Source organism: Falco rusticolus, chromosome 13 (genome assembly GCF_015220075.1).
Source record: "Falco rusticolus isolate bFalRus1 chromosome 13, bFalRus1.pri, whole genome shotgun sequence".
Taxonomy (NCBI): Eukaryota; Metazoa; Chordata; class Aves; order Falconiformes; family Falconidae; genus Falco; species Falco rusticolus.
The window spans coordinates 10,166,807-10,305,323 of record NC_051199.1 but is presented as its reverse complement, the minus strand read 5'-3'; the positions used below and the strand labels follow the sequence as shown (position 1 = coordinate 10,305,323).

General features: G+C 44.4%; 3 protein-coding genes across 4 annotated transcripts; 1 reads left to right on the top strand and 2 right to left on the bottom strand.

Annotated features, from left to right (window-relative positions):
• Window positions 1-25,819: 25,819 nt before the first annotated feature.
• Window positions 25,820-47,584, bottom strand: MOGAT1 (monoacylglycerol O-acyltransferase 1). Its single transcript, XM_037406712.1, has 6 exons — window positions 47,380-47,584; window positions 36,321-36,499; window positions 35,699-35,900; window positions 32,953-33,127; window positions 29,167-29,366; window positions 25,820-26,104 (listed from the first exon to the last, which is right to left on the bottom strand). The coding sequence occupies exons 1-6, from the start codon at window positions 47,471-47,473 to the stop codon at window positions 25,950-25,952; spliced, it is 1,005 nt and encodes a 334-aa protein (XP_037262609.1). The 5' UTR covers window positions 47,474-47,584; the 3' UTR covers window positions 25,820-25,949.
• Window positions 47,585-48,459: 875 nt separating this feature from the next.
• FARSB (phenylalanyl-tRNA synthetase subunit beta) lies at window positions 48,460-91,021 on the top strand. 2 transcript variants are annotated; one of them, XM_037406570.1, is made up of 18 exons: window positions 48,494-48,586; window positions 49,389-49,466; window positions 49,675-49,730; window positions 51,776-51,930; window positions 52,469-52,541; window positions 53,796-53,911; window positions 54,351-54,501; window positions 55,720-55,828; window positions 58,119-58,189; window positions 59,487-59,548; window positions 59,636-59,687; window positions 61,255-61,316; window positions 61,740-61,947; window positions 62,372-62,452; window positions 65,423-65,515; window positions 67,543-67,660; window positions 74,258-74,410; window positions 90,333-91,021. In XM_037406570.1, the coding sequence occupies exons 1-18, from the start codon at window positions 48,529-48,531 to the stop codon at window positions 90,482-90,484; spliced, it is 1,848 nt and encodes a 615-aa protein (XP_037262467.1). In that variant the 5' UTR covers window positions 48,494-48,528; the 3' UTR covers window positions 90,485-91,021. The 2 variants fall into 2 exon arrangements, with proteins under 2 accessions (XP_037262468.1, XP_037262467.1); XM_037406571.1 differs by lacking the exon at window positions 49,389-49,466 and having other exon boundaries at window positions 48,460-48,586.
• Window positions 91,022-95,179: 4,158 nt separating this feature from the next.
• On the bottom strand, window positions 95,180-135,317 carry SGPP2 (sphingosine-1-phosphate phosphatase 2). The gene is made up of 5 exons (XM_037406572.1): window positions 135,070-135,317; window positions 120,745-120,903; window positions 108,329-108,508; window positions 105,697-105,786; window positions 95,180-99,143 (listed from the first exon to the last, which is right to left on the bottom strand). Exons 1-5 carry the CDS (start codon window positions 135,280-135,282, stop codon window positions 98,598-98,600), a joined length of 1,188 nt encoding a protein of 395 aa, XP_037262469.1. The 5' UTR covers window positions 135,283-135,317; the 3' UTR covers window positions 95,180-98,597.
• Window positions 135,318-138,517: the final 3,200 nt, after the last annotated feature.

Here is a 138,517-nt window from a genome sequence, read left to right as displayed (position 1 = left end):
GTACTTTCGTTGCCCTGCAAATACCAACCCTCCAAATCCAGCAGGATCTTCCTGTGTGCAGTGTAGGAGACCAACTGGGAAAACAAACAATCTAACACCAAGGAAAGTTCAGAAGGGTGCAAACAACAGCAGGAGACAAAACTCGTTAAGGGAATAGGGGGTGGAGATCCCCTGAGCCTGTTGGAGGAATGCCTCAAACACTGGCAAGATCAAAGGAAAGGTTACTTTGTATGCACTGAAGACTGATAAGAGGGAACAGCCTGCCAAAGGGTGAATAATGGCCCAAGAAGCAGCAGAGTCAGCAGATTTCTGCACCAACCGGGGGAAAGGTAAATGCGGCAGGGGAAGATCGTGACCACTGACAATTCAAGACTAAAAAGACTTGCCCCTCCATGCCTATGAGGAGCATGCATGCTAATTTACATGCCAAGCGAGGCTGATTTTAATAAGAGGCGGTCCAGACTGAAGGATAAGTATAAAAGAGGAAGGCAAGTGTCATTTTAGGAGGGAATAAGAATGAAAATTAAAAAGAAAGGCCTTCTGGACAAGTGCTCCTACACAAACACAAACACAAACACAAACACACACACACCCCCATCAGCAGGCCCGATGTTGGATCCAGGAGTCTCTCTCCCCCTGCCCTCTTTATTTCTCTTGTTATTTTACCTTTTTCTAGTAAGTAATGTAAAGCATAAAACTTCATAAGCATGGCAAGTGATAAGCATTTCTGCTACCCAATTATTTACCCATGAGCCTGACTATGGAAGAAAAGTCTTTGTTTACCTACAGACCTCTGGTATTGTGTATACTCTATTCCAACCAAGAGAATTAGCGAATCTGAGTCGCTTCTCCCTCCCTCTTGGTGGGACGTGACAGTGCAGGACCGAGTGTCAGATATTCATCACAGAGCATTTGTTACATCCCGAAAAGCTGTGCAGTGCATTCCATATCTGAAGACAATTTAGACAGCAGTAAGCCATTCAAATAACAACAAAAATCTTAGAACTAACCAGTAAATCCTAACAGGTTATGAAGCTTTCATTCATTCATGTTTAAACCAATTTCCAAGGAGTTAGATTAAAAAGGCTGAACTGTGTCCAATCCATTAGCCTACAGTGACATTTCTTAAACTTTCCCCTGTACTGTTCGGTGCTGGCAGCTGCTGGAGACAGTACTGCAGGCTGGATAGCCTGATTCCTGGCAATCCCTGCAGCTTCTCATTCAGCTCAGCATCAGAGGTGAAAGAAACATCATCTGCAGCCCACATTGATTAAGCAGCTTCAAATTTAGAGACACCTAAGGTTTAAAAATACGTACATATGTACACAAACAACAACATACTGATTTAAACAGATTCCTACATGTATTCAGTATTTCTCGACCTTCTTTATAGATTCCTGATGTTTCCATATAGCATAGGCAAAGCTTTTCATGATATCAGAGATTTTACCACACCTTTTTGCTTAAATGTAGGTTTTTTGCAGAGCAGGGGTTTGGAAGATACTGGAGTAATGTGCCATTCACAGTGTAACACTTTTCTTGTACGAGTCCACGCTGAGTATCCCGTAAGGAAACCAAAGAATTTGGGGATTTACAGTAGACACAATAGTCACCTATAAAATGATTGATAATGTATGTTTATAATTGGGAATTTAAACTGCACAAGACACACTAGCGACTGTGGGAGACAGTGACCTTTCCTATACAAGCTACACACAATGATAGGAAATGACAAGTTAAAATAGTACCTGATTTATATGTTAAATAAAAAGGCACAATAGCACAATTAAAGGCAGGAAAGAAGTTGTTGTATCACTCTAAAGCATTCAGGCAGAGAAGGAGTATCTGTGAAAACATTCATGGCTCCTACTAACAACATCCATATATTCACAAATACTTGAGTTTGGTTGTTTTTTTTTTTAATTTCCAGCAGGAAAAGCTCATTAACTATTCTCACTTTCCCTTTTAAAAAGTTTCAGGCATGCAGTCAAGGGGAAAAAAAAACCCACTGCCATATGTTTTGATCAACAGCAGAGAATGAATAGCAAGTAGTAAATAGCAGGGAAGATTGCAAGTGATCTTATGAAAATACTGATTTGGAAGTACAATCAACTGACTCATCAGGAAGGAGAACAGAAAGCCAATGTTATATTTGGCCAATTCTAACTAATATCCATGGGGAATTAATAAAAACAAAACCACGAGATGCACTGAAAGAGGAGAGCCTATGAATGGGTAAATAAGTGTGGAAGGTTGGCATTAATCTTGATGAGCAGGCTGCTGCCACTGAGACTCAGCAAGAAGCTAGAGGGGGAAAGAAAAACAACAGTGTCACAGATATAACAGATGGAGATCTTTTAGCTAAAAACATCCCTAGAGGGACACACAAAATCAAGTATTTCAGGAAGGTACATATGGTTAATTAAACCCAAATTGACTTCTGATGTGAAATAATAGAGGCAATTAAGAAGGGCTTGGTAGGAACAAAGGGTCGTGGTCTGGATAGAACATACTCCATTGTACACCTTCAAATTTGTGAAAAATAAATGACTATAATTAGATAACTTTCTCCATGACTCATTAAATAACTGAATGCTACAAATTAATACAGTATTGCTCTAAATTAAATTAATTAAAAAAAGATAACATTTTTAAATGGTTTGCTAGAACTTAGTTTGTTTTAGCTACAAACAAGAAGACAGACTCATATCCCTGGACATTTTTAATTAAGCAATCAAACTGGCATTTTAATGTTCTATTTCTGAAGTTATCCTTAGTGTGGCATTTTGGATGCCCTCTTAAGACGCAGAGAAGGCTGAGCTAATACTGAATGGGTGGGGAGAGCCAGCTGCGATGCGAGTTCTGGCAGCAGAAACAGCTTGTGTTCCTGAAGTGATCATTGTCAGAACTGTTAATTTTTGGGCTGTTGTTTTAAAAGATGGAGAAACATTTCTAGAGCAAGCAGCGTGAGGTTTCAATGCTAAATAGTCTCCATGTACATATTAATACATCTGACTCATCTTTATATCTTTGAAAATTTTTGTTTCTAAATAAAGGAACAAATGAGTAAGTTGCTACGATTAAATTGGAAAGCAGCAAACTGGCAACATGCCCTAAATGATTAATTATTTAGTAGAACATTTGATAATATGGCCATGCCCAGAGCCACTTTTTGCAGAGAGAGATTGATGACATTAATAATAAGGTGATCAAGGGTATAGTATAAAATTTATCACCACTTGACACAGTTCAGTTTGTTAACACTTGAGTACTTCTTTAAATTCCTCGCTTGTATTTTCTCATAACACAAATATGTTACCAACCCAGTGCGATATATCAGCGTGCAATCAGGTATTAATAGCATGATAACCCCCCAAACCTGAAATTTCCAACTAGGGGAAAGCATGTAAGTGAGTTAGGATCTGTCAGACAAGCTGCAAGGCATGCTCTGCAACACTGCTGCACCCTGGAACTGCCATGCTATGAGAAACTGTGTCACCCATGGAAAATCAGAGAAAGGATTAAAAATAGACTTTATTTCTGCTCTTGAACTTTCTTGCTGAAAAGCTGCCTGTTGTTTTCTAGGCCAACGGAAACTAACAGTGGAGCTGACAGTGTCAAAGGCAGCCAAGAGGAATCAAAAGCATCAATAAACACTAACGCGAGCTTGCAGAAAAAAAGGTGGTTGTCTATGGGGTCCAAAGACAGTAATGTCCTGAGTGAGCAGTGTCTTACAACAATTTAATAATCAAATAGACCATAAAAACATTTGAGTCCAGGTCTGAGCCCATGTCTGAGCTTTCCACACTGCTTGTACATCAGCAGCCACCCAGAGCAGGCTCCCTGGCACCTTGTTGTGTGCCCAGGTGTTACTCTGGGCACAGATGCTTTGGACGTGCTGCAGCCCTGTCCACTGACACTCCTTGGCTCTCCTGGGCACAGCACTGATTTAAGACTGTTTCTTCATTAAAGCAGCACTGGTCACAGAGCCCTTTTGCTTCTTAGACCACCACAGTAAGACTCACCAGGTTGTCTGGATTACGCTGCGTCCCCCTGGCATTTGAGAAGGAAGAAGGAAAAAAAGCCACTTCCCTGGACAGAGTTGCTTTCTTCTGCAACACTGAATAAATAAACAGGGTAAAGGAAGTACTGTTACAGATAGAGCTGGTAGTTGTAAACCCTGTAACGTGACAGTGAGTGGCTAAAAGAATCCAAGAATACTTTACTGCTGTAGCAGGTGAAGGCTGCAAAGACTTCTGATCGTTTGCTTTTATTCACCAGGGTTTGTTTAGTCAACTACTGTACTATGTCTTCACAAAAGAAAACCATTTTACCCTCTAAGACTTCATCCACGAAACAAATAAACGTGGCCAAGGATTTCCAAAACAGAAGCTTAAAATCCTGCTTTTGTGCAAATCAGATGTTTGGGGTTATTTGAGAAAGTTGAGGTAAACTACAGAGTATTTGGCAGTTTGGGAAACACCATGACCTAATTACGTGCCTGAACGTAGCCAAGACGCGTTCTGGGAAAATATCCCCCATTTACCCTGTCTCCAATGCAAACTGCATTCATGGTGGAACTTCTCCCTCACATTTGTAATGTGCTTTTTTGTCTTGAGAGGGTATATGTCTGTTCAGAAATTTTATTAAATAAGTCACTACTACCCCATCAAGATTACTTACAACATTTAAATCTGAGAATCCTAACCAGCAGGAAAACTTTCAAGCTGAGAAGCAGAAAGAGGGTGAATGCATGCATTTTCTTACTCTGGGGTATTAGGTGGAGGTAAATAACGAAGATGCTTTAGAGCAGACCGAATTTCAGAAACAAAGTCGTGACTAAGTGTAACAGTACCAAATTTTTACTGAACTTGTCTATACTGAAAATGAATACAGAATTACAAAGGTAGGAGTGAACGAATTTAGAGTCCTGCCTAAGCTATGAAGCAAGCTGTGAAATCCTTCGAGGTATGGAGGCATGCACTGCAGGTTCCTCAGAAGATGAACGTCTAACTACAGACAAGTTATTCCTAGAAACACAAAGCTGAACCCTGTATACAAACAGGCAGGTGGGATGTGTAAGAGCCAAAACTATAGTATACATTTTGAAAAAGAAAGCTCTTGCAATAAGTCCCAGGTCTGGTATTTAAAAATCAAGCATTTGTGACTCACACACCCAAAGGTACTGTTGATCAATACACTCAGAGACTGATTATTTAAAATGCATAATTCATTCATACATGAAATTGATTTTGAATGCAGGGTTGTTTGAATCCTAACACCTGCATCTAATTTCATTTTGGCATAACCAATCAATCATTTTAATACTTGTGAAATTTAGTCTGCCAAACTTAAGTTCGTTGAATGCACTTGGATTTCCTTTGTAGTGCAGTACAGCAATGCTTCGATAGAATTGTGAAACTTCAGAAGAACAGCTTTCAGTGTGCTTTGTATAGGAGGGAGCAACTCCTTTCCGCCAGCCAGAGATACAGCAAGGAAGCCATCCCACTGATTTACACTAAGCTCAACTAGGGAATCCTTCAAAAAGTTAAGGATGTAGTGGAGGTGTCCAATTTTGCAAGCCGTGCTGACCACTGCCAGGCTGTCTGCTGCTTGACACCTGCAAGGCAATGGGTTGTTGTATTTAGTGCAGTTTGTCCATCACACTCCTGTAGAGCACTTTGAAGACACTGCAGCCAGGCAGCAGCAGAGCAGTAGACCTGAGACATGCTGGTAGCAGATGGGAGGGCAAACCCCTTAACTATTTCCTTAAAGCCACATTTATGACATTTGTACATGTGTAAAAGCAAGGATTATTCAGAGGCTTATTTGTCCACGTGTTCTTCTGGGCAATGCTGAGCAGAATGTCAGATCTGCTCAGTTACACATTTACAGTGTTCCTTACAGATTGCATCAGACAATCCATACAACCTACTGCATAAGGGAACGTTTGCTCTTCAATTTACTCAGTAATGATATGAGGAGGTTTATTTAGGTTTTGATTGATGGACATACTCCTTTGCTTCATAGTAACTACTTAGTGATTGAAAATCTGGTATCAGAAACAGTAGACAAAGAAACAGAACTTCTCTAGCAGCTAGGCTTTATATATTTAATAAAGTAATTATACGCTTAATAAAGTAGTTGCAAAATTCAATAAGTCAGTCAGAGTAACTGCAAAAATCAATGAATTTTAGGGCTACCCCACCACAGTATTAGAGAAAGGGATCACTGTTTAAAACCCAAAGAAAAATAAATTCTAAATCAATACTGATATACTTACATACACTAAAATTCCATTCTATGCTATAAAAGCATATTAGAAAACACATTAGAAAGCATGTAGAAAGCATTAGAAAGCATATAGAACTGAGCACTCACAGTAACAAGTAAAATCAGAAAATATACAGAGAATAAAAAGAAAATATGCAGATAAAGGCAGGAGGATTTAAGAGAAAGGTCTGATTCAAGAATTCACAGCTGAAGGTGCAATAATGAAGTATGATTTATAATCCTCCTAAGTCTTCACATTATTCTGAAGTAAATCTACAAAGGCATAAATAACTGAAGACAGTGTGATCTCTTTGATGATTAAAATGATACAACACTGAATTCAGATATAGGGTGGTCTGGGTCTACAGAAAATAGGCCAATGGTATCTGGGAGCACCTGGAGCATTCATCCTCACCTGACACAAGAAAAGTCTAAGGATTAAAAGGATTAAGATTAAGGAAAACTGTTCATACGTGAGGAAGACTACAACCACACTTGCCTAACAACACACAAAGAGGACATCTGCATACCATGATCTACATCACTGCAAAATGTTTGCTTCATCAGTTAATGGATCATATGGGTGTTCTTCAGAAGACTGCATTCTGTACCTCTTCAACCCTCTGATATTTCAAAGACATGAGCACTTCTAAGAAATGAAAGTAGAATGTATGCATATGTGTATATGCGGGGTGAATATTTTTAAGGGATTGTTCCCCTAAATCTTTCCCTTAGGAGACCAAAGCTCTATTATATTCACAGGAGAACACCATAATTCAAAGTCTTAATTCCTGAAAAGATGGTCCAGCTTAAACGTGACCAATATTTCCTCCTGAATACTGGATGCTGGACCTTTCTGGAGAAAACCCACAACAAGAAGTTCTAACCCCAGTCCAAACTTCCATTACCTTTCGCAAGAAGACAATGAACATGAAATTATCCTTTCAAACTACAAATCACTCACAAAATACATTTGTGGCTGGTCTTTGCTAGCCAGTTAAGTTCCTGAGCCAATATGTTCAGTACTCAGCAGTGACAAGGACCACTGCACTGCGTCCCTGTGCAGCCAGCTGGCAGCCAACAACACCGTAGTACAGGTATCCACAGAGATCTCCTACAGCCAAAAAAATGTGTGGTTTTAATACATAAAGCTTTCACAATTATGCCAGTTTGGAAAAAAACTAAACATACTTTACCTAGTGATCACCTAGTTACTCACTGTAAAATGCTTAAATTGCATCTGCACTTTGTTTAGTGTTATTTGGGTTGGTTTTAAAGGCATTTTGTCTCATCTATTTCTCTAGTTGAGACAAAAACCTGGAATTTTAAATGATAGTCATTAGCACAGCTCACCAAGGTCATGTTCTCACATAACCTGTTCTGCACTGGGAGACAGTTCTGAGAGCTCAGTTGCATACACTGAGTCAGCTGCCCTTTCCTTCCAGAATAGATTGTTAGCACAGGCAACAGTATTGTTTTAAATCGTAGCAAGGTATTGCTGTTTACCACGGGAGGGTTTGGCAGTAATTACTTCTTATGTAAACACATACAAATGAACATTCTTATCTGGAGGCCTAAATAAAAGTCTTCGTTAATTTCTTGAAAATATGCATGGATGTAAAATTTCAGACCTGATAAATATTAAGTCATTATACACTTCAAATTCTATTTCATCTCGTAAGTTAAAGTAATAAAAGCAATAGTTTTGTAGTACAATGATGTGTTAGAAATGTCTGCGAACAATAGGGCTGGTTTAGCATAGACTATTTTTAGAACAAATTAGAGCACTATTTTTTCAAGATTTTAAGCCTGTTATAGGGAACTACACTACTCTGACAATACTGTAATTACAGAGATGTAAATGTAATAGTGAATAATGAATGTAGTTACGGAAAGTATATTGTGGAATATCTAATCAATGTGTGAAATCTGGATGCCCTTAGGATATGATCAGCTAGAAGAACTGGCATTAGATGTCATTTGCTTTGTTCCTGCTGAGACAAAGAAAGCATGGTACAAACCATTGAGAACTACTATTTATTAAGAAACTTATTTTTAGAAGCTATAGATTCTCATTACCTCATTATTTTTCTTGTGCAAGGGATACTAGATTTTATAGCAATGTTTCCTCTGAGTATCTCAAAAAACAAAACTCAGGGGAAAAAAAAAGCTTTACACAGCACTTAAGGTAATGATCGACATCATAGCCATTATGCCATGAAAAGAGCAGTTATTTTTTAAGTGAGAAAAAAATCCAGCTTGTGGTTTGGTTTTAGAAATTGATTAATACTATTCTGCAAATATACAAAGAATCATGCAATGTGGAACAGATTACACCCCAACACGCTTGTCTAATTGTTTGATTAAATATCCAACCCAACATAACAAGGACATGGGCCTGTTGGAGCGAGTCCAGAGGAAGCCACGAAGATGGTCAGAGGCTGGAGCACCTCTCCTAGGAAGACAGGCTGAGAGAGTCGGGGCTGTTCAGCCTGGAGAAGAGAAGGCTCCGGGGAGACCTTATGGCAGCCTCCCAGTGCCTAAAGGGGCCCGCAGGAAAGCTGGGGAGGGACTTCTGACAAGGGCATGGAGTGACGGGACAGGGGGAATGGCTGGAGGCTGGAGGAGGGCAGATTTAGATCAGATATTAGGGAGAAATTCTTTCCTGTGAGGGTGGTGAGGCGCTGGCACAGGTCACACAGAGCAGCTGTGGGTGCCCCATCCCTGGCAGTGCCCAAGGCCAGGCTGGACGGGGCTGGGAGCAACCTGGTCTGGTGGGGGGTGTCCCTGCCCATGGCAGGGGGGCTGGGAATGGATGATCTTGAAGGTCCCTGCCAACCCAAACCATTCCATGATGGTTCTATGATGTTACATTTAGTAGTAACTTTTGTCTGGAGGAATACTAAATAGCCAAGCTTTTACTTTTGAGGCACCAAATGATCTCCCAACCTGCTGAAAAGCACTGCTTCCAAAGTGCTTCTAGCCCTTATAGTCAGTCCTGGGCGAAACTGTGGTTTTCCTACTTTTCATTTACCAGACTCAAGTACAAAAGAAAAACTAGTCTTCATCTAAGAAAATCCCAGCAAACACAACATCAGTGCTTTTATAAACAGAGCCTTTAATCTTGACAGGCTCTGAATCCAGAATGCAAAGGATGCAATCTTAGATTTGCTATTAACATTTTTTTTATTTCCTGTGGCGTAAGTAAAGAGTTTAAAAAAACCAACTTTAGGCTTACAATGTGGCTTTCAAGAGACACTTCCTGCATACAGAACCCAGTTCTTGATTTAGGAAATATATATATATGCTATGCTATCATGGGAATTGGCTAACATAAATCCCAGAGAAGTCATATTTGAAGTACCAGCTGCGGAACACCCCGGCTGTGCCCAGCTGGAAACACAGGCAGGAGAACTGCCACTGGCATTTCAAGAGGAAGGTGTTACATTTCCACGACAACTCTTTTAAAAGAAGAGCACAATAAAACCGGTGCTGGGGAAGGAAAGGTCAACAGGTAATCCTCCTCTTGAACTAAACTCTTGGATCCCCTGAAAATTCTGATTTTTCCCTTCCTGCAAGAACATTAGTTCTTATGTTCAACTTTATCTGGAGCAGGCTGTTGCCAGGACATAACTCGCATGCTCCAACTCAGCTGCCATAACCCCCGCTCTCCATCACCTTTGCCCTTTTTTCTTCATCTTCATGGCTTGTTGTGGTACATGGAACACAGCCCTTGATCTTACAGCAGTTGCACTAGACTAGGATCAAAGTTTGGAGGCTGGCAAATTAGCATGGGAGACTCTAGCCACAAGGAAAAAGCCTCTTCATACTTGAAAAACAACATGCATACTTCTGCTGCCATGTAACTAAAAACATAGTTATGGTTAGGCACATGATGATGAGTAACAAGGATACAGATTACTAGCTCTTGAAAGCATGGAGATGTGTTCATGCCATCCAAAATGCTGACAGTGCCAGGATGCATCACTTTCTTTTAGTGACACCTCCCCTTACGTGCTTTATTTTTCCATCATGAGCAAAAATTGCGAAATGTGACAGCAACAGCTGGTTATGGATCTCCTGAACTGACGAACAAGTGGTTATCCACAGAAAGCCAGATATATTTAAAACACAATGGGAAGTTCATGCATCTGTATCCCATCTCATCAGCACTAATTGTGCCATGACAGGCTTAATGATCACCTCTCAACGGCAGCATTCCCTGCCCCTTAGCTCGGCTAACTGGTGGCTGACCACTTGTGCTGAAATGAGACAGGGAGGGGAGTTAAAACTGAGTCAGGTTCTCCAGCTCTTGGTGGCTCAGAGCAGCTCTTGCTGTTGGTTTTCATTCAATCCCTTCAACAGCTGATGGAAAAAATGGGATAGCGGGCCTTTAATATCATTCTCAGTGGTAATTCTGGGACTGGCAGCCGGTGTTGGCAGGAGGACAGTTCTCAATGGGATCAGGAGAGGCACTGCTGCTCCCCAAAGCCAGTTATTTTAAGTCACATCTAAACAAGGAATTATCAGCTTATGATCAGCATTTCTCCCCTGCTGCAGGTTCAGTTAGATGCAATACTTGGTAACTAAAAAGCAAAATTACATCCTTTTTTGCTTGAGCCAGACTCCTGTTGGCTCTGGTGGGTGTTGGCTCCTACTGAATCGAAGAAGTCACAGCCCGGCCATAGGTATGTGGGTAAATACCTGGGAGGGTGACGTGCCCTGTGTGCCTGCTTGCGTAGCTGGATACCAGCCGGGGAGGTACAGCAGCCTCATTTCAGACACTGGTCCGCGTGCTAATTACTGGCATCCTTGCCTGCAGGAGGGCAGGTGACTCCGCACCAGTTCTGGTACCACCTGTGTGACACTGCCGTGCTTTCTGGTGGTAGTTATTCACCTTCTCTCTAGCTCATCCCCTGAGTAAAAATAAACAAACACACCAACAGAAACTATCACTGGACTCTTTACACTTCCCTGCCTGCCCCACACACGCTCATTTGCCTCCCTGCTGTCTGTACCCTGCATTTTCAGTGGGTATTTGCTCTTCAGCCATGCAGTGTTTAGCGGCAGCATATCTGCACCAGCGGTTTGCATCAGGAACACTGCTATAATCCAAGCACCATTGCAGACAAGGTCTCAGAAACACAAAGAGGCTCGCAATCAGGAAAACAAAACAAACAACAATGCTCTTAACACGTCTGTCAATAGCTCTATGAAGCTATTTTATGGGGGGCTATTTAAACCATCACTAGGTCATCTATACAGCATTATTGCCCATGAAATAGTAAGATTTATGTACTGAAACAAAACATTTGCTAACAACCAAATACCAACATCTTTATTTCTGCCAGGCCCAGCTGAGGAAACCTCTTGCTGGGCTGAAGCTAAGCACCAACCATGACACCCAACAGACATTTATATTGGAGATACCACTGGATGGTGACACCCAGCTCCAAAGGGCAAAGCTAGGCCTCCATTTCTCACTGCTGAATTACAAAAAATGCACGGGTAAATCCCCTTCCCCCACAAGTCACAGCATTTCTATTAACATCACTTGCATGAAGACTTCACGCTATATCCAAATACCTCTCGAGTTCAGGCAGGTGCAGATCCAGGGGTGACACTCATGTCTTATTGAGATCCATGATACTGCTCCTCAGCTTCCCTGCAGCTTTACCTGCCCACACCTAAGGCTTGGGCTCCACCGACCTTCTGACCTTCTCCTTCGCAGCTGCTGTGCCCTCAGCCCTGGTTAACCTGCTCAGCTCCTCTAGCTCAGTCTGGATACATCCAACTTCTCAGCCAGATTTCTGAAATGATTCAGTTTAGGAAATAAACAAAATGGAGCTTCCTCCCTGGGGGACAGGCATGAGCAACAGGTGAGCAGCGAGAATACCAGCAACCTGCTGTCACAGCTGGATTGTCATTAATTTACATTACATACAATTAAGGCTGCAGTTTAGCTTTGCTGAATTAATTTGTTCAATTCGCTCATTTGCTTTTATTGGAGGGGAATGATCTGAAAGCAGCTGAAATACCAGCATTGGGTCACCACATTCAGCTACATGTGGACTTTGGCTGTGAAGTCAAGTTCCAGATTTGCACTTAAATTCAAACTTAAAACCAGAAAACTCCCATCCAAACTCCTCTCTACTTCTTTGTGCCTGCTTCTTTAGGTGCAAAAATTTGTTTGAAATTGATGATGAATCAGGAAGCTTTTGTAGAATCTGACCAGAATAGAAATCCAGGTGAATTTTGTGTATATATACATTTTGAAAGATTTCACTTAATTTCATCAACATTGCTGTATTAAGCACAATACTTTTGAGAATCCAGGTATGCACTTCATATAAAAATGTGGAGCAAGCCTAGGACTGATGAGAATGCTGATGGAACTAATCATAGAATAATTTAGGTTGGAAAAGACCCTTAAGACTATCAAGTCCAACCATTAACCCAGCACTGCCAAGTCCACTAGTAAACCATGTCCCCCAGCATCACATCTACATGTCTTTTAAATACGACCAGGGAAATGTACATTGAAAACATAAAACCCTTCCCTTCAGTATTAATTTGATCTGGTGTATAACAGAGCAATGACAACCCTCAGATTGCTTTATACACCAGTGAGTTGGACTTCAAGTGCTTTATGACAGAACTAAGAAAGCTCATGAAAAGAAAAGCCATCATTCAAAATTTCTGAAAGTTTCAAAACTCTCAGAAGTGGAAATTAGCTACAGAAAGTTCTATCATCTTATTACATACATACACACACATGCATAGATGTATATGTATGTGGAACTGCTTATTTACTCATTAATTAACTTTTCACATTTCCCATCCATTGTAGCTCCTTTGCTGCGAGCCCCTAACCAAAGCTTAGGGTTGGCTGCAAAGCCCTTTTGAAACATTATCAGGACATGAACATTATTCTAACTCTTTTTATTTCAACTGTTTATAATTATTAAAACAGGAGATCTAGCTAACTGTGCTGTAAAGAAATCATGTTTTACCTAAGCTCAGCCTGCTTTTTTGGCAATACCATTTATTTCAATACCTGATAAATTCAAATGTATTGCCAGTGAACACACAATGAAAAGCTATTTTTCTGTTGAAAATTTAATTGAAAGCTATCCCAAGTAATAATGAAAAGCCATAAAAGCATTGGTGTTATATCAAACGTCAGTCCTGGTGCATTAAAAACGTGCTTCTGTACCATTCCTGATCAGAGAAAAGATTAAACGATACAGAGAGTTGGCTGGTGTTTTTTTAATAAGTTCTGGCAACCAGGTTACAACTCTGGACAGTGGTCAGGAGTTTTCATGTGCAGTTGAGGATACAGCTCAAAACAGAGCAGGAACCAAATCCCCCTCTGCAGTCAGGGCTGGAGAGGGAACAAACCAGCAGGTGCTCATGGTGGAGCCCAGGAACCAGGACTGGGGATGGTTGTACATTACACTCAAATTAATTTTTATGTATTTTTTTAATGCAAGCAATTATAAACACTGCTGTCCACCTGCACTCCCCAAGGACAGCTGGTTTTGCCTGCTCACAGATTAAGTAAATCCAACCAGCCTCCGTCACCCACTGAGACCACTGCCCATTGATGTCAGTGCCTAGTCCGGTCCCATTCTTGCTCCACCCATTGAGTGTAAGCAGCAGGTGACCCCAGTGGGACACCACCATGGCCAGGGCAATCTAGATGCCTTTGTAGATAAGTCAAAGCGACGAGGCTGTGCCTGACTGCTCCTCCACCACCTTGGGCCAGAGCAGCCCTCCGGTTGCGTAGATGGGGTCAGAGTGGCATCAAGATGAACAGGAACTGTGAATGAAGCAGAAAACATTGTACCAGCCTCGCCATTTGAGGAGCATCTTAGACCTCAGGGCACAGCTGAAACGATGCCCTTCTATAAATAGCTCTTTGCCTTAAGCAAAGAAGTTGCCTTGATATCAGGTGGCAAAAGGGCCCTGCAATATGAACCTTCGTTGGAAGCAGAATCAAAATTTTTGATGCAACTGCAAAAAGTACAATGGCAGGCGATGAGCAATTTTACATGGAAAGAGCCAATTTCATGCTCTTCTTTATTTTTTCTAGCTCTTACTATCTTCCACTGTGAAATCCTACACAGCAAACATAGCAATATAGTCAAGCAATGTTAGAAGAACATCCTTCCAATACTGAAAAGGATACATCACATATAATGTTAGCAAAATGGTTAGTAATGCCATATAAATATTAAACATGGCAACATTAATATGCAGCTGCCACTGTGAAGGACTGTAGACAAATAGTATAATAAACATTTTTAAAACTGGGGGCTTCCATGTAGGTATCCAAACCAGTCACTTTTTTCACAGAGGTTTAGAGTGCTAGGCTATCATATAAAATCAGGTGAAGAGATTCTTGTAGAAACAAGACATGGAGTTTAGGATTCCAGTTTGTAAAACAATTAGTCAAACTTCAAAGTAATTTAATGTTGTTATATTCATACTTCTGGTTTTGTTCTTTTAAGTGTGGATCATTTTCTTACATACTTTGTTTTTTACTAACAGTTGCGCTATAAATAACGTGTCCATTTCATTTCCCCATCTCTTATAGAAAGGATCAACTAGGGCATTTATACCAGCTTTTAAAACAAAAGTTATTTTCTAAAGGAAGAACCTTGGAACTGTCTTGTCTACAACAGCAAACTTTAGTGCTTAAAAAACAACACCCAAGCTGATGACAATTTCACCTACTAGTTTTATCTCCGCTGACAGCATGCCCAGACTGAGATGAGAATCAGGGCTTTTCACACCCACGAGTGGTTTGCTTCAGAGGGAGATGAGCTTCTCAAGATACTCCTGGTAGGACTGCTCACCTTGCAGTGAGGGCCAGGTGTTCAGCACTAAAATACCTTATTCTCTTCTACTCGTTAACACCAGTGTTTGCATGGGTTGATTATTAGAAGTGGGGGTCGCAGATGCCCTGGGGGTAGCAGCCTGTGACACAGCCGTGCCCGCAGCCTTTGGTATCTAGCTACACTTTCAGCAGTTCGCAGCAGTAGACACCTGGGCAGCAGTAATGATGCTGGGGCCAAAGAGGTAAACTGAGGCACAGAGGGCGAGGGCCTGGTCCAAATCCCAAGGCAAGCAATGAATGAACTCTGATTTGTTTATCACAAAATGGTCATCCCTTTGTGAACCCATTCTGCCGACCCACTGTCCTGACTTCTGGACCACATTCAGACCCGCTTTTACCTGGTTAAAAGGACTGAGAAGGCAGCAGAAGATCGATTTTCCCATTTGAATTTGGTTTTAAATGCACGAGGGAAGTTGTTGCACCATCAGTACCAATAAGCGGAATCCTCTTGAGCTGATCCTCCATTGGCACAAATGACTTCTCTGAAGGTTACTATGAGTTTTTAAGACTGAATTAGGACTCTCTGACATGCTTCATTCCCATACGGTTTGTGGCATAGCACTGAAGTCCATCACACCTGAGGTTTCTCTTTCCTTCAGCAGTATGCATTTTCACAATGGTTCCTAAGACATCTGGAGTGGTATGAGACTATCTGGGCAACGAGAAAACTTCAAAAGCTTTGCTCTGAAATGTCCAGTCTCTGAAGACAACACTTCCTGAAAGGCAAAAAAGTCTTGAGAACACATTCCTGCTAGGCTTGCAAGAGGACCCTGAGTCTAAAAGTCAAACAAACAAGAAACCCACACTACAAGGCAGACTGGATGAGTCTTTTTTCCTTGAGCTATACAAATTTCAGCTGACCTGCTGGTGACTTCTCACTTTTGCCTCATGTGAAACCGAAAGAAGCTTCACACATAAGACCCAGGATAACATGCTATCTACTGGGGGATTGAAATCATCTCAAGTTTTCCCACTGACTTCAAAACATTTCCCCTGACACCATATGTTTTCAAAAAGAAAATGCTACAGACAAATGCATTTCAGCCTTCCCTGCTGTTCAACTGATTCAAAGCAGATCTGAATTAGCTGCATCATATATATTTAAGAGTTGCCATACCCCAGTGAAAAGACATGTTGCATTGGACTTACTTCTGTAGTGCTTCTCGGGACAAATGCCTTAAAGGCTACAGATGTTTGGTTGCTGAGCAGAATCCAGAACCTGAGGATAGCAGCTGGGGGAAATTATTGACGTATCTACATTTTAGTTCAGCCTAGGGATGCATATTTGAACTGAATCTCTCAAGCATAGCAGTAAGAATTAGTTAAAGGTATGATTTGTGATGAGTAAATCCTATAAAACTGAAGGAGTAAATTACTAGGTACAACTTCGCTACTCACCTGGGAATAACATTTAACATAGGGCTGGAAATGGAGCCATTTCTTCTATAGTTGTTTGGATTCAGTGAGAGCTGTGGATGCCAGTGCCCATACTGCCTTTTCAACACACCTGTAAAATCCTCAGATACCTTGACTCCTCAAAAAATGACAATAGCTATTTCAGCTTGGCTGTGTGTGCTTTCTCCCTCCCTGTCACTGTTTGTGGCTGAAATTGCCCCTTCGTTTTCTTCTCCCAAACTTCCCACCGCGCTGTCCCCACCTTACGGAGGCTCTGCACCGCAACATACAGGACATGCTGCAATTCAAAGGCCAAAAGTTGCTAAAGCGCTTATGCAAGTTAATTACTGTGCCCGTTTAATCCCATGTAATGCAGATTAGCGCTGTCAGCTACTGTTTGGAAAGCATTTGATGTAACAGGCTGGCCAGTCAGTGCTCTTCAAGAGCAGCAGAGTTGCTTAAAGTGAGGAGATGCTGACCAGCGCCGGGAACAGGGAACAGAAACCTCTCACCCTGTTCCCAGTGGCTGTCAGGGCAGAGGAGGCAGACATAAAAGCTAGATACGACAAACAGGCAGGTTTAAAGAAGGCGTCGCACTCCTCATTTTGAGAGAAAATTGTCAGCTTTGACCCTGTGCTCCACTTCTGTGCATTCAGATTAAAAACTCCAAAGTTTCAGAGCACAGTCCCACGAAAGACATCCTTAGGTCAGGAACCAAGCTGCAGTGAAGTCAAGCCACTAGTCCCTATTTTCATATCAAAGTAAAAAAGCTAATACATGTTTCCATGAAAATGAATACTGATACGCCAAAGAAAGCCATCCAGTTTGAGCAGCCAGTCATCCCTACGGGCAGGAGAAGGTGGGAAGGTGGAGGGCTTCCTGGGAACTTGAGTCCAATTTAACTGGATTAATTTACAATTGTTACTCTAGTAAAACGCCCTTTGGCAGCAACGTGTGTTTACATAGGGTCTGCTTATTCCCCAGAAGAGTGCAAATACAATGCATTCAGATAGCTCATTCCAGAAATTAATGTAGTATTTCAGGATTTCCAACAATGCTTTTCCTGTTGTGGAGGGGTAAATAACACCGGTTTTCTTGATTTGTAAGTGGTAGCCGGGACTACGGCATCTCATACACCACCGCTGGTAACTGAGCTACAGCAATAATGCCTGTTTCACATTATATGACAGTTAAGCAAATACTTTCCACCGCAGCAGATTTTATGGTCAAATTTTCTCTCTCTGGCTTACAGCTGACAAAACTTTGCTTGATGGAGGTAATAATGGCAGAATATGTGATAAGGCTGGCTGCTGCTGGCTGCGAGCCAAGGCATGGGATACTAAACTTCCATGTTTTAAAAGCCTTCCTTTTTACTCCACGTGGCTTACAGATGCAGTAAAACTGAATCATTATTGTAAAAAAAAGGATAATTAAATATAAATCACATAAATACTTTTTTCCATTAGAAATCTAAGTCTTTTGTACTCTAAAACACCGAGATTTTGCAAGCAAAGGAGATGTTAGATTAAAAGATGAACAAGTGTCTAGAAACATTTAACCTCACCCTCAGCGTGCTTCCATTGTTAGCCCCAGTGCCTGAGGATGGACAAAAGTTTCTCTTAAACCAGCAGCCACCTACCTCAAGCTGAAACTGGTTCCCTTAAAACCTGCCTGCCAGCAGCCCCCCGCGCCACGCCGCAGTGATGCTCTCCAGGATGATGCTCACAGGTGAGCGAGCAGAGCCTTGGCAGCAGCCAGAGACATCCCTGCCCACACTGGCCTCTTCCTCGCACCTCTGCCGCCTGCTGCCACCCGAGTGTCCATGATGGCTTGAGATAAGGTGCCAGGCTGAGATGGGGGGCACCCAGCAGCTCTGCTAAGGGAGTGCTGACGGCCGTCAGGGAGATGGGGCAGGCAGCGGAGGGGTGACATCTCAGCCACCATGGCAAGATATGCAGCAGCTCAGGTATCAGACACCCCACTGCTCTCTGCTTGGCCCCAAGGACAGTGGGTACCCGAGCAAAGAGGGGGTGTCCCTCTGACTCCACAGGAAGGGAAGGCAGGCGAACATATCGGCCAGTCGCTAGCCAAGCCCCCCGCCTCACACAGCGCTGGGACAGAAAGCTGAGAACGAGGAAGGCAAAAGCATCCCACAGAGGCAACGTGGCAAGTAGGGATTGGGAGAGAGGTTCAAAAGGATGAACACACAAAAAAGTAAACCCTGTAATGCAAACAAGTTTCTAATTTGAGAACATTAAATGTTCTCGTATACATGTTAAATGCTGAAGATCAGAAAGTGGTGATGTATTTCAAACAGCTTCCAGAGCAGCAACAGTTGTGCGACCTTTTCTCCGCCTTCCTTCCTCCCAGCCCCAGGTAAACATGCCAAGCTACGATGTCAGATAGAGAGAGAAATTTTTCAGGCGAAACGCTGAACCAGGAGGAAAAACGATGGAAGAAGAGGGGGTGGTGGCAGGGAAGGAACGCATCCGAGCAGCAGCACTCGCCGCAGCACCGGGACATGCACACGGAAAGTCGGGGCGCTCCGGGAGCTGGAGACAGGGCAGGAGCAGCAGCGCAAACCCGCCCTCCCCGCCCCCCGGCCCGGGCCTCCTGCTGTGCCGCCGCCGGTCCTTCCCGCTGCAGCGGCGTGAGCCCGTGCGCGCCGGCATCCCGGGGCCGGGGGCTGCGGGGCATCCCTCCCGCTGCCCTCCTCGGTACCCAGGCCTGCGGGGCATCCCTCCCGGGGCTGGGGGCTGCGGGGCATCCCTCGCAGGGCTGGGGCTGCGGGGCATCCCTCCCGCTGCCCCCCTCGGTACCCAGGCCCGGCCGGTGCCCGCTCTACGCAGCCAGCACGGGGCGCTACTTATGGCTCTAGGGGCTGGGCTGCAAAAGCTGATCACCGGTTTAAAAACTTGTTCATTGATGCTGGGAAAACCACAACGCCGGGCTTTGAAGAAGCGCCTGCCCTCCCGCTCTCCCCTTCCACCGATTCCGAGGAGCCGCACCGTGCGCTGGCCTCACCGGGAGGCTGCCGCAGCGGGCGCTGCCGGCCCCGCACACGCCTCTCGGGGCGCCGGCGGTCAGGGCCGGGCCTCCCGCCGCGGAGCCAGCCTGCCAGCGCCCGCCGAGGGTCGCGCCGCCGCCGGGAAGCGCTGGAACGCCCCGGCACTGCGGGCCCCGCGCTGCCGCCATCGCCCCGGGGCCGCCCCGCGCCGCGTCCCGCCAGCCCCGCGCACCCCACTGCGCCGCGGCACGGCAGCGCCACCTGGCGGCACACACGGGCGCCGCTGCCCGCTCCGCGCCGCCCCCCCGCCCCGCCGTCCGGGCCTTCCTACCTTTTTGGGGGAGCTCCTAAACACGCGCACAGTACGGCACCGGGGGAAAACGCTGCTGTTGAGCAGCAGAGCCGTAGTTTACCAAAACGCCTGCCTTCACCAAAGCACGCGCGGGTGTACGCGGGGAGGGGGCAGCACCACCAGCCACGCAGCGCAGCCCCCTCCCGCCCCCCCGCTCCCCCGCAGGATTCGGCCCCCGGGGTGCTGAGTGACATCCTCACCCCAAACCTGTGTTCCTTCAGAGCGGCTCCGAAGTCGCGCATCACTAACTCCCGGTGGTAACTGATGCGGAGTGCAGGTTGCGGGGCTCCTCCGAGCACACAGCACCGCTCAGCCCAGCCCGGCTCTCACCTGCTGCGGGAACCCCAGTGCTACGGCTGCCCTGGTTTAACTGGACTCTGCTTAACATAGGCCTCTACTGGGCAGGAGCAATTGGGGGAACATCGTTAAAAAAATGCTTGCTTTAAATAGAAGAATTAGGTTTTACCTTGTACACATGCAGCAAACAAATTTAGAGAAACAGCACAAATTTTAGCAACAGATAAAACACCTAGGCTCTGTTTTGATGTGGACTTTGCAATGCATTTTAAAGCACGTGTATGTCCATATTATGTCTAGGAATTAGTCCCAAGCAATTTCTCCAGGAAAACACTGTAATTCATATTGTCTCCTCCAGGACAGGCTCTGCTCTACACACACAGAGAGAGAAAGCTGGTTTTCCCGTCAACAGACCTACTCCCCATATTTAAACACTGATTGACGACTGCAGAAGGGAAAGGTTGTACCACTGTTGATTGACGTTAGCCAAGAAGAGCTCCCAGCCGGCGTGCTGGGCTCTGTCTCGGTCTGTCTATCAAATTTCATCAGCCATTCAAAAAGCAACGGGGCTCCATTCACGTCAGTAGGAAATTCAACTGAAAATAAATTAGACGAACAGAAGGTGTCATTTGGCTAACAGTTGTAACAGCTACTAGTGTCCAAGATGGAAAAGAATCCAGGTTAGATGTTGGCCAAACCCAGCGTACAAAGGCAACAAGTATTTCTTGATCCCAGCACACTTTAAGGCGATCTCTGTTGCTCTGCACTGCGAAAGGCTCTTCCCAAGCTTGTGCTGTTTGTGAACCCTGCTGCTGGGGTATGGAAGGCAACCATGAAGGATATGGTTCCTCTCCTGCTTTTAGTTACTCTTTTAGAAGGATCTATGTCTCCATCATATGGCTACATTAAGTAAACAGATTTCCTCTTTGTTTCTCTTCCCCTCGTCTTTTTCTACAGCTCTAGTCTGTCTGTTAAACTGAGAAAAGCCATGGGACCACTGGGATCTGCAACACAGGCACTGCTCCAGCAGTTCAGCTGACATGAAATTGATACCACCCTTAAGAAACAGCAGCTGAAAAACCACCTACATCCTTCAAGCCACCTGATTCCCTCCATAGCATCACTTACCTATCACAGCAGTCCTGATCAGGGTAGGTGTTGCTGTAGCACTTTGAGAAGCATGAAGATTCAGTCTCTCTCCATTCCTCATTTCTCTCCATTTCTTGCCTTACAGGTGTAAATTGCTTCTTTATAATATTTTGGCAAAACCAGGATGTGATGCTGATCCATTGATAAACCATGACACACCTCCTCCCACTTACAGACACGGGGGTATAATGAGACTACTTCATAAAGCAATCCAACGCCACTTTACTTTTTATCCATTTTCCCCCTTGCATCTATACTGAGATGCGAGGTGGGATTGTTGCATAAACAAAGTATTAAACCAGTAACAAGACACAATTAGCCTTTCCCAGGCTTGGGAATTCATACTTGTCACTGCAGCTGTTAACATAAACATTGCCACATTTTAAAAAACCCTAAAATACATCACTGTTTCAAGGTGGCTGGTCTTCCTCTTCCCAACAGACAGATGCAACACCTCTTTACTCCAAGCAGCTAGTTAGTTCCCCAGTTCCTAGTTAAGCAGAGCCTCTGCAGGGCTTGTTCTTTCTAGGGCACAGATACTAAGAGTTGGATTCCTTGACGCAAGTTTCAGCTAAAATTCAAACTTATCCTTAAATTTAAGTTGCATTCAACTCCGAAGGCTATTATATTACCAGTTCCTCAGCGGAGTCACCCACCTTCCTGTGCTCCAGCTTCCCTGCTGCACCCCTCGGCACGGCGCTCCTGGCTGTGGGCTGCGCAGCCCAGCCCTTCCTTGCTTCCTTGCCGTGGGTGGCTTCTTCCTCAGACCCTCTGGGGCTAACAGCAGGAACCTAGCTTCAGGCGATCCCTCGGGAGATGGCAGCGAGCAATCCACCCGTCTTCCCTGCCCCCCTGATTTCTCAGCACGTTATGGCCACAGCCTTACAGCTGGTCTAACACGACCTCCTGAGTTCAGATGGACCGAGGGCTGGAGCCCTTACCCAACAGCAGTGATGCATCTTTGAATTCCCAGTCAACACAAGCACACTTTGGTACAAACCTTTATTACCTCACACCTCCTTGCCACAGCTATCATTGAAACAACTGACATTCATCTTTTACTAGTACCATAAAAAGTTGCAAAATGTCAAATATGCTTTGTAGTTCGCAATGTAAAAATTCTTGAGGATTAACCTTCTGTAAACGAAATCTGGCAGAGATGCTCACCCGCAAGGGAACAGGCTGGCACTGTCACCTGGAGCAGGCTGGGGAGGCAGTGTTTGCACGGCGTAGAGGCAGAGCATCTTCCTTGTTGATAGATGACTAGCTTCCCTGGGCTTACCTGCGTCACTAAAAGGCACAAAGAGAAACACACCACAAAGCAGGCCCCAGTAGTGTGGGCATCCCACCAGAAATCTGAGCACTAATTGATTCTTCTAATCACAGCTGGGGGTGGAGGGTGTCACTGTTCCTTCTGGCTGTTTGCTCTTGCTTTGTCAAGCATGAACTGCAACCCAAGACTGCATTGATGCTCAGACCAACACGGGAAGCCTCCCGGCGGCTGCAGCAGTGGTGCCTGCACTAGCCACAGCAGGTCTACAGCCACCAGGGCTCTGGACTTTAGGCTCAGTGTTGCAGGGCTGTTTTACACACCCACACACTGACACAGAGGTATTTCAGATAACGCCATGCCTATCAGGTGGTATTTCAGATAACGCCATGCCTATCAGGTTTGGAGACTGACATTCTATTTTACAATAGTCCTAGATACACTAGACAATTTGTTAATAGAAGGCAGTTTGGAAGGACCACCATAAGCAACATGCAGCAGTTACTGAGCAACAATATGCATTTAAGTAGCTTGTTTTCTTTGTTTCTCCATCTTCCTATGTTACAAAAAGAAAAATCAGTAGTCACAGTAACACAATCCCTACATGTTCTATCTGTGCTGGTTATGGATGGTATTCATAGCCCACAGATAATTTTCTCGTGGAATTCAAAGGTAAGCCTGTTTGTGGGGTACCTTCTGGACCATCTATTGCCCCCAAATCAGTATCTGTGTATTCCCTAGAAGTTTTGGCTAATCCGATCATCAACAATCCATTGTTATTTCCCATCCTCAACCCAATGCTAATGCTTTTAAATTTACATCCTGAGCTTCTATATCATTAAGGTAATGGGGGGAAAAGCAGACTGAGAACGAGAGGAAATATCTCATTAGAGCAGATGGTCTAGGAGAGGACAGTCTGACACAGACTCCAAATTCTTCCTTCATGAATAATCAGCACTACTCATCAGGGCAGGCAGCAAAAAACTAAATCCAAAGGCAATTCCACACAGCTGGCTAAGCAAAAATGACTACTCAGGGCTCATCACTTACTACAGTCCTTGCAACCCTGGAGACCTCTTCCCAGATGTCAAGCCTGCTGTGTCTGACCCCCCTAGACACATGCCCTTCCAAGAGCTGAAACAATCCTGATCTTAAGCCCATGTTAAACGTGCACAGTCACAGCACTTCCTCTTCTCAAGCCTTGCTCCTAAACACCATTTCTGCTGAGTGAGAAGCCACCGCTCAGTATTTTGCATGCACACACAGTCCTTCAAAGATCTTAACCCAGGGGAAGATGGACAGAGTGAGGAAGTCAGACGTGTGCACCACAGCGATCGCCAGGCAGCAAAAGCGTGGGAAGGGAGGGGAAGCACACACGGTGCCAGGAAAGCCGGAGTACGGCAAGGCGAGCCGTGGGCACACGGGCAGCAGCCTGTCAGGGCAGAGCGGGCTACCTCAGGCATTGCAAATTCCAGCCCCAGCTCCAAGAAAGACACCTGTCGTCCTAGGGAAACTGAGAGCAGGATTCACTGGCTCAGTGCTGGTCACATCTGAATGACAGATAGGCACTGGAAGGAACAGTCCTCCTAAGGAAACCGACTTGTTGCTGGAGGTTTTTTTGGAGCACGTCAGGACAACATACATCTGCTCTGTCTGCCAAATATTTATTCAGCTTCAGAGCTTTGGTTCATTAGGAGGCCACTCCGTAGGAGTCGAGATATTTCCATTCTTCTTTAAACACCCACATGTTGCTAAGATCTTTTCTTTCAAGAGTTTTTAACTTTCTGCTCAAGTCCCAGCTGCGTTTCTTCTACAGAGACTCCAGCCCAGCAAGCACACGATGTGCCCAGTGCCTTTGTGGAGCCAGTGCTGCTATTCCCAGAACACACCAGTGCTCATCTAACCCACCTGCAGATGCCCCAGGCTGCCTGGCAATCCTGTGCATGTCCTGTCAGGTCAGAGCACTTAACTGATGTAATATTCAGGCACCAAAACTGCTTAAAGCAAACCAAACACTTCAATAAAACCAGATCTGCAAAGTCCATGTGCAGATAGAAAGCATTTACAAAGAACAAGGATTTATCTTGTAAAAAAATCCATAATATACTATAATTCTCCTTACGTAACATCGCCTCCAAGACCTAGGTGTTTTAGCTGAAAAAGAGTTTGGCTAAGACTTTTTTTTCTTTTTTTCAATGGATATACAAATTTGGGATAAACCTTCTCTCCAATTTAAGCACCTGGTTTGTATAACAAAGCATCTTCTTAACCTGCTGCACCTAGAGCTGTGCTCACACTGCCTTGGCAATTACAGCTGTGTCACACTGCAGCACCGCTCTCTGCATACTTATCCACATCTGTCAGGGGGGAAGATAAAGGCATGTATCAAGTACGCTTTCCTTGGTGAAGTTTCAGGACCAGACTAAACAAACCGGGCTCCCCTTCCTTCTGTGGAATATGGCACATGACCTTTTTTAATTTGCACAAGATGTAAAGTTCATATGATTCCCCCACTAGCCTCCTCAGTACATTTCTCCTGTCCTGTGCCTGCCACCTCCTCTGAGGCTACAACTACCAAACAAAGCTGCTTCATCCTCCAAACCGATGATCCAAAGCACAGCTTGTCCCGAAGAGTCGTATCATTCAGTGCTTCCGACCATGCAGCATACACACACACACAGAAAACTCAACACACTGTTCTCCTCCAAACAGAGGGTTTGCTCTGCTCCGTAACTTGGACAAACCATTTGTGCTGATATCCCATTTGGGGCAGAAAGCTCCTATTTATTCTTGAATTCACGTGTAAATGGCTTACAATAGCCATCTGCTGAAAACATACACCTTCATTTCTATGGAAGAGCAGCAGGGTTTTCTGATATTCAGGGAACAACCTGATGTCATGTTTGATACATGCTGGTAAGTCCCTCAACTTCTAATCAAAGACTTCTCAGGTTTATATTTTTCCTGTTGGTGAACTCATGCTGGGGCAATTTTGTCTGTTCAAGCTATGGTTCGGTACCCTGGTGGCAAGAACATCTGTGTCGAGTCTCTCACTAGTACTTCTGGTACAGATGAACGTAAAAGGACAACTCAAACCAGCACTGGCTTCGAGGCTCACACCCTAAGGATTTCCCCCCCTCCTGTCCCCCCAAGAGTAAGATAAAAATCAATACATCATCTAATAATCCCTTCTTAAAATTATTCCTTACACAAGGATAATTACAGATTGCAAAATACAGATTGCAAGAAAGACATCTTTCAGCATACAGTGGTTTTTTTCCATGAGATTCGGAATTACAATTTGCTACTCAAAGATGAGAGTTTTATGCTCGGGGATTCCATAATTTCTTTTATGTTCTTCAAATAATTTTCTTAGTTTCTGTAGGTACAATGCATGCAGCTGTTCGATCTCTTCTGTGGTGGGGTTCAAGTTCCGTTTTACAGGGATGGGGCTTCCCACTGTAAATCAAACACAGCAGCAGCATTAGCTTCATTAACATCTCTTTTTAAGTAGAACTGCTCTCCCTCCTGTAACAGCTCCACCACGGCTCCCAGCGAGGTGGCAGAATCACAGGACCCTTCTCCTGCCCCAGGGCTTGATCCTGCCTTTCACAAACTTGAGCCCTGGGTCTGGTTCTCACTTCCTTCTGCTCAAATGTACATAAAATGAATTTTTAAAAAACATCATTTCAGTTTGGCAGCAAAAGAGCAAATGAGAAGGAGCAGTCTACACTTCAACATACAACCCCATGGGCTATGTGCTGTCTTGCTATCAGGGCAGGACTCCGCAAGGTGAAAATAGCATTTAAAAAATGCAGCTTCTCACCGGCTTCTGTTCTGATCTGAATACTAAAGGTATCCAGTGTGAGGGACATGCCTAAGACAGTGGTGCCCTCAAGCACACAGCCACATGAACAGGACTGAAGGAAATCTTCTGATTTATTCCAAATGGGTATTGCCACACCGGTGCCAGAAATGTTGTTGGCTACCTCAGCCTGGGGGGTGGTAGCACGTAAAACCCCCACACCCTGAAAGGTGTCTCTGAACCATCTGTTGCCCACAAATATCATTCCAGCTGAAATGTTCTTCACGCCCCATGCAAAGCCTGCTACCCACCCTGTCAGAGCAAGAGGAAGCATGGGAGGCAATTCCACAGAAGTCCAGAGGGCAGCCCCCTCCTCCACCAAAAGCTACGGCGAAAAAAGCCTGCGATACGCTAGGAGAAGCTTCCCATGATCTCAGCCTTCCTCGTGCTGTTCAGTCACTACAGGTTTTGACAGCTGTTGTTGCACTGCAGGCACTGAGAGCTTAACAGACCCGACCAAGGTTACGAGGAAGTCTGTAGAAAAGCAGAGTTAAAAGCACCCCCCAGGAGCTTTTACAAAGGCACCTGAAAATCCCTTTCAACAGATGTTGCCACTTCAAATTGGATGGTGTTGACTAAGGGGAAGGGAAGCCTAACCAGAACCACAAAGGGGATGACTCTGCATTTTCCTGCCACAGCTTCAGCTGCCAACAGCTCTCAGGTGCTGACATTACACCGCGAGGGGTGGGAACCCAGCCCCGGATTGAGCAACACCTTAGAGGGCGTGAAATCAATATACAACCAATACGGGATTTCCAGAAGCATAACTGGAAACACCAAGCAACCCCCAAGCCCTTCTGCAGCAGTCTCTTCTCCTAAGAGTGGAGATTTCTTGTGGAACTGGAAAATACCCCCATCTCTCACCTTCCATGCAGCTTTAAGCGACCTGCTTGATTTTGTATTTTAGAGTCAATTCTATTTCTGAAAAGCAGTAATAATTTTCAGGAAAAACAAAAGTACTCCACTCATCAAGCCCAAAGACCCAGACTTCACCGACCTCGTGTTTGCTGAACTGCATCTCCTTGCTTTAGGAACCACGGCTTCTGAACCATGAGGAAACTCGCCAGTACCCAGCTGGCCACGCTGCGGACACGGCTAACTGGCTCGGTGGAGCTCAGCGTGGCTGCAGCTTTCAGGAACTGAGCTAACACTTTCAAAGCGGTGTCGAGCCATACCGAGCCCCCTCCCCAAGAATGCAGGGACACGGGGACAGTTTTCAAATGGGATGAAACAGAGGCACCAAAGTTAAGGGATTTCATGAGATCATACAACAAGCTCTGTTGCAAGATTCTGGTCTTGCCGATTTGTAGCACTCCCGTGCTCTAGCCATGGACCACCTCTGCCCTTGCAGTAAATATTACAATGATGAAAATTTACCTTAAAGTAGAGGATATTTTAAGCTTCAGAACAGTCTAGATGTCATCAATCCAAGGAAAAATTGCAGAAAATATGTCATTCTCATTCCAACGCTTTGAAAACTTTTTGGCTTTAATGCAAGTGACATTTTTAGCCTGCCTGTGCACACCGTGGGCTTTAAAAATTAAATCTTTCCTAAAACGCTTAACTATACGAACTGATAAAACACAGATCTTCATGAAATTTAACATGAAAAGAGCTACATTTTTGTCTTAAACATTTTGATTTGCTCCATACTAACACCAAATCTCTCCATTTAAAGGGAGGGCCTTCTTAAATGTCCCTTGTGGAACATCTGAAAAGTTTGATTCACTTTTCTTTAGAAATAGGCTTCATTAGTTCACTCAGCTCAGAATCTGGCTAAAAAATATTTATCCAAAATATATAGACAGCCAGCTATTGCCTTTGCATGATGCCCAGCACCACTTTTTTTTTTACAGGTGTGGTTGCCAATAGCACTAGTTAAAGCCATTAAAAATCAAGACATTCAGCCCCACGCCCCAGTGAGATGACCAGGGATGAAATCTTTTGGAGAAAAATACTCTTCCAAACTGCCTGCCAACACGGCATGCACACTGTCAATTAAACACGCATGGATCTTTCCATGGGGAAAAAAACAAAAGGGAAAGAAACACCTGAGGGAGCTGCAATGCCTTCTAAGCAGCAGCCTGCCAAAGGGCTGTGGTGAAGCTGCCATGGGACACCCTCTCCCTTCCCTCCTCCATCTCTCCCTCTGTCCCGACGAGCACCAGACCAAGCGTGTACCAGCTCCTTCCAGTAGCCCTGCCCCAGAGCACTGCTGGGGTAGCCATGCAGCACCTGCAACGCCCGACTGCTGCTTCCCTGCAGGGCTAAGAAGTGAAGGTGCTGGGCATCTTACAAAATAATTGCAGCATCTAGAATCCGCAGCAACAGCTGCAGGGCTGCAGCAGCCCTCTGGTACAGACTGGACAACCCTTGGGTTTCTCTGAGGATTGCTGGGGATAGAAGCCTGTGAGTAACTGAATGAAGTATAAGGTATGGCCTGGGACAGAAAGGGGGAAGGGAGAAAAGAACCCCCCTTTTTAACAGGGGAAGGACAGGAATTTTTTTTAAAAAAACATTTACTTAAAATCTCACATACTGGTTTTAGATGCACGGTAACCAATTGCTTCTGTTAGAATAAAATTGTAAATTTACACAGATATTAGTAGCACACTTACGCTTTTCATAAGCATAAGAAAAGGCACAGGGGACTTACCAACAGTATGAATAGGCTGCCTGTAAGGTATTAAGCCGAAACTGTACTGAAACACTCCTCTAGCATGAAATAGAGGTAAAGCAAAGCCCATTATCTTTTGCAACTTCTCCTGTACATTTCTGAGCCATGAACCTTTGGGGTTTGCAACTTGCTTGAATAGTTCATTTTCACCAAATGAAAACACTGGGACCAGATGAGCCCTGTAAAATAATGAACACGCTGAGAATCCCACATCAGCCTGCATTCGCACTGCGGTTCACATCAGCAGCGTGGAAGTGGTTTCACAGTAAGTGACACAGAAAGCTTCAGCAGCTCTAGACTTCATCAACAACAGGCATTCAACTCTTCTGATACACAGCTGCTTTTTGGCTGCCTTGGGCTTAAAAAAAAAATTAATTAAAATAAGGTGATTGGCATACAGCTAGCAACTACCTTTTGGTCAGTATTTACCTGTTTGGTAGCCATCACAACTTGTTTGATAGTTCATGATTATAAAAATGAACAATTGTATGTATCATAATTATAAGTATGATCTTATCCACCACTATTTCAGCGAGTCCACCCTTGTTCCACTGCATTTTCTCCCTTGGCAAGCAAGGAAGCCTTGCTGCTAACCTTACAATGCTCCCAGCTGGGTGGCGTCAAAACCAGATCTTGGCGTTCCTCTGCCTTTTGACCGGAGTAATGCATGCACTTGATTTGAGCACAAAAACAGTGATAAAAACCAGACATCCTTGCAGACACAAGTGCAATGCCAAATCGCTCTGCTGTCCAATTCCCAGTGAAATCCTGCTTCCTCCAGTCTTCTTCGAAAACACTAGCCTCAATCCATTATTACCAGAGGTCAAATCCTACCCACGGAAATTATACTAACTCACTTTGGCTCCGGCACAGCCTAATGAATTCTCACTCAGTTCATGAATTGGCTTGGGAAGAAAGCCACTGACTAGCTCCTGGACAAACTGCTTAGGCAGATGGAATCGGCACACTTGTCTCCAACAGGCAAAACCACCATGTATTTGAAACCTTGACTGCAGCATGCTTTTTGATTAATGCTTAGTTTCATTAAATAGCATGCTGCAGAGTTTAAAGAAAAAGAAGCAGGGCAATCCTAAGCAGTCCCTGAAGGATACAAAGGTCTTTTATTCACTTTACTTAAGTCCTAGCTTCTATCTCTTAGCTCCAGTTAGCCCACACTATCTTTGAGAAAAACCTTACTGCAGAAGACCAGCTTTGCTATAATATTGTCGGGGTGAATTACTGCAGAGCTCTGGACACCTACGGGGGATGTGCTGAGGACAGAGCTGGCTGGAAGCACTGTGGGCAACCAAAGCCCCCCCATATGGAAAAAAACCACTGCTTCTACAGCTTCTCGAGCCTGAGGGCCCCTGAAGACTGCCATTCCCACTCACTATCCTGCCTCGTGTCTGCTCAAAGGTTCTTTCTCAAATAGAGCATATATCACCCGGCTACCTGTAAAGGAAGTATCAGAAAGCCTGGAACATACCGCAGCTGTGTAAATACTCCACTTTTTACTACAACACTAAGACAAACAGGAACATCTTGTGGTGCAATAGCACCCTGAGACTGTGGGATTTGTTTTAATCTGGTAAAGGCTTTTGCAAGATGCTATGTAGGAGGCTAAGACAGAGAAATAAGTAACTTATGATTGTGAAACTAAAGATAAGTTAGCTGATTCATCATCTGTTCCATGTCTTTAGGATTTCTTCACCTTATATCAGGTTCTGTACTACCTTGTACCAAAATGTATTTTCCAAAAGTGCAGGGGACTTTTGCTAACATATTCAGAGCGCATGTGACAAGTTCCTCACTGAGGAACCACAGCATCTCTGTGCTGGCAGTACAGGAGCCAGGGCCAGAAAGCACAGGCCTCTGCACCCTCATGGTCTCTGCATTGCCCCTTCCTCTCTTGGTATTTGATGCTGCAGGTCAGAAGCATCAGAAATACAGGCAAGCACTGACAGCAGGTGGTTCTTCTCATCTGTGTCCCATAAGCCTCCCTTACCTTTTCATTTCCACGTGAGTTGGAAGCTTTTTTCACATTTTCTTAATTGTTAGGAACAAAATGTTAGAACCAGAAGCAATTATTGGATGCAGAGTCTTTGGGCAGTAGCTCAGGACTGCCAACAATGCTGCAAAAGCTCTATTGGGGTCAGACTGTCCCACAGCTCTACTGTATAGAAATTAAGTCAGAATTCCTGGGCTTCACATAGAAGCAGTTTTTCCTGCTGGTGCTCAGACCCAGAATGACTTGTAGCCTGGCGGTTAAGGTGACCATGTACGAGATGTAGCTGTTCAAGTCACCCGGGCAGAGACAGGTGTCACCGCCCACGCAGGGCTCTAGGCAACTCAGCCTCTAAGATACACGATGAACCATCGTTTGAAAAAAGGACTTCATAAGGAAAGAAGTGGCCATTCCTGTGTTTTGTAAGTGTCCTGATTTTATTGTTGCATGTTGGGGATGCTTTTGAAATCAAGGCCATGAGAGGCACAGGTGTATCTAGTTTCTCAATCCAAATCAGTTTGGATGAGAGATAAACACCAACTTTTGTGATCTCACAGATCAGATGTTTATGGACATGCTCAAAAAAACCCCAAAACAAACCACCTAAATATTCTTCTAAACTTTATGTTTAAAAAAAGAAAAGGTACTGATAGTGTTCAGGATCCCACTGGATTAATTAGCAGCTGAGCAGAAATTGAGTAAAGACTCATTTATGCACTAAAGTCCTAATTTAAATACACAAGTGTTGTTTCTGGGTACACATTAGAGTAAAATGTACTCTTCTACTGGAGAACAGGTCCTTTGTGAGACTCCTAGTGATATGCACAAGAAACCCCCTTGGAATTTTGACACAGAATTGTTTCTAGAAAAAAATGGACCTTAACATCGTGTGTGAAAACAGAGAGCTCTTCTTCTCAGAGACCACCCTTTTTTCAGTTAATAGCTTAAAAAACTGTTATAGATTTCTCAAGGTAGTATTTTTTTCTCATTGCTTCACACATTAATATGTAATCCTGGTTGCCGCTCAGAAAGTGTAGCAGGAACAAGTCATTGGTTCCAATATTTCTAGTACACAAGACATCTAGCCCAGTCCAGAACAAACACAATAGCTTATACTGTGTAAATCACTCAAAAGATATTTATACCCTCTCTCTTTAGTTACACATTGCCGGCTGTTCAATAGTACAAAGTAAGTTAGTTTTTCTTGAGATTGCCACCAAAACTTCCCAGAAACTTACTTTTGCAAACAACAATCTTCAAAAGAAATTCTTCAGAATAAAGGTGAAAACAAATCTTCCTAGCGCACAATTTTCAATGATGTAATAAAACAGGGCAGGCCTAGCTTCCTAATTTTTTTTGTTTGCTTAAAATGATAAGAAAATTCTATCTTAATGTTAATTCCATTTAGAGAACAGAAAACAGAATGTCTGCTCCACTTAGCAGTAACAGCCAAGGTTTACTAATATAGTTTCATAATTCTTACTCTTTGCTAGTGCAAAAACCAAGTGAAATAAAACAGCAAGATATGCTAATAACGCCTACTGCTTACAAATTATGAAAGTCAAAGGGAGTTTTCAACACTCCCAGATTGGATCTAGGTGGACAGACTGGCTCCTGTGCCAGACTTCTGCACGTTCTTAGACAAGTAACTCTTTCAACTTCCAGTTATACGGGTTTACTAAATATAACATTAACTACCTTTAAGAATCAATCTGTATTCAAAGCTTACTTACTACAAGCAGCCCAGAAAGGAAACCTACCCATGTTTCAAGGCCATTTTAATAAAGCCCTTCCTCTTGAGGATGTTCAAAGTTAAACTTCCAGGATGCGCATTCAGAGATTCCTCTGCTCCTCCGATCACAATGATGGACGCGTGGCCGCCTCCTTCCTTGTTCAGCACGTATGAGACACTCTCCTTGGATGCAGAAACCATTCCTTCAGGAGCAAACATTTTAAGAGTGACCACTGGATCTTCTTGTACAAGTACAGTGGAATGTAAGAAACATTTAAAAATATCTTTAAATATCTAAGTATGTTTTACGATGATTACAGCACAGGACAGGGTTCAAAGATTTGTGTTCAACCCCCTCGCTCTGCAACAGATTGGCTCTTAGGTAAGTCCTTTGATTTCACACTGATGAGCTAAATGCTGTTTGCCTGTCACAGGAGTTTTGAGATCTTCAGGGAAGAGTGTGCTCTTCTGCCGACTTAACTCCCCCTCGGAGAGATTCTGTGCCCGAGAACAGAAGAAACGGCAGCAGATACTGCTGAGAGGCAGCAGCTAAAGCTGTACAGCAGGTGCAGGTAAACACAGGTGGTGAGGGTTTACAGAATGGCTAGAGGACTTGTTAACTCGCACACCGATCTACAGTGCCAAGCTCACCCCCTTCATCCTTTTCAGAACTATAAAGCAGCAGCTCCATCTCAGGCAACGGCATGAGAGCGTCAGAAGCAGCAGAAAAGGCTCACTTGTACCATTCCAAGTGACTGCATCAGCTCATTCTCCAGTAACCAGGACCTGGCGCTCATCAATCTATTTAGCCTAAAATAGCATAAGATGTGAAGCTTTCCTGGTACTCTTGCTGATCCAGATACTTCCCATCGGAGGCACACCGCTGTACCAGCCTTTAACATCGACTTAGACCTTACTCTGAATTTGGTGCTTTGAAAAAACCCCTTTCTACCAGATAAGCGTCTAACCCCTCCAGAGTTCCTTTGTGCCGTAACTTTTACCTCAAAGGCTCATAGTGGTACCATTTACCCAGAAGCCACATTTAATTACATCGTGTTGAATTAACATAGTCTAAATGACAATGCGGAGATCAAGTCTAGTTTGCGTTGGTTTTTGACACGGCTAGTATCAGAGCGTGCTCTTTTGGATGCTAAGCAAAGGCTCCGTCTCCTGTCACCCCACTTGCTTTTTTCTCTTGTTAGAGACATTACAACATGGATTATGAACATGTCACAACAAAGGGAAGATGATTGTGGTCTAGTTTTGAGAGCTGGCCACCAAGGGGAATAGCTTGCTACTGGAGCAAGCTCAGTAAAAAACTACTCCCCTTTGCCATACACGTCTTCACAGTCACTGTTACTCTGAAAAATGCAACTGAGCTGAGACACAAATAATTTGAGCGGTGCTCATTCATCCATCAGCACGCGTTTTCTCTGGAAGAGAAAGCAAGAGCCACTGCCTTTCCCCAGGACAAGTTTATCTCCCTGCTGAAGCCGTGCTGCCAGCCCGGGTGCAGGGCACTGTTCCCGGCTCACTGACGCAGCAGCTCCATGATGCTGCAGCTCTCTTCCCAACGGTGACAACGGCAGCCTGGCAGGCTTCGGAGACAGAGCTAAAGGCTGGGAGATGAAACAAGGTGCTGGGAGCATGGCATTTAGCACACAGAAGATTTTGCAAGTGTTTTATGATTTGACTGATAACCTGTATTATACTGAAGGTCCCCTCTGGTTTACCAGCTACGTACCTGTGAAAAACGAGCTACAAGGCTGACTGTTCTTCAGCGTGCTTTTTTACTCGTGTTATTTCTCATCTAGCAGGTTAATATTTGTTCCTATGGGTCAAGATGCCAAAAACAAGACTTCCAGGCTAGGCAATGTTTAAAACAGTCATTTTCCACCACTGCCAATCCTTTAGCTTTGCAATCCTGAAAGAATCCCCTCAGAAATAACATTCGCATGGAAGGGCATTCTCTGGTATGTCGAGGTACACATGGATAGGCAGTTCTGATATTAAACTGAACATCCTAGACACGCTTCTATGAATAGAGCAATGGAACAGCTTATCTGAGACCACAGCATCTGTGCTGCAGTCAGGAGTAAGAGCTAGAACCGTGTCTCTCAAACCTAGTCTTATGCATTAGACTGTCCTTATGCAAATGCTCTGGTTTATTGAATTTAAGTAAAATAACTCCTGTATTAAACCACTGTGGGCAAACACTAGGCCTGATTTCATTATACACGCTTATGTTCCCCAAACTTATTGCTTGTCATTTTTTTCTTTTATTACTGCAGTACCAATCATGAATATCACCCCTTTACGACAAGTGCTACTTGGAACAGAGAAAAAAAGGTTCTTTAGAGATTACATTGCCATTAAAATTACAGAAGTTGCAATATGAACCTCAATCAGAAGTAGGTAATTAAATTCTGACTAGAAAGATATTTGTAATGAGTAGGACTTTGAGCCCTTCAGGTAAGAGATTATCCTCAATTTGTTTTACAAATGTCTGTGCAATGACTAAATAATGTTATAAATCAATATGCCCTTCTCTTCTTGTAAATAACTGGTACATGATACAGTTTAACAAAACTATTAATAAACCTTTCAAATTGTTTGCAACAACAGTTCATCATAAAACAGAGGTTTAATTTAGCACCAATGCTGACCCTTCTGAATTGGCATTACTTACCATTTATAGATGCAGAAATAAACCCTACATTTGAAGCAGAAGTTATAATATGGAGCAAAAGCTGAGACATTCTGCTTTTACCTACCAGCACTCATTATGTATTCTCTGAAGAAGGGACAGCCAAACCAGATGGGCATGATATGAAGATATGGAGTAAGCCCAGGAAATAAATTTTGGAAACTTGGACCAGTGCAAAAGTTTCCAAAGGCTCCAGCTACCAGGACCCCATGAGGGTGAAAGCCAAGTAAGTAGTTGTGATTTGGATTCAGATCTGAAGTTTTTATAAGCTGAAAAATACAGACAGTGGAGAACATTATAATACTTGCCTCAGAAGGATCGACAAAAACAGTAAGTATGGAGATTGCACATTGACAACACACAGAACCGATGACAATTAGTTTACTTCTGAGCACTTAACTGTCCCATTTTACAGCCGAACAAAGTTTAAACAGATGTGTCTCAAGATACCATGTCTAGCATTTACTGTGCTGAGGCACTGTCTTATGACCAACAGTCCAAGTAGAAAGTCAGCCTCTGCCCTTTTTTCTCACTAAATCTCAGAATTCCCATGCTTTAAAAAGAAATTCACCCTGGAGTAAGTATTAGAATTTTACCAAAGATGAGTCTTAGACGTTTGTCCATGCTCATGGTTATTCAAGCTGTTTCTGTTCCAGTGTTTACAGTCCTGTGAGAAACCTTTTACTCACATGAATGGGAAAGTATTCCCTAAAGTACTTCCAAACAGTCCAGCTTCTGACCCACTGGGAGCGTCTGCCCCCCGTGCATGGTGTTTCCCAGTCAAGGTAGAGCCACAGCAGGTACAGAACAGCAAGGAACCAGAAGTTGCCCAGAATCAGGATCACGAAGAATCCACAGCAAAACTCTGCTACAAAAGACAAAAAAGGAAACCACAGCAAGCATTAAAGACACCTGTCTCCTCTTAAGACCCTGAATTTCCAGCCCTGATACTTACATTATAAATGCTCTCAAAATGCACACAAATACAAGTTAGCTTGTTCCACATTGTGTGAATGTTGTTACACCCTTGTAGGTGTTTCACCCTTAGTGTATCACCTCAGTCTGTATTGCTTATTCTACTGCACAGCTGGATGAATAAGCCTAAGATGATGCTGATTTACTTTAATAAACCAAAGGCATGAGCTGAAGACCAGGCCAGCACAGTTGCCTTCTCCCTGTGGTGAGAGTGAACACTAATGTTTGGTAGAGAGCATCTGGTTTACCTAAGGCAGAATAAAAGGAGAAAGCCAGAACTAGCAAAGAGGTGATGCTCAAGTGAGCAAAAAAAAAGGGAGGAGAGGTGGGGAAGTAAAGCAGGGAAAGAGGGACACAGCAAGACATGATTTTCTATTTCTAGATTTTCTAATGAGAGTGGTGTTGGGCCATCATTTTCCCTTTCTATTTCTTACCTTCTCTACCTATAAAATAGAGATGGCAGTTCTACTCCCCATGAAAAGTGCTCTGTCACTGGCCAAGGAGATGCACTAGACAAGACTAAAACATTACCCTGCTCTCGTGAGACCCCCTGCAGTGCTGCGTTCAGCTCTGGGACCCCCAGCATAAGAAGGACATGGGCCTGTTGGAGCGAGTCCAGAGGAGGCCACAAAGATGGTCAGAGGCTGGAGCAGCTCTCCTAGGAAGACAGGCTGAGAGAGTCGGGGCTGTTCAGCCTGGAGAAGAGAGGCTCCGGGAGACCTTATGGCAGCCTCCCAGTGCCTAAAGGGGCCCGCAGGAAAGCTGGGGAGGGACTTCTGACAAGGGCATGGAGTGACGGGACAAGGGGAATGGCTGGAGGCTGGAAAAGGGCAGATTTAGATCAAATATTAGGGAGAAATTCTTTCCTGTGAGGGTGGTGAGACACTGGCCCAGGCTGCCCAGAGCAGCTGTGGGTGCCCCATCCCTGGCAGTGCCCAAGGCCAGGCTGGATGGGGCTGGGAGCAGCCTGGTCTGGTGGAAGGTGTCCCTGCCCATGGCAGGGGGGCTGGGAATGGATGATCTTGAAGGTCCCTTCCAACCCAAACCATTCTATGATGATTCTATGATTAAGAGATTCCACTTCAGCCTCTAAACATGTCACTGTAAGTGGAAGCTCACCATTACTGTGGGAAGACAAAAGCAGTTTTAAGTCCTGATACTTTCAGACCCAGGTTAGTAAGAATCATAACATCCTGCTACAGTAACAATACATCAGAATTGTATTTTACACAACTCAAAAGAGCCAGAAAAAGTTGTTCGATTAAACATAACATGTCACTTTGGGGCTCAATCCTGAAATTATTCAGGGAAACCCCCTACGGAAACCTTGTCTTTGTAGGACTTGTAGAATTTTGCGCTCATGCAGCAGCTCAAGCAGCTCTGGATGGAGTGGGCTGAAGCACAGCACAGTGGTACCTGCTGCTCTCCACCCTGTAGTATGCCCTGCACCAGCCCTCTCGCCCTGGCATCTCACAAACAGAACACATCAGGCTCACGCATCAGAGTAATTCAGCAGATGCTGAATTCCAGGTTTGCAAAGGAGTCAGAACTTTAGCATCACGTATTCATACAATGGCAAACAAAACAGGACCCAGTCCTCACTGGAAGTCTCAACAGGCAAGAGCTGTATGAAACAGGCACTCCTGTGTGATATTTTACAAAGCAGAAATAGTAGTCTGTATGTCCCACAGCTAGCTGGCTTTCATGAGGGCAATACCCTGTTTACGTCTTAAAAGGAGTTACACCAGTGAAACATATGGGGCTAAATACGTAAGTAAATAGAGGTGAGTAAAAAAGTAACAGAAGTACTTCAGGCAGTAATTTGGCTAACACAAGCTAAGTATTAGCAGAACTGAAAACTTAGAAATAAGCAGATGGACCGACAGTAAAACCAACTCATCCTAGTTAAGATCAGTTTCACTCAAGAGAGTGAATACTTGGGCATTGAAAACTCACAGCACATTCCCTATACCAAGCAAGTTTCGAGCTGCTGAAATTCAGAGCTTAACTTGGCCCACAGGCACTCGTGTTTCCTCCAACCCAAATACTTATTTTTTCTGAACTTCACCCAACTTGTCCTTGTGCCTAGTTTGACTGTGCCTTCAGAGTAGGAATGGATATATTGTCACAGGGTGACTGAGAATGACCACAGAATCCAGCAGCAGACAGAGCTGCTGGTTAGGCTGGGTAGAAAAGAAAAGGATGGACATTCCCATCCCTGGCAGTGAATAAGCAGAAAAATAAGGAATTGCATTTGCCCCGAGCAAGGGAGAAGGGAGCAACCATAAAGAAAACCAGAAGCAGAATCAAATCTATTGCTTTGAAGGAGATGCCATTCTTCAGTACCACCAGTACAGAAGCCCATTGCTTCCCCATTCCACAGGAAACCAGCCCTGGTCCTGCGCAGAGAAGCAGCTCAGTAAGACCTCTAGAAAGATACCACAGCTCACCGAGGCCCACAGACCTCCAGAGTCAATGTGGAAAACTCCCAAAAGCTGCAACAATGAGTTCTAGGGAACATCATTAATACAGGACGAATAACACACATGAAACATGACACAATTCCACTGCTCTGGAGGGAGAACTCACTGGGAACCCCACACCAGCAACACTTCAAAATAGGGCACAGAAATATTCTGAGGAAAAGTCATTACCTGTTCTTTGAAGAAGAGATCCTGAAACTATAGACATTTCTAGGAATGTTAATCTGGACAGGATGCCAAGGCTCACGGTCTCAGTTTGATTAAGTATGAGAAGTTTGTTTAATTGCCATAAATCAATTAATTTCAAGTTGTTATGCAAAAACTGGCAAGTATTTATATTTACTACCCTTCAAAAGGACTTTTGGCTCAGTGCGGAATCACATGCCTTTTTACTATCAGTATCCTAGCCAAACAGCTGAGAGGTGCTTTGGATCAGAGCATTCTTGCTGCAAGAGCTAATTAAATCAGCGGTGATAAGTGCCAGATAGCAGTATTTAATACTATGCAGACAAACATACACAAGATCAACAAGCTCATTGCTTTGCTTTAGCTAGGACACGTTCCTGCGTGCATGTAAGGTATGGGGAGATAAGTATGCTGTCAGCACTTCCTAAGGGAAGCTCAGCATCATGTAGGACAAAGCTCATTTATTATTGCATTCGCAATGAGACATGTGAAGCAAATTCCTTTTACCATACCTTATTATTTCAATGCATTAACAGCCTGCAAGATGAGTTAAACACTGATGACTCAAAACCAATAAGCCTATAAACACAAACCCAGTGTTTTCTCCTTCAGAGAAGACAGTGAGCAGATAAATGGCAACCACTTTACCTCAATTCATAAACAAATTCCAGGCAAAAGGTGAATAACTTGGAATATGTCACTTTACTATATCACTGCCTCCTTGGATGTAGTTCCAGTGTACACTGCAACCATAATTTTTTGCTTGAACTTGAATTTGACAATAATCTCTGTAGTATATTGGAACGGGGGGGAGAAAGGAAATATGGATTAAAAGACAAATCACTGCCATGAGACTGAATATGTGGTTTGCCAGCCAACATGGGCAAATCCTTTTCCTCCACCTCCCCATTTACAACCTGCAGATAGTCATCTGTTGCAAGAAATGGATGAAAAATATTATATATAGTGTCAGCTAGCAGCACTAGCAGCTGTCCTGCCCAATGATGTTTGAACACCTGATGCGTCACTCATTAAATAAGCTCTGAGTTTGCAGCTGTGGGCACCAAATTAATGTAATAGTTAAATACCACAGGGATGGGAAGTAGGAAACCAGCACACCAGGTAAGGAAATACAGGTGATCCCAGCAAGTGGAAGCTCCAAATGCATTTGCAGTTACTCAGGAGTCAAAAAACGTTTGAGTAATATCTATTGTGAGGGCCACCTAATCATAGATTGTCCACTAGAAGAAAAGCCTCCCATGACGCTCGGAGCAGTCACAAACCCTGTCTGGGCAGTGCAGGTGTATCCTAGGTGGGGCCAGGGTGCTGATCTCAATCTAACCAGCACTACAGGCTCCCCATCGCACCCCTAAAGCCACTCAAAGCAGCTCGCACTGAGACCTCTGGACTGCTCGACAACTCAGGTCTGGACTACAAGCCAGTTCCTGCTGCTTCCCACGTGCCCTTAGCAAAGCTTTCTCTAAAGACACTGTGCTGCTGTGTTTTAAATGAGCTGGAGGCTTTCAGAGTTCAGTGACTTGAACCTCATCCCACAAAGGACACGGTAAACAGGACATCTTTATCTCACTGGCATTCTAGTGAATAGACAGGTAGAGATGCAATTTTTTATATTGTGCTTCTCTGGGCTTTATGATTACATGTGCATACCAATACACACAAAGCAAGGTGAAAAGCTAATTTCTTTCATCTACAGCCACAGGGGGAAAAAAAAAAAAAAAAGAAAAAAGACAGACGGCATATTCTTCAAAAGCCACACTGATGTTCCTAGAACAGAACAGTCCTTCCACCACCCTTACTCTTCAGAGCAGCAATGCCTCCAAGCTGGGTGCCTGAGGAACAGAGCGCTGGAGGGGACTACTAGGAGAATTGCACAGTGATGTTTCCATCCCTAATAAACATTTGCTCCTCTCCATTGTCCTCAAGGTACTGCTGACAAGTTGATTTTGGCATTAAAAAATGTTTTCCCCTGCTCAGTGGATTCTTTCATTAGGGGAAAAAAAGAAAAAAAAATTAACCTTAATTTCTGGCAATACTTTCTAAATTATTTATAGGTTGTAAAGAAAGGGATAGAAATTTAAATGAAATAACACATACAGCAAATAGACCAACAGTCCCACCAAAGGAAGACCTGGGACAACAGGTGACACCTGAGGAGGCAACCTGCCAAGGCAAACAGTAAGCAAGCTGATGCCTCTGCAGACTGCTGCTCTGCAGCTCCCACACAGAAAAAAACCCCACTTTTTTAAAAAAAACTGAGTCATAATGTTGGCACTATCCTGCTGCTTAGAGCCTGCTAGTCTGTGCAATTCTGTCAATACACAGATTTCCACCAGGAGCACAGCAACTTGCTGTCACTTTCTACCCATGGCAGATACAGACTCGCCAGCAAAGAACTAGCTGGGAATTTATTTAAACTAACTGCACTGGAAAATTGGTCAAGTCCACAGGAATCTGGTAGCCATCTCCAGGACTGAGGTGGTAAGGAGGTCGCCGTTTGTTGAAGACATACCAGTCTCCTGGAGTGGAGGTTTTTCGTCAGTTCACTGGTCACAGCTGGGAGACCCGGTCACAAGGATGTTTGAGCATTCCTACCAAGGGAGCTGTATTTCAACATTACTATGATAAAAAATACAAACCCTCTGATGCCACGGTTTGGAAGCTTGTTTACTCTGGAATTTGGTTCCAGTTCTAAGCAAGCAGACCTTCCATTGGCAAATACTGATAAACTAGTGATACAGAGCATGAGGTACTATTGACTTGTAGATAGTGTGGTCTGGATACGGCAAATCCCTGAGTTACTAATTACCAAATCCTGAGACAGCATGCCAATTTTAGCCTACATATTTCCTGTTTCTTTATTTCTCCTCAGATATCCACTATCAGTTCTGGTCACACACAGGTTGCCAAGCCAGGACCTCTGGCCTGACAGAGCACTGCCATTTTTCTCTTCTTATTCCCAAGATATACAAACTAATATACACAGAGATGTGGTTAAATTCCCTCCCTGAGATGTAGGTAACAGCAGCAGCATTCCTAGAAATACTAGTCAGTCAGGCATCACTAAGCACCCTGTTATTCTCTGTGATCACACATCAGTCCCTACCCATGGGCCAGCAATAAGCTTCACAGACAGGTGAATACAGACTGACGAGAACAAGCAGCAACACCAGCCAGCTTACTAGGAAAGGCTCGCAGAGCTTAGCAAATTTTCCTTAGGTATCAAAGGAGAGTTTTTTAAAAAAGGCTTTGAGGAAGAACACCACCATTTTAGTTAGCCAGCTACAGCTGAATCAAATCAGCACCAGATAACAAAACATGACATGTGTGGGGAAAGGGTTGTTTTTTCCTTTAGCACATTACACCGACACCTGCTTTCTCAATACATAAGTCACTTATTCCAGCAGCAATATCTCACCCTGTTGCAAATGTTTCATCATTTCTATTCTTTTGGGGAAGCCAGATCCACAACTCAAAACTGTCTCCAGCCAAGTTCAATTAACAGAGTACTTCATCCTACATGCACAGAAGTTTAATCACTAGAAAACAGGATGTACTTTAATATACACCAATGTCTTTAGCATATTATTTTGTGGCTTCATGCATATTAAAGTATACCTTTTATTTGTACTAATTTTGTATTATTAAGTATTTTGCAAATAAATACTGAGCTGCAGGCACAACAGTCACTTCCTAGGTTCCCATATTTTGCAAATAAATACTGAGCTGCAGGCACAACAGTCACTTCCTAGGTTCCCAGTAAGAAGACCTGCGTGCCATTGCCAGACCCATACAGTGAAGGTGCACCGCTCTCCCCAACCACCACCTCATCTCAAAACAAAATCCTGGTATCCTTATCATAGGGTTAAACTCTCTCTCATCTCCATCTCTCATAGTCTGGACCAAGTCACCACCACTCCACCCAAGCTACCTAGTTCTGCATTGGATTTTGTACATGCTCAAATTCTACTGTCCCTTTTCACATCACACGCACAGAAGCTGGCAGGGGAAAAGCTCACCAGTTCACCTTCTTGCTTTTTCTTCAAAATGCTGTCCTTTGATTTATGTACATTAGAGAGGAAGAAAAACAAAAGGCTAAAGCAGCTGTAAAGCAGCACTTAAATGAAACCTCATTGATTTTTCCTTGTTTGAATTGTTTTGCCTTTAAATGAACCCTTTGATCTACCCCCTGCCTAGGTAGGGGATCACCTCCTGACACAACCTGAACCTGGCTCACAGCCCTGCAGCACTGAGGCACGCAGCTCACCCCGCCACACGCTTACAGACCTGCGGAACAGAAAACCTACCCTGGCTCCTAACCGGAGGATATCAGACGTACCATTAACTGCAGCCAAATATTCAGTCAGAAGCTCTAAGAAAAATATTTCCAAGCTTAAAAACAAAGATTTGATGCTAAACACCAAGGACACCCAGCGCATTCATCAATGGTGACAATTTCTTTTGTGTGTATGTACCGTGAAACCTACAGTATAAAAAATGGGACTGATGTCACCTCTCTGCTTTCACCCCCCGTCAGACCAGCAGCACTGAACAGGCTTGGAGATTTCATTTCTCCAGGTGACCTTCTCCCTGGACCGCGGCACAGAGATCAGAAGCAGGTGTCGGCACACAGCTTCACCAGTGGCCATCAGATGGGTGCTGCACATGCTGGGAAGAGGGCCAGACCTACCCTGGGACTGTCAGCCCCTGGCCAAGGCGATGAACCCCAAATAACAGCAATTACAGGCATAAAACGACGTCTACCAAAATTGTCTGTTTCAGCTTTTTTTTCCTGAAATAGGTACTCTGAAAACGCAAAACTTCATATATTTGCTGCTGTGGCAGTGAAACACTAATGACCTGAAATCATGCTTCAGCCTGAAGCCCTTTTGGATTTCTGCTTAACACAGCAAGAAACAGCATCATTTTCGCATTTCCTGTTTTTCAGTTTTCATAGTTTTAGTTTTCTAGACTCCAGGCTCATAGCACTCTTCTTTTAAATGAAAGAAGCTTATTTAAAACACTTTTTCATGGAACTTCACCTGAACTATTTTAGCCTGCTGCACTTAGAGCACGTAAGATAGGAAACCACGTGGCACTTTTCGCTGGCACATGGTGGGAAACTGTTAGATGGGCATTTCTCTCGTTTCATCCAGAAGCTCTTGGATACAGATCACAGTATTTCAGAACTTATTTTTGCTTCTGGTGTCATGCCCCTGGATAAGTAACAGAAGAACCACTGCTACAATGAAAACTCGTCTTTTCTGCTTGAGGGTGAACTTTGGCAGCTCGCAGTACAGAGCAGGGAAGCACAGGAACTTACACCCAGAATTTTAAAGAGGTTCTTTTTGTATGTAATGAAATTCTGTACAGCTTTTTTTGAGGCAGAGGCATGTTTATTCTGCCTACGCTGTACAGCAGAAGCAATGTTCTGTAGTGCAGACCCAGCCCAAGCCAGCACACTGTACAAAGAAGCAGAACTTTTCTTGTTTGTTCCTTGCTACTGCAGCTACTTGTTCAGCATTCCTTGACCGATTCGCTCTTTCTCCAAGTGGTGATGAGATTCTTCAACAACCATTGCCTATACTTATTTCAGGCCGACGTGTGCGTAGCCTTTAGTCACAGAAGCAAAAGGGCATTTTCAATCGTCAATTCCATGGTCTCAGAAAACCATGCACCATTACAACACAGCAAACCTGGAAAGCAAGGGGCAAAGACCACAATGTGCTTTTTACATTAAATACAGCTACTCTTAAGGGTCTCAGCCAGGAAGACAAAACCAAAGCTTGATTTTGAGTCTCCTATCCAAGTCACATAATGGATTCTAAGCTGTAACAGACTCACATTCTGCTTACAGCTTACCCTGTGTGCCAAATCATGCTTTCACATGTCACTTCCCAGATTTCAAGGATATCATTATCCAATTCAGCTTTTGTCTTTCAGGGCACTGATTTCAAAAGTTATCTTACTTTATTAGTCCATTTTATTAAGCTATGGCACCTCACCACATACCTAGATGGACAACTTTGAGAACTAAGCCAGTACCTTATTTATTTACTGCTCTCAACAGAATCCCTGTATCTATAAAATGAATCATTAGTTATCACATGGTGCTATCTGTTCATGTTTTCACATGCAGATATTTTTACATAAGAAAGGCTGAATCTACAAAAGATGTTGCTTGATATAACCTAGTTCCAGCCACATACCAACCCACAAACAACACCTACCCCTCCAACCTATCCTGTGAATTCACACAGTATTTCACTTGTACTGGGGCAATCCCCTGCACAATTTCAAAGTGTCACTTTTGAATTCAAGAGCAATGTTTCCATATTTTGTCTGCTCAGCAGACAAAAAAAAACCAAAACAAAAGGCTGAAAAAATCAGGCATAAAGGTAATCCAGGACATCAGAAACCAATTCGCTTTTCCTTTAAGTCATTTAGGATTCAGCCATGTGAATTTTCCTGGAGCCAAGTGAAACTTTCTGGCCAGATCACTCCGACTGCCCTGTGACTGAAAGAGTACACTACAAATAACAAGGTCACCTTGGATAGCTCTAAAGGTAAATATCCCCATGAAAGTACAAGCAGATGATTATTATTAATTTGTCCACCAAAATTCAAGCACTCCTGCAAACAGATTTTTTTCATGATCACGTGCACTCACTATATATTTAACATAACCAGCCATAACACCACTTCCTTGTTGATTTTTGACGTTTATCCTCAGACAGTGCCAGCTGCAGAAGACAGCTGCCTACTTCTCCCACTGAACTGCAGCGAATGTGGATTTTCTGCAGCCCAACCACTTCCAGCAAGCACAGAAGGACATTATTTTCTGCAGCAGTGTTGTTACCAACCAGGCTCGGATAAAAAATTGTTTCCTTCCATTACCACTGAACTTCCACCGCATTATCATCAGACTGGAATAATGGCATATGCAAAGGTCTAATTCAATAACAGAAAATTAAAAGTACAGGCTATTTACAATGCAGCCACAAACATGAACTCTTTATAGTCCAACCACATATAATTTAGAGGTAACAAAACACCCGAGCGCTAAAGATACATCTATCAAGGTGCTTCATACCCTCCATGTTTCCCCCACAGACCTAAACCTGTGTGGGCTAACAACCAAAAAAAGAAAAAGACATCATCTGAAAGACATCAGACTACCATGTAAACGATACTATATTTGCAAGATATACAAGAAATATATGCACACATTCCTTTTCTCCTTGTAATTCCTAAAGCACAGATAATCATAAATCGTCCCGACACTTCCAGTAACACACAGGTAGTCAGCTGCTCTATACCTCAGGACAGTTTTGTTCCACACAGGCTATTCAATAACCACTTGCCAATTTACACAATCCATGGATCTGGTCCCAGAGAATTAAGGCTTAGCTTACCTTATCAAGTGACTCATTTTATCAAGTTCAAGATAATTACCCATGAGAGTAAGATCTTGCTATTAACAGGTGTTTAGTGATAGGAGCCTGTTAAGATATTAGGAAAATTCCCTACAGAGGAATAAGGAGTGGAAAAAAGTTTACCAAGTAAAATTCTTACAAACACTTTCTTAAAGCAAGAGGGGACATTTTCCATTAATTTACAGAGGCAGCTGCATTGAAGCCAGTTCACTTGATCCTTATTAATTCTCGTCACCTAGTTAAATGAGAATTTTATTGAACTACAGCATATAGTTATTTTACAAAATCAGTAATGAAAACAGCATTAGTCACATATCAGCCTTTACGCTCACGTTCAATAAAAAGCTGGCAGTTGTCAGAAACCTAGTGGGCATCTCAGTGAGAAGACTGCTCGCTAATTTTTATGGCAGAGAACCCGCAGATAGAAAGACACCCCCTCCAAAAAAAAAAAAAGAGGGAAAAGCCATCCAGTGCTTCCAGGGAAGAGAAGGGCCGAGCCCGAAGCGCGATGCTCCCGCCCGGCCGCCTCTCCTCCCACGTGGAGCCACGGGTGACACCGGGCGATGCCAGCCGGTGCCGCTGGCGAAGGGAAAAGCCGATTCTGCCCCTTTTCTCTGCGGGGCAAGGGCGGGAGGGAGGATGGCTGTTACCCAGCAGGAGGAAGGAGAAGATCCACTGCAGCACGGCGACAGTCTGGATCCTCCTCTTCAGGGGGATGTTGATGGGAGCGAACTCGACCTTCATGCTGACGGCGGGAGAGCAGCGCGGCCAGGCACGGACCCGCCGGCTCCGGCTGCGGCTCCAGCCCCGGCCCCGGCCCGCCGCACATGCCCGCCGCCGCGCCGCGCCGCGCCGCTCCGCCGGCAGCCGCGCCCCCTCCCGCCGCTGGCGCTGCCCACGGCCGCGGGCCCGGGCACGGCCCCAGCGGGCGGGGACGGGGAGGCGGCCGCCCCGGGCACCGTCCTCCCCCGCGCCCCGCCCCAGCCCCGGGAAACCCGATGCGAACCGGCGCCGCGACACGCGGCGGGGGCTCGGCGGCCACGGCTCCCGGCCGCCAAACGCCGCATCGGCCCCGGTGGAGACAGACGGCACCGGGCAGCGAGGGCGGAGGCAGCCGCGGCTTTATCAGCCCGAGCACCGGGCCCGCTGAGCCGAGCCGCGGGACGGGGCCGCCTCAGGCCCTCGGGCGGGCGCCTGCCCCCCGGAGCGGCCGCCACCCCCGCTGCCGTGCCCCGCCGAGCGGGGATCTTCAAGGCAGGAGCTGACGGAAGCCGGCCAGGCACCTACAGCTCCTGCGGACTTGGGTGTCACTCGTGCGTTTCTAATTAAACGCACACGCTCCGCCGCCTCCCGCCCCCGCCTCTTAACCCGGGGCGGCAGTAGCGGGCATCCTCACAGGAAAACCCAGCGTGACAACAGCCCACCCCGACAGTCGCAGAAGCGCCGTCCCGGCTGCACCCGCTGCCCCGCCGGCAGGGCGGAACCGCATCAGCCCGCCCTGCACCGCGGGCCGGCCCCTCACGTCGAGGGACGCCGGGCCGGTGCCGCCGCCGTAGCTGCCCGCCGCGCTGCCGGCGCTCGGCGCGCCGCCCGCCCCGTCCCCGGGCGCAGGAGCCGGGCGGGCCCGCAGCACGGGCGGGCGGCCAGGCCGCCCCCGCAGGGCCGCGCTGGGGGGCGAGGGGCGCGGCGGGCGCAGGAGCCGGGCCAAGGGCGGGCGGCGCTCAGGCAGCGCGGGGGCAGGCGCGGCGAGGGCCCGGCGGGCGGCGGCGCAGGCGCGGTGCGGCAGAGCCGGTGCCGCCATGCCGACTGTCAGCGTGAAACGGGACCTGCTCTTCCAGGCGCTGGGCAGGACCTACAGTGAGTGGCGCGGGCGGGCCGGGGGCTGCGCGGGGCCGCTGCTCGCCTCACGCCGCCCCCCGTAAGGCGGGCCGGGCGGCGGCTGCGGCGGCTGGAGCGTCTCGGGAGCCTCCCGGGAGCCTCCGGTTGTGCTGCGATGGGCCGCGGCCTCCGGCCCCGGGCAGGCCCAGCCCCCGCCGGCAGCTCCCCGTCGCTCCTTGCTCAGCCCGGTGTCAGCGGAGCTGAGCCAGGCGGCGGGGGCAGCCCGGCCTTCAGGCCGACGGCGGGGTCCGTACCGGCGGCGCGCCCCAGCCGCCTCCCCTCACCGCCCCGCGGCACGCCAGGCGAGGCCCTGGATTTCCCCCGGGCCCTTCAGGCCTTTTGCCCAGATACGTGCTGTATCAGCCCGAATCCTTCAGGACGTCGGAACCCTGCATTCCCAGAGCGCAGTGTCTGGTTGCAGTTTCCCTGTCTGTTTCAGGAACTGGTAAAAGCAAACAGGAAAGGGAAGAGGTGGGAGCAGGCAAAGCAAACAGTTAATAGTGTGGTTTTATTCGGGCCTTCTTCCCTGGCTCTGTAGAAATTTCACTTAAAAACTATTTGGCTGGAAGAGCGCTTGGGGACACGCAGCAGTTTATCTAGTCCCTGCTGGAATTGGTGCGCTCTTCAGACAGATGGGTGCAAATTACCATTTTCACATCAGGGTTGTGTGACTGACATGCCATAACACAGCTGATGCAACCTTTGTATGACAAGCTGACTGATTAAAAAATTAGCTGTTGGCAGAAGCTGTGTAACTACTCCCTCCTTTTTATCTGTTCAGGCCAGAGCTACTCTGACAAACTTGCCAGAGTTAGTGAAGCCGGCAGCAGAGCCGGGCTGAGAAGTCCTTGCTATGGCTGTAAGAATAACTTGTCAATAAATGCAATCGGTACTAAAGAAACTACTGCTCAGATGCAAATACAAGCAACTTTCCTTGAATTGCTATTACCCTGTTTCAAAATATCATTTGTTACCTTGTTTGAAAACATTTAAAACAAACAGGAAAAGATTCCTTTTACAGTCTGAGGTCTGCTTATTAAGCAAAAATTCACCTTCTTTCTTCACAGCTGATGAAGAATTTAATGAGCTTTGCTTTGAGTTTGGTTTGGAGCTTGATGAAATTGTAAGTAATGGGGTTTTATTTGTTACTTTTTCAGTAGATGTAGTGTATTGACAGCATTTATATTTGTAAGAGTTCATGCGGCATTATTTCCAGCATATACATAGAGTTGTAGAATGGTTTGGGTTGGCAGGGACCTTCAAGATCATCCATTCCCAGCCCCCCTGCCATGGGCAGGGACACCTCCCACCAGACCAGGTTGCTCCCAGCCCCGTCCAGCCTGGCCTTGGGCACTGCCAGGGATGGGGCACCCACAGCTGCTCTGGGCAGCCTGGGCCAGTGTCTCACCACCCTCACAGGAAAGAATTTCTCCCTAATATCTGATCTAAATCTGCCCTCCTCCAGCCTCCAGCCATTCCCCCTGTCCCGTCACTCCATGCCCTTGTCAGAAGTCCCTCCCCAGCTTTCCTGCGGGCCCCTTTAGGCACTGGGAGGCTGCCATAAGGTCTCCCCGGAGCCTTCTCTTCTCCAGGCTGAACAGCCCCGACTCTCTCAGCCTGTCTTCCTAGGAGAGCTGCTCCAGCCTCTGACCATCTTCGTGGCCTCCTCTGGACTCGCTCCAACAGGCCCATGTCCTTGTTACGTTGGGGGCCCCAGAGCTGAAGGCAGCACTGCAGGGGGGTCTCACGAGAGCGGAGTAGAGGGGGAGAATCCCCTCCCTCGACCTGCTGGCCACGCTTCTTGTGTTGCAGCCCAAGATATGGTTGGCTTTGTGGGCTGCAAGCGCACATCGCTGGGTCATGCTGACCTTCCTGTCAACCAGTGCCCCCAAGTCTTTCTCCTCAGGGCTGCTCTCAATCCATTCTCTGCCCAGCCTGTGTCTGTGCTTGGGATTGTCCCGACCCACATGCAGGACCCTGCACTTGGACTATTTGAACTTCATGAGGTTTACACAGGCCCAGCTCTCAAGCCTGTCAGGGTCCTTCTGGATGGCAACCCTTCCCTCCAGTGTGTTGATACGGTATTGGCCTGATAGGATTCCCTGATACAGTGTTGGGTAATGCCCTCTAGCAGGTACCAAGAAAAAGTTTAGGCAAGGTTTGGAGGATACAATGTTGTATCCTCAAAAAGCAGTGTAGAGGAGACTTGAAGGCCCCTTTGACCTGTACAGTTGCTCAGCAGCACTGCAGCAGGCTTTTCATCCTGAAACATCCTTACACATCTGCAATACCACAGGGTAGAATATGCAACACATACCTTTAGGTTCTTGTTTAAAAACTATTGTTGCAATAGATTGTATTAGCACAGGTGTTTTGAATCTGAAAAAAAACAGAAACACAAAAATTACCATCATGGAAGCAAGAGAACCCAAGACAGCATATTGCTATACTTCATGGATGTCGGCAGCCTGCGCAAGCTCCAGTCTAGCCCCATTTTATTTAGCAACATAAATACAGCCACAGACATGTATTGAACATATTTTACAAGATCTGTTTGGCTTTGTTTTGTGTGTATTCTTCAGTGCAGTATCCACAAAAATGTATTTGTCCTGGACATTGTTGTCTAAATTGTAACTAATTTATATTTAAAGTTTTGATTCAGGTTCTGTAGTCATGAAATTTGCTAGCCCTGTTACCTGTTTTCATGTAAATCTTGTTCAAGTAGACCTGTTTTGGATTTGCTTTTTAATTTTAATTAATTGATATTCTAATGATATTTATTAAAAGACATCTGGACATCCTATGTTATGCTTTATTTCAGAATAGACTTGATATGACAAGCCATGTGCTGATAGATTGCTAAATATAATGTCTCAGTTCTCTACTGGGATCTGCTAGCCTGGAGACTCTTGCTTCTATAATCTCTTTTTTTAAAACTCAAATTCTAATGGTGGATTTTCTTTTGGTATACTGCATTACAGTCTCTGAATCTGAGAAAAATTTAGATTTTACATAATTTCTGGTGTTTGGTGTGTCCATTTGCTCTATAAATCCAACTTACACTGTTAAACTTCTAATTAATACAATTTTTCCTATATTACCTCACCATCATACTCCTGTCAATGTTAAGAAATTTCAGGTTAAAAACACATTTTTGCTTAATTTCAGACATCTGAGAAAGACATTATAAGTAAAGAAAAAGGTGAAGAAAAGGCAAAGGGTGCATCTGATACCATTCTCTATAAAATTGATGTTCCTGCCAACCGTTATGATCTCCTTTGCCTTGAAGGATTGGTCCGAGGACTGCAGGTCTTTAAAGAAAGGTAATGCAGAGTTGTGAGATTTTTGTGTGGTTTGTTATTTGTTTACATATGAGTCCATTTCTGGTCAATAAACAAACTTGCCACCTGCTTGGATTTTGAGTACAATCTCATGTGTAGATCAGAGTTGTCAGATGTTCCTCTGGAGAGGATTTGTTGTATATTTTCAAAAGACTACACTAGAATGTTACTGGGTTTTGTATCTGTTCTAAACATTTTTCAGCTGCTGTTCCATTTGAGACTTAACCTCTGTAAAGAACTCCTGCAGAGGAGCTTCCTTGGGATGCTCTGTACTTAATACCAAAACAAATAATTGTTTTCACTTTTCTGCAATGACTTTATCTTCTTGAGTATTTCCTTTCTAGTTCAGTAATCTGTTTACTATTCCATAGAAAACAAGTTTTAAACAGTTAGCTAATTTTCATGCCAAGAAATGTTACTAAAGAAAGTTTTCTGCATATAATTGTTTCTACATTTCTGAAGTTTCCTGCATTTGGGGAACTTTCTTTCAGTTACAGGCTGACTTCTGGTTTTATTCTAGGATAAATCTCCCTAGGTATGAAAAGATAATACCACCTCAGGGTGAAGGTCAGAGGCTGATTATCACCGAAGAGGTAAAAATGTTTACTGTACCTTTGTGATTTTATTGAGAGTTTCTGAATCAGCAAGATAGGTATCACTACTCATTTTATAAGAGCACTGAGACTGGAAATCTTAATTGCAGAACAAGGGATAAAGAAATTTAAATATCTTTTAACTCACGATTGATTTCTAGGGACAGGGAGGGGGAGGAACAATAGAAAAATCATTTTTGGTGAACCTAGTAGCAGATAGCAGAATCACAGAATGGTCAGGGTTGGAAGAGACCTCTGGAGATCATCTAGCCCAACCCTTTGCTAAAGTAGGTTCACTTAGATCAGGTTGCATAGAATTGCATCCAGGCGGGTTTTGAGTATCTCCAGAGAAGGAGACCACGGCTTTTCTGGGCAGCCCGTTCCAGTGCTCTGTCACCCTCAGAGTAAAGAAAGTTTTTTTATATTCAGATGGAACTTCCTGTGTTGCAGTTTGTGCCCGTTGCCTCTTGTCCTGTCGCTGGGCACCACTGCAAAGAGCCTGGCCCCATCCTCTTGACACCCACCCTTAAGATATTTCTATGCATTGGTAAGATCCCTTCTCAGTCTTCTCCAGGTTAAACAGGCCCAGATCTCTCAGCCTTTTCTGGTAAGAGAGATGCTCCAGTCCCCGCATCATCTTCGTAGCCCTCCGCTGGACCCTCTGCAGTCTGTCTCTCTTGACCTGGGCAGCCCAGCACTGGGCACAGCACTCCAGATGTGCCTCACCAGGGCAGAGCAGAGGGGGGATCACCTCCCTCCACCTGCTGGCCACGGTCCTCCCAGTGCACCCCAGGGTCCCACTGGCCACCTTGGCCACACGAGCACGCTGCTGGCCCATGGGCACCTTGCTGCCCACCAGCACTCCCAGGTCCTTCCCCGCAGAGCTGCCCCCCAGCAGGTCAGCCCCAGCCCGTGCTGGTGCGTGGGGCTGCTCCTCCCCAGGGGCAGGACCCTACACTTGCCTTTGCTGAACTTCGTCAAACCTAAGTTCCAGATGCTCACGTTGCATTGACCTTCTGGGCCATTACACTGTGAATTGGAAACCTCCCTGTCTGTCATCAGACCTGGAGTGGGTTTGTTTGGTTTGTCTTTTTTTTTTTCCCCTTGATATTCTGATGTCTTTCTGTGAATTTCCCTTTTGCTTACTACTTTACGAAAGAGGACTTTATAAAGACAAGTGCACATTTAATCAGTTTTAGTTTTGTATATTCTGTGTACTTGAAATTTATAATGTGTTGCTGTTGTAAATTGTAGACTGTCCATGTCCGTCCTCATGCTGTAGCTGCAGTCCTTCGTAATATAACTTTTACCAAGGAACGTTACGATAGTTTCATCGACCTCCAAGAAAAACTACACCAAAATATTTGCAGGTTAGTACTTAATTTAAAATAATGTCTATGTGTATGCTTTTATCACGTTAAAACTGCACATCCCTCTGGCAGAAAGGCATTATATTTATAATTATGCTAAGGAAAGTCTTCTATAGCAGCTCTCTTGATCCTTCTCACTTCCTTGCCAGTTTTTGCCTGCTCTCAGTATTTTTCAACATAAATAGCTGTTACAGCTCCTACAACAGTTGAGAAAGAAGCACTTTGCAACGGTCCCATTAGATTTGCCTTTGACTGTTTTGTTGTTAACATTTGTTAAAATGTTATTCGTGAAAAGAATTTCTAGGTTTCTCAAAATTGCCCTTCTACTTTTTCAATAAGTTCTATGAATGTATAGAAGTATAGAGCATCATGAGATTCTGTCGCGAAGGAACTCCAAATATTACTAGTGAAATCATTATTTTGCCTTCTTTCTTTCTAGGAGAAGAGCATTAGTAGCAATAGGTACCCATGACTTGGACACCATCTCTGGTCCATTTACTTTTACAGCTAAAGCACCTTCTGAAATTAAATTCAAGCCCTTGAATCAATCCCAGGAGTACACAGCTTCACAAATTATGGATCTGTATAGAGTAAGTGAGATTTTTCACACTTGTTGCACTAAATGCAGGAAGATACATTTTCAAGGCTTAATATCTCTTTTATCCTTGTTATTAAGAGTTGTACTTGCAAATAAATAAAAGTTATCTTCTGTAGCTTCAGGCAGTGAACATTCCACATTTTGCTTATTCATGAGAAATGCATGGTAATACTTTATCCTAATTGTCCATGAAAGATACATTGTGATGTTTTGTGGCTAAGCACAACTCTTAGAATAGTGAGTCTGATATTAACCCTCTGATTTATCAACACAAAGACTGCTTTTCATGATGTTCTTAATAATACTGTAAAAAGATGGTGTATTTATATATCTACACTGGTAAGATAGCATACAAAGCTGAGAAAAGCTTGGGGTAAGTAATATCGTATTTTTTAATGTTACTTTAATTAAGCCATTTTACTTGGGGAGGATGTCAAATTACTTGCTCAACCACAGATTAGGCAAGCATAGCTGTGTGAAAGGCTCAGGTTAAGTCTGGCACTGCTCTTGGCCGAGCATCCTGATGAAACCAGGTAAATGCTAGGAAAAGATTCTGTCAGGTCTAAGTTTATGGTGTTTATGTGGGCCACTTTAAATGCCAGCATTAGAAAATGATACTGTTATCATTGTCATTACAGTATGCAGCTGTGCTGGAACACACATACTGGCCATAGAGAGAAATAAATTCTCAAAGATCTCTTACTAAAGATGAGTAAGAGAGCTAGGAAACAAGGGGTATCAGAGAGACTATAAGTAAATTATCTTTTTAGTGCAGCGTATACCTCTGTCATTGGAACAGATATAAATTTTCAATTAAATTTAAGCAATTTATAGTTAGGTATTGTAGCGCTAATTTTTATCACTGTAAGGAAAGTTCCTAGAAACTAAGGATGTGTGCCCGTGGGTTTGGCAATGAAAGGTCTGCTGCGGTGAACAAGGGCATCATTTGGACAGCATCGCCTACGCATCTTTGAGAGAGTCCTTAAACAAATAATTTTTAACACTTGTGAAGAAACAAACAATCCAGTTAGCTCATTTCAAAGTTTTCCTGCTTCTGAGAGCAAACAGCTTTTGCTAGTGAAGTACCTAGCTCTCAACCAAATCCTTCCCCCTTTCAAAATTCTTGTTAATCTCTCAGCAAAGGATTGTAGCACTATGGAAGTTCACAAGTGAGCTAATGTGAAACATACGTTGTGCTTTGTTTCTCCAGACTGACAGCCACCTTCGGCACTATTTACACCTAATTGAAAACAAGCCACTTTATCCTGTCATTTATGACAGCAACGGTGTTGTTCTGTCCATGCCACCAATCATCAATGGTAAGATTACTTATGACTAATTTATACTGTCGTTGCTATTTTGTGTGTGAGCCAGAGTGTCTTAACAGAAGCACTGATGTAATAAGGATTATTCTGTTTACTTAAAATTGTTTCATTTACAATTGTGTATAGTCTTCTTTCAGTTTAAATGCAGCCAATGTTTTTGCTCCCTCCCTAGGCTGACAGTGTTCCTCTTTCCTCATCCTCATCAAGAGGATGTAAAAGTCCCACTGCAAGCCTCTGCATTTAGCTTCTCGTACCATTCAAGAACTCAAGAAAGGTTCCTCGTGAAAGGAACTGTTGTGAGGAAAGCATTTTGTTTGCATACATAAACATTGTTCATCAGACATTTTGCTAAAACAAGCATGTAAGAAATTATTTTGTAAACTGATATCTGTAACAGTCTGCGTGGTACACCGTTTTATGTGGTCACAGTAGGGGACTTTTCACCTAGGTCTTAAGCCCAGCGTACAAGTGATTTCGGAAGATGTTAATGGCTTAAAAAGAATAAACTGATCTGGACTTTTTTGCATTGTTTCTAAACATGGTTTTCCTCTGAACACAAAAGAAACTGTGGGTGATTTTTGAGAACCGTGTTTACTGAAGCTAGTTAATGACATAGCAAGAATTACTCCTTTAACAAAGACATTTCAGTATACCTACATATTTATGTAAAGAATTGGTAACTTTCCCTACACTGACTGATAAAATTTGCAGTGATAATTTCTTTGGATGTATTTTTCCTAATTGACCTTATCCATATGTTAAACAGCTAACCCAAATCTTCTTAAAAGGCAGCTCAAGCTCTGTGGCAGGGACTGGTAAGAATGACTGTTCAATTGAAGGTAGTGTCAACCACTGTTGACACTTCAGAATGTTTCATGAATAAGCATTGCATATTGCTTACATTTTATCAATTAAAAGGTTGAGTTAAATTTAATACCTGTCTCTATTGTAAAGAACAGTATTTAAGAGAGGCTTCCAGGTTGAAGGTACTTTTTAAACAGATAATGAAATGTAAACATCTGTATTGGTTTTTTGGATTATTGACAAGCACTAAAGTGAAAGGTTGTATTTGCTTTGAAGTGCATCCAGAAATGCTGAATGGATGGAATGCCATCTGCAAGGAGGTACAGCACAGCATCAAAGGGAAGGGAATACAAAATCCCTCAGTCTTAAGATCTTCAGTGCACTTAACTTTAAGTCTAGCTGTAACCTGGTTTCTCAGGTAGGAAACACAGAAGCTGAATTACTTGATCAGGGTCAAACAAAGGAAGCAAGAATGCCATGTGTATCCAAGTGTGTACTTCCTTTTGCCTCCTGTGGCGTGCGTCTCCATTAGCAAACAGCGTAATGAAAGACAAGGACAAAGAGGTCGGATTTGGCACAATCCCATACAATTGTAGGATGCCTGTGTCCATGCTGCATGGTTACCTGCAATGACATTCATTCAAGGTGTGCACTGCACATCTATACCTAACAGGCAACGAGGCAGATTTCTGTACAGCTGCTCTAGATCGCTCGTGGGTTACTAACAGAACCCCATTCTTGTACATTCAAGTACTGGGGGACACTTTGCGTTCAATTTGCAAGAGACACACTTTAGGTGATGCCCCTAAGTGTATGTTCCACCTGGAATCTTCCAGGTGGGAAACAGTTCTGAGTGCATCAGTGATGTTCTTCAGTGCACACCTCATGACTCCCAGTACAGACACAAAGCAGATTCATGCCTAAAAGGAACCCGTAGTAGGACATGAATCACTAATGTAGACAAATCCACAGTGTATCAGCAGTGTCAAGAGATCTTGGTTATTCACAGAAGGAGCTATGGATATTTGTCATTGTAAATCATCTTTTCAAAACCATTGAACTCATTCCTGTCCACGGCTGCTCGCTTACGCACATCACACATCAAATGTGAACGTGTTACTAAAGCCAGGAAAGATGAGGTGCCCTGCCAGTGCAGAACCACTTTGCAACCAGCAGACAGCCACCATTGTGCCAGCTCGCTTTCTTAGCCCGATAGCAAGATGCCTGTAGATTTGTGTGTCTTTCAATGTAAAGCATAACCTGGTCTGTCTTTTTCCTAATTTGAATTCATGAATTTAAAAGTAAAAAGAGGTGATATTCTGGTAAGAATTGTGAATGCTCGTGCAGTAGGCAGTGGCTTTTTAAGCTATGGAAGAAGATGACAGTGATCTTTCTGAATCACAAAAGGGAGTTGGTATCAGTGTCATTGCAAGAAAAGTAATAACATTTCTTAACATGTTTTTGTCTTCACATGTTTTAGGAGATCATACAAAAATAAGCATAAACACCAGAAATGTATTTATTGAATGTACAGGCACAGATATTACAAAGGTAAAATAATCTTTCCTGCTTCTGTTATGCTGTAATGTCATTGTTTTCCCTTTGGGCGATAGGGCCACAATACAAAGACCTACAATAGCCAGGCTACTTTATGGATCCAACCTCCCATTTCAAAAGGGCAAGATAAGTTGTAGGACTATGTGGAATTCCTTCAACAGTTTTTGCCTTGCTGTATAGACAGTGTTGTATTTTCATTGGATTTTGGTTTATACTGTGTCTTTACACTGACACTTTCAGTTTGTATAAGAAAGTGATTTAAGTAAATTATGGGCTTTTGTTGTTGTTGAGCACTTTTTCTAAATCTGAAAGGCTTCGAAAACAGTAAAACTCACTAAGACTGCTTATTTAGCCAGAATACTCATTGTAATGAATCATTTTACCTCCTACTTAAAATTTGGGCTGAGGGAAGACAACACTTTTTCTTCTTGTTATCTTTTTCAAGCAGGGATGCTGTGCAAATAATTGTCATATCGAAGTTTTTCCACATGCAAATTCTGTAACTCAAAGCCAAAGCATGAAAGCCTAGCAGTTATAATTGCCTGTTCAGGAATATAAGTTGTGCATTCGTTGATAGTTTCCCTAAAGAGAGTATGTTGACGCTTAAGAGCAAAAGTGCTTTTAACTTGCCCTACTACACAACGAGATGTTAACCACACAAACAAATCCGCACGTTGAGGGGTGGCTTTTAAGCAGACTAATAAATAACTGCTTTTTGGTACTGCGTGCCTTGATAGTAAAAACAAAAATGGTGCTGATCTGTTTATGTGAAGGAAATTATACTGTACGGTATCAAAAAAACAATCCTTGGAAACTGAGAATTTGATCTGAATTTCATGATTATGTTCTGTTATACTAAACTCTTAAAATATTAACTGTAAACCAAAAGATTTTGCAAATGGGGTTATTTCATAGTGTATTACTACAATGCACAGTCCTTCAGCCTCTACATTCTCACTTGAAGTTCAGTGAAATAGCTAATTAGGCTGAAGGTTGGGAAGACCCAGTTCTGACTGGTAAAAACTCTGTGTATCTTCACAACAGAGCTTAGCAAAAAATCCTTGAAAACCAAGGATTTTGAGTTTTTGCATAAATCTCTCTGTAGCAGAACAAAAACATTTTTAAAATTCAATCACTACTCTAGTCTGCTAGGATTTTGGTTGTTAAGTTATTGAATAGAATTAAGAGACTGTAAGTTAAGTTTTTTCCCCCCCATTTCTTGTTAATATATTGTCTACTTCAGCACAAGTAGATGACAGATTTCAATGTGATTATTATCTTTATTTTGTAGGCAAAAATTGTTCTTGATATTATAGTCACGATGTTTAGTGAATATTGTGAGAAGCCGTTCAGGTGAGTATAAATCTCTAGTCAGAAACATATTACATTTGGGCTGTGTTTTAAAAATGGTTTTACTTCTCTTTTTCTGTCTCTTCTCAGTGTTGAAGCAGCAGAAGTGGTTTATCCTAATGGAAAGACCATCATCTACCCGGTAAGCGTAGTGATACGATATCTTAGTATCCTTGGGGAAAGGATTTTATTTACACAAAGTCTGGTAAGAGTGACATTGTCTTGCTTTTCTGCAGAGGCTGTCAGTATACACTGGTTCTGACATAGTGGAAAAGCTTAGCTTGGCACTATCTATATATTAGTGAGTCAGGGCCTTCTCTAGCCCCATGAAAGATAGATCCAGCTTCCCCTTATCTAGGAAACTCATTCTGAAGGTCCACTAATTTATGATAAGTCTAAAAATACAGTCTCACTGACATAGCCCGATACTCCAAAAAGAAGGGTAGGGTTTAAAGTTACGAGTGGTAACCATTGTTGTGATTTAGAGTTCATGTGATATGAACTTTTTCAGGAACAAGTAAAGATTGCAATCAAAGGTCATAATCTGTGTCTAAAGTCTTTAAAACCTACATGTTCCAAATCAGGAAGAATGACTGCAGGAAGAGGTCCTTAAACCAGCGGACAACTGTAATCAGCCTCAGCATAACGTACTTATCAGATCTAGAAGCTTTAATGCCCTTCAGTTAAAATAACCTTGTAACACTGGATTTTTCAGTCTTTCACCTCATAGACTCCAACTATATAAAGGTCCATAAGGCAGGATGTTGACTTCAAGTGCAGGTTTGCCTGCATTTGGAGTCCCAGGCAGACCTCTGCAGTAATGGGGTCTTAATTTTGCTCTCTTAAGAAGTGTAAAGAAAGCAATTCCTCCTGTTTCCTGAAAGTAACTGAAAACAAACAGAGGTCTGGTTGGGTTCATAAAACCACATCTATCAAGCAAGTACAAACTGTTTAGAGGGAAAGAAACTAATTTTTACTGAAAGTTTTTCTAGTGGTGTTTTAGCCTTTTCTCTTAGCAATGTCAGCTTTAATCAACAGAGGAAAGACCTAGAATCTTGAAGAGATATCCAACAAAACAGAAATCTCTGCAGTAACCAAAGTAGCTTTCCTAGACAAAATAGAGCAAAAAATCCCCAAAGTTTTAGGTGCTAAGGTTTTTAAGGATTTGTATATCTGGAAGTTTAGAAACACCTTAGTAAATACATACAAAATAACTTTCTTAAATATGTTGCAAACTTTCTAAGTAAAATGCCAGTAGATACTTCTGTGCCAATATAGAAATAGAAAGTTTTCTTTCCTTTTCCTCCTAAAAGTCATTTGATCTGACCTAGACCATGAGATCTTATGCATGACCATTCATTGCTTTAGGGCTTTGACTTAGAATAAACTGGTGACTAGAAACTTTCAGCAACTCTGTTACTTGCATATATCAGAAATTATCGGAAGTTTCAGTAATGGGGATTTCATGCTGCATTCAACCTTCTAGCTTAACTGAGAACAGCTTTTACATCCAGTACTGTAACACGTTTTCTAGAATCCCGTTACCTTAAAATACTTAGTTTAGCCTAATATTCCACACTGGCCTTCTCTGTATGTCATTTTATTATTGTAATTAGAAGGAGTTAGGCTACTAAGATGTCAAAATTGAATCCTCTTAGGTAGAAATGGCAGATGTTGTGTATACTGAAAAGCTTTGTCTTTCTTTTTAGGAACTGGCTTACCGAAAAGAGAAGGTGAAATCTGATCACATTAACAAGAAAATAGGGATCAGGTGTGTTACTGCAAATGCAAACATAGTTTTCATTAGTCGTGAAAATGGTACTAGAAAATACTGATTATTGCATTGTATTAAAAATGTTTACACTGTGTGCTTTTTTTGTTGTTTTAATTTAACAAAAATTCAGGGGCTCTCCTGGATAATAAGATCAACTCTGTAAGACTCCTTCCCCTCTTTTCAAGGAAAGTGAATGATTCTTTATGGCCTCACACAACTGTTACGAAGTAAAGAAAAATGACTGTCTCAAGAGTCAGAACCTGAGCTGGTTCTGATCGAATGCTAAGTCTATGTACAGTCCATAACACACTTGGAGATGCTTCAGGATATAAGGCAATGCAGCAGAAACATTGATTACTTTAAAAAGCCAGACGATACAGTGCAAGATCCATAAATTTCTACTCTCTTGTTTTGTTTCAGTGAAACTCCATCAAGCCTTGCAAAGCTGCTGACTAGGATGTGTTTGAAGTCACACGTCATAGGGAATGGGAACAATATAGAGATTGAAATCCCTCCTACCAGAGCGGACATTATGCATGCATGTGATATCGTAGAAGATGCAGCAATAGCTTATGGTTATAACAACATTCAGATGACTATTCCGAAAACGTACACCATAGCTAATCAAGTAAGATTGCCCCTTCAAATAAATGCTCTGTTGTCCGTAAATGACTAGTGCATGCCAGAAGAGCTTTGGGGAAAACAGGACCTAGGAATTAAATATTTTGACATGCTTTGCATTGAGAAGTATTTACCATGGATGGGATACAAAACAGATGCCCCACTGATTTGAGTAAGTCCAAGACCAGTGGTTGCTGGTACTTGAAAAAGGACAGGGTTTAAGTAGGGAGCCCATATTAAATCTCTAATTGGGAGATTCATTTCCTCAGGCAAGCCTAAAGGCATCTGGCTGATGCTTTCACAAATTTTAAGCACACAAGCATAGTACATCCCTAGTAAATTCACCATAATGTAACAAGCAGAATCACCTCAGGAGAGAATACAAGAATGGTTATAGATGGAAGTTGAAAACTTTTTTTGTTTCGTTTTAGCTCCCCCTCAATAAGCTCACAGAACTTCTGAGACTGGACTTGGCAGCTGCTGGATTCACTGAAGCACTCACTTTTGCCCTGGTATATTATATTGATTTCATATTTGTCTTAGTTACATGTTGGAACAGCGATGCAGCCAAAGCTGCAGAGGATGGTCTTGAGGATATGTTATTGTATAAATGTACCGGTATTATCTGTTACTGTTTTGGCAGGTCATTGTTTGCTAGTGCTTTGGAATTATAGGATAATATTTTCTGAGTTTGTAGGTCAGAGAAATTGAATGAGTCGCTGTTAACGTGGCATGTAGTTCCGAGTATAAAGGCTAACATAGCTGCAGAATTACTGTTTTTAATTTAACTTGATAGGATGACTATTGTAAGACAACAAGTCTCTCTCAAGACTTTGATGACCAGATGTGAAATTCATCATAGTTTGATAATCTGGAGAACAAACATAAAAATGTGGAACTTTCTGGTGGCTATTACTACAGTTAGAGATTACCCTGTTTCTGTTTGTCTCCTTAGTTTTGTCACTTGCTCATGATTCCTTGCATTAGATACTAAGCTGATACTTAGTTATTCAGTCAGCAAAGAGTTTAAGAATGCCTGTAAAAAAGTTATAATCCACGCTAAGGGGACACAAATTCCTCTGTAAATTTCACCACAGGTGTTTTTTTGGTTTTTTTTTTTTTTTTACATGGAAGAGCAAATAAAAATACAGTGATTGTTGTTACCACTGGTTGCAGGTATTATTTGTATTATTTGTTACAGCCATGCCATAGTCTTTTACCAAGAATTAGGACTCTGCAGCAACATGTGCCTCTCCAGTACTAACAGCTGGCATTATTTCTAATACTGAAATTTTATTAATCCTGCAGCAGGATTGTTTCATTGAAATAAAATGTTCAGTAGGAAGCACCATCTTTGTCACAGCCACTTGTTCATGCCCCTTCGCCATAGTTGTGAACTGGGTCAGAGAACCTGATCTACTATGAAAAAGCACCCCATGCCCTCCAAATGATTATGGTAACTGTCCATACATGGACACTGGCATAGTTAGCTATTGAAAGGACATAATGCATTTTAGAAAGTCCTTTCTGTTGCAAGATCTGCTTAAAGCCTTTGCTTTAAGGTGTAATTTGTGGACTTTTTAGCTTATGGGGAACTACCATCATATATGCTACTAAAACCGAAATTTCTCAACCTTTTCCTGAACTTAAAACTTACTAGATGACCAGAACTATACATCCCTGAAAGTACATAACCTTTTAAGAGATATTTATCTGATCGCAGTTTATTTATTGGTAATTTACTCAAAGATTTTAAGGTACAGAGATGCAGGCTCCTAAAACACTTTTACGCATTTGAAAAGTTCAGGTATTGCAACCGAAGTTGGTAATCCAAATGGATTGAATACAATTTTAAACACCTTCAGATTTCATAGAGCTTCAAAAGCAAAATTTGGAGTAATTCAAAGTCTCAAAAATATATTCCAGTTTTAATATTTTGTTATTAACTCATTTAAGTAATCAGGATAATAACTAGTATTACTTCCTGCGGTGCTAGTATTTGACAAAGATATTTGGACTCCCTGTGGTAGTACTACATATGGGAAATAATAAGTATACCATGGTCAAGCTTTTATAGATTTCGCTTATTCATTAATAAGTATAATTCAGCTCTTTCAGCACTGAATAGATAATATGCTTAAAAACGTTGAATATATTATGTCACTACAACTGAGGACCTTTACAAACTGCAACAGCAGAATTTTGTAAGATCAGATCAGAATATCATGTTATCACATTACATATTTGTATTTCTGCTGTGACATGGTGAAATCCATAGTCTGTCGTGTCACTGGCACTTTATTAAAACACCATTGTGAGGCTTGTGACTATGGCAAATATCATTTATGCTACAACATTCTGTAGCCCAGTGTTACATGACAAACATTGCTTATGTTTTTGTGTATACAATCTGTTTCTTGGTTTGAGCCCCAAATTATACTTGTACACAATAACATCGCTTTCTGTGAGGAGCTCCAATTTAGCCAAAATGCATTTAGTTAAATTGCAGTAACATACTGTTTAGATACACATCTGAAAACTGTTTAACACAGTGTTCTCCTCCTAAGGTCAGCATTCATTTAAGATATTTTTTTTTTTTTTAATTCAATAATCCACTTTTTCAGATGGTATCATCTGCTCATTTTCCTCACGTTTGGTCTATCAACACACTTTTTGGAGTTCTGCCAGTGCAAAGGGAACACTTCTGGGAGACTGAAGTATTCTAGCAAATCCTCAATTACATGCCTAGCCTGCTATTGGTTTCTTTAATACATTAATAAAGCTATAAATTCTGGAAATCTGTAGGGTGGATCTTATCAGTAGCATCTGTCACTGTATGTGCACAGACTTCAGCTGAGCCTGATAAAGTGCACATGTATTGCTTTACTAACCAGCTTAAAAATACACCTTGAGAATAAGGGCTTTAAAAATACTCCAACTTAAAAAATGAAAACAGCAACGAACTATGAGTATCCTATGCAGCTATGAAAATTGAAGGCTTGGCCATATGACCTGTTTTTCACAGGCAGTACTTTACTGTCTGTAAGTAGCCCCCAAAGGATTGTTTTCTTTGTGAGGAAGCTCAGGTACCAATCCCTTTACAAGTGCTATTTTCAGAATAAAATACTTCACCCGTTGCAAGTCAGGGGGCAGAATCTGAACGCCTGATTTTCTGTTTTTAAAACAATTACAGCAATCCATGACAGAAGCCTAAATAAACACTTGCCTTTTTTTTTTTTTTTTTTAAACTAGCTTTATTTTGGTTAGTAATTAACATTAGTAGATAAACCAGTTTGCCTACTTAGTTTTAAGACTGAGGCTTGATATTTATTATGAGTGTCTGTTGCACGTGAGAGCATATATTGTGGGGCCACAGAGCAAAAGCTACAATTGCATTGTTCATTCTTGATACCAAATTTCATCACTGGCTTACCATCTATTTTAACTACATGACCTTGGTTTTTTTCATCTCTTCCTCTTAGTGTTCTCAAGAAGATGTTGCAGATAAACTTGGCATGGATATCTCTGCAACAAAAGCAGTGCGCATAGCAAACCCCAAAACTGCAGAATTTCAGGTGAGATGATTCTGGTCAAATTTTGAGAGTAACATTGTCACAGATTCTGTATTTATAGAGGAGAGAAAGGAACCAACAGCTACTTTTCCTGCATTAAAGAGGGTGTGGATATTTATACGCTAAACTTGGTAGTGGTCATCTTCTGTTACTCCTTCACTGGGAAGTACCTTATGTGGTGTGAAAAACTGTTAGCTTTTCAATGAAGTAAAATACCATGCTCTGTATGACAGCATGTGGCAAAATTGAGCTGTCTTATTACCGAAAGTCCCAGATGATTGATCAACTCCTGCATCTAGAAAAGTCATTCAATATAAATGGAACTACTAGATCTGGCAATCTCTAAATTTCATAAGCTCTGGAAAGGGAATCTTTTTTTTAAAATTATTAACCATTATTACTCTTAAAAAACCAAACCAACCTGTATTGCTCTTTAAGTATTTTAATACCCATTTCTAGATCATTTGATCTTTGCTAGAGCAGAAGGTGAGAGCTCAGGTACAGTATTCTGAACAATTCTGAAAATACCTAAAAGTGTACCCATAGTTGTTGCATTTCTTTTAGAGAGTGTTTTTTGAAAAAGATGCTTTCTTTAGTTTACAGGGAAGGTAAATTTGGAAGCTTTTTTTCTTTCTAACCTAAGAAATACAAAGGTAAACACTCACTAGAAAGGTTTGGGAAAGTTTCAGCAGTCTGTGGGTATTAATGTTTTGTGATTTGTTTTTTCCCCTCAAGATCATCTTCAGTAAGTCTGATTTCTCTGAGTGGCTAAACCACCCTTCTAGATCTTATCTGTAATACTAAAAACAGGTTTCTGCTGCTCTGAAATTCAAGAACAGAAATTTTGGGTACCTTCATGTATTTTCTGTTCTATTTGGTACCGCAAAAAAGCAGTCACACAGACACTGTCGTGACCTGTTTAGACTATTGTCACCTGTTCATATATGCCATTTGGCATGGTGATTACAACTGAGCAATATAGAATATACCACAAAAAGTACTGAGTGTGAACAAACAGAGGAAAAGTGACAGCCCATCTAGCCAGGTACAATTTCACATTCCTATTCTTCAAAATCTGTAGGCCACCCCAGAACTGGGAAGGATTACTCTCTGTGATGCACTGTAAACTTTCAGCTTTAGATGTTAACTGTGATGGGATTCTCAGGATGGCTTTTCCCCCATCCTCTATCCTCTGCCAGCAAGGCAAGGGCAGAATGATGCCAGGGATCCTCTTAACAGCTGAGCGTGCAGCTGAAACTCTTCATTGGTTAGGAAAAGTATAAATAGACAGAAATGCTGCATGACCAATGATAAGAAGTAACTGTGGCTGAGCACATGGTAACTTTTTACCTGCAGTCAAGCAGCAGTCACTCCCATCCCTTTTCCATTAGATTTACTGCATCAGACTCTTCCAGTTTGAAAAAAAAAAATAGTTCACTTCTAAGGAAGTATCTAAGTGGAGAACACAGGAATATGTGTTAATGCATCTGTAAAAGCAGTAATATGTTTACCTCTTGCTTGGTTCTTTGCATGTGTTTTCTATATATTTTAGGTTGTCCACAACTGCGATCTGAATATATCAGTTTCTGTTACTTAGGTTCTGCCTGTGTCATTGATTGATTCCTGGAGGTATCAAGAGAATAGTTCAGATAGCACTTAATATTTCCAACATAACACTTAGTATTTGCCTTTTGCGTAACTGAGATTGAATTTACGGGAATTCTTTTGCACTTCTTTCCATATTATTTGTTTTTCTACCCTGCACTGCAGCTGAAGCATCTGTGCAATGATGCGTGTTCTTAAGCTCACCTTTATGCTCCTTTAGAAAATGCAGTGTAAAGAGCACACACGCAGTGTACATCTTCAGGTTTAATAATTTCAAAGAAAAGATGCCTCAACATAAGAGAGAAGTGAAGTATTAGCACCTGACTACTTCTAAAGTCTTGTTACAAATGAGAAAAACATTTTAAAAAGTAACATTAGCTGTTTTGGAAGGTTTTTCACTTGCAGCATCCATGTTTGTCCTGCAGGTGGCACGTACAACCCTCCTTCCTGGGCTACTGAAAACTATTGCGGCTAACCGAAAAATGCCCTTGCCTCTCAAACTCTTTGAGATTTCTGACATAGTAGTAAAAGATCCTAATACAGGTAAGAGGAAGTTCCTCAGAATCTTTGATAATGGAAATATGGTTACATACCAAATGGTAGGAGTAAGTAAATCTGTATTTCTTTAAAAGTGTAAGAGTTGTTACGTACTGCGTTGGGGATTTTCGTTTTTGTGCACAGTGCGAGTTAAGAGGTTGGCATAACAGGCTAGATTTTAGAGTGGCAGGAGGTACAGTTCCATTTTGCTCTCTCAAAAGTGGAAGTAGGTACGTTGCAAATATTTTTAGGCATCTAAATAGGCCTCTAAAATCTGTCAAGTACACCACAAGACTGCAAGGATAAATGCAAGACAGTTCAGCACCAAAGAAGAACCTGCTCTAAGTTGCTTATGTTGATGCACCCATTTTTACTTGTTCTTAATCATGAGAGAAGCTACCTGCTGGAAATGTTTTCAAGTGGTTCAAACCTTGGAAAGCAGTCAATATTGAAGGCATGCTGCTGTTACAGTACTAGAGCCTGCTTAAACTGCTGCGGTCTCAAAGACAGGCAGTGCTGTGCCAGCTGAAGAGCAGTGTGTCTCATGTCTGGGCACAGCAGGTTGTGTTTGCAGACAGATTCTGTTCTGGAGAGCTATAGTTCAGAGGAAAATTTTGGGGCCAGTGTGTCTCAACTGCAATCCCTTTTCCATCTTTCCAGCATCTCTAAACAGGATTTCTTGTTCTCCAAAATAATCTTTTGGAAAACTGACAACCAATGTGAAGAATTAAGATTGGTAGCCCAGATAAAGGGTAAAGAATGGAGCAAGTCTGTGTGTAAAAATGTATAAAAAAATAAAAAGCTCAACAGTATACAATTTACCATCTCATCTATAAATCTTTCCACTTCATCCAACTATGCTAAGAAAGCGTGGCTGCCTTTGAATTGTTCTCTAACCTTAATCATTTTACATGAAACAGCCAAAGCAGCTAGCTCACTTTTCAAAAGCTTCAATGAAATCCTCCCTGTGTGGTGGGGCCTCTTTGCGCTGATTTCACTGTACAGGATCAAAATTTCAAATTACCCTTTTTATCTGGAAAAATGTATCAACGTAAAATGAAGTGTAAAAATGGATTTTTAAATGTTAAATGTTTGTCTAAAATTTACTGATACATTTCTTTCTATGCAGTATATTAGGGGAAAAGGAGTGCACAAGCTACAACTTTTGGGAGGAAGTGCATGTATACTGAGTTACAACTCTCAAGTTTTGCCTCAGTGAAAAAGGCTGACATGACTTTAAATTCAGCAGCAGAAATGGTTCTGTTGTTTCATTATCTGGTTTCACATTTTAGCAGTTGTGTTTAAGGTATATGGGATCTGCAAAACAAAGGTTTATATAAGGCATAAACAAAGTGGCAAGTAAATTGCTTTGGTGATGAATTTAATTTGTAAATTACTTTTTTTCTTTTAAAGGAAAAAGAGCCTTGCCAAGCAAAATAAGCAGTTTTAGCAAACCACGTAGAATCTTTTTTTATTAAATACAGACAGTTTGGTGGTGCAGCTTATTCCTTGTAGGGCAGCAGTTAGCTAGAATGCAAAAACCCGTTGGTATATATAGCAGAACAGCATCAGCGTTCTTCAGAACCAAGGGTGGGGCTGTTGATCTTGGTCTACGGAGTGCGTTTATTCTGGCTTTATAAAATTCACAAGTTAAATTGTTACTTTTATTTTGTGTGTGTTAATTGTAGCTTTTGAAAGCTTTCATTTATGTGGATGACTGCTTAATAGTTTTATGAAGACCGATTTTGTAGTGTACTTCATTTTGATGGGAATCATTGCAACAGATGAAAGATAAAGACTTCTGAGGCAGCAGCTTTGTACCCTGTGTTCTTGGGCAGTACTGCCATGGGTCGACCACTTGCAGACCGTGAACAGTATCTGAAATTGGTTTTAATGTTGTGTTTAGAATAACTACTTTCTTTCCCAAATTTACTTTCAAAATTAAACTTGCCTAATAAACAGTTCGAAAGGGGAGGGGAGAAAGAAATAACTTGTAACTCTGCAATCACTGAAAAATGTGGGGTTGTCCTCTCACATATGGAACGAGATTTCCTGCAGAAGGCTTATGTCATCAGACTGACTAATTTAATTTTATTATTTCATGATTTTGGCATGCAGAATTTCCAATTAATAATTTAAAAAGTATGGGTCAAAAGAGTACTGACATTAACTGTATTTGAAATGGCATCTTGTACTCATTCATGTGTGAATGAACCTAGCTCTTTTAAACACACTGGTTTTTAATAAAATACCTTCTTACACAGAATTCATGCTTACCAAGGTGAACTGAACATACTTCTCTTCAGACATATCTGGCAGAAAGGTTTGACGTACTAAATTAGCAAAATGTGTGCCAGATTTAATATAACTAAAAGGAGCCAAATCTGAGCAGAAATGTTTCTTCTCAAGGCAGGAGGAAGCGTGCTGATTTTGGGTATGTTATGCAGCATTTGTGTGGTTAACTTGTAATGCCAGATAGTCAGTTCTGGTAGGATAGTTACACTAGTTCAGCATATAAATCATCACTTTACACCACCAGTCCTAACAGAACACCCTTTCTCTCCCTTACCACGACAAAGGAAATTAATCCAGTAGAAAATCACCTCTGAACAGTTATCTAGGAGAATCTGGCAAGCTTATGGTAGCACACACTTAGCACAATTTACATCATTTGTGAGTACAGCTGCTGCCATATTTTGAAGCATTTTTCCAAACTGTCTGGAAGTGTCAGTTATATGCAGGAAATAGTTCAGGATTTTTGTGAGGCTGAGAAACAGGTTTTAATGAGCAGGTGCCCCCTTTCAGATCACCAAGTCATTTTTCTGAAGCATCTCTAATTTGGAAGGGGGCAGCATACAACACAGCTTTATCTTCCTCTGCACTTTTTTGGCTCACATATTCCTAACCAGCTGCCCATCCTTTGGATTGTTTTTCAGCAGCATCCCCAGGAAGCCCTTTGAAGTCTTAGAAATATATATATATATATAAAATTTAGGTTGACATACTTGGCAAGCTTATTTAAAAAATAGGAATGTTTCATGGCATGACACAATAGATCTCTTAAGTGAGTTATAAAGAGCTGAAGCATTTCTAACAGCCGCCAGCTTTTGCCTTAAGTTCCTAATACTTTCTTTTCTATTTCCTATTGCCTGAAGTGAATAAAATTCTTGTGTTGTATTACAACTCTGTAAAGGAGTAAGTTTATAACACAGAATTTTTAAGAATTTTCCTTTACCAAGGATTTCTACAGTTGAAAACATGAGGTATAAAAATTGGGGTGTGTATTTCTTTCTGATGCTTTAGGTAAGAATACTGATCTGAAGACAACCAGTGACTATCTGAATAATAATGAAATTAAAATTCAGATAGTTGTCACAAATTCTGCTAACATAATGACTCTCAGAAAAAAAGGAAGTCATTCTAATGAATGCCTAGCCTAAATAAGTTGCTAGCTTAGAGAAGGGGAAAACATTTTCTTCTTTTCTGTTGCTCAATACAACATGAAAATAAATTATCCACCATTCATGACTGTATTATTGATTACTTTCTTAGTAGATCTGGGAAACAGAGATACATATAATGGGACAGAACAGCCACCATGCTCACACCAAAAATCAGATCTTGTATTTAGTGATAGTTTCTCTGTAGCCTTTACTTTTCTGTGTTGCCATTTTAACTTCAGGACTGGATTCTCCAGCATTATTTAACACTGCGAATTATTATGACAGGAAAAAGATCCTGAGTGACAAAATGCACATTTACTGCCACAGTAAGTTCAGCTTTTGGTGACTGAGGAGAGAACTTGCAGCTGTATTGCCACGTTGCTGCCCTAGAAGTTTTGAATGACTTTTGGCTTAAAAAGGCTGTGCTTTCATCTTTTGTGTAGGCTCTTGCTCCTGTATTTTGCAGTCCTTTTTAATCTGTGTATTTCTAGTAACTTGGTAAATGTTTTCCTGTTTAGTTTTTGACAGATTTTTTTTTACTAAATGGTTAGTTGGAGCAAATAAACAATATGTAAATTTAATTTTTAAATAGTCTCTGATTTCTTACATGGTAGAACAATTCAGGGAACATCCAATGAGTGCTAAAGTTTCTGCCTGTATTTAAGCTCGTTGTACATCAAGCACAAAGATCAGCTGTGGCAGGTCAGAGCAAAGGCTCATTTAGCCCCATAACCTGTCTGTAATACTCGCTGGAAGTGCTTGTCAAGGGAAAAGCATGAGAGCAGGTACGCAGGGTGCACGCTTCCAGAGTATAGCCATGAGCAGCTCAGGGACTTCCCACCTCAATCACGGTTCTTTGTAGTAAGAAGTGATAGATTTACCTGCTATTAACTTCTTCTGCCTCCTCAGAGCTGTGTAACTTTCTAGCATCCACCAAATCCTGTGGGGAAGAAGCTTCACTACTTATCTCTATGCTGCCTGAAGAACCCCACTCCTTTTCTTCATTTGAGCTTGGCTCCTCTTGATTTTTATGTCCCTTATTTCTTCAATTGAATGCAGCAGCAAACAACTGATGCCTATAGAAAAGAACGGCCTCTTGAGGTCTGAGGCGCTCAGTTCTGATCCTGTGTGCTATGTGGAAGTACAATTCAGACCGTAAGTGCAGCTGTAACTCCCATGAAGTCACTAACCCTGTAGGGATCTTTAACCACACTCTTGCCATGAGCAGTATGCAGTGCAGTGCCTTTTTTCCCTGGGAACACTAAGTCCAGCTGAGGTGCTTCGTGACCCAGGGGTCCTGACACGCTCAGTGTCATAAATAAAGAACATAATTCACCCTGGCATATACCGGATTGCAAGTGCCTTTCTTTTGGGTAATTCCTGGAAAGAAATACGAAAGCCCGACACATGCAACTATGGCACATGGTGCTGCCCTACCTTAATTTGCACACCAGGCAGACTTCTCTTTTTACTCATTCATTCTTCATTCCTGCACTACTGAAGAAGTTCTTATTCCCTTGAAGTTCTTATTCCCTCTTTCCCCTCAAACATTACAAGTATTTATACATCTGAAGGATTTTTGTTTGTTTGTGGGCTTTTTTTAAAAGTGAATGCAATTGCTGTCAGTAAATACATTTCCTTCCTATATCTAATCACTGTTAAGCAGAGGAGAAAGATGAGTGTCCATCCAGACATGAGCAACTAGGAGACTACAGAAGCCAAAGAACTCTAGAAGGGAAGTAATCCGTGCATGAAAATCTGGCTGTAACTTGTTGCGCTACATGTCGATATTACAAAGCAGTGCAGTACAGGAGGAGATGGGCAGGTGATTCACAGTCTGTGCTATAGGCACATAAGCTGTCCTTTGGACTAGCTCTAGTCTGATGATGTGCGGAATGCCCTTCAGTGGTTGAAGCTATTCAGGTGCCCTTCTGGAACACCTGTCCTGACTGCACTGCAACTGAAAGGAGTCTGGGTTACACGCTGCAGGGTTGCTTTACAGTGTGAACAAAAGCACAGTAAGTGGGGATGATCAGGAGATTTCCTTCAGAAGCGCAGGTCTAGTCCAAACTGAAATGTAATGTATATACTTAAGATGCTTTCAAAGCATATGAATGTCCTGAAGAAGAGGACAGTCACTTAAAGAGTCCTCCCCTGGTTTCAGCAAACTTTGTATACACCAGCGTTAATGAGCACATGCTTGCACTTTAATCTTGAGAAGGTAAAGACCTGAAGGCAATCAGTGAGTTCACTACAGTAATCAGTATTTTGAATTTCATTGCTGCTAATCGGCAGCTGTGACAATAGACCTTTAACTCTATTCCTAGATTGTTCCTCTCAAAAAGTGAAAACATTGAAACCCACAATGAGTAAAACTTTGAAGTAGGCCAGAGTAGTCCTAGAGTGTGTATTGCAATGGAGTAGTCTAAAAGTACAAGTATTAACAACATACGACTGCATACTGATTTTGAAAGTTTAAAAAAGAAAAACATATTTTAATGAACTCAATGTAAGAAAATTTACAGGAGGGGGAAGGCAGGTTTTTGACTTAAGGAACTGTCCAAAGTGGGAGACAGTTGTGTCACAGACTTCAGTTTGTGCAATGTAACACGTTTATCATGGTCACTTGGTTGCAGGGACGTCCAAGATGATCACGAAAAGCATCAGCTGTGATTTGGAATTCGCATCTTTTCAGAGATCACCACGCTAACATTATTACTCATTTCAAGTTGTCGGCTAGTTGTTTTGTGCTGGTAGTTATTCTGCAGCTGAGTTCTATAAATATATACCTTTCCTACCAGCATCACAAGTTTATTGATGCTTACTGAGTATTTGTATTTTGGCTAGTCTGTTTTTAATTTCTTTAACACTTAACTATATGCTTAGTACCTGTCACAGTGTAGAAGATACATGTACGTAACAACCCTGTTTCCTGCCTAAGGCATAGGATACTTTAAATCTTTCTTTACATTTCTGACTGTGAGAGGGAAGTGGGTTATTTCCTCATTGTATCACAGGTGTGTCAGAGAAGCCATTTGACATAGTCATTTCTTCTTTCAGCCACAAGTGCCTCACAGTACAGCAGAAGAAAACGGATGCAAAAGGCAAGGTTGGAAGTGTGATAAAGTTTCCCCAATAACCGAATTGTTTCCTTCTTCAGATGTAGGTGCAAGAAACTACAGGCATTTCTGTGCAGTTTATTACAACAAGAGCCCAGGGTTTGAGATTATCCATGGTTTGCTGGACAGGGTCATGCAGCTTCTTGAAGTACCACCAAATGAAGAGAATGGCTACACGATCAAGGCAACTGAAGGTAAGGAAAACAGAGCTGCAGTGTACAGCAGAGGTTGTTCTGGAGCTCAAATGTTCCCCTACAAACTGATGTGAATTTTCGGTTGCTCTCAGCAGTAAGCACCAAGAATTAAGTATTATCGTATATGCTATTGTACTGCACTATGATGAAATGATAATGAAAAGGCATTAACTGCATTCACTGATTGTAAAACGGGATTGCTGTCTTTCTGTGACCTATTTTTAGAAGTTTTATATAAATTGTGAGTTGACAGCTTTTTAAGGAGACTTACAGTAAAGCATATGCCATGAGCTTCATTGATTGTTTACAATTAATCAATCTGCTGATTGCCTGAGTAGGTAAGAATTGACTAGAATGATGAATATGCCAGATACCCACTGTATTCTCTTTGGCTAACAGTGCCTGGAAAAGACAACTTTTTACACCTGATCTTTTAGTTTATAACTTTTATTCATATGTACCTTTTATTGATATGAAGATATATGCCTTTTATGTCCTTTATTCAAAGACCTGCTGTCTTTGAGACTGAACCTGCTGCTTAGACAAGTAGTTGTGTAACAGCCCTCTTCCTTCTCCATACAGGGTGAGCTGCACATGAATTAAAAATAACATCCTTAAGTGCAGAATCTCCTCTGTGTATGTGCATATACATGTAAGAGAGAAAGCAAGCAGGTTGACCCCATTACTTCACCGAGAGACCATAGGCTGATGCAAGAGAGCAAGCATCAGCAGCTAAGCTATCCTGCTATCTAAAATAAGCGTAGTAAATACAATATAGAAAAAGAAGACTGAAGGGATAGCAGCTATGATTCTACTTATACAGCATACTTTGGTGTTCAGAGATATGAGACACTGACTCAAATTGACTCAGCTTGAAGAAATGCCTCCATTCTGCACTTAGCGGAACCAGTGGCACTCACAGGAATCCCTGACAGCCTGACTGAGCTTGCCATTTCATAGAAATTTAATGAAAAATTGTTAGATGTCTCCCTGTTTTGCAGTGCGCTGCCACAATGCCAAACAGAACACTTCAACTAAGTGGTCTCCTACCGCTTTAATGCGTATTTGTGTCACAGATTGACATTTTTGTTTTCTCCTGTTTTTTAACAAAGTACTATTTTGCTCAGTGTTATTTAGGCGGACTTTCAAAGGGTTTATTAGAATATTGTTAATAGGATTCCCAGGTTGACCAGAGGAACGTTTAAACCATGTCTCTTTGTTACTTCTTGTTCTAATTCTACCAAGCATAAAACAGGTAATAGTAAAGCTTCTTATTTGGAGGAAGGGGGTAAGAGTGTTAGAGGACCCTCTAGGAGGTGGGTACTGAGCTGTCATTGAAGCCAAACTGAAAAGCTAAGATCCCTTTTCAAAACTCTTCTGTAGCTCATTTTTGAATAGACATATCAAGAGTTTGCTTTAGTATGGAAGACATTTGCAAGTGGTTTGTATTCCATTTCAGTTACTAGTTTCGAGAAACTGGAAAAAAAAACCCTCAAAAAATAACCCTAACACAGTGAAGAAGCTATTTCTAGATATAGTGCTGTTTAGTTTTCCTGATGCTGTAGGATTTTTAATGCCCATTCAAGATCCCTACATTCCCATGACATTACTCCACAATGCATTTAGTGTAAAGGATGGATTATGTCTTGTCATATGCAATATATTACAAGCAGTTTGTGGCTTTTGGCTATAGACAAAATAAAAGTGCCTTCTACTTTCTGTTTCACGAGTGATTCAGAAGCTCTCCACGGCTGGTGTGTAGATTCCTTGCAGTTCTCCTGACATTGGAATTTAACCTTGGTAACAATGCGGATGGCTGATACTCTAGTGCCATAGTGAATACAGTGTCACTGCACCACTTACTTCACTGCGGAGATGGTTGGAAGTCAAAGTAGCCTGGGGGATTTTATTTGGGGTTTTTTTGTTGTTTTAGTTTGTTTTTTTTTAACTTGCTTTGCAGTCTGTCAATTAAGCATGTGTGAGAGAAAATGTCAGCAGATGATGGAGTAAGGTCAATTGCTTAGTGAAAAGAAGATATCCTGTAACATCTTAAGAGACTGCAGGATACCAACATAATTCAGAAGATCAGTGCCAGTTAAATCAGGACATTACACATGGCATGAATTTTTAGATGCATCTTTATGGAGCATGCTTTTTTTTTATTGCCTGCGCCAAATTAAAATTTTTTACACTGACAAATGGGTTTCTACTATGACTCTGATTTAGAAAGACCGTAGATACTTTTTCTGTATGTGATTTTAAACAAAACTTGAGACTAGTAAGCAACAGAGTATAAGGGAAGAGTTTTAGTCCGGTTGGTTTTATTTCTTGTGTTAACTGATTAAAATAGTTCCTGTGATTACTGTAAAACAATGCAGGGGAAAATGTTGTTTTAAATGAACAACGAATAATAGATAGAGATGTATTTGGCACATATTTGCCTGTTTGCAAAATTCACTTTGAAAAATGAAATGCCTGTACTAGAGTCCTGTTTGGTCCATATGTGCAAATCATGGTTATTTAAGCTCCTTCTGTTCTACCAACACCTAAGTGCCCTATGATTTGACCTTAAGGTCAGAGCCTTTTTGCCTTTATAGCAACACCTGTGAAAAAAAGTGCAGATGCTAGAAAATATGGGTGAAATTGTGATGTTCCCCTGGCCTTTGCACTATGCTTTGGTGTAATCTGAGCTAGGTAATAAATGGAGAAGAGCTGTTTAGAGCAGCCCTAAGGAAGAGAGGGGTTTGAGTGACTGAATTCAAGAATTTCAGCATATATTTGGCACTCAATGTTTTTTGCTTTCTTACAGCGAATAGAACTTTTTTTTTCTTACTACCACTAAATACACAAAATCATGAAGTTTCAAAGACAGAACTGTGATATGCTACCCATTGTTTTAAAATGCACAGGATAGACTCCTCGATACATTGGTGAATCCTACAGTTACTGGCCTAGAAAAGCATTTTGCTTTTTTCCTTGTTTTATATCTTAGGCATCTGTAACCAAACTTGGATTGACAAGAGTACGATTATTTCATCAATCCTCAAATTTGTATGTGCTCCATAATAAAATTTTGTACATAACACTCTTGAAACTTTAGCCAGTTCCGTACCATTAATAAATAATCAGTATGGATGTGTATGTTTAGGAGGTAAACAAAGTAAAATAAAACTTTCTAAAAAATAAAAATATGGGTAGAAAGACCCAACAAATTTGGTCACGTATTGTCAGGTAATTTAATAAAATCATTTAATTTCTAGTTCACTTATTCTCAGTTCCCTTGAATTGAAAACTAGAGGCATTCTGATAATTATATTGCAAGGTATTCTTAATTTCAGGTTTTAATCTCTGCAGGAATGGGCATGTTTTCTGCAACGTCTTGGTCATCTTGTGCTTCTGACTGACCATCTGAGATGACTATTTTCTTTCAGAAATCAGAACCATGATCACAGGAGGTGATGTTAATCATGGGATTTGGGTCCATAGTAATGTCTTGCTTAGGCTATAAAGAGAAGAGGGCTTAGTAAGCACTGACAGTGGATTCTGTATCGCAGGCTTCAAAGGAGCACTGTGAAGTGCAAGGTATAATTATCCTCACTTGCATCGTAACATTTAGAATTACTGTCCGTTATTTAAGGAAAGAAACCCTAGTTTTGCAGTACTTTGAGAGCCTGTACTTTGCAAAAGGGAATTAATGGGGCACAAACTGTTTGAAAAAGGAAAACAATATCCATAGTCTATGAAAACGAAGCAATTTGATAGGTTCACAGAAAACTTTATTGTAAAATCTGTGCATCAATACTGCTTCACTCTCTGCCCCACTACCTTCCATGACAGAACTGATATTTGATGGAACGTCCTTCATTGAAGTGAAAACAACAATGGCTGAATAGTGTGAGCTTGTGACATGAGCTACTTTTTTTGTACGTTATTGATTCTTGTGAATTGCAGCTAACTCCTGGACTGTTTATTTTTTTAGGTAAATGTTCATGCCATTCATGCTTTTAGGGTAATCAACAGCTTAGTAAAGCTGAGAAGGCAGCCTGTTTGTCTTCAACATAAATGTTTACTTAATAAATGCATACTAAGTCTTGCTTCCTTCAGTAATTGACAGTTGTCTTTCAGGAAAAAAGAAGGGGGAGAAATCGCACTTTCTTTTTACTGCCCTTATTTAATTAAATGAAAGGTGTGGCAAAGTGTAGAAAATTTTAATTCCACAGTAAATCATAGTAATAGCTTCTCATTTAGTAAGGTTTAGCTGTGAAATTAGAGGTAATAGTTATCTCCATAACTAAGAACATCAATAAACATTTGCTTTTATAATAATAATTATACAACAAACAACTTCAAAAGAAGATTTAGACTGTGAGCTTCAATTCGCATACAAGAGGAGAGAGGTCTGGGACTAATTCTGAGTTACATGTATAGAATTGAACACTGGCATTTATCTCTGGTGAGCAGTTTAAATTGGGAGACTAATATACACAGATGTTTAGTGCCCATGTTGAACTTGGCTTTATTAATACCCGTTTTGTTTTAAGAAACTATAGCTTGATTGCTCTTAATGGCAATCCTGGCCTTTCAGTTGCCTGTCTTGGCAGCCATTGCATTGTTCGTGAATGCCAATAATTGTGTATTTACTCATAGATAACTAAAGGAAACGGGCCAGTTTTACTATGAAGCCTGCAAATATCATTTGTGACATGCTAGAAGGTATCAGTCGATTCTTAATCCATTTAATTGGCATTCAAAATTTGATACTTTATAGGTGCTATTGCACCTTGTATTTACAGTCTTTCAAATTACAAGTTTGGTAGATAATCAGATTTGTTTGACATCTATTTTCAATAAAAACATATCAGCTGGTAATTGACTGTATTCAAGTCCTCTGGATTTCACATTTACCAATTCCCAATTAATTTTTTTTCTCACCTAGGATCAATCTAGGTCATCCACCTTGGAATACTAGCACCACATTAACATTCTTCTGGAACTACAGGGTTCCATCTATTGTTACTATAAGTTAACAGCAGCAGGCAGGGTATTTACTTTGCGAATCGCACCATAATTCTGGTGCCCATGACTCCTAGCGTCTGAGAAACATCCTAGTCCTGGTAGATGTAACCAAACATATTCTTCATTTTTTCAGTAGACTGGAAGACACCTTTACTATATTCAAAAATAACTATTTTTCCCCCAGATGAAAAGAAACATTTACAAAAAACTTACACATTTCTGTCTCACATAAAAAGTTCAGCCAGGCCTGTTAGCAGATGAAAGTACTCTATCTACAATTTGTTTCCAGTATTCTTAAAAAAATCTTTATAATGCATCTTTATTGCTGCCAGTCATTAGTATTTCTTGATTTATACAATTTCCTTGATGAATTTTCAGCCACTGTTGTTAATCACATTTTATGAAGTGCAATTTATTTCTCTCATTTTTGTCTGTTTTGACCGCTTTCACTTCAGCACTAAATATAGGTACAATTTTAGCCAAAAATGTTCCCAGTTTTTGTTGTGAAACTAGTACTACTTATTTATCAAATTGTTAAGATTTCCCAGTCTTCCACTCCTATTTTTCCGTTATTGTGAGGTGGTGTGGTTTTGTTTTGGGGTTGGTTTTTGTTTGTTGGGTTTTTTTCTTACTTACTCTCGTAGTCGGTTTCATGAATTAACAACACTAAGAGGTAAGGACAGTCTTTTTAAATCGAACTGACTTTAGTACCCTGTTACCTTCTGCAAGGTGTTTCAGCAGTTCCAGCACCGATCATTACAGTGGCTTAATTATAAGTCATCTTGCAAAATTGGATGCTTCTCACTAATTCTTCTGGCTTTTCCAGTGTTGGCCACTACTTTGAAATCTAATGAAATTCTAATTAATGTCTCATCCTTTTCTCTTGAGCAGTTTTTCCTGTAGCATCAAAGGAGCTTAGTTAAGTGAAGAACTACAGTTATAACAAAATTCTATTATCTAATAAAGTGGGTGTGGCTGCTCACTTAATGTCCCTTTAATTGTCTGTTATTTGTGCTCTTTATTCCTGTTCTTTAAATACAGAGCTTCAGATCTGCAGGAACTAAATCCCTACAAATTTAGGCCAAGTTTATTTTTGTCTTATCAGGTATCTTCCCACACTAGTGCTGATGCCTCAAATTTGGTTGTAACTGGATTAACACCCAAGGAGGTACCTGGCAAAGATATGAACCAGGAGAGTGGCTTATATTATTTAATTAGCCAAAGTGGGAGTCTACAGTGTTTGAAGTTTCTCCGGATAAACCTGTTTTATCAGAATTTGGCAGTGGGCTGTACCACTGGACATCTCAGAAGTGTCTTGCTGTTGCAAGTGGTGCAGTTAGGCTAACCAACATGAAGAGGCTGTGACAAAATCCACAGTTTGGTTCTGGAAATAGGTCTGTCTTTGTCATAAGACAAAAAGCTCTCTTCATTAGCTTTGTAATACAATTGATTTTTATTATGAAAAGAGGCTATTAGATGTGAGTTTAGGGAGGGCTTTTTCCATTCATATGGTCATTTCAGCTCCTCTCCTGAAAGTTTTTGAATGTTCCTTCCCAATACCCTCCAAGTATAATCTGTTTGCACAACCCTTATCCCAAAAAAAGCTGTATCAGTTGGAGGAAACTTACATTATTTTAGCACAGTATGGGATAATAAAAGGTTTGACGGGCTTAGACTTCTTTGTCTTTTAAGCTTTCATCACCAAATCATGTTTGACACACTTTTTCCACCACACATGAAATAAAGTTCAATAACAGAACAAAGAAAATATTTGTTTCTCAAATACAGAAGATTATTTCAGAAAAGAAACTCCTTTGAACTGACTCATTTAGAAGTATGTTTCCTGTTGTGTAAGTATGGGAGGAAAAATCTATGGTAACTGCAAAGCTGTTCTGGGGAGGGGTGTCCAGTCAACCTGTCAAGAGACACGAGCTACCTTCCTCTTTTCGCCAGTGCTAACTAATAAAGATTGCGATGTTCTTCTTCCCGTTGCATTTCATTCTGACAGATTAGGGATGCTCCAAGAATTAGTAGCATTTCTCCTGACAGACTTTTCATTTTCTATTAGTTTTTGTCAACTGCCAGAACCATCTAGATGATTAGATTAGCATTTGTGTTCCTAAGCTCAAGGTGTAAATTTCTTCCCCCTGACATCAAGTCTTTGCTCTCCTGCTGTTCCTTTACTGAGAAGGCCTGTTCAGAGTTTTAATTTGTCTGTGCCCCCCCCCAAGGCAACTATCTGTGTTAATCGTACATCATAACAAGTCTAACAGATAAAGATCTTCCTTGCATCAAGAGTTTTAAATGTCTGATACAGCTCCCAGTATCTAGAATTAGGTCATCTCCATTTTTCTGGCTCTTTCCTTACATTAAAAAATAATTTTCTATTTCAAAATCACAGACTACATTTTCAATGTTGCAAAGCCTTCCTCTAGAAAAGAAATTATTCATCCAAGCCATCTCCTTTCTCAGTGAACGGGATCAGTGATCTAAGCGGTGAGGGGCAGGGTGCGAGTCTGCTTGTGCCACTTCTGTGGTGAAGCCCCACTTGGCTGGTGTCACAGCTTCATCCTTTGATTCCGTTTTCACCTCCTGCACAGCCTGCTATGGCTAGAGGCCAACTAAGTGTCTGTATGCTTCCATTTTCACAATAAATTAATAATGTTAATGCTAGCAATTGTGATCAGGTCAAGTTTATAGCTCATAGTCAAACAGTTCTGTGATCCAGTTTGAACTGTGCTATGGAGGCAGAAGGTGCTTCAAATTTAATCTTGCATACATTTTCTAACGTACATTTATGCAATACAATTTTAAACAGGAATTTGCAAGATTTTAGCTCAAGACTTTTAGTTCAACGTGAACGCCAGATCCCAAGATTAGTATTTCTGTTGCCCGTGGTGGGGCAATTGACTTTACCTTTGCTTGTGGTGTACGTACTAGAAAAGGGACGATAAGCAGAGGAATGATGAGCTAGTGCAGACCCAACCCAGTACATGCACTGGGCGCAGACCCTCCGTGTTTGGGTCCCGCAGCAGGACAGCCATGCTTGGTGCACACCCAGTATTGCTTCTGGTCCCGGGCTCGCTCACCCCCGGCCAGTTCCAGCCCCTCTGCTCCTAGCGGTGCAGCGTGCGGCGTTGGTTCACAACAGAACTCTGAGCTGCTAAAACTAAGTGATTAACAGTTCCAGTGACTGCTGGGATTCATCGTTTAATTATGTGTGGTTCCATGCTAGTTTGTCAAGTCGTTTTTTGAAAGGCATGAAATGTGGTGGCTGTGAAGGCATAACCTCAGGTGGCTGTTATTTATCCCAGCAAGTAATGTCAAGGCATTGGGAGGGGAGACGGCTTAGTCTAGGACACGAAGTGAATAAACAACATGCAAACTAAACACAACACACTAAAGTAGACTTGCAGACTGACCTAGTGCTGGTTCGCGTTATTCTGTAGTGCTTGTATGAAAGCAAGCTTAACATCTAAATCTGCTGCCTGACTGTGCATAGAGTATGTTATACCCCCTACCATAAAGAACATGGCTTATTGTTTCCTAGTTTCTGACAGATTCTGGTGTTTGCAAGGAGGAATTATTCCTTTAGATTTTTAAAGAGGATTAAAACCAGTCATGGAACAGGAAGAAATTAAGGGTTTTAATATTCAAAGCTTTCTTTTCTCTACCTCAAGTGAAATAGCAAGACATCTTATAAAAAAAAAAAAAAAAAAAAAAGGAAAGCTTTATTGGGGGTTAGGAATTCTCGACTTTTATAATAGCTGTGACAACATCAGCTTAGGTTTGTGACTTCTAGACAGGACGAAGTATAACATTTCAGATAAATCAGATAAAACTGGCCTAAAAGCAAAGATTAGCTATGTAATGGTAACTCTACAGTACAGTTAGATTCCAGTGTAGAATTGCTGTTTCTCACAACTGCCACACAAATGCAAATTTATTGAGCTTTATACAAAATACTGATTCCTAGAAAAATACATGGAATTTGATAGACTTCTTTCTAGGTTTCCTACTTAAGTTTTTCTGTATGCATTATTCAGCAGTCACCCTGATACTCCAAGCACGGAATGTGTGCGAACCTGTTACCCAGATCAATGATTCAAAATGTCTGCTTTCCTTAGCCTCAGCAATCACCCAAATATTACCTTCCAATAGGAAAGGCAGGAGGAACACAGTGGTTTTACCCAAATAAGATTCTTAAGTGTCTGACACTGCTGTAATCCTGAGAATAACAGAGGCGAATGAAGAGCTCCAAACCTATTACATTCTTGAACTAGTTCCAGACACCCAGCCGCACCAAACATCCTCTGTTAAAAGCTCCTGGGGCACTCTACAGCAAGAATGAAGAATAAATCTAGCCTAGAAGCCTGTGCTGGTCTCTGTTCTCAAGGCAAAGGAAGGAAAGAGATTGCTGGCTACACCAGTTCGTCACTGCAGCACACCTGAGCATGACTAACAAAGCTGACTCTGGACCCAAGCAGCGTTATGATTGTTTCCACACTGCTTGCAGCGTATGGTAATTTTTTATTTGTGGAACAGTATCATTGATCCCTAAATAGTCTTAAATGCAGTCAAATGCAGAATTGAGTATGTTCAGTTGTAGGCTTGTGTATGAGGGTTCTTATGAGATAGAAGAATTAGTTTTTCCTCACACCCTCCCTGAGATTCAAGTTAATAAAAATGCAGCCGTTGACTTAGCTGTAACACGAGAAGATGATTAATTGGCTGACCACTGCAAATCTGTGGATGATTCTCCATATTCCCTAGCCTCATTGTCTGCACGAGGACTCCAGTAGCCAACTCTATTTTTGGATATCCAGTGTACCAGTTCAGGTAAATAATTGATTGTCCCTTTACGCTCCTCTGCTATGCCCTGTATGTGGAGGCTTTTGAAAAAACATTGGAAGAAATCAGAACGAAAGATTCCCTTTAGACAGATAATATATTAATTCATATCATACAGCTATTTCTTCTGTCATCTTTTCAAGCATTAATTATTTTCTTGGCTGAGGGGGGATTAAATCTCAGGTGCTTATCTTAAATTTGATTGTACTGATGTGTCTTTCCTGACATGCCATTACAGTTTGGTGTGATCTGGGCAGTGGAGGTTGTTCTGGCACTGCTTTGGTCAGGAGTTACAAACAAGGAAACTAAAGTTAATAAATATCCCACTGATCCCAAAGTGTGTTTTTTCTGGGCATGAGAGTATACGGAGGAAGAACTGCTGACAACGTACAACTTAAAAGAGCAATTGGTCTGTCAGTAGGTTCCAAAAATCATGCAAAATTTGAGATGTCTGTGATTTTTTAAATTACCTGGAATTAAATCATCCCATCACAAGATATGATTTTGAGGTTGCTGTTGCTTTGCATGAGGTTCTGGGAGCCTGACTGCACTGTCTACATGGGCAAAAAAAAAAGTAGTTGCCATTTAAAATGCTGTCTGGCCTGATAACGTCCTGTGTCTTTGCATTTGAGCTTATCTGCCAAAAGAAGGAATTAGTCAAAAACGTGGATAACCTGATCCTAAAAAGAAAAACAACATCTACCCTCACAAAACTAAATTCTGTCTAATGTAGCACAGGTAAAATACTTCACCATCTGAGTCAGTATGAGGTAGTGAAAGGGCAGCTGGAGTGACTGAGGGGATGGAGAATTAAGATGAAAGACTTTGGAGGCCAGATGAGCTCTGCTGTATTACCCTCTTAAGCTTCAGCTTCCGATGTTCCTTCAAATTATAGGAACGAGTGAGTGGGTTTGAAGGCTTAATGCAACTGTAGGCCTATAATACTACTTTAATCTATTTCTTTTTGAAAAAGGAGGGAGAGTTAAGGTAGAGAAAAGAAACTGTGCAAGGTGTTTGACAACAAAGAGCACAGGGAACTCAGAGCTCTTTGAGGGTCAATTAGCCAGAAAATGTGCTAAAGACTACATGCTCTATTGGATTATTGGCCAAAGAATTACCCCAAAGCAACCACAGTGGCCCTGTTGCCTGAGTACAGAGAGGCAATTACAGATTTTGAGGACATGCTACAGAAGCTTTAATTAAAGGTATTATTTCTACATCACTGAACACTGGAAATTAAATTCTTACTTGCAGGCACGAGAAGTAGCTTTTGTGTTTCGCTTCCATGTAGTATATCAGCATAAGACATGGCTGGCTTTGGCATCTCTTCTTTAGGAACACATATTGTATTTCACCCCACCCCTTCTCCTAACTACCAATTATAATCTTGACATATTAAGAGCTGCATTTCCATCGCTACACCTTCTGGCTTCCTCTGGCATTGTGTAGGTCTCTATCAGCAAGGACAGTACGATCTCTGACTAGATTTCAAGGTGAAGTTTATAAAGTACTATCTGTGTGCGGAGCAGAAAGGATTAACTATATCAAGAGCGATAAATCTGTTATCCCTAAATCTGATGGTATAGTAAACTACAATTTCCAAATGAATTTTGGCTTGCAATGTACTTGATGGTACCACCACCCAGTCCTGCAAGAGTAGCCCTTCAATATAATTGCAGCAGCAGCAAACTGGTAACGGTGCCTCAAGGTGTGCTTTGGTGGCCACTTGACTAGTGCAAGCTTTCTTCAGGAAGAGCATGGTCTGATGTTATGATGATGATACCATTCCTGATGTTCCTGCATACACAGACAGGACAAACAGTGTTGTCTGCTTTGAACTCCTGCTCAAAAGCGGTGGGTCCAGCTGTTAGCTTTTCTGGGAAGGCGCCCTTTGGACTTCTTTTGGCTTCAAGACTTTATTGAACCTTAAGAGCACTGGACTTCAACTTACGGCATGATTTATTCTAACAAGATAATGCTGTGTGCATTTTTTGCTGATTCCCCATATATGCAAGTAGCGCAAGCACATCTTTCGCACAGCCTTGACTCACTCTAAAATTTTATGTATTACTTCAAGAGTTGACACGATAGTCCAGATCGTAACACAGGCTTTGCTAGAAACCTAAACCACCGTTGCTATTTACTTGATAATACAAGAAATACAAATCTGAGGGGAAAAAAAATAATCCTTACCTTTGTTTCGTGGTTATTTTAACAAATCCTCTGGTCTGCTGTCCTGCTCTGAGGGTTGCTCGGCTCCTCCTGCAGCCTGTGGCTTGTCCTCAGCACAGTGAGGCTCCTTTAGCTCAGGTCTCCTTTTCTAGCCATGGCTGGTCCGTCAGACAAAGCATTCCCCCCGGCTGCAAAATGCTCGGTTCTCTTTTTTTCCCCCCTTTCTACTCAGATTGTTCATGTTTCTTCTGAGTTTTTCTTTCTTCACGTGCTTCCCTTTCAATGTCTGAATTTTTTTATCTGAAATTTACATTGACTCTAAATTCTGGTGCCCTGACAGAGAGAACAAGGACCAACAACACCCGGTCTCTGGCGTGAGCCAACCTCCTTCCCTTACCACGTGCATGGTCAAAGGAAGAGTCACTACGATGAGGAAGACCTCAGGTTCCCCATCTGTGGCATGCAGTCTGGAGGCCCTTTTGGCAGGCAGGAACATACTTTGAAGCGTTCTGTAGTGCAGCCAATTATCATAATAATAGTTTCATTATTAACCAGAGTTCATAAACTCTGTAAACCTATTCCTCAGCTCGTATTTCTTTGGTGCAAGGGCCAAGTGTTAGCTGGACAGATGGGGACCCTAAAGCTTTTAACAGGTTCTTTCATTTTTATTTGTTTACCGTCTGATCTTTTCAGTCACAGAATTATACCCTGCAAGCACCACGTCTGCAAAGCACTGGGCACACTAGTGACTGCACTGTGAAGTAACCAACATTTCAGGGTTAGCTAACTAGAAACGGAGAGGTGATTTGAAAGTCCTGCTTCCTGCGCCGCGGGGAGCTAAATATTCCCCCTTTATTAATTATATATTTACCTCTTCGCTGCAAGGAAGCGCAAAGTAAAATAACATCATGGTCCAGCATCAGTTGCTGCATATGAGATGGAAAATACGGCTGAATGAATGAAAATACCCATAGCCTGGAGCAGCGTATTCAGAGCACGCTGAATTATGGTTTCATGGTAAAGGCTTCAACCAAATCAACAGCTCGTCCCACACTCCTCCCCTCTCCAGGTGGAGAGACACCACCTCCCTTCTGGCAGTGGTGATTGACTGATTCAGTTCACTTGTGCTACGAAGCTTATGGTAAGAAGGGATAAATCTTCTCAGTGTTCAGATCCTAGCTAACGTAACTCTTTGCTTTATGCCATAATCACAAAGATATTTCATAGCTTGCAAAATAATACCATGAATTGCTATCAGTTTATCACAAATCCGTGTTAGTTGGTTAAACACAAGGGACCTTCTACTGAAGGTAACTTTCTAGGGAAGGTCAGTAGGGGTGGATGAGGGCTGGGTAAGGCTTCAGGTCCCCCCGCCGCCTGTCTGCCTTCTGCCTAACTTCTACCTGGGAGACCGACAGCAGGTGATGGCCCAGATAGCAGAGCACTTCTTGGGCCTGAAAACATGAAATTGTTTCACACAGTGGGAAGTGGCACAGATCTTGGAAACTGCCTTTGATAGATTGACTGAGTGCAGTATTATTTTAGACCCCATCCAGATGTCTACAAAAAGTTTAAAAATAGTTAAGTCTCATGATATAATTGGGTCTACATGTGCAAAAAGATGAAGTAACTTTCCTAAGGCTACACACAAGGCAGCTCAGAAGAGCAGACAAGTCAGACTCACAGCTTTTTAACTAACCATATTGTCAAAGCTCTTTTTTTCTATAATTTTATAGTGGGGTACCATGCCAATATTATTAACTTCTGCTTGGTTCTTGCTCTTGTGCAAGTTTAAGCTTACAGTCAAGTTTCTAAAAGAACATCACTGTGTGCTGCACACATCCTTGGTGTACAATACCAGCTTTATTCACAAATAGGAAAGCCTTTACCACTGACTACAAGGGTACTTTATTTTTGGGTTACGTTTTCACCCACAATCTGCAGAGTGATCTGTATGTGTGGCATTTGCTTCTTTCCTAAATTTGTTGTGTCAAGTTTTATTTTAACACTTGTTTTGAATAGTGCAGCTTGGCAGTGGCCAGCCTGTTTGGTTAGAGTCACGTGCCAGTAACACCCAGGGGCTAGATCACTTTTGTACATCCAGTGTAAGCAGCTGGTTTGCGCTCGTAGCTAAGACTGGAACTGGATGATTTAAGAGATACTGGTTCTGAACATTTGTTTAAAACAGCCTTTAGGTAATGTTATTGTGATCGTTTACTACTGCCGTCAGATTTCACAAGGCAGCCGTACTTGCAGCAAGTTGGACAGGAAAAAGACTAAATTGCCATTCTTATTCTTGTAGCTGCAAGTTGTAACTACAGACCTTGCAGGAGACACTTCTTAAATGAACTGTTTCCGTTGCGGAGCTAACAAAGAATATATCTCTGGGCTTGACCGCTAGTGGTCAGAGTGTCATGAAAATATTCCTGAGGTTTGAGGTTAATTTGGCCCTTTATTGCCTTTTTTTAAATAGCTCCTTGTAAACACAGTAAAATGTCCTGGGCTGATCCTGAACCTTAAATAGCATTTGGAGCAATCTGAGAGTAAGTGGCTGTTAGGGGGTTCTTGTGATCCTTTTGCAGGATGCAGAGGATGCTGAAGGGCTGAGTGCCACGGCAGTGGCAGGCAGGGAGCAGGACTAGAAGCAGCTCCTCAGCTGTTGCCTTCATACTGGCACAGAAGCAAGCAGAGATGGGGTGTTTCGCATCCGCACTGACGCAACCTCACGCATACCCAATAACTAGCTCTTGAAGAAGGTGCCATGTTGGATTTTAGCCTATTGAAATAAAAATGCAGACCAAGGGGTGAGGGCAGGAAGGCTGACTGGTCCCCAGTGCTGTCCCTGCTGACTTGTTTAACTTCTGAGTGGAAATCTAGTAAAGATCCCTTCCCTCTTTGCAAGGGCAGTAGCATTAAAAACACGGTGGAAGTGACTTTCTACAGGAGGATCTGTAGGATTCAGTGACCTTGTTTCATCCTCTCCCCTTCCCTCCTTTGAGTTCACAGCAGCATCTGGGAGGTCCTGCACACTATGCCTTGCTTCCACACGCTTGCTATGAAAGAGGTGGCTTCAGAAGGTTTTGTCTTTTGAAGGGCTATCAGGTCTCAATGCCACTCACCTTGGAGCAGAGAGAAAAAACCTGCAAGCGTAGCTGCTATAGACAAGCTTGAATGTGTTGCTGGTATAGCCACCACGCACAGATGAGTTCCCAGGTAGAAAAAGCTTTCCATGAAAAAGTCTGCACAGCTCCTCCAAGTTCTATATGGCCAGTTCAACTATTTTATTTTTCTCTTTTTTTTTTTTAAACTCCCAAATAACATACAAAACTTGGGTCTTGGTTTGAGGGAAGAGGAGGATGACTTCCTTTCAGCTGTTCATTGTTCCATAGTTTTACAGTGTATATGAAACTGCTTAAAAGCTCTTCTGCAGATGAGGAATGTAGGTTATTTCTAATTACGTGACATGTAATCAAGCGTGACATGCCTACTTACCCCTTAGATGACAGCAAGCTTTATTTCCTTAGACAGACTAAGGTGGGAAACATTCAGGTGTTAAATAGCCTAAAGCTTGCGAAAGTTCTTCATTTCAGTAGCCCTCTGACTCAACTTATCTGTGCTAATTTCTATTTCAGGAGTGACTTAGTCAAAACAACTGGAGTGTGAAAAATGCCTGTGCTGTGGGCTTCACATTTTATTTTTAACTCAAATTGTTTCCTCGTTCTCTATCAATCGTGATGACTGTTAATGCATGAAAGTGAGAGCCCCTTCTTAGCGCCTCGGCACAGAGAATGGTTTAGTACCCAGAGCTTTGTTCTCCATGTTAAATGCCTATTGACTTCTTTGGCCCAAAGAAATATTGATTTTTCTCTTACTTTCTTTACAGGCTCTGCTTTTTTTCCTGGTCGCTGTGCTGAGATCTTTGCCAAAGGTCAAAGCGTTGGGAAACTTGGAGTCCTACATCCCGATGTTATCACCAAGTTTGAGCTCACCATGCCGTGCTCTGCCCTAGAGATCAATATCGAGCCCTTCCTGTGAAGACGGGACTTTTATCCTCCTACAGCCATCCGCTGTCACATGCACCGCCCTCTGCTCTTTTGTCTTCCTCTGCAGGGACATCCTCTTACGCTTTTATGTTCCAATAAACTAGAAAAACAGAGCCTGTCTCCCTGGGTGAATATGTCCCTTACAGTGCAATTTGGCTAGCTTCTGCAGGGTAAGAATGTGGCATCTTGGACTAGACTGTGCCCTCAGTGTTTTTGAAGGGCAGGGGGGCGGGGGGAGAAAAAAAGTTGGGTAAAAGCCCAGTGTTTTACAAGAGAAATGTAATGGCAGAGCACATGATTAGTTTTCAAAATCAGAAATGTTCCACAGACACAGCTTCATACTGTAACTGATTATGGCTGCATAACAGGAATCTCATTCTTTTCTTACTGCATGAAATAAGATAATTGATTAGAGCAAATGTTGAGTGAATGTGAGCAGAACTAAGGAGTTGAGCTTTTATTCTGTACGGTTGTCATGTGCTCATCAGTGGCTGGGGGAGGAAAATAAACTTGTTTCATGAAAACCAGAGCTATTTTGTAAGCAAGATGTGTGTAATATCTGCTTCCCTACTCTAGACATAACTGTTGATCCTTTATCATTCTAAATTCAGAAAGGCAAGGGGGTGGAATTAAATTTTTTCATGGTTGATGTAAGGCTAGTGGTTTTTGAAGCTCCAAACCAAATTGGGGAAATGCATTTAAGAGCATATGCCAGTGGTCTTTTGCATGAGGAGCTGAAAAATATCAAAGCCTTTGTCCGACTGAGGCTGGCATATTTGTCTGCAGAAGTTTGCGTGGTCCCGCTGCACTCACATAGCCCCGCCAGTGGCTTTCTGGACCCCAGCTGCACGGCAGGGACCGTGCAGTATTCAGGAGTTTTACTTTTCTTGCAGTTTTGCCCCTGACAATATATGAGAACCTCTTGCAGGTCAGGCTTTTCCTTCTAGGTGGCTTTCTGGCAGCGGTTATGCTGCAGCCTGGCGCACTGTGCCTCCACTGTCTGGGAAACTGAGAAGCTCCGTCCAGCACGGCAATGCCCCATACATCCTCTCTGCTGTAATGTCAGTGAGTGGGTGGCCAGCTCAGTACACTGAAGGAGGCTCTTTACTGGCTTGCTAAAGAAGCTGGCTATCCCTCATTTGCAATATTATAGCCATTGCTAATGTTGCAGCCTAACAATAGCGAGAATTTTTCATCAGGCCAATATGCTGTGGCTCGTTTCCATTCCGAGAGCCGGGTAGCCCCTTCTCCCAGGAGGGGACTGTCCAAGACTGGATATCTGGGTGATGCTGGCGAAGGGCGGTGCAACGACCATCTCACTGAGAACAGAGACGTGCAATGGTGAGGGTGAGGTAAACTCACAGTTTTATGAGCTGCATGTCTGCACAGACCCCCATCGCTAGATCGATGATCGATGGCTTTTCAATAGTAGCCCTATTGGTAATCTTAACAGGTGGGAGGGCAACAGGCAAGGCTTTTTGGTGCAAGTGTTAATCCAGTATGAAAAATGCACTACAGTTACTCATCTGGAAACCGTGCGGTTCCCCTCAGATGGAAGTGTAGATTTTAATTATCTCTGCATGACAGACGTGAAATGAGAATATAGCTATTGCCATACGTTGCACGACTGACTCCAGTGCCCATGGAGAGTGAGAAAACTGCAGCTCACATTTTAAAGTCTCCCAAGGGATTAGCCAGCTTGTCGTTTGCAGGATATATCTCTCCGTGATGCCTACACAACTGTAACCAAGCAAGCTCACAGTGTGGGAAGCAATCTGTAACGCAGATGGTAAGTATTAACCCCCCCTGTTTATTAGTGTGTCATGCATGGGGATTAGGATGACAATAAGGCAGATTTGCATTTCAGCAGAGTACAGGCATATTTGCGTGCACTAAATATATTTCTCTACACAAGATTTTCTGACTCTTTGGGTGTCCAAATTCTCCTGTGAATTTACTGTCCTTTGAGTGTAAAGACCAGATTAGGCTGGGACTAAGGGTTTGAACTGCAGTGGTATGTGCTGTGAGGCTTTTAGGGATCACTTCTTTTTCATACCAGTGGCCCGTGTGGTGATAGCTAACTGCTCCACAAGTGGGACATTAGCTCTGTCCTGGGGAAGCAGCATTGCTTGCTAAAAGTAGAGGAAGAGAATCGAGAAGAAGGTTAAAAAGCCTCTTCAGAGCCACCGACTCCTCGCACGGCTCGATGCGGTGCCAGCCGCCTTGCGGGGGCTGCTGTAGCTCTGAAATTCAAGCTTTGCCCTAGTGCTGTGCTCAGGATTAGCTGTGAATCCTGATGAGTGGGACACTTTATACAAACCTAGTGTATTTATTGCAGGGCACTGTCTTTTGTAGCCCAGCACCAATTATCTGATACTTACACCTTGCTCATAGCTGTATTCAATAATCAAGTTATCAAACACAGCTTTGTGCTAGAGAGCGCTGCTGGGAGCATTACAATTTTGCTTTTACCCTTTGCAGTAGCTGTGGTCTCTGGCAAAGGAACATTGTCTGCCGATGGTGGTGACTTTGAGCAATTGTTGAACATCTTTTGAAGGCCGGGTTATTATTTATTTTTTTTAAGGAAGAGCTGAAGTTGGCTTTTTCACTAGTGGTCCCCAATTATGAATTACTTTTGGCCTGTTCCTTCTGGCTGTGGGTGCTGGGTCATCGCTCAGGCTCTGAACACGAGCGCAAAGGGCTGGAGAGCCAGTGACGGAGAGGTCAGAGCTGGTGCTGCCTGGGTGACTGCTGGGTGCCGTTCAGCTGGACAGGAGTACCAACTCCTGGGTTTGTCCTTGCTGCGCTTTGGTGCTGCAAAGGTGCTTTTCCAAACAGCAGAACCCCTGCGACAGCCTGGCTCCAGCTCCCCGCCGCAGGGCTCCGCACTGGCAAGTCACTGTGGCTGCTGAGCGAGAGCGTTGGTGTAAAAGCAGCACGTGGGACTCTTCCCATCTCCGGGCTGGTGGTGTACCTGCTCCCAATTCAAACCCTTCTGGGTTTCACAGGCAAGTATGGAATAGCCCGGGCAAAAGCAACAGGCGCTGCTGGAAGGCTGCCGTGGGGATCACGGCCTCGGGCACACACGACACCTCTGACCGCCCAGCAACCTTGAAACTGAGCCGGGCTGAGGGAGGGCGAGCGGGGTGGCGGTTGCTGCAGGCTGAGCAGTGAGCACAGTCCCACAGACAGCAGGAAGCGATGCGCTCCGACGGGAGCAGGAGCTCGGTGGGAGCAAACGAGGGTCATGCTTTACATGTTTTAGCAAATGTGCAATATCCCACCTGTAGCAAGCTGCACTTCCACCCTGCTCAGAGACGTACCCATGTTCCCGAATTTCTACTTGCAGCACACATTAGAAGGGTTAAAGCTGAAACAGACCATTTTCTTTTCTTCCATCCCCTGAATTAAATCACCTGTATCCAGAAAAGCAAGGTGCAAGCTAACTTGTAGTTTTACACAGAAACTTGGGTGGATTAGGACACTGTGGTCATGACAATTACTGTTAGGTTGGTTTTTAATACCTGCCAAGGGGTGCAATAACATTTGGCTGCTGCCAGAGTAGCTGGTTCGGCGCTGGGGGACTGGCACACAGAGATGCCCTGCGACAGGAGAAGCCTGGATCGGCCACGTGTCCAGGAAGCGGTTTGCAGAGTGAGCACAGCAGAAGGCAGCCTCAAGGCAGGACAGAGCGGACTAAGCTCAGGGCGAGATACAAGCTGCATCCCTCCTGACAGCAGAACAAGGGCACACCTAGGAAGCCTGTCTTGGTACCGCCCGTCCGGCTGAAGAAAGCCACAGGATGGAGAGCTGCAGGGCTGGACCAGGACGTACCGTTCAGCACTGAGAAGTCAACAGCCCGGGCTCCTAGGCTGATGCTCCATACCTGGAAGTTATCTCCTACCCTGCTCACATCAAAGGCAGTGTCTTACTCTAAAACTCGTACCACATACACAAGAGGATTCAGCTGATACCTTTATGCTACTGAGTACAGAACATAACCAACAAACCGGCCACAAAACCTCATTTTCTACCATCGTGCTGCAGATGCAGAGGTAGGGAGCATTGCATGACTGCGGGGATGAAGCGGTGGGGAGCATTTCCAAAGACAGCAAAGACACACACGGATTTGCAGCAAGGACCTGGTGCTTCAGGCTAATGAAATATGGAAGGGGTGTCGTGTCTTACCTTGTCAGACCACTTGCCTCTTCAAGCCTGGCCCTGCAGGAACGGCTGCAGTTCTGCGAGCTTCCCACAAGCAAAACCTCAGCCCAAAGCCCAGCTGAAAGCCTCACGTGATCCCAGCAGCCCAGGGATGCTGCAGCAATCGGGGCTCACCCCCATCAGCTGTGGGCACTTGGGGGCCCAGGGGCACACCACCTCCAGGCAGGGCATGGCGCTGAGGGGAGGACATGGTCCCAGCCGGTTTCAAATACACATCCTTGCTGACATAACCCTGTTAGGCTCCTCAATAAACATGAAATATTCTGTGGTTTATGGGATGTCATGCTACAATTGCATATATTAATTTAAAATCCAATTTAGCTTTCAATTAACTCTTTAGTCTATTAGATATTGCAGGTGAAGATTACAGGCACCCAAGTGTCCCCCATAACTAATGACACGGCAATTCATGCATTTCCATTTGCAAAGGACGTAACAAATAGTTGTGAGTAGCTCAGTAGTCTTTTTTTTTTTTTTTTAATGTTTTTTAAAAAGTAGGTTGTTGTTGCTAAGCCCAAAGGAGCCGAAGCTCGCAGCTAGACTGAGCAGGGGACACCGGGCTGCAAGCGGGCCAGCTTGGGAAGAGAGGTGGGCGGTTGCATCTGGGAAGCTTTTTAAACTGTGACTCATTCCCCTTGGATCAATCATTTACAAGTAGCAACAGAGGGTGCAAAATGAACAGAGCAACAGCAGGTATTGCAAAATAGGTTTATTTTTACATTTGAACCAAATACAGTTTGCATTTATTGCATGAATCACATGCAGGTGAATACTATAAAAAAATACCTGTGCACATACTTTCTTAATCCAAGCATTTATATATAACTTATAAAATCTTCATAGCATAAAATAGCTGTGATTCAGAACAGAAATTTTACACGTAAAACTGCATGAATGTACCTGTCAAACTGTGCCTTTCTTAGGACCAACTGATTCCACCCCAACAGCTTAAAACAGCTTGCTGCCAAGTTTTTTCCCAATTTTGGTCCCATCCGCTGTGATGTGGCACCTCCACGGGGCTTCAGCTCTGCCACGCAGCTGTACAACATAAAGCACTTGTAACAGAAGATATTTTAAAGGTGTTTTAAAGCCTGATGGCAGTGCTTCTGCGGTGTGTGGGAGGGAGGAAGACTAAGGATGGGACCCTGTGGCTTTGGTGGCCTGAGTCCAGTGCTCACCAAGGGGCACGTGCCCTGTTGAAACACTGGTTGAAGCTGTTTGCATGCACATGTAAAGTCCTCACAGACTGATTTAAAACAGTCTGTCCGTAGCCTGGGCAAATCTAAAAATGGTTAGAATTTCTGCCTGCATTTCTTCTAGAGACTACCGACCTGGCTTTAAAATCGCGCAGCTCTTTCAGCCTCCCGCTCCTCAGACAAAACTCCCAGCTACATTTTGGGAACTTGAGTATATCTACCTAAGCAGTTAAACGATGGCAAAGCACCTCCTTTACATTCTTCAGGTTAATTTTTCTTGTAGCCAAGAAGACAAGCGCACGTGGTTAGAAACCTGGCTTTCACTGTACATTCTACCAGGGAAGGCACAGGGGCCATGCCTGAAGCTCCACGGCCATAGCGTGTTATATTTTTCTAGCCAAGCAGACCACATTCACCGCTGTATTTCTCAACAGCTCATTGGTCCAATAGTAGAAACAAATATATTTTTAAAATAAGCAGCCTGAGTTATAGCGAGGACCCTTCTATGAACGTGCCTCAGCTGCTGCCCTACAAGTGTATACATGGTATTGCAAGATGCACGGAAGACCAACCGTAATGCTGTGCAGCACCACAAAATGATGGCATCTTATCATCGCCACACGTTGGGGTCACCGGAGTCACCACTCAGCTCCTTCCACAACGCAGTTTTAAGGACGCTGTTTGTCACCCCTGCACGATAGGAAGGACTCTGTCCCATCCCCTACACAGGGCAGCTAAATCAAGAGTTAAACAGTGTGAACGCAAGCCTCAACACTGGGGTAACAACTCCGCTCCTCTACTCGGTTGTATGTAGGCAAAGGATCTTTTAGTGGAGGCTTTCTTATTAATAGCCAAGATAAATCTGTTACAAATCACTTAAAATGTTTTGTGTTGGATTTTTATTTCTTCTGTTTTACTTTTTGGGGGTTGTTTCTTGGGGTTTTTTGGGGGAGGTTGGGGATTGCAGTAGATAAAACGCACTACAACACACACGGAACTAGCCAGGTCTAGCAGTGCCATCAGAAGGCACTATGACAAGTGATAAATACAATAATCACCAGATTTCTTTAGGGAAATGCTCAGCCATAGCCACGTGTGGCTGTTCTGATCTCTGCTGACACTGGCTGTTGAATAAACCTGCCACCCTGGCCAGCAGGATGCTCCTGCCAAAGCCTGACAGCGGGAAAGCGCCAGCACTCGTAGAGCCCCCACCTCCTTCCACCTCCGCCTCACCTTCCCGCTTTCAGCCACTCTTCCTTTGCCCCCAGGGACAGCAGGGTGCAGACAGAGCTCTGCGCGCCCCGGGGACGGCGCTTCGCTCTTGGCTGGTCGCTTCTCTCCCCACCCCACCAGCCGCTCGCTCCCCAAAGCGAGCCCCTCCCCGGCTTGCCCTCCCGCCCCGGCAGGAGCAGCCCCCAGGCAGGCAGCGGGACCCGCGGGGCCGGCGTCCCACGGGCACAGCCACGCTTCCCCGCGCTCCAACCCCCTGGCGAGCCAGCCGCCGCTGCTGCTCCAGCTGGGATCCTGGCTTTGCGCTCTGTGCTTGGCAGCTTTAGTCACCTGGGCCAGGGGTCTCTAACTGTGGGACACAGCGGGGTCAGCGATCTCTAACCCAGGGATGTTTGCGTGCAGCAATTCCCGTGACCCCTACAAACGGGGTATCTCAGGCCAGTCGTACTGGGTTTGCACAGCAAGGTCGTGGTAGCGGGGGAAGCTACAGGGGTGGCTTCTGTGAGGAGCTGCCAGAAGCCCCCCCGTGCCCACAGAGCCAATGCCAGCTCCCAGACAGACCCACCGCTGGCCAAGGCCCACCCAGCCGCCATGGCGGAGGCGCCACCGGGATAACGGGTTCAAGCAGGGGGGCAAAACCCCCGTGCAAGAGCTATTGCCACCGCAGAGGAGTGAGCATACGTGGGAGCAACAGCTCAGCCCCCCAGGGCAGGGCAGGGGGGGCTCCAGGAGCCGGAGCAGACATTCCCCAGCAGCCCGCGGCGGAGCCCACGGCGAGGCAGGCTGTGCCCCCAGCCCATGGGGGTCAGCGGGGGGCAGATCCCCACCTGCAGCCCGGGGTGGATGCCCAAAGGAGGCTGTGACCCCATGGGAAGCCCATGCTGAAGCAGGTTTGCTGGCAGGACCTGTGGCCCCATGAGAGGGACCCTAGGCCGGAGCAGGGGCAGTGTGAGGACCCTCCCGCTGAGGGGGAAGGAGCAGCAGAGACAGCATGTGATGGATTGACGGCAGCCCCCATTCCCATCCCCCTGAATGCTGGGGGCAGGAGGTAGAGAATTTGGGAGTGAAATTGTGCCCAGGAAGGAGGGATGGGTGGGGGGAAGGTGTTTCTAAGATTTGGGTTTATTTCTCACTATCTTACTCTGATTTGATTGGTGATAAATTAATTTTTCCCCAAGTCGAGCCTGTTTTGCCCATGACAGTAAATGCTGAGTGATCTCTCCCTGACCTTATTTCGACCCACGAGCCTTTTGCTACATTTTCTCTCCCCTGTCCAGCTGAGGAGGGGAGTAATAAAGTGGCATTGGTGGGCACCTGGCATCCAGCTAGGGTCAACCCACCACACCAGTGCAGAAAGGCACAAAACACTTCTCGATCAAGTTACCAGCCTTGATCGACTCATCACATCTCTGACCTGGTGGTGCCACAGGTCCCTTGGTGAGGAAGGTGCCGCGCTCACATCAGTCCCAACATCTTGTGCAGCACTGGCACAACCACGGTCGCGCTGAAGCCAACTGAGGAGTACGTTATAAATTTATACGGCACTTCAACTTCTAGTCGCCTCCGGGCTTCCAGGTCACGGATGGGAAACTTGTACCGATAACCCAGCATGCCAAGGACCACACTCTTCATGAGCTGGCGTGTCAGCAAGACAATAATGATCCCTACGAAGAACCTGGCCAGCACCACCACCACTATTTTACCGGTGAGCAGAGGAAATCCAAGCTGAAAATTTTCACTGGTGTAGGCTGGAGCAGCATACCGGTTATTTAACCAAAATCCCACTGTTGCTCCAGCTCCTGCTCCTAAGATAGTAGTGGTGTCTCCCCTGGTAGGGCTGTAATAGTCTAGTTTGGGGTAGTTGTAACATAAGACAAGAGGCACGACTATGGAAAGCAGTGGACAGAAGGGACTAGTTAACAGCAAGTGATCTATCACGTCCCACACAGGATACAAGAGCACGAGCAGCACAGCCGAAATCAGCGCTCCACCGATGACGTCCTGCAAAGAGATCACATTTAAAAGTTTTGTGAGACCTGGAAGGTGAAACAGATATTCTTGAGTGAAGATAAAAGACCAGGATCTGCATTTGTGGCCAAGCAGCAGCAGAGGAATGCCCTGAATTCACAGCCATGGCACTGCCCATGTGCAGTGACAACCTGAAGCCTGTGCTAAACAAATCATGACCTGAACCTGACCGTGGCCTTCTCCGTATTTCGGACATATTGACCCATATTTTTCCCCTGAACAAGTGAGATCCTTCCCCTCACCTGCTTCCGTGTTCTAAGGGCACTCTCCTCCTACAACTTCCATGGAAAAGGCACATGCACAACTCCATCCCAGGGGCAACATCACGGTAAGCTGCATTCATCCAAACCCTTCCCGTCCCATAATCCTAAAGTCATGTCATCATATCAGTAGAATCTGATGAAATCGCTTGTTTCCTCTCCATCTCTTTTGTCAGAAACATGCACCCCATCCAGGACCAGCAGCTCCAGGGGAGGAAAGCACAGAGCCGCAGGACGCGGTGCGTGCCACGACTTCTGCCGGCTGCGGCAAGAGGTAGCACCGCCGGGCAGGAACACATCGAGAAATCTGTTGCCTAAGCCTATGAAATCCGGCTTGCAGTAATGAGCCCGAGGCAAGCGCATAGTTAAACCCTAATTTATTAACAGGGGTAAATAAGGTGTTTTGAGCACTTGATTGTTGCCATCCGCGAGGCTGGGAAAGGAGACAAGAGGTAACCCCTAATAAAAGCTGCCCATGTGAGAGCAGCCAGAGAAAAAGCAAAATAACAAGTTTCCCTGTGCAGCACTCCAAGCATCGCGCAGGAGGCAGCAGTTTGCAGTCTGACCATGAAATAATCACAGACAGAAACGTCCTCTGCTCAGGACAGTATCTTCTTCACCAAGTCATGACAGCTGACCACTACCATGCTTCGTCACAGTCTAAAATGACTTTTAATGAGAATTTCCCTTACAGTTAGGCAGGAATGAGGGGACTTCTTCACAACAGAAATATTTTATGACTTTCTGGTAAATGCATTGCTCCAGTATGGCTGAATTTTAGCTGTTTACAACTTCCAGGCAATAGATTCACAGAACATTTGCCTTTAAGCAACTCCCAGAGCCATTTTGCATATTCCTAATACAAATGTCCACTTACATTTATTCCCTCATCCATGACACAAGGATAGCCATGGAAACACACAAAGTTGTTCACAGGTATCTAATATGTAAAATACCATTAGATGTCAATAATATTTCATAATAATCATCTTTTGATAGCAATTTTTAGATGATAACTTCACCACAAAGGCATGTTTTGGCCCAGCACTAAGTAACTACATCAACAGGGAAGAGCTGGGGGCTGCACCCAGCACTGATGCTCAGAAATCCCATCACCACTGTCCAACTCCACCCCCCACCCCTCTATTTGTCCACCTCATATTAGAAGAAAAAGTCCTGACACCTCAATACTCCCTCCACGTGTGATGAAGGAGTGAAACTCAAAAGCTGTTTATGTGCTTTTCTGTTCTAGTTAAAGACATTTAACCAAACACTAATATTCCCCTAACAAAGGCTTTGCTCAGCTCTGCCCAGCTGACTCCAGCAGTTCCCGGGCGGGGTGCAGCCAGCCTCTGTTTACAGACCCGATTAAAGTTTTCTGAGTTTTGCTATCCTCTCATACAGCCCCAGCGCAGGAGCACAGCTCCTGCAGTTTTCAAGCAGGACCCAGATAACCAGCTCTTCTCCCACCAGTGGCTTACGCCAGTGGTCTCCAAACTGGGTGGGTGCACAGGGCAACCCGTTGGGCTGTAGGAAAAAAATACTTTTTGCACCACTAATAAGTAAAATAAAACATATACATACATTTTTAAAGTAGTGCTTATTTCATCCTTATCTCATCCTTCTTAAATTTATATTTCTGTGTGTTTTATAACGTACGTATCAGTACAGCAGTATATGTATATAATTCAGAAGTATATTTACAACTACTGGGGGTGCACGCTCAAAACTTTTTAACTGATCAAAGTCATTGAGAGACCGGTGGTTTATTCTGGTTTTCCCTCTATCCACCAACTGATAGGCTTCCCGTTTTGGAGACTTCTTACGAGAAGCTGCTGGAGGGTGCAGGACATCCCCAGCCACGGCCATCAGCAGTGGCTCCCTTCGGTTCCAGTATGCGTGGGCAGAGGCTTGGTTTTGTGAACACCCAGAGAAGGCAGTTGAGTCCAAGATCAACACCTTATGAAGATATTTAGCTGTGCAGAATTAATGATTTTCCCCCTTCACCTGTAAAACTAAGGAGAAGATGGGATGAGGAGGGATGGCGCTGATTTCCGTGAGAAAAACTGCTTTTCCTGGAGTCTGCCCACTGTGCACCCCGGAGCGGGACCTTAGCTTTTCCCGGCGGTGGAGCGGCTGTTAGCACTCCCAGGAAGCACATTCTTGTCCGTCTGCCTGGGTAAACAGATTAGCCTCTTGCCAAACCCACAATTATAAAGGAATTTTTAAATGAGGGCAGGCACGAATTTTGCTCAAGGTGCAGTACTACCGGCAAAGGTGAAAACCTTGTTTCCCTGCTAGGACGCTCCAGCTCCCTCAGCACAGACAAGTCCTCCATCCTTCCCCAAAGCCCCCCCGCTGCCATGCAGCTTGGCCGGCTCGCACACAGAGCCCCCCACCTCTCCCACAGCACAGAGCACCTGCCCGGGCTCCAGGAAGGGGCCTGGCTCCTGGCGACCTGAACTGCAGCAATGCCGTTCTGCTTTGCTACCTAAAAACAGGCCAGTACCAGGTTTCTAACGCTCCAAGTTGTTCGAGTTATTTGCTGATGCTACAGGTACATAAAGAAAAACAGCTGAAGTGAATGTCCAGTTGGATGTGCTGCCTGGGATGCAGGACTGCGGCGCTTCAAAACACCTTCTGCCCATCCCCCAGGCAGCACGGCAGTGGCACGGTCCATGGGTACCGGCATCGCTGCTGCTGTTCTTGTGCTGGGCTGGTTTTGTGGTTTCGCCAGGTCTTAGAACACGGTTTGTTTTAGTATTGCAAAAGCTTTCTGAAGGCAAGACCCTCCTATGCTCTCCCCATCAAAACTATGGTTGGAATTGCAAGCACTCACAAAATGCCCCCAGAATATCAAACCATCACCCTGAACATGGTGGCACTCAAGCACCTTCCCTGACATTGCCAATCAAAGCAAAAATAACACTTTTCCTATTCTGTCCTGTATATCGTCACTTACCGCCTGAACTCCCTTCACACCTTCACTTAGTGTGAGATGCTACTCACTTTCCTAAACAGAAATATCTTACTTGCTTTCCACTCCTAAAGGTTGCCCTGTTTCATCCCACAAGGAATGTACTGCTACTGGAAAGTGATGCCAGTACCTTGTTTGTTTATCAGTTCTAAAATATTTAAGATAATTTCAGGATTAATGGTGGTGTTAAAAACCCTGAGGTACCACAGCGCTAAGCAGCCAGGTAGGGGGGTGCAGCATGTCACCTCCTGAGGCTGCTGTCATCGGCAACAAATGCATCAACACTGCATCATCGGTACATCTCAAGGAAAAAAAACCAATTTGCTTTGTTTACAGAAACAACTTTCAGGTTTCTTTTTGGTCCTAAAAGGTGACCTTCTGACGACTCCTGGTACCCTACACACCACACTGGCCAGCATGGGGCATTATGGCTTTTAACTGAGGGCAAGGAAAGGGGAAGCTGCCGTACCACCGGTAAGGCTGCCGTGGCATCAGCTGCATCTCTGGAGTGACTGGCTGACCCCGAGCCCCCACCGATGGCCGGTGACAGGGGAGCGTGCACTGTAGCCGGGAGGGGACCCGGCTCCGCTGCCACAGCAATGCCAAACCCATCAGCTCGGTGCATGAAGAAATTCCTGCTGCTGGCTCTGAAAGGTTAGAAAAAGGTGAAAAGCTTCCCCTCCTCCTGCCGCCTTGGGGGCTGCCCTCGGCTGATGAAGTTCTTCCCAGTATGATTTGTAATGATCTTGCTCGCATCTTTCAGGAATACCGTGCACTCACACAAACACCATTGCTCATCATTTCAAACACAAGATGACTCAGGCATGCTCCAGCAGCAGTGAGACAGGAAAACCCATTCACCTCACCGAGGCAGGGATCAACACCGGGGCCAAGGTTTTAAGATGGAGAGTAAAAGGATATTTTCTAAAATACAGTTCTCTGGGGAAAAAGACAAACAACAACAACAAAAAAACCCCCCAGTCCTATTGTCTCCAATTGCTTTTTGTTCCTTAAAAACAACCCCTACAAAGTCACAGATTCACTGCCTCAAAACATGTCCAAATGTTTGCTTTGCCCTTTCCAGGTAACTCCAGATTCCCTCTTCACCAGCTCCTCAGGCTCCATCATTTAAGACCTAGAAGGAAGGGCCCTGCCTTTCCCCTGCTTCTCCACGCACATGGGATATTCTCATGTCAAGGTGGTGAATGTGGGTTGTTGTAATTAAATTATCTCTCAGCAGCACAAGTGCATTGCTTCCACTCCACCCCCTACCCGGGTGATGCTCTCCTGGTAACAGCCCAGGCAACGGGTGTTTATTCCCTTTTCCCTAAGCATAGTATTCATTCCGATACAGCCATAATGATGCAGACAGCTCTCATACCAGCATACTGCCTCTCCAGAAGGTCTTTATTGGTAACGTCTCTTCTACCGGCACGACTGTGATTTTTGAGGCCACTCCTGATCCAAAAGCAACGCCAGCAATGCTGAGATACAGACTGATTTGCAGAGCTGGGACTCCCGAAGATGAGCCCCCGCACCGGAGCTTCAGCTACAGCTTCGCAAAGCACAGTGCAACCTCCTCACCAGTCCTCCTCTGGTTCCTCAAACGGGAAAAATTCACTTTCACTAAGTCAGTGGGTATATTCAGACCCATTCATTTGCTTTACTAAAATATTTTGATCACTTAATACATAATTATATCCTGTCAGCGTTCGTTTTCTGTTAGGATCTCAGTTAAAAATCCATTAGACAGAGCCTGTTTCAGCTGGCAGCTTGGCTGAGCGGCTGCTGTGCCTCCTGGCCCGGCACCTCAGACCGGCCAGGGTGGGAGCATCCCTCGACGTGTGGGAAACGGCTCTAAACTGCACTTCTTCCCCAAAGGAACCTGTCACTGCCAGAACCTGTGGTGGGATGCAGCCGCAGAGGGGGGTCGCATCTGGGCAGCTGTGACCACTAGGCGCCTCACAGGATGGGGACCCCAGCGCAGTGCATTTACCCTTTTGAAAGGCAGCATTCCTCACACTTCAACTAAAGAGCTTTTTTAATTAATTATTTATTTTAAAGCCCTTTTTTAGCATGTCAAAGACACAAAGGACTTTTTCTTCTTTACCCTAAAATCCATCTAAATTTAGAGGAGTCTTTCATTAAGATGGACCAGCATGGGAAGTATGCGAAGAATTTTTACTGATTGACTTAAGGTCAATAGCCAAGAAAGGGTGCCTCCATCTTTGATTTAAGATATTATTTTGATCCACTAGGCCTGGAAGGGAAGGTCAAGCTATATTTTATAGAAAACCTTGATCTTATAAGGGCTCCCTTTCTTACAGTTGTCAAGTCTCCTTACTACAAACATAGTTATTAGTAAAAAAATGCCATTATTGATGCATATGCAACCAACCAACAGCACATATCAGCCTCCTGCAGGGAAGTAGCCAGGAGCTTCTGTCCGTGCTTGGGAAGCTGGACCACCCCTCTGACCGCTGGATGTGACACATCAGTAATGCTTCCCCTCCTCAGAAAGGAACCAGCTACACTGTAGCCAAAGTCACACCGAAATCTGTTCTTAAAGCAGGACTGACAACTCGAAACAACTGAGCCCCAAAAATCTGTCATATACAGCCACAGATATTTTTTTATTATTTTCGAACAAAGTACTTGTGCATCTCAGTCCTTTAGGAATGAATTTTCTTCCAGCTGAAAACGAGAAGCTTGTCATGGTATTTTTCTAAACGCCACATGCCTGTATGGTAACGGGAGACACGCTGTCCCCCGGTCCCCCAAGGGCAGCTCACTTTTCATGTTTGACCCTCTCCTCTGCTTGCTGCTGGCCGCTGGTGTGACTCACCGACCTGCTATTCCTTCCCTGACACTCCCAAGCTAAACCAGCCCAGGATATTTCTCGCTGACAACAGTGATACTATTGCACAAAGGGCTTAGCTAAGGAGCAGTGTCAGTTGCCCAAGTGCATTCCTCACAATTAAAATTTCAAAATAGAGAAACTCCAATTCAGATGTCACACCAACCTCACCAGGCTCCTCAACTCACCTGCACCACTGCTTCCCTCATGGTATAAATAATTCCCCTGCAGACTCAAATAGCAATAGCCCCAGGGTTTCGCCACAGCTGCCTTTGAATGCACAGCCTGGAACTTCGTGGCACAACTCGTATGTTCCTGCAGTGGCATGGCCAAGGCAGAATGTACATTGCTTGGGAAGTGGGAGATGGGCATCGCTGTGGGGAAGCAGAGCTAGAGGCACGACCAGCACGCGGCGGCGCAGAGCATCCTTACCAGGACTGTGTGCATCCCCGTGTAGAGCCTGCTGAGGCACACCAGCGTCGAAAACACAAATGCTGCTACCAGGCCTAGTTCGAATGGATACTGCAAAAAGGAAAAACAAAACAAAACCAAAAACCTCCCCGTTACACCATTATCCATTTTAACATCACTATATAGCTGAAATAAAACACCCAAGCAGCCAGACTGATGTAAGGGTCTCATGTTGGGAAGTGGCTCCCGAGTTGTACTTTCCCAAAGAGATTAACATAACCCCAGAGGAGACCTCACGCTGGCCAACATGCAATCCTGCTGGGAGGTTGTCTCATCTGCGGTGCCACTTTTGCAAAGGTCTAGTCTTAGTGTGGAAAAAGCCTGGAGAATAGATGGCATCTGCAGAGTTCTTCCCTGCAATATCTACCTGCAAAATCCATGTTAGTGCTAAAGACCTTAAGGAAAAAAGCACAGCATGTCATACAAGCAATGCCTGAGGCTGAACTGCAGCCTCAGATCACCTGAGGGGAACGCGATAGCCACAGAGCCTGACCAGAAGCGTGATCGATAGTCCTGGAGCAGTGGGCTGGGAGGGGAAAATCAATGTCTGAGCTGAAACCGCAATCCAGCTATTAGAGCAGTCAGGACCACTCTTCCCTGTGACACCTAAGGTTTAATTGTCTTCTTACGAAGCCAGTTTTGCACAATTCCCTCTCTGAGTTTCCTACAAACATGGAAGGAAGTGTTGAAATAAACCAACATTTTAAAAAGAGAAAAAAAGCCCCAACTTTTGCTGAAGAATAAGCTTAACATACAGCCCTTAATCCACTCATTCAAACCCTGAAACCCAGTGGGCTGGCAGGCTCCTTTCAGTCTGTAAAGGAGATTTTTCGGGAAAAAAAAGGAAACCAACCCAAAATATAAATAAAGGAAATTAATTCCCCCAATTTGACATAAAGTCTCCATCTACTGCTGAAAGCTGACAACTGACCAGGGTGGCCACAGGTCAAAGCAAAAATGCTTCTGTGGAAATTTTAAGCATAACAACTTGCTTCTGACCCTTTCCCCTCGGGCGTAATCTAGCCCCCGGAATACAGAGCTCAGACCCAGCTGCAGATGTCACTCCCAGTTCATAAAACGCTATTTCTTCCTCACTTCTCTAAGCCTTCAGAGGATTTACGCCCACTTTATTTGTCCCTCAGCAGGCAGCCTGGGAGCTAGTCCAGATCAGTAATTGATGACAAGGGCAGCTTGAGAAGATAGCAGCATAATGCACTGGTAGATTTTTCCTTCTTAATAGAGGCAATTAAATCATTTAATTATTTTACAGCAGCTTTATTGTTTCATGGCAATTTCTAAGAAGTACAAGACAGCATGTGAAGAGCTGAGCTTATCCACTGGTAGCTTATCCATGGAGGAGGAAGACAAAGTGCTGCTGACCGGCTCTTTTTGGCAGCTCTGAGACATGGGATGGATTTGGCCTTCCAGGGCTGACAAATATCCCACGTTATGGCTCCTCCTCCCCATCTGCCAAGCTGCTCCAACCAGTTCACATACAATTACCAGGGAGCAGGAGGCTGACAGCACAGCTTTGGGTACCACCGACCTGCTCACTCATCCCCGCGCTGTAGGCAGCGGCAGAGCACGCTGCTTCATGGCTGGGACCGGGTGAGTCTGGAAGTTAAATTAATTCAGGGATCCTGGTGTAATTCAGAGATCTCTGGCTCCATGAGTTACAGCCCCAGGACACAGCACCTTTCACCAAACGGGTGGCCAGCTTTTGTCCCTGCACACACGCCAGCACCATAGGGAGGACACCTGGGGACACTGCAATGGCAAGACCCCCCTGGCCATACTGCGAGCCCTCTTGGCTACATCGGCTTATCTTTGAAATACATCTGAGAAGGCTGAGAAACACACTTAAATGCAACGCAGCCAGGAGGTTATTATGGATAGAGTGCAGGAAACCCCTATTTGGATTCATAAAATGAATGGAAAACTGCCATGGAGAAAAGAGTTTCCGGAAAATAAACCTTTTAGGAAGATCAAAGGCTGAAGGTTTGGGGGAAATAATTATGAGATCTCCCCAAGCAGCCTACAGCTCCAGTGCCACAACACTGCTGTTACTTCCCTGACAAACAAGCTTTCAAATCACGTTGTGCGCTACGAGTCTACCACAGGTTAGAGCCAGGGGATATCCAAGGATGCTTTTCCTGCATCATACAAAACACAGGCAACACAGAGCTCCTTTGGTTTCCCTGGGAGCTGGCATTTGCTGGTGTACAGCGATGGCTTGGTGGGCACGGGGCAAGCACAAAACACTGACACTGGGCAACTTCTGCAGCAGCATGGCAGCTCCCTGCATGGTCACCCCGCATGTGAAAACCCAGGGAACCCACCACACCACCCTGCCCACGGCTCTAAGCAGGGCTTATACTAAAGAAAGGAGATTTCCACTAAATTTCTTCTTGTATCTATTATCGGCCAGCTATGGGTAACCACAGGGAAAAATACACCTCTTTGAAACTAAACACAGCTCCTCTGGAAGTAGCAACAGCTTTGGATTTGCTAGTTTTCTGTAGCCTGCTGCAAGTAGGCACATGATTTTCTTTTTATTATTTATTTATTTATTTTACCTTTTTGTACCCCCTACCTTGTACTGGTTTGTGGTCGCAATGAGAAAGGAGAAGGAAATGGCGGTAGCTGCCATGGCGTGGGTGGAAGGCATCCCGTACTCCGCATTCGTCCTCATTTCCAGCTTGACAACAGGTGGTGAGAGGGGCCGAGGCCACTTCAGAATGTCCTTGGAGACCTGGCCTATGTACATCACAATCTGGGGAGAAGAAAGGCCACAGGGCTATCAGTCAGCACAGGCAATCCCCACTCAACCACCCGAGAACCACTGCTATTTCTGCGCTTTTTCCTGCAAAATCCACCACCCCGAGTGCAGAATTCATTCCCTGAATTATTAAAGGGGTTTCCATTATCCAGTCGGTGAAGGAAACAGCGGTTTTACTGCACCATGTTGTAACCTGATCACAAGTGGGACCAAAAGGAGAGTTCACTGATGAGATGCAGCAATACAGGATAGCGTGAGACAGACAGCTGGCTCCCACCCCACGCCAGAGAAGTTTCAGTTTCCTCCCCATCCCTTACATCCCCTCTCCTGCAAAGCAAACAGCTACAAGAGAAATTTTTCCGCCACCACTTGCAAATCACCGCCTTGCCCAGCCGCGTCCCTCCCAGCTCCGCGCAGCAGCTCCGTGAGGGCAGCTCCCACCCCAGCCACCGCGGGAGGTGCTGCAGGAGCCCCGCTGGGACGCACCACCAGCATGGTTATTAAATAATAACCTGGCATCCTCGAGGAGGCAACAGTGAGAAAATTGGGCAGGTGACATGCAGCGCCAGTTCTCCTGCCTGACTCCCCAGCGACGCTGGGCTGTCGTGCATTGCTTGGGACACGAGAGGTTTAAGCAAGGGCCCTGTTAATTAGCTACCGAGCACTGCAGCATAGTGATTTTAGGGGAAATGTCCCATTCTCAGGTCACTGCAAGCCGTAGCAAAGGGAAGCAGAGGCATGAGGCAAAGCCAGCCGGCATCGCCGAGAGGTGCAGCCCCCCCAGAAGTAGCCAGGGCACCCACCGTGATGACAACCTCTGCTCCCCAGCACCCTCTGCCCAAAGGCAACGGGCTCTCAGCATCCACAGTAGACAAGGACGTGAACAAAAGTCACCCAGGCTGTTCTTGGAGAATACATTTGCTTTCTATTGCCACCCTCCTCCCTTTGGATAGTGCAGCCAGACACGGGCAAATCAAGCTCTACAAAAAAAAGCAAACTATTTTTCTTCTTTTTTTTTTTAAATACAAAAAATAGGTTAACTGATGTCTGCCATGAAAGCTCAGTTGCTGCGCGAGACGGCTCGCTGTTCTGCTTCTCACACTTCCACTAGCAAAGGAGGGGTCCTAAAATAACATCCTTCCCATGCTGGTGTTAGCCATATGCCAAAACAGCAACACAATCATCCGCTGCCACATTTGTCACCAGCCACATTGCATCCCTCTCTCTCCCACCAGCCATTTAAAAATGGCTTCGTGTTAAAAAGAAAAATGCCAGGATTCAGGATTCACAAATCGGGACCAGGAAAAAGCCAAAATGTCACGTTCCTTCCTCCCCCTCTCTGCAGCAGAGCACATGCCGTGGGGAGTGCTAGGCTTACAGCCAGCATCAGAGCCTGGCAAAGTGACTGCGGGTGCCTTTGCATCCTTTATCCCTCATCACGTGAATCAATTACCGCCTTATTATCAGTGCCACCTGGGGCACGCCTGCTGCTCCTCCTTCACCCTGATACAGGGGACATAGGGCAGTCAGCAAACACCCTGCCCCGCACTGGTCACAGTAGAGAAAGGGTCAAGAAACAAGTGTCTCAAAGAAACCACTCTGGGTTTATTTCGTTAATGGCACCTGTTTCCAAATGCATACAGGCACATCTTTGGAGTTAATTAAATTCCAGGGTTGAAAGCAAAATTACTCTCTGTGACAGAACATAAAACATTGAGGCTGCCATTTGTGATACCATCTGAGAGGCAAGGTAGGACAAGCCAGTTTATCAGCAGTCCTCTCTAATAATGACTTCCACTTGTAGCAGTATTATTAGCACTGGTACGTAAGAGTATTACAGAAAGGGAAATGAGTCATCTTTGAAATGAAGGCTATGCTAGGACTTCTCTGCTGGTGGAAAACAGGCTGAATGCTGGAGGTGGTATGGGTAAGCAAAAACACCAGGCATCCTCACAACACCTTCCTTCCTAGCATTCCAGATTGAATTCTGACCCTTTTAAAAACATGTATCATATAGACACGTAGAGTAATGAGAGGTGAGACAGCCTCCATAGAACATGAAGATGAGTCCAGAACACGTTCAGACTAAGCACCAGACTTTGCCTTTAGCTTCTCCAGGCGCTGTGCACATGGCTTTTAAGCACAATGTCCTGGACTGTTTGGCAGAAGCAGCAGTTGTGGGCACAGTAAAACACTCCCCCATTAGCCAAACTGGCAGGCTTTCCTGAGTGGGCAAAAAATGACAAGCACACCATTGCTAAAAGCCCCCCAGCAAAGGTGTTGCACTGGTTCACCGGCCTCCCCATGTGGGGCCCACACGCAGCTGGAGGAGCACAGGACAGCCCAGGCTCCGCACGGGCTCCTTGGCTCGCAGCACAGAAAAGCCAGCAGCCCAGAGCCCCCGCCAGAGCTGCCCACGGTGGGCAGCGGGGTGCCCTCCTCGGGGGACAGCCCTGTGGCACACAGCAGGGCTGGCAGAGCGCCAGCTGGGACCTGCACGTCTGTGCCCAGCCCAGAGCATCAGCCAGTCCTGCTGGAGAGTATCACACAGCTGGCGACAAAGAGCAAGTACCTCTGGGAGCGTGCCAGGCACTGACATCCAGAGCTCAGCCATGAACAGGGAAAAAAACCCAAACCAAAACCACACCCCAAAAACAGAGAAGGCCACCGCAGATGCCATCACTGCTCGACAAGTGTTTTGCAGAAACATAGTTACAGCATTATATTTTACTGCAGGATATATCTGAATTACCTACCACCTTCAGAAGATGAGTGGCATCTGCCCTGGTCAAGCAGCATATTCTCTCTTAAGGCACATCTCATTATTTCCTGACCTCCTTTCTCTGCCTTTTTGAATTTACTCCCTTAACAGTCCCAGGAGAGGAAGCAAGCAGCCTGCAAGTTTTGGCCAGTTACCAGCTTTTTTCAGCCTACCAGATGAGAAAACCCCGGTAATAAACCTTGTGAACAGCAACCACTGAAGCGCTAGGAAGGAGGAGAAGGGAGATGAAGAGCTGAGCATGGGGGACAGGTTAAAGATCCACACAGAGCCAAGCCACACCTATGCTTAAGTTACCTGTTTGTGCTACGTAAAAGCCTTTGATGGCCTGGGAATAAATTTAGCATGGGCAAAAATTAGCCCAAGTGCAGACCAGCAAGTAACTCGGGATTGCGTTGGTCACAGGACTGCGTAGTTTTGCCGTGCTTTCCAGCCCACCCTAGGACGCCGAAGAGGACACCCGCGATGGTTTGGGACAGGAGAACAGGGGAGGCAGGCTAAGGCTGGACCAGGCGCTGTCGCCTTGCAGGTTATGCTGGGCCATCCCTCGAGCCGCCAGCGCTGGGCTTCACCCAGCTCCCCTTGCTCCGCAAGGGCTGGGGAGATCTACCAGGCAAGAAGGGGCCAGGCTCAAACCACGCTGACCTAGATTTAAATAAAACCCATTCCAAAAGTCTTTACCTGCCTGTGTACGTTTCCACCCAAAGGGTCTCCAAGCCCAAAGCTGAACCCTTGAAGACTGAGCGAGCAGACACCATTTGCTCTCTCGTAGGCACGGCAAAGAAGAGAAACCCTGAAGCAAATAATTTCTTCAGGCTCTGTTGTTCTGTTTGCTCCTTCCTTTGCTGACAATTTTTGCCCACCTAGAGTGCTACGTTATGGCTCGCAATGCTTTTCTTCTGTGTTTATTTCTAGCACAGGCTCTCTTCCGCTCTGTCCAACTGACATAGATCAACCAAATTTTCTGCAGTTCTGGTGCAAAATAGTTTGCAGACATCTTCAGCATAAATAATTCTAATTTGCACATTAATAAGTACCTCTGTCTCTTCATGGGGAATTGGTCTGAACCTGGAGACTTTTCCATTACTGAAGCAACAAAGTGAAAGCGTGATGGATTGTGTAGGACTCAATTTGCTGGAGATGATAACTATGCTGGAATGCACGGGAATTGAGCTGAGATTTCACAAAAGTCGATGGGATGAGCATGGCTAATTTCCTTGTCTGAAAGCTGACAGCAGCAGCTCCAACTGCCCTGTACCTCAGACTGCTCAAACTTTCAAAATGGAATTTAACCGCTTCACACTCAAGTTACAAAGATGTGTTGGCAAACAAGGGGGGCTGCTCAGGCTGGCAGGGAGGGAGGGGAGCTGGGCTTCAAGGATGGGAAAGGGAGAAGCACCGCAGCCTTCCTAGGTCACTGGACACCCACGAGTGGGGCCCAAACCTGGGCAGAAGCAAAGCGATGCTCTTGGGCATCAGCCAGTTCTGTAGAGCCTGCCCTTGTCCCAAGACCCCAACTGCACCTCCCCATGGAAGCTCCCCACCGAAGCACGCTGTTGGGGAGGCTAAGGGACTCTGCTCTACCTCTGTATTTGCAAGTCCTGCAAGCTACAGTTGTGACAAGTGCCACAACGTGAGTCTCTTAATAAATAAATGATGGCAAAAGCAAGGTGGACCACAGCATGGGAACAGAGGTGCAGTGGAGGGGTCACTGGCAGCAACCATGCATATGCATAATGCAGGGAAACGCCACCTTCCCTTCTGTATGGAGGTGTGTGCACGCACACACTGGGAAACGCTGCTCACATGCCACTGCCATGGTGGGGACCCTCAGGAAGCTACGTCAGCTCCCTAATATTTGCAGTGTCCCTTGACAGTGACATGGCAGCGCCAGCTGGAGATGTGGGAAATAAAACGCATCCCCCAAGCTCCTTCTCCCAAAGCCACACGGGCACGGCCCATCGTGGCAGGTCTGTCCCCCACCGCTCCTCCCTGCAGGCTGCACAGCTCCTGTGTCCCCTGCCACGGCTCTGCCTCAGTGAAACACAAACCAGGTGTTTCATTTACATGGCTGAATCCGTGAGCTGCATCCGCAGGCAGAGCAGAGCCCAGGGCTGGGTGAGGCAGGCTCTTCCTCCTGAGGGCTCCTGCTCTGCACTGCAAGGGAATACATCACCTCAGTCTCATTCTGCTCCACGGTGAAGCAGTAAGCCTGGCTTACTGAGCAACGCTTGGGATCTAGGCTATGGCTACCCTAATCTGTTCAGAGTTGAACCAGCCTCTACAGTTTCTGCATGGCCAGGCACTATCGCATCAGCTTGGCACGCTGCGGTCGTGCTGGGAACGGGATGCGGCACAGCCTCTGGCAAAGCTGCGGTCCCGTCCAGGGGTCCCGCACTGGCAACCACACAAGCTGAAAACGCGGGCCAAGGCAGCCAACCTGACACTAAAAAACATTTTCCTAACCCCACACTCACAAACGCTACAACTAAATTTTGGATCTTCTGAACTTCCTTATATAAGCCTGCTCTTCTCTCATGCACATCCATGCTCTCCCAGCGCTATGAAGATGACTGTGAAGTCTTCTGAATTAAATCCTCACAACAAATGCAAGAAGCACTAAAAAAAAAAAAAAATACTTGGGTAAAGACTTGTTTCTTGTTCCCCTGTCAAAGGGTTTTTCTGTAATGCTGTAAGCAACTTAAAAACAAGGCTTTCCCCAAACGCTGGTGCCTGCCAGTACTGCTGGGGTGGCCTGGGCAACACGAGGGGAACCACAATCCCTTACAGCCAAGGCATCAGGTGAAGCAAAGGCAAAGCTTTATTGCCACTTTGGGTCAACAACATTACATTTAACTACACAAACGCAATTAGCAGTTGCTATAGCAGCACAGCCGCCTCTGCAGCCTTTTCCTGAGGGTTTCCTCTGAGTCATATATATGGTCCATCTCCAAAAGTACATCCTCACCTGGGGCTTTGCACTGGGGTAAACAAGGCAAATCTGTCTCTGTGTCTTAACAGACTTCGCTTTAGTGAAGAATGATGAATCCAGCTGGAGGCCTTGGCATCCACATAGGTCCGGGTGCCAATTCATTTGTTCCAATATCTACAGGGGTTCCCTCTGGGGTGAGGGGCTGTTCCCTTCCTGTGAGCATCAGAGTCCCATAAAGTGACCTGGCTCCTCAATGTTCACGTAACTCTCTTACTGCTTCAGCGATCTCAGAAGGGGTTTTGCTCACCTGCAGGTGTTGCTGGCATTTTCCGTGGTTTTCCCTCACTACCCGTGCCACACCTGTGGGCAGCACACCTGCAGCAGGAAGCAAGAGCGCTGTGTGCAGATTTACCACCACGGTGCAGACACATACGAACGCACACAAACACACAGAGCCAAGCCAGCTACGCAGAGGCACAGGACCGGTGCCTTGGGGCACGATTTCCCCTTTGGAACATTTCCATGGCAGCTGCCCAGACCCTGAGCCTGGCAGGATTTAGGGAACGGGCCTCGTGCTGCAGGTGTGCTGCATGTGGCACGCTCTCCTTGTGCCTCCGCTGCCACCACCCCTGCACAGGGACAGAGGCACCCGGGCACGCGAAGGTCAGGAGGAGCTATTCTTTTTGTACTCTGTAATATTGCAGCTAACAAAAGGCGAACCAGAACATATTTCTTTTCAACTTCTGATTTTGCAGCTCTCCTGTCTGCGCTATTGATCTATTAAAAGGGCAAAATGAAATTCTAGAGAAGACACGGGGTCAAATAGCACTGGTGACTTCTTCCTCGAGGCTCGCCGTGTGGCAGCCTGACTTTGAATCTACTGGTTTGACTCCAAAATAGAAACTCTACAACCTGGCTCTAGAAATCCTAACCTGCAATAGTATTTGTTGTCTTTCCAGAAAGGAAACTTACAGTTTGAAAATGATGTTGCTTTTGTTTTTATCATAACCACTGCGTGCTGACAGGAGTGACAAAGCAAATCGGCAACACTGGAAAGAGGGGCGGCAGCAAAATAAGGATGCACTATTAATAAACTGGCATTTGCAGAAGATTAGTCAAGCAGAAGCAAAGACTGTATTTGTGGTTGTCAAGGCAGGCGTGACTTTGATTCACCATACAGAAATTAAAGCAAGCATGCAGTCTGCACTGTTCACAGCTGCTATTCTCAGCATCCCCCAACTAAGGCTTAAGTAAGTAGATAAACACTGCAACAGACAATAGCTGTGGCTGTGCCCCTTGAGCATCACTTGGGTCACAGTGAAAGAGGAGCAGGGCAAAGAAGAGCACGTTCTCGTGAAGATACTCCTCCTGCCCCCAAGTCAGTGCCAAGAACTAAGGTTTGGCTTCGGGACAAAAACCCACGAAAGCCACTGAAGAGCACTGGTGGCCTTTCACCCCAGCAGCAGCTCAAGTGGAGGAAGCCCTGCAGAGCAGAGGAGCCCCAGCACCCGCAGCCTGGGGGACCCCAAGCTACCCTCTGATTGCATCCTGCTCCCCATCCCCTTCCCAAGCCACTCAGCTGCTCTCCACATGCAGAGATGCCAACAGCAACCGTGAGGCTGGGCACCTCCTTGAGGCACACGTGCCTTACAAGAGAGGGCGGCTGGCTAGGAAAACTCCAGGATCCACCATCTCCAGTGTGGCTATTTTTTTCCAGAAAACACATCAATCTTGCACTAGCTGTGCAGGAACTGTACGCGTTTGCCAAGGATTTGGTCAGGTGCAATGGGGTATTCAAGCTCTCATTGAGCTGGTGGGATGCTCAAACACTTGAGATGTCCCAGCCATGCTGTCAGCAGGATCACACGAGGCAGATCTCCAGCCCACCACGAGCAGGACCATATCAGCAGCAAGCCAGTGGCACCACAGCATGCATGTCATGGCAAGGGGCAGCAAGGGACAGGAAGGGGTAAGAGACAGCACAGGCAGCTTCTTGAAAAATATATATATAGGAGGGAGGACTTTTGGTGTCTCAAGTCAGCCTTCAGAAACTCAAAACCAGAGTAAGAGAGCTTTGTGCCTTCAGAAGCATAACCAACCGACATCCCAGGATGCTCACTCTGTCTTCAAAAGAAGCCTTTGGACAAAAACTATAAGGTAGTTGACTATCTTATGATGGGTTTAAATAAAAGAAATTTGGGCCCATTCTCTTGGTAACAGGAAAAACCACTGTCACATTGTTCTAGTTTTATCATCTAACACCTAAAACTGGGAAACTGCTACACCTAGTAGTTCTAGTGAAATAGGAAAGGTTTCAACTTAAACTTCATCTCAAATTACTCCCAGTTGGCCTCAGTCGTGCAAGCTTCACTGGCACGTTTTCTTCAAGGGCAGAGTACAGCTACCAGCACCTACAAAATTCTCTTTCAATCAACACTATCTTGTGCACAGCATTTTCTTTTATGGACCGTCTATTTTTGCATTCTGACATTTTGTAGTTAGTTGCCTGCCTGAATAGAGTCTTACATGTTCTTATGCAGTGTAATATATGGCACTTTAAAGAGTTTGGGTGTTAAGTGACTTTCATCAGCTGTTCCAAGCTTGTTTTTGTGAAATGTTGCAAAGGCACAAAAATATTTTGCTGAAATGTTGCAAAAGCACAAAAAATAACAAACAAGTATCAATAATCCAACGTTTTCAAAACAAGGTGAGTTTTCAAAGCAGCATCCAGTGACTCAACCACTGCCCAGTAATGCCAGTGGCATGATGATTGCAGGTAAATTCCTGCTGGTTATTAAGCTCCTGGCTGCCCTGAGAGCCAGACTTCAGAGCTCATCATTCCCAAGGAACTAAATGCCAGCAGCCTTTGGAAACCTGTTCCTCTGAAAAGCAAGACTGGAAACTAAATTGCCATGGATCCAGACCCAGGACCTTCTCAGGTGTGCTGAAGATGTCTGCACCCAGTGCCGCTCAAGGAGCTCAACAGGGCACAGGCAGCCCCCCAAACTCTCCTTCCCTGGAGATGCCGCCTCCACCTGAGTCAGCAGCTTATCGCCGTCATACACCGACAGCTTCCACACCCGCCCCCGCAGAGTCCATGCTGGCCAGCTCTTATTTGTATAGCATAAATTTAAGTTTTATAGGGTCAAAAGATCCACGCACCCTGAAAAAAAAAATAACCAGAAAAAAAATTCCAAGCAGGCTGAATAGCAAGCAGAAACTGTAATTATTTTTTTCCAGGTCTCTACCTTACCTCTGAAATTCCACACCAAAATAAAGCTTTCAACCCTGAATGGGTGCAGAGAATAAAAAAAAGCAAACTGAGCTTTCACCTCTCGAGCTGAGATGCGCAGTAAATTTAAGGTACATTTGGGGGCTGGTTCATGTGAAGTTATTTTTCATCTCTGCACTGCCTGGCTGAAGTAGCAAGAGTCACTGGCATCAAAGTCTCGTCTGTGCAGATTCAAGAGTGTTTTCTTCACATTGCTGGAGAAGGGAAGCAAAGACACGAGGGTACCTTCAGCACTGACCCAGCATCTTGCTCAGGGGTGTCAGGCAGTTATTCCCCTTGCCTGTCTGTAAAGGGAAAGGTAAAGCCTACATATATACTGTGAATCTTCAGAGGAAAGGCACCATGGAAGCATAATGTGCTCCTTTAGGTTTCTAAAGGATCTGGATGTGACGACAGCCAGCGTTTCCCAGAGCCACCCAGCTAAACAGAAAAGCACAAGTAGCCAGTTTTGGGGACCTAGAACTGGAGAAAATGTCCCAGGGCACCAAGTCTACTCCTCTGCTACTGCTGAAATAAACTTTCTTCATAGTTTTTCTTACTGCCCTTCACCATTCTAGAGCTATTTCACAACCTTTGGCTTCAACTTGGCTTATTTATGCCTGCCTTCTGCATGTTTCTTCTTGCAACTGTACTTTTATTTTCAGAAGCTCCTTCCTTCCCCAGGTGCTTACAGCCAGCCCCATCCTCCCTCTGACTTCATTTTGTTAGGGTCTTATCTAAGCTTTCAGTCTGCTCAGAAAATAGCCTGTTCCCTAATCATCCCTGGCCGCACTCCAGTTCAGATTTATCTCTCAAATGTGGTTGACTGGCTCTGCATAAATTATTACAGATAAGACGGCAGGAAGGCCTTGTAAACAGCATTAATACTGCTTTAATTTTTAAGGGAAGAAACTGCCCCGATTCATTCTGGGACAGTGACTCTCATTTCCAACTTGAGGCAGAAACTCACAGGTTTAAGTCCCCAAGACCACAAAATGAAGTACCGCAGCCAGCACTACTGTTTCTCCAGCGCCTGAGGGTGAGCCCACCTCTCCCGTAGGGTGGTCTGACCCCCTTCATCATGCCATCCCTGCAGACCGTGCTTCTCCAGCGTGTGCTCCCAACATACCCCCGTGCTCTGCACCAGGTGCACGAAAAGGTCATTGCTGGTCCATCATCTCTCTCCCTGCTGAAAAGCTTCACTAACAACCTCTCCCCATCCCAAGCAGTTGGCTTGATACCACCTCCTCTCCCCAGCTGGATAAGAGCCTTCTGCAGACCGTGCCTGGATGCTGCACTCGCCCCTTCGTGCCCTTCCTAGCCTTCTACCAGCAGCAGTTGTCAGAGACTACCAGGCTACCTGGATTTTTACTTTTATCCAGCACAGCTGTTCTAAGCCCCACATCATCATCCCTTCAGAAGCATTTCTTTAAAACCTTGAATTGCAGACAGCCTGCAGACCCGCACTGCCGCTCCCCACCGTGCCACCAGCCAGGCATCCTTCCAGTGCTGTCGCCAAAAGCCTTCCAGTGAGTTAAAAGCACAGCTTTGTCACACTGAACACCCTGGCAGCGCCCGTGCAGCTAAGCCGATCCTGCTGTCATGTACATGACCAAGGCATCGAAAACAGACTGACACCGCTCACAGCACCATGAAGGCCCATTCCTGCTCACAGCCTGCTTGCCAGCAAACAAGCCACTCAGCTGAGCTTCCCATAACAGTAACAGATAGCCTGCATAGACATTTTTAGCCATTTCACAATCACACATAATTAAAATGTTTTTAAAACTACAGATTGTCACAAGCCTGTGTATTTAAAACAGCTTCTCCTTTTCAGTGTACAATACAACTCCACAACTCCCTCTGTAACAGGAAAAATAACATTCGTAAACATAATATCACATGCTTGAATACCCTAATTAAACCAGCCTAAACCTGGCCAGGACTCAGGCGGACTCCTTGCAAGGCAAAGGCAAGGCAAGTCTGCAGAGAGGCACGCAAGGAGCTCTGAAGAGTCATTTTTTTGAGCAATATGCAAACCCAGAAGGCAGTGACTACCAATTATCATCTTCTGTGGCACGTTTCCAGAAGAAGTAGGTGTACTCCTGGCCCAAACCCAGCTCTAATTATACAGTGTCCACCTACTTCTAAATTTCATCTGCAAGTTATTTTTCATGTTCTCTTTATAAAATGTATTGACTCGGGTTACTGGCACAGAACAACTGATGCCTTCTGTCCAAGGCTGGGTGCATCTCAAATGTAGGACCCAATTCAGATTGCTTTTATTATTTCTCATCATATAATTTGGATAAAAGACAGAATATTATTAATCAAAATGGTCAAGGATCAAAAAAATCAAGGAGAAGTTTCTCTGTAAAGGAACAAAGCTAGATACCACATCCAGGTCTTTTTACCCAGCTTCAATTTCTCAAATCAATGTAGATTGACAGCTAAACCTCCAGGGTTTGCCATCTGCCAAAGATGCTCCCTACCTCCCTTCTTTGTTCTAAAATGGTCTTATTTCGGCAGAAAAGATCTGATTGATACCAAGATAAGCAATGGCAGCAACAAAACAAGAGCCATTCCCAGACTGAAGTGCCTGGTCATCTTCTGGTTTTCAGTGCCAGAATGGAAACACATTACTCTGGGTACCCCAAACCACATTTGTGAAGGCTAAAGCAATGTTGACGCCAGCTAATTTGAGAATGCTCTCAAAGTAACCAAACCCAATGCTTTTAAGTCTTCAACAAAGAATTTGATTATTTTTTTCTCCTCAAGTGACTGCAGAAACACCCTGTTTATTCCACTGCAGCCTGTGCATCCCCTTTCTCTTAGGTTTATACTAATTTCAACCAAGCCAGAATGGTATGAAGAGGTTATGCAAAAGAAATTGGGGTAAAAGAGAAAGATTTCACAAACTGATGAAAAATTATCCTTAAAACACCATGACACATTAGGAAAGAAGTGTTTTCGCAGCTGTTCTGTGCAAAGCCTATCAAAAGCAGCTCAATCAGTTATTGGGCTGAAAAAACATCAGTTTGAGATGTAACAGCGATGAACAGTCACCTACTCTCTCTTCCCTCCTCTCTCAGCATCCCAATGCCTCTGCTTCCTCAACACACAAGTTACACATAAATAATCTTGGCTTTTTTTGTTTGTTTGAAGGGTAATTCTTATTCTTAAATATTCATTTACTACAGTTAGAGAATTAACAACTACATGTTTAAATAAGTCATAGAAATACTTACAGACCAAATAATTATCATCCTCCTAGACACAGAGTGGTCAATGTTCCAGTAAATAAATGGAAGGAAAGTGATATAAAAAATCTCTTCTCCCAAAGCAGCCGAAAACTTGAACAAGTAGTAGTAGAAGTAGTTCTTCACAATATACTTCTGCGTACAACCCTGGAAATGAAAAGATTTTAGAAAGTTTTAGTGAATTAGCTATTATAGCAAGCATTTAAGATATTTTAACTGTTACAGTTCCCAGCCCTTAAACCAAATAATTTGTTGGAACAAGTGTCATGAAATGAAGTTAAATTTTTATACTAAAATGAAGGCTATAGCAATAGCTCAACTACATTTCCTGCAGACTGGAAATCTATTCAAACTAATTAAGGGTAGCAGTCACATCGACAAAGATTTTCCAAGGATCAGATCAGTCTTTCCTCCAGGGAAATCAAGTATATTTCATAAAAGGGCACCAATGCATTAATTGTGAAGTTTCTACATCTGTAGATAGAGAGCCACCATCACTTTCATTGGAAATGTGTTTTGAGATGAAGAAAGTAAACTGCAGTTACTGAAACATTTCATTTAAAAATTTGCATCAGTATAGCAGGCAAAGTTCACCCTGCTAGTCCCTGAAATTTGCCGTCAGGTGCTGCTGGCAACAGCATCCCCTGTACTGCCCTCAACACTGGGCTCTTCTGCATGCTTCTGACCCCGCGCTCCCCCTCGGTGGGATGCTCACGGGATCGCCCCGCACGGAGATGCCGCAGCCCTTATATGCAAGTTGGCTCCACAATCGCAACTGCATGAGCAGATCTGGGGGAAAACAAGGCTGCAAGTGGGCAGAGAGAAGAGCTGCCCCTGTCACCACCAAATTTTCCCTCCAATATCTTTGAATAACCACCACCAGGTTGTCTCTTTAAATATTACCAGCATATGTATTGCAAAAAGTATCAGGTGACGCTGTTTGGGACTTTATTCATTTTATTAAGGTACTGACTGCACTTTTCTCTGGATTTGGCAGCCAGATGATTTCATTAGATGAACTCTACCCAACATGCTTGTTTTCTCTCTTCTATAATGGTGCACCAGCCCACCAGAGCTGGGAAGCCACGCAGCAGCACGTATTATTAAGGCCATGACTTTGGCCACTTGTGGAAAGGTCTGCTGTCTGCTATCACTGCCATTTGGGACCAGGACACCACTAAGAAGCCTCCCCCACCCTGTCAGCAGAAGCAATATGCAAGTGAATCACATTTTATATAAACACCTGTATGCTTCAGAAAATAAAGGAGAATGATGTAAAGAGGATTTTTGATTTGGGGGCAGGAGCAAGGGAGCCAATCTAGTCTCTCTCCACCTCCCCAAAAAGAAAAGTTGGCTATGTAAACATGAGATGAAAGAAATTCCTAAAGAAGAGAGCTGAGATCATGAGGGTTTCAGCACAGCCACACTAAGTTAAAGATACAGCTTTGACATAAGCTCCTAAAATTCTCCTAAAAGGAAACTATTATGCTTGGAGTTGACTGTGTAACTAATCTAGCAGAGAGAAAGTCATCCTACGTACTAGTAAGGAAAAGTAAAAATTGCCTAAGGAGTCTAGAGATGCAATTGTGACTCATTGTAAAAGCTATTAGAAGTCCCAGTCCCCTCATTTGCTTTCAGGATGAAGATGAAGCAAAGTGCATCAAGACAACAAAAGCAAGATGGAAAGAAGTTGCATCCATCCACCTATCATAGAAAAACCCCACAACTTATTTAAATTGATTTTTTGCATCAATAAACATAAAAGGTGATTCAATGCTTTTGGAACACTGGGGTTACAGGACTTTCCCCCATGTATTAGTAATAGAGGTCACAGCTGAGTTACTGGCATCCCTCTAAGACAGCGCAGCAGTATGCTACAGCTGGCCAAATGACAGAGCAATCAGTCTAAGTGTCTTGACTCTCATATGCCACTTCCAAAACACCCCCAGTGCAATTAGCAACTCTGATGCTTCTGCCTGAGATCCTGAAACCGTACTTGGTCACGCTTAACGTGCCCCAGAGAAAGCCCTCTTCTGGCATCGCTAATTCCTCAATTAAGCATAAGTCTCCAACATATTAGGAATTATGTGCTCATGTGCTTTAGATCAAAGATGATCAGACACATCCCTACAGTAACACTTTTATACTTGGAACTCATGGGATGAAGGATAAAATTTTCTAATTCCAGTAATCTGTTTTGTCAGGAAAAAAATAATTTTTCAGGTTCTAAAAGAAATCTGAGTTAAAAATATATTCCCAGGCAGACACCAGGGCCAAGACCTTCCACGTGATTTTTAAAACTTTTTCTTTATTCTTTTCCTTTTCTATCAGATATCACCCCCACCTTGTTTGGAATAGTTTTGTTTCGCTGGGTTTTGAACACTACACCAGCAGTTTCTGACAGCCCAACGTGTGAGCCAGGTGACAAACAGATGATGCCTGTGACACACAATGGTAACAAGCCCCATGCAAGGTGTCACAGAATTGCTCCACTTGATGTTAGGTCGTGTATGGTAAAAAAAACCAAAACAAACCAACAAAACCCCCATGTTTTCAATCATTGTTACCCTATAGCACTGTAAGTACGGAAAGCCCACTCCATGCACCCCGCACCCTGGCCCATGCAAGGTCCCAGCGGTCAGCTCATGTTCCCTCGTTATATCCATCGTTTCTGCAGAAAGCAAAGACAACTGTGCTTCGTCATCCCTTTTCATTCTCATTCTAACCCCAGTGCAGGAAAAAGCCATGACAATTATTGTGTGAACATTTAGCATCTTCTAACACCCTCAGAAGTTTATTCAGTCTCTACTTTTAAATAACTCTGATCCTTAGACTTGGTTATTCTTTAATGTACTGAAGTGACCTGATGCCTTCCACAACCTCTGAAGCACTTTCTGTGAGTCAGCCTCTCCATCCATCTCCATTTCTATTCCATCGGGATCACAGAGGTTTTAATGGGTGGTAATTAAGGCTGTAGGAGAAAGTCAGAATTTTTAGAATGTTTCAGAAGCAAGACGCAATAAGCCACAGCATTCGCAGACACGGAAGACAGGTAATTTCACACAAACAGCTCTACTCATCAACTGTAAAATACCTTTTTTGAAAAACTTTAACTGCTTAAATTACAAGAGAGACACATGAATGTGTGAGCCTCCATAAATTAACTACTCGCCCGAAGCGCTGGCAGAGAAAATGACTGCTGTGAGCCACCCTAGTTTCACAGCCTCTGCACAGTGGCCAGGGGTGGGTCACCAGGTGCTGCCCGCCCAGCCTCCCCCGGAGCATCCCAACATCTCCCTGCGGAGCAGGAACGACAGGGCCAGCAGAGCAGCTCAAACCTCCACCATGGTGGCTCTGGGAGACACTGACACACTATGACATAGCACAGCAGGAATCCGTAATTTTAAGAAGTATGTACATCAAGAATATTTAGCCTTTACAGCTGAAGGAACAGCAGTTACATCACTAACATAATGGATTTAAAATGTATTTTTAGGCAGAGGTATACCCTCAAGAAGACTTAAAAAAAAAAAAAAAAAAGCTGTGTGAAGATACCACTCCTTTGAATTTGTAGGATCTCTCTTGTCAGAGATCAGCTTTCCCTGCCCTGTCTCTAGAGACGAGCTTTGCAGTATCAGACTTCCAAGGCTCAGAGCCTGAACCAGAGATACCATTAACCAACATTTTGTTCTCAGCTCTCAATTACTTTGGATCTTTCAGAAAATGTGCATGTTTAATTAAAGTTCTCAAAGTCCCTTGCTTCCCCTCCAACAGAATTGCCTTGCAGAAGATCAGGAACTTTCCTCCCAAAGCCCCTAGTTAATGCATTGCAATACTTCTCATTTAAGGGACCGTTCATGCTGAAAACGGGCACAAAACTTAGAGAAAGCACCAAAGACCACAAAAAGCCAAAAATTCCCATCTAGATGCTGCTGCACACAAACAATGTAAATCAGGCAACACAGTCCCTCAGGGCAGTACTGGGGGGGTGTATAACCAGTAGGAAAAAATCATTCTGTACTGCAGTATTCTGTATGAGCAGCCCGTTTTACATCACCTTCTCTATCTGTTAACTGCATCCAGTTAATACAAGAACCTTTCAAGTCACAATAAAAAAAAAATCAGAGATCAGATTTTGGAAAATAAGAAAAAAACAAAACAAAACCATGGTATCGAAGGCTTCAGCTCCTCCATCCACCCACACAGCTAAATGCCAAACAATTGCAGAGTTTTCTGAAGATCTGATGAGCAGCTGACAGCATCCAGTAACATCCCCAGCACCTATAAGTTCACCTTCCCTGGGATCACCAACACTGGAAACTCATCGCCCCAAGATGAAACAACAGGGTGGCCAGGAAAAAGGGGCTGTGCCCTGTGGGAGATCCCGGTATGGCCATCAGCCCCTCACCGGAGGAGGGGCTGGGGGCACAGGACTGGAGGTTAGGGGGTGGAGGTGCCAGCAAAAGGAGGGACACTGGCACATGGAAGACATTGCAGAGATGTCTGAAAGATGGCAGAGGGGAGGGCAGCAGCACAGAGCGCCCACAAAATGCACACACAGAGCCCCAAGGCATGAAAAACTCACTAAACCAAACTCAGATATATGTGAGCTTCCCGCTCCGTTCAAGGGCTTTTAAACAAGTAATTCTCTTTTATCCCTTCCAGAACATGACACAGCCAGCTAGCGATAGTTGTCCAGGTTTACAGTGTCCCTGTTGTTGGAGAGACACCTAGAGCTAGCTGAACTGAGGAACGCGGGGATGCAGACAAACAGAAATCAGAAAAAAAACCCTCCTTAAACACTACGAAGTTCTGACCAGCTCTGCTGTTAGCAGCAAGTGTTTGTTGACTGGCACATGAATAGGCAACATCCAACTCACAGCTGTTGCACAAGCATTTACAGTGGCAGGCACTAATGGCACCACGTGCAGGGACACGGCCATGGATCACCACGTGGTGCAGAAGGCAGGCAACTGCTGCAGGAGCGGTAACGACATGCGAGCTTCAAGGCAGGCAATCACGGTACTTTCAGTGGTCTCAGGCAAAGAGCAAGAGGGCATCTCAAAGTCAGGCAGACTTCTGGTAGCATTTCAGTAGTTTAAGCCATTCAAAGCACCAAAGGAGGCTGCTATGTAAAGCTCTCGGCAAGGTACTACAGCAGAGCAGTGGCAGCAGGACGGCTGGAAGCTGTCAGGCTGAAAGGGGACACATTTTACAGGACCAAAGAGCAGTCAAGTAGGAAACGGCAGAGGTGCATCCCAGACTCCCACCAGCACTGCCACACTGGGCACAGCACTCGCCCTGTCAACGTCTCTCACACCGTTCGTCATGTCTCACCCATCTTACACCAGCGCATCTTCATCCAGCCTGTAAAGGATGGTCGGCTGAGCCAGACACACCCCCAGCACACCGCAGCTAGGGCAGCTCCTGCACACAGTTAAGGCACTTCACTTATTCCTGAAGATTTCATTTTTTAATATTTAGGTTATTTTCCCTTCCACTCTGATCACATGGGGGATAGGCTGAATTATAGGTTGTATTTCCACATATTGCTCTTGAAATAATGTAATTACCCCTCCTTCGTTCTGTTGGAAGAACACAGGTAGATGTAACAGAATCTTCCAGGTCATTTAAATGTAAAGTGGAATAAAATAAGACCAGAGTTGACAGAGCACTTGTTTAGGCAATTAATAGGAAGAATCAATGAAGGAAAAAATTGATTATGTCATCTCCCTAAAAGAAAGCTTTGTTAATTAAAAAAAAAAAGGAAAGCCTGTAATTCTCTCTGAGAGACCTGGGGAATGGCTGCTAATGAGGCTGATGCTGCTTGTGAAGGACTACGCCTGCAGTCAGCTGGAAAGACCACCTCAGCTTTCCTGAAAGCCAGCCTAACCGAAGCCCAGCCTGGCTGGACCACCAAGGACAGGCTGCTCATGCTCCCATCACTGACAGACGTTTGTCCCCCCTGTTCTTACAGACGCCAATGGGGGAGGTTCCACCGCTTGCTCCAGGTGCTCTCGAAGTGCTTTGCTCTCCTGCTGCCCAGCCTGAAATTTTCTTACTGGGAATTTAAATCTGCCTACTTTCTTACCTACTGCAGACGACAAACAAATTGTTTCCTTCCTCTGAAGGCAGACATGAGAGTAGCTTGCTACAACTGTTCAAATAGGGCATAAACTGTCCTCTCTTCCACTGCTTCACCACCTGGTATTTCTTACAGAAGACATTTAGCATTTTCCAGACTTAACGTGCCTGTCTTGAATTACAGGGCCCAAAGAGCAGACACGACACAGTAACGCCGAAGGAACAGTCCTGCACAATTTCAGCTGTCTGCAGGCTGTTTTCAAACCAGCATGCCACCATTGAACCATGCTCAGTCTGTGATCTCCTCAAACCATTGTTTTCATTCATGAAAGCACTCCCAAGTCTATTCTTTTCCATTCTGCAGCTCAGTATTTACTACACTTGTTTGTTCAATAGGTATCTGCACCTATTGAACAGAAGTTAGTTTTCAAACATACCTTCAGCTTGACAAGACTGATTTCTGTCCCTCCTCCAGCCTACCCACAGCTCCTCCTAAACAGCATCTCCCAGGCAGCACGCCCCTCACACCGACGTTTCCAGCTACTTCCACATGGCAATGACACCTGTCCTAAAAGGCCTCTGTACTCATCGCTTTCCATCAAAAGGTGTTCTCCGTGGCACTCAAACCTGCAGGCTATTCAACTCTGTATATCCCTTTCTCAGCCGATGCCTGGAGAATTGACATCCATGATTCACAGAATCATAGAACAGTTAAGGTTGGAAGGGACCTTTAAAGGTCATCTAGTCCAATCCCCAAACTTGCAAGAGCTCCAAAGCATGAGCTGGTTAGTAAAAAGGCAAGATTAGACAATCTTCTCCACAACAGTGGTCTCGTGGTATCAGAATTATGCTTTAGCCCTGTTCTTCCAATATAATTCAGAGAAACGCAGAGAGGTCTACCTTCCACCATGGTCTTCAGACTTTTGAGCAAACACCTATACACACATTCCTGACAGGAGGGTAATGCCTTTATTTCCTTGCATGTTCTTTATGGAAAGTTGTCCCTCTCATGGTCATTCCAGTTGCCCAAGTAAATCCCCAGGCGTCCACTTCTTATGCTTTTGTTTTTAATCACCGATGTGCGTCAACAGCAGTTTCCTGCCAAGAAAGCCACACAACACCAGCCTAAGTAGGGCTGCGTGCATCTCCTTGATGAGCACTGTGAAGGCAGCTCACCTCCTCCGTTCTCCCAGCCCTGCTTTGCCAACCCAAGGTTAGGCAGGCTGGACTCGGCTGTTTCAGGTGCCCTGACAAGCGGTGGGTGAGTTTCCCACACGCTTCAGCATCCTCCTACGTTCCAGGAAGAACTGGTTGATTTGTGCAATAAGGAAACAACAGGGCAAGAGACAGGCAGGAGAGGGAAGGGCCGAAAGGAAAGGCTTCCTTCCTCCCTGTTTTACAGTGGAAGAACAGGTTTGTTTAATTGAGTTTTAATTTGCGAAAATTAGATTGCAATTTTGTGAGGTGCACCACAGAGCCTACGCCTGTAGGTGCAAGCATCCAAGGAAGTCATTCCTTAGGTTAGGTAGCTGCAGCGTCTGTGGACAGAGGCAAGAAAAAACATGAGTTAAGGACTAGAGAAAGTCTATTACAGACAATTCAGAAGGACAGGGACTGCAGCTTCAAAACGGAGATCAAATTCCTCTGAAACTCAACTGTATTTCATATCTCCAAAGGCTGAGTGTTACTTATAGCATTTTTGGATAGAAGAAGGATGTATCACGCAACAGCATCTTTCAAACTGCACAGCATTAGCTGGCCACACACGCCAGCTCCCTGCGAGCACCACCACCTCGTATTTCTGACTCCCTACCAAAACACGAGTCAGAGCATTACGAGGACCTGCATGGCTGCTAGATACCCACACAGAGATCTGGAGGAGGTGGCACAGGAAGCCCCTCAGCTCAGTTTTCCCCGGCACACCAGCTGTGAGGAGCTCCCAGCTCCTCCGCAGAAGCCTAACCTCTCCAAAGAGAGGCATGCCAGAATGGCCAAATGACTGTGGAGAACCAGGACATTGCCATTACGTTTCTTTTCAGAGCAAAAGGCTTGTTCTCATCTTAAGACTCAGGTTTAGATATTAACTACTAGATTTAACTCTTTTAGTTAATTTAACTAAAATTAACTAATAGAAAAATCCTGGAAATTTGACCCCCTGGATTAGTCCCATGTTCCCACCCAGCAGCATCACAAATCCAATCACTGGGCTTTTGCACAAAGGTCGGTCCCACAGCAGAGGTCTGTCCTGAGAGGTACAGAGCAGCAAAGCTTCTGGAAGATAAATGGGCAAAGCAACACCATACCCTTTTTCAGACACCTGACATAATTTTTTTCATCTGCTATAATCAGGCGCCAGCACAGGGAGAAGTGACTGTTTCCCCACAGGTAGTTCCAGGATTCGAGTCAAAGAGCAGTTTGCTAAGGTAGTGCCGGGCCAGGCTCTGGGTTAAGTGTGATCACAGACGCGCGAGTCCCAGGCAGACGTGCTCCTGGAAGGCAGAGACTGCGGTAAATGGGAAGACACGGGGCTCCAGTTGCAGCTGTGGCTATAGAGAGGCATGTTGGAGGACACCTCAGCAGCCTGCCTGCCCCTAGGGACGAGAGCCATAGATAAGATGTTCTCATTTCACTCCCTGCCTCATTATTAGTTGCAATTAGCACGGGCCATGCCGATGTCAGCTGTTTCCAACGGGGAAACACACAAGGAGACCGACACGTAACCCGATGTTGCCAGCAAGCGCTGCTTCAAGGATCCCTGCTGCTGCTTCAAAGCCAGGACCTCCTACACTGCTGAAGAAGTGACCCTGTGGCTGAAGCCCCCCGCACCCCAGCAGCCTCCCCACGCCAGCAACTTCAGCACCGCGCTGCTGGCACCATTTGGCAGGTGCCTGCAAGGTTTAACGCCTCCGTCTGTGCCAGTTCACTGTTGACCCTGGCACCTCGCCGGCAACACCGGCATCGCAGCCACCCTGCCATACACACCCCCTTCTCCTCCCGAGACCCCCCTTAACTTTTTCTGTCCCCTGCTTCATGCCATACATCCTGATCTACAGGCCTTACATTTGCCAGGGAACGAGTTCCTCGCTGCCAATGACTCTGAGCCCCTTCCCGTGCCAATATTTGGTCTTCGCTCTTGTGGCACAACTGCGGTGCCCAACACTGTCTTCTAAAACAAAGTACCTCGGCACTCTCCTTTTACACAGAGAAATGGCAATGGGGAACACTGAAGGTAATGCACCTAATTAAACTAAGTAGTTATAATTACATCAAGTCAAGCTAGTTGCAAAGGGGATAACAACGACCTGATCTGCTGTTACAGAATGACCACACAGCTTGGTGTGTGCCAGAACTGACAGGCTCAGGGGACTCCATTAGCAGTAGTTTACAACAGCCAGTTTTCTTCAAAAGGAAGGATTAAACGTAGTTTGTTTTCTCATCTAGTAATAAATATTCAAAAACATGTTAACAGTAATAAATTAGCAATGTAACTCTATATTAAAGCATTCATGTACCTCTAAAACTAGACCAGTAGCAGTTTACCTTGGAAAAATAAGTTACAGGTGCCAACTACACTGAGCTGGTATGAAGCCCTATAAAGCAGGATCTTGAATAGCCATTTTCAAATAAAATCTCATTGTTTAAACAACACTACCTGTACATTCCAGATCTCAGATTTACTTGCCATAGCAGCCAACAGGCACCTTCCATCGCCCAGATGACCCATAAATATTCCCTGCAGAGCGTACAGGCGAGGTAAAGTAAAAGAACTGTCTGTCCAAAGGAATTTTCCAGGGAGAATAGATTTTGTCTGGCTCCTCGCCCATTAAACCTACCCCTGTTCTCCAGAGACCCAAAGGAGAAAATGACAGCAGATGAGCTTTTAGTCTTCTGGTTGATATCTGAGCTAATAGCCTAAGACATTCAGCAGAATTATAAAACAGTAAGTGGCTCACCTCCAAACACTGGAATTAATCCTAGGATCCTGACAGCTTCTCATTATGAGGTCCAGCGGCCTCCAGAAGGATGACTCAGGCAGGGAGCTGGGAAGTGCTGAGTCACAAAGCACCTGACCATTGGCGTAAGGGCTCAGGCTCCAGCCGCAGCCCCTCGCATGCCCCCTGCACCGCCACCCACTGCACCCGAAGCAGCTCCCCCTACACCAGGCACCACGCACAATACCTGTTACAATCAGCGAGCGAAGTTTCACAAACTTTTGTCAGCATCAGGTGTTTCTGCAGCAAGATCTAGCAGATGACTAGACACCAGTAGCAAATGGCACGTGCCTGGCTTTGCTGCCTGCTCTCCAGAAGGGACACTGGTCTTCTCCTGGAGGAGCAGCAAACCCAGCGCTAGCAGGTCTCCACAGGGTACACAGGGTTGCCACCCACTGCTTGAATCTGGGATGCAACTGTACTGTCATCTTCCAAAGGACCATCCCTCACAGGGCTGGCCAAAACCATCCCATGAAACTGCCTCGTTCATACGGACCAACAGCATCTCTTACCAGCTGCTTTCCATTGGGAACCTTAAACCAAAAATCGGACACATGCAAGACAGGGAAGCTCCCTCGGCAGCCGCACTGGGCAGGGCAGAGCTAAGCACCAAGTACCACAGCAGCAGGAGTGATGCAGAGGAACGAGGAACGTAAGACTTGCGCTTACCTATCGAAATAAGAAACTGAACCTCACGTTTCTCCAGCTGCAGCTCCAAACCAGGGGACTTCCAAAAGTTCAGCTATGTTCTCTAGGAGGACAAAGCACTAGCACTTGAGGCAGCAATGCCTTGCTGCCAGCTCTCCTAATGGTGCCTGTGGGCCTTCCTCACAAGGGTTTGTCGCACCTGCTGAACCTACCTCAGCTACTGCCAACTTAACGCTGCGTGGAAAGCAAAACAATGTGAAACTGAGTAAGGCAGTAATATGATTTCAAAAGCAAGGCTGTGAGGCTGATGCAAAAATCTACTGCAAGGGAACACCACAGAAGAGCGACCTTGACTCAAGCTCTAGAGCAAGACTACTCCAAATTAAGCAGGCATGCCATCACAGCAACAGCAGTGCTGTATTCGATGTCATGCCAGTAATCAACTACATTTTCAGGGACTGCAACACATCAGAGATGCATACACAGTTTTTACCTACCTTTTCCATTCCTGCTACCATCATCTTGCTGTTACCCTGGTTATTCACCTCCTCACCTAACAAGCAAGAGCTATACAATCACTAAACATCATTTGTAAACACTGCACCAGTTCGGAGCAGTTCTGACAGTTAAGGTATAACTACAGTGTAAATATGAACTGTACTCTTTTAAAGGCAGAAAGATAAGATCTCAGGGATGATAAAGCATCTGGAAAAAGGAAGAGTGAAGAAAAAAACAAACAAATCTCTACAGAGAACTTTGAATAAAAGAAATTTTTTTTATTTTGTCCCCTTTAATTCAGGTTATCAATTTCATCAGCAAAAGTCCATCAGGAGGTTAGATAAGCAAGACTCCACTTTTTAAATACATGTACCATTTATTTGGCTGCTTACTAAAACACTGGAGAAGTCTTCAGAAAGTTAAGTCAGAATTTTTAAGTGGGCAATTCTAGGACTTCATACAGAGCATCAGGAAAAGAAATCTTTCAGGCAGCTTCAGAAATAAACTCCCTGCAAATCAAATATTAGAAAGGAATACAGAAAGCAAAGTAGTATTAGCTAGAGACAGGATAATTACAGGAAGTTACTGTCTTGTCTTCTGTAGTAATAAAATCTGACAGCTCCTTCACTAAAAGCCCATGGGTCCAATACCAAGTCCAAGTCAGGGCATAAATCCAGCTAGAGTGTTAGACTAGCACCGTTTTATAGCACGCTCATATAGCTGAGTTTTCACTTGAGGTAATAAAAAGTGCTTCTATCTGGTAACCAAGGGAACATCAAGAACACAAGCTAGGCAACTGATTCAATATTTAAGAAACACATGCAGCCCTCACCATCACATCTAAGTATGTCGTTCCTTGTCTCGTCATTTCAGGGCAGCTCCTGTGGAGCAGACAGGACTGAATTATAAAGATTCAGAAATAACAGCCACTCATTGCACTGCTGACCACTGTAACGAGGCCTTGCTGACTTGTTTTAAAAAACCAAACCAAACCAACATATAATCTGGAGGTTATACATAAAAGATGACACTGATACGTCACAAGCAGCACCACTGGCAACAAACACATGCAGGTAATTAAAGGCCTCCTTCTCCCAGATGAAGAGCTGTCCTGTCTCGTTACCCTCTTCTCTCCACACAGTATGGCATCCATCCCTACCAGGCATGTCCATCCCCTCCCAAACCACCACCAGGTGCCAGCCCTCAGCTCCCTTTCCCCAGAGTCTCTCCAGCCCGGCCACCTCTGCATGTGATCCAGCCCACATCAGCTGCAGGGGCCCTGAGAGCTGAAGCAAAAGGAAGGGGGAATGTCCTGGAGAGATGGAGCCACGGCAGACCCAGCATCTGGCCAACTGTTCATGTCTTCCTCACTCAGTCGTGCAATATACTCTGTGTTCGCAGGTATAACTACTGAGCATCGAAGAACTTCAGAAGGAGAACCAGAAAACCTTTGTCTTTACTGCCACAACGCAGTGCTCTTAAAGTAATATGAAAGTTACTACCACATAGAAACCGTCTGTCCTGATAATATGGACTTTGAACCTCCCCCGCTTCAGAAGGGATGCTCAAGCTGAGCAGAGCACCACCCAAGGTTACCAGGAGTGAGACACAAGGGCAGTGCTTAAGCACCTTTCTGCAAACGCATACAGCTAGGAGCAAAAAAATACCACTGCCCACAGAGAGTTTACAACCAAGGACTTTGCTGTGTGCATTGGATTCCTAAACCCACTTCTCTGCAGATACATCAGGGCAGCCCCAGTTCATTTAGCAACAGGGCAGTGAGTATGGGGTTTGGGATACGGAAAACCTAAAGTCCCTTTTTGCATCTCCTGGCAGGCTGCAGAAGACCCTTTCTGTAAAAATTAATTTTCACAGGAGCAGAGAATCTATCTTCATAATTCTAGCACTTCACTGAAACACTGCTCAAGCCATTACTCCCATCTCCATTTCCTTCGGGTTTGAATCCAGCTTCCATGTGTTTCAGAAGTGAGCGTCCTAATTATGTGGAACCAAACCCTTCTGCTTCTGTCTCGAGGTCTCGTGGAGTCTCACCCAGGAGAGACTCAGCCTTAAAACAAAGGCAGTTACGTCTTAGTTTGTGAAACACAAAACAACCGGCTAAAGGTAAAGCGAACGGCTGCAATCACAGAACATTAACTTGGACAGGACTTCAGTATCAACACGGTGACATCAACTATGTCACTCCTCAAATCAGTAGTGAAACCAAGTCTTTCAGTGAATTCACTGTGTAATTTACCAAAAATAGTTTACTGGAGTTGGGAAGCGAACAGGCTGCAGGACTGTCCCACCTGTCCTCATCCTTTACTGGAGAGAGAGTCGAGCAGTGGCCGATGAAGAATTTTAGATGCTTGAAAGGGGACCTCAAGCACTAGATGTAGCACAGGGAAGGGTGAAACAGGACGGAAGGGGCGGCAGTCGCAGCGCTCAGGCCGGCCCGTGTGTATTTTGCAGGTAGCGCCTGCGAGCCCGTTGTCACACCTCCCTGCGAACGGCACCGCGAAGCGATCTTAATGAGTTCTTGCCATCACAGCCGGAGAAAAAGCAGGTCATCCAGCCTGTACACACGGCTTGCGTCATGCCCTTCCCCGCTCCCTTCCCAAGGGAATGACACGGAACGCCGGGTCGTGCGCGGCCCGCGGCAGCGCAGCCCGGACCCCCGACACCCCCCGGCAGCGACCCGGAGCCGCTTCCCAGCCGCTGCCCACGGGAACACTGGCATCCCGGGGGGCAGCGCTGCGGAACGCCGCCATCCCGGGGCGGGGGCGTGGGGGAAGGGGGCTGCGCTCCGCCAGGCGCCTCCGAAGGCAGGGCCCGGCACACACCCACCGCCTCGCTGCGGGGGCGCTAGCGATGGGGGAGGTGCGGTGAGCCCCCCCGAGCTCCCCCCGCGGCGGAGCCGGGATGAAGGCACGGCGCAGCGCTCGCCGGCACCGCCCCCCCTCCATCCCCACCCCGGGGCAGGCGGGGGGCTGCGGCAGGAGCCCCCCCAGGGAGCCCCGGCGCGCACGGCCGCGGGCGGCTCTGCTGACTCACAGTCCGGCCCGGCCCGGCCGCCCCCCGCCGCACTCACCTGCGGGCCGCAGCCGCTCCGCAACCCGCCGGGGGGGCCGCGGCCACGGGCTGCCAGGCGGCGCGGCGCGGCCGCGCCGTTACAGGCGCCGCGGTCCCGGGGCCCCTCCGCGGGGTCGCCGCCGCCCTCCTCGCCGGCGGGGAAGAGCCCGCAGCAGCGCTGGAAGCGCGCCACGGGCTGGGAGCCGCGCAGGGTGCCCAGCAGCCGGGCCATGCTGCCGGCAGCGCCGCCGCCACCACCCGCCCGGCGCCCGGCGGCCCCGCGGCCACGGCCAGGTGCGCCCGCCCCGCCCCGCCCCGCCCCGCCCCGCACAGGTGCGGTGCCCGCCAGCGCCCTCTGCCGGCCGGGCCGTGCGCCTGCCCCCGCGCTGCCGGGGTACCCCGGCCGGCCCCCGCCCGGCGGCGGCGGGAAATTCAGTGCGGTTTTTTTTTTAAATGGCTGTATAATTTATTAGGTGCACCCATAAGCAGCTGGGAAACTTTTCTGTTCTTTTTCCTGTTTCTCAGATACATGAAACATCCACAAGGGTAGCATTTCAATTAAAAATTGCATTTATATTGCTTAATTCCTTCTACATAGACTGACTTCCGTACAGCTGGATGAGTTCGGTCCATAGTGCCTTCACGGTTATTGTCATTGTATTACAGACAGACCCTTCAAAACGATTTCATTCTTATTTTGTCCCCCTATGTGGCGACACGCACAAGAGTTTTTAACACGTTCATCTGAAGAGTAAAACTGCTGCCCCGCTGGTGCGGCTGGGAGTTCTGCTGCTGATGGCAGTGAGACAGGAGCTCATCCAGGGACACAGCGGAAAGAAAGAATGCAGGAATGAATGTGCATGGCCAGCACTGGCACTCTGTAGGTATTTTAAAACTTCTCTTTGCCAACCACAAGTCAATATTTATCTGATCTGCCTACATACCTGTGTCTCCCCATTGTCATTATAATACTTCCCAAGTATTAAAATAGAACTAACAGCTTGTAGCCAGCTTCTACCTAATTCTTCTTCAGGCAGACACCTAGGTTAGTGGGAGTGTGCCTCAGCAGCCGGCCAATAAGAATTCAGGATGACTGAGATTTCTTTTCCAAACTTACTCTAAACCTAATAAAGCCCCCAAAATAAAAAATTAAAATAAAATAAATAAATATTTTTAAAAAAGCTGGGAGGGGATTTCTACCTAGTGTTAATTTTAATCCGCCTTGTCCATGTCTTTGAGCACTCCAGCTCTTGGTTTGTCTTGAGGCTTCCAAGAAAGCCACAGAGGGTATGGGAGGAAACTGCTTTGAAGAGTTTACCCTTTTCTTGGCATTAGCCCTTAGATTACGTTAGTAGATTGTTTTAGCAGAGGCGTTTGCACACAACAGCTACGTGCAGGTTTACCCCTGTATTTCCTTACGCCAGCTTGAGTAGTAAAGTGCTGGATAAAGCCAGGCCTGGGACCCTCCTGCTGCTCTGTGGGATGGGAACACCAGAGCAAGCCAGCCCTCCCACCTCACAAGGGAATCCGCACGCGGATACGAACCCCTGGGGAATGGGGGGAAAAGCAAAGCTGGAATTGCAATGTCACTGAAAAAAAAATGCAACCCCGGGTCTGAAGCATGCCTGAAGGATCTTTAAGCACCCCTTAAGTCAAGACTGCAGTAACCCTTTGCAAAATCAGGCTGCATGCGTAAGGGATGCTGCCTGTCATTCCTAGCTTAGAAATGAGCTGGCCCTAATTAGGTTGGTGGCGTGGGGACATTTTACAAAGGTGCTTGGGGGCCCAGGGGTGCAAATATCCAGCTAAAGGGATTTGTGGAAAACCTGGAGAGGCAAGATGCCTAACACTCATTAAATCAATATAAGCAATTATAAGTGGTACATAAGCCAATGATGGCACAATTCGGGCTGCCTGATGGCCCCATCCCAGACACGCTCATTTCCAGGCATGCTGCTGGCAATTCCGCCCCTGGCCTGTCAGGTACCTAACAGGTACGGGCACAGCTGCAGGATGCAGGGGCGCAGCTTTGGGAAGAGGGAAGCACAGGTACTTCCAGGATGGCCCAGAGGATCGTAGGAAGGACTGTAGCATATCAGCAGGAGGTGTCTGCACCACGAAGAGGATGGAGGGTTTGAGGAGAGAACCGAGGGCAGAAGAATGACTGTTGCAGTGGGAATTGCCTAGTAATACAGAGCAAAAATCTATAGGAAGTTTGTTTTATCATTTGCACTGCTCAGGGAACAACTTGTTTATTCTTGCTCGAACCGAGAGTATGAATCATTCCTCTTCTATTCCTCTTTCAGAACAATGCTCTAATCACATTTTCCTGAGACCTACCTCTGATGGCCAAGAAAAATACTCAAGGTTTGGCTCCTTGAAAGATTTGCTTTAGAAAAAAAATCTCAAAAGTAAACAAATGAAAAATTCAAGAGCTGTCCCGGCCCATACAGATTTTCTGACATTTAGAAAGGCAGTTTTCTGTAAAACCAGTGGAAAAAACATCACTACAAAGGACTAGATGAATAGCATTCTGAGAGTGTTTAAAAGAAGCTATTTATAAACTGTCCAGCTACAAAACCCGTTTTTAAAGCTTTAGCTGGTGAAACTACCTCATCTAAGGCCAAAATATCTCACTAATAGCTGGTCAGCATTCAGCTATGTTTTCACAAGGGAAGAAAATCACCTCTGGGCTGAGGATAAGCATGGAAGATGAGGATACAAAGGACAACTTTTGAGAAAGCTGAAAATAGTGCCTTATGCTGAAGGCATTTCCTTAACAACAACGGGTGTCACTGTCATGACGGTGGATAATTTTGCCTCCAGCATCAACAAAGCTAACAGCAAAGTACAAATTCCACGACTGGGGGTGGAAAATGATGCTAGGAGAACACAGCTCAGTTTTCGAATGCCAGCGTGAGTTTGCAATCCTGACATCCAGACAAGTCTTGTTTTGACTTGTAAGCCGAGGGAATGGGTCTGGAGGAGCAAATACGAGCATGACTTTTACCATCGCTCTGCAGACAGCAACCGCGTTTCGCTGCAGAAGATTGTACTTCGAGTTACTTCAGCTGACAGCCCTTTGAGGTGGCGGCAGGTTGTTAGTTATACACACAAATGTCAGAGCTGCAGTTTTCTAAGCCAAAAAACACTGGGATGATGTGAACGTGGACAAACCGAAGCCTCGGCTGAAACTGCCGTAGAGCAGGCACAGTCACTGCGTTATGAGATGTCACTGGTATCAGGGGAAGGGACTCGCTAGTACCTTTGATACCAAGGGGTGATGGAGGTTTGGCAGGGCAGAGCTACAAACACCAGCACGTTGGGACTGGGGACCACAGAGCCTGATGGTGGGATGTGGGATGTGCCAGAGGGAGGGGTGGCACTCAGGGTTCTGCTGCAATCCCTCTTCTTCAGCATTTGAAGATACTTATGGCTAGACACAGAAATCCTTTGACCAGGCAGTG

What these genes read in the sequence shown, in the direction of transcription:
- SGPP2 (XM_037406572.1), bottom strand. Translation starts at nt 135,282, where the DNA reads ATGGCCCGGCTGCTGGGCACCCTGCGCGGCTCCCAGCCCGTGGCGCGC. An exon ending in CGACCACAAACCAGTACAAG is followed by an intron (nt 105,787 to 108,328) that starts GTAGGGGGTACA and finishes TCCTTTTTGCAG; the next exon opens with TATCCATTCGAACTAGGCCT. An exon ending in CGGGGATGCACACAGTCCTG is followed by an intron (nt 99,144 to 105,696) that starts GTAAGGATGCTC and finishes ATCTCTTTGCAG; the next exon opens with GACGTCATCGGTGGAGCGCT.
- MOGAT1 (XM_037406712.1), bottom strand. Translation starts at nt 47,473, where the DNA reads ATGAAGGTCGAGTTCGCTCCCATCAACATCCCCCTGAAGAGGAGGATC. An exon ending in CTTCTCCTTCCTCCTGCTGG is followed by an intron (nt 36,500 to 47,379) that starts GTAACAGCCATC and finishes TGTCTTTTGTAG; the next exon opens with CAGAGTTTTGCTGTGGATTC. An exon ending in AAAATGGCCTTGAAACATGG is followed by an intron (nt 29,367 to 32,952) that starts GTAGGTTTCCTT and finishes ATTATTTTACAG; the next exon opens with GGCTCATCTGGTCCCAGTGT.
- FARSB (XM_037406570.1), top strand. Translation starts at nt 48,529, where the DNA reads ATGCCGACTGTCAGCGTGAAACGGGACCTGCTCTTCCAGGCGCTGGGC. An exon ending in CATGCCACCAATCATCAATG is followed by an intron (nt 55,829 to 58,118) that starts GTAAGATTACTT and finishes CACATGTTTTAG; the next exon opens with GAGATCATACAAAAATAAGC. An exon ending in AGTAAAAGATCCTAATACAG is followed by an intron (nt 67,661 to 74,257) that starts GTAAGAGGAAGT and finishes TTCCTTCTTCAG; the next exon opens with ATGTAGGTGCAAGAAACTAC.